The following is a 143,629-nucleotide window of genomic DNA, read 5'->3' as shown; positions in this document are numbered from 1 at the left end:
CAGTACTTTACTGGCTGAGCCACCTCACGTCACAGCCTTAAAGGTGTCTGCTCTCTCGATTCAATCCTTGAGACACACAGTTGAGACTCCCAGGCCTTCTGAAGTCTGTGCTAGACCTTCACAAACTCAAGATCACAAATTCAGTCAGTACTCCTGCCTTGGACGTTGTTCTGCTGTTGGGATGGGATGGCATGGTGTCTGGATGGAGACTGCCCGCGCACGCACAAGACAGTGTGCCCTCTGGAGGCCCTGCAATTCTTGGTGACTTGTAATTTTAAAACTAAAAGCTTTGGGCCTCCGTCTTGGCCTTTAGTTTGCTGCTTTGTGAGGGGTGGGGAATTATTATTAGCCACCAGAAACTGGTGCTGACTAAGCTTTACTGGACACCTGGAAGTTCTTGATCTCATTCCCCAGCCTCATAAGCCTGAACGCACTGTGTAGCCCAGGCTGGGATGGAATTTAGAGCATTCTCCTGAGTTTGGATTGCAACGCGCCATCGAATAGGGGTGTTGTTGTTGTTGTTGTTTGGTTTGTTTGTTTGTTTCTTTTTGAGACAAGGTCTCTCCACGTGGCCCTGTGTTCTGGAACTATTTGGATTACTCTGGCCTTGAATTCACAGAATCAGCCGGGTGGTGGTGGCGCACGCCTTTAATCCCAGCACTTGGGAGGCAGAGGCAGGTGAATCTCTGTGAGTTCGAGACCAGCCTGGTCTACAAGAGCTAGTTCCAGGACAGGCTACAAAACCACAGTGAAACCCTGTCTCGAAAAACCAAAAAAAAAAAAAAAAAAAAAAGAATTCACAGAATCAGCCTGCCTTTATCTCCCCAGTGCTGGGATTAAATGTGTGTCCCACCACACCCCCAAGAGCTAGAATTTTCCAAGAATGCCTAGTAAAAAAGACAAGTTGCAACACCTTTTTGCAACTTTTACAGCCTGAGTTTTATCTTATCAGACTGTAATCCTTCCCAACGCACACCGGAGCCACTCACTATCTCCTTTACCAAAGGGCAAAGTTCCTCAGTCACCATTAGAAATTTAATTTCAGGGGGCTGGAGAAATGGCTCAGTGGTTAAGAGCATTGCCTGCTCTTCCAAAGGTCATGAGTTCAATTCCCGGCAACCACATGGTGGCTCACAACCATCTGTAATGAGGTCTGGTGCCCTCTTCTGGTCTGAAAACACACACAGACAGAATATTGTATACATAATAAATAAATAAATAACTATCTTTAAAAAAAAAAAAAGAAAGAAATTTAATTTCAGGAGCCACCAAAATGAGGCGTGCACAACTCTTGTTCAAACACCTAAATGTCACTCTCTCTCGAGGAGCTCACATCTACCTTTGGGACCTTAGTTGTCCTAGCTGTGATGAAGCACCATGACCAAAAGTAACTTGGAGTGGAAAATGTTATTTGGGTTACATATCCTGAATCACTGTCCACTGAGGGAAGCCATGGCAGAAACCTGGAGGCCGGGGCTGATGTAGAGGTCATGGTGGCTGGGGGTGCTTTTTTGCTGGATTGCTCTTCCTGACTTTCTCAGTCTGTTTTTTGTTTGTTTGTTTGTTTGTTTAGGTTTTTCAAGACAGGGTTTCTCTGTGGCTTTGGAGCCTGTCCTGGAACTAGTTCTTGTAGACCAGGCTGACTTGAGCTCATAGAGATCCACCAGAGGCATTTTCTTAATTGTTCCCTTCACTCAAATGACTAACTTGTGTCAAGTTGACATAAAACTGTGCAAAACAGATAGTATCTCTCTTCATGCTAACCCCATATTTAAATGTATGATAAAATCCCTTCAATATTAAGATTAAAAGAATTCCAGCCAGTTTGGCTCCAGGGAATCAGTAGTTTTCCTTAATAATTAACTTGAACTACAATCTATTCAGTTTCTTAGATAAAACTCATAGGCCCTAACTGTATGACACTTCCTTGTATTTATTTTCAATCATCAAAAACTCTGTTTAAACAGAGTTTAAGCTTTTATTATTATTATTATTATTAATAATTATCAAATAGACAGTACAGCTTGGGAAGATATCATCTTCATAATAATCCACAGGTAAAAATGCCCAGTAGAATGGGATATTTTCATGAGACAAACATACTACATTACAGGCAGTGGGGCTCTCCCCACACCCATTCATAGGATGCCAGATACCAGAGAAAGATGGCACAACAAACATGGAGAGGCACAGCAGAAGCAAAAGACATTCTGGTGTCTGTGGTCCCGGGGCCTTGTCTATCTGAGACTGACCCATCAGGGATTTGTCTGCTGGTGGCCTGACACCTTGAACTTTAATTGCCACCTGCTGCTCTTCTAATATCACCACTGGCACCAAACAGATAGAAACCCAGCAGGGCAAACACCAAGTCCGATAGTTCCACGTCCGCATATGGAGCTCTCATTGGCACTATCCTGACTCCAAAGTCCTCGGGCACCCCTGTTCTATTCTAGTCATGCCACCTAAAGCACACATAGTTTCTCTCTCGGACCAGCTTCACTCCATGCCTGAAGCTTTCTTTAGTGGACATCCAAGTCTTTGCATTTCCAATATACCAGGGTCTCTATCGCAACTAACCTAACCGTCATAGCTTTATGCAGTAGCCTTTACAGTACATTATACAGGTAAGTTACCATATGCTTTAAGCGTGTTAAGTTAGACTTAGAGAACAAGGAGGATCTCTTTTATCTCCTTGCTGTCACCATAAATCTGAGAAGTATGCTTATCTCAAATGTCCCCTGAAACTCCCTGACCTCAATCAAACTGCCCCCCTAATTCTGTGACAGGGAGAATGGAAAAGAACATACCCCTAAGGATATTAAAAACCTTGTGCGGTTGGGCACAGCTAGAGAGTGAACCATGCCCAACAGAGTTTATTTTTGTTTACCTCTTGATATAAAATGCCTGCAATGGGAACCAGAACGTCATCCATGGAGAGAAAACACTGAATTGGACTAATTGCTTCAACAACATATCCCCAGCCTGTTTCTGCTGGGTGCTGTAAGTCCCACTTCAGTGATTCTCTGACCCCAGCCATCTCTGCAGTATGTTGTGAGTGCCCAGTTTGATTCTGGTTTGCGGTCTGTCTGCTGCTTCTCTATAGTCAACACTTGGTATTAATTCTTTTATGTTTTTTGCTGTATACTTAACAAATGTACTTATTTGAAACCAAAATTACAGCTATCCTAGATCATTGTCCAGACTAATCAAAAACATCTTTCAGGACCCTTGCATGGAATCCAGCCATGCTATATGTTGTCTGATATCAAGGACTTCGAGGTAAGTCTCCATGACACCATAACTTTCATTTTACATGCCTGCAAATCCACATAAATAACCCCGTCCAGTTCTCCTGGCTGCTTGAGATATAGTCTGGCCCTTTTGTAGCAGAACCATAGCAACCCCCGTGTGCCTTAGTGGCTGAACTTCTGGTGGTTGCTTTCAAGCAGAGAACACCTTCTGTTGCGTGTTTTTAACAAAATCTCAATCGTTCGATTTTATCAATGAAAACTCAGGAGACAGATACTGGGGTGAAAACCTGCTACCTAGAAAGTCAGGGAGCACCCAGCTGACCCTCCTCCACTGACAGTCCAGAAGCCCTCCCCTTCTCCTACGCCATCTCAAGCCAGTCTCCTCAAACTCAATGTCCCTTCCTCCTACCTCCTGCGCATCTATCTATCCTCCTGACTCCCTTACTCTCTGTGGTTTTTCTTTAACAGCCCTAGGTTCATTTCCTGCCAACTGTTTGCTTGCTCTGCCTCTTAACTTTATTTAGTCCAGTTTACAATACGCAAGCAGAAAGCTCTTGGATTAAAGGTGTGTGCTTGCTAGGACTGAGCCACACCACAACTAGAAACTGGTTTCTCCAATAAATAACACAATCCCAGGGTTCACACTGTGATCAACAGTTGTCTTTTTTTCTTTTCTTTCTTTTTTTTTTTTTTTTGTTGGAACCTGTACTGGAACTAGCTCTTGTAGACCAGCCAGCCTGCAGTGGCCTCGAACTTACAGAGATCCACCTGCCTCTCCCTCCCGAGTGCTGGGATTAAAGGCATGCCACCACCACCCGGCAACAGTTGTGTTCTTGGCTCACTCTCTCCTTTTAAATAAATTTGTGAAGCTTTCCATGGATAAGAGCACGCCCTCAGACTACTGTTCCTATTGCCCTAATATAAAACATAAGCTTTCTCTTTAAGGTGCTAATCTTTTTGATAATTGCAGTTGCTTTCCCAGCTTGCCTCGTCTGCTACTTTAATCACACTCTCCCTTCCTTTTTTCATCTATTTCTACAATAGATCTGACAAAGAGCAGCTACCATGTTACATCCTTGGACATTATGCTCTGCCAAACAACTTATCTATTCTTTAATTCAGCCTCACTCATCTTCCCGGGAAATGGGCTGGATACAGAAATTCTTTCCCAGAATGCAATGTGATTGACCTCTAACCCAATTCCCAATAAAGTTCCTAAGATTCCCTTGAAAATCCCCTGAGCTGGGCGTGGACTCTGCAATTTCTCCCAGCATCCTGGTCTTCTAGTTTCCTACCAGAAGGACCCATGAGCTCGGCTTTCTGCATCCTAGGCCTTCTCTTGCTCACAGCTCCAAACTCTCCCATGCCAATGTTGCAAATAGTTCCAGAAGTCCAGGAGCTACACAGCCAAGTAGCCACAGCAGTAACCACGTCATACTACTGGTTTTCTATAACATCACTGCTATTGTGACAAACGCAGCCTAGGGAAGAAAGGATTTATGTCAGCCCATGGCTGGGAGGATAAGGTCCATCATGGCAGGGAAGCCATGGCAGCAGCTGTTTGGTCCAAAGTGCAGACCAGAAAGCAGAGGGAAGGGAATACCAGAGCTCCGCTGGCTTCCTATTTTTTCCCCTTTTTATTCATTCTGAAATACCATTGCTTGGATAGTGACACCCGCATTCAGGGTGGGTCTTCAGTTAAACTCTTGAATCATCCTCGTGCATACACTGAGTCATCAGACACATCATGTTGACAATGAAAATCAACCATCACAGTAACCAGTCACCAGCTATGGTCCTCTCACTCTACCCATTTAGAAATTATGGGTGGAAAAGAAACTCTGGGAGTCTGATCTTTGCTAACTTTCTGCCCTTTGGCTTTTGTCAGTTGCAAGTGGTGGCGACTTCAGGTGGTGCCCTCTAGTGTTCCGCTCTGGCATCAGGACCCTTGGCTCTCCCTGGCTACTAATCACTGGCACTCTACTTACTGCACCTGCCAGAGTAGCCATCTGCTGTATCTGGTGTTTTCTTCATGCTACCAGCTCAGTCTACACGATTAAGTGTGGCAAGAAGAGATCGCTGGGACCTAATGCTGGAATTACATTCAAACCACTGCATAGTGTAAACAATATTCCTAAACACAGGTTCTCACTATATAGCTTAGCTCTGCCTCAAACTTGTAGCTCTCCTGCCTCCACTTCCTAAGTGTTGTGACTATGGGCATATGCCACCATTCCCAGCCAACAATGGGAAGTTGTTTTATTGCTGTTGTTCTCTTTTTTCCCCCAGTGCTGGGGATCAACTCCAGGACCTTGTCTACCTGGGCCAGCATTCTATCATTGTGTCACATCCCTAGCCTTAGCCTACTTTATAATCATAATGGCCACTAAACCCTCCCCTCCACCAGACCAGGAATTCTTCCTTCTTCCATGGAGTGTAGTGGACCTTGGTTAGTTAAGATCCAAGGAATCCTTGGGAAAGAGTCTTCAGAATAAGAATAAGGAACCCCAGGAAACTGAGTACACCATACTGAACCATTGCTTTTGGTGAGAGCGCGGGGTGCTTGGGTCTGCAGAGGCTATAGGTACTACCTTCCTGAGGGCTCCCAGGAGAACCAGTTTAAGATGCTAAGGAGTGCACTGTTGAGATGAAGGCATGCCTAGGGAGACACACAGCCACCATTGTGAGCCTGTCTGGGCTTCACACACCTTTGTGCTTTCCTGCATTGTCTCCTCTTCTTTCTCCACTTGTTTGTTCAAAGCTTGGAAATTTGGAAGTTGGAAAAGCAAATTCAGAGCAAAACAAAAGCTAAGTGGTAGTGGCATGTGCCTTTGATCCTCCACTTAGGAGGCAGAGGCAGAAGTTCAAGGTCAGCATGGTCTACACAGAAACTTCCAGGACAGCTAGGGCTACACAGAGAAATACTGCATCAGAAAGAAAGAGAGAGAGAGAGAGAGAGAGAGAGAGAGAGAGAGAGAGAGAGAGAGAGAGAGAGAGAGAGGAAAGAAATAAAGAAAGAGGAGAGAAAATTTGAAAGATGATCTCCAGGGAATACTGTACAAGGCTGCAAACCAGTCTTGAGGGTCCTGACAGAGACTGCAGTGATTCTGGCTCAAATAAATCCCTGGAGCTTGAGATTGGTTCAGCAAGCAAAAGCAGCTGCCACTGCCCAGACAACTGAGTGTGACCCCCCAGGTCTCACAGAGGGGGAGCAGAGAACTGACTCTGGAAAGTTGTCCTCTGACCTACACACTCACTACAGCAAACACACACTCACTACAGCAAACACACACACACACAAAGGAATAGAAATTAATTCGAAAGAAGAAACAGCTTAAGCGCCTGTGTCTTCCCTAGTCTCACACCCTCAAAACAGTCCTTGGAGCTTTGACCATGGCTCCGATTGCTTCCTCCTTCTTTCACAGGGGCAGGTTTCCCATCCACTAGCAATGCTTATTACTAATTCTGATGGAGGAAGGTCATTGGTTAAAAAATAAAGAAACTGCTTGGCCCTCATAGGTTAGAACATAGGTGGGTGGAGTAAACAGAACAGAATGCTGGGAGGAAGAGGAAGTGAGCTCAGAAGCCATGCCGCTGCTCTCAGGGCAGACACGATGAAGCAAGCCGCCAGGTCAGACATGCTGAATCTTTCCTGGTAAGACTGGTGCTACACAGATTATTAGAGATGGGTTGATCGGGATATGAGAATTAGCCAGTAAGGGCTAGAGCTAATGGGCCAAGCAGTGTTTATATGAATACAGTTTGTGTGTTGTTATTTTGGGGTTTGAGCTAGCCAGGCTACCAGGAGCTGGGGCGGCAGGAACACAGCCCGCAGCTCCTTCAACATAATTCCGTAGAAATGTAAGGGCTGTACCCAGTGCTCAGTAACCAAATGATTCACTACTATGTCAGCATTACCTCCTTGTTGTGTACTTAACAATGGTATGCGCCATATTGCAATCTATCTTCCTGTTGTGTGACTAAAGTCACATAGTTCTAGGGTGGGTGGGGCAATGTATATAGGACTATTTCTTACCAGATGGGAGTGGACTTGTTTGTTGGTTTTTCCTTTTGAGGATGTTTGGGATTTGGTTTAGTTTGGTTTTATTCTGCCCATCATAGGGTATTTGGCAATATGTAGAGATGCTTTTTATTGCCAAAATTGAATACGTACTACTGGCATCTAGTAGGCAGAGGCTAGAAATGCTGATAAGGGATGCTGGACCACTTTTAGGTCCTTGTGGTACACAGAAATACAGACAGACACAAATCATTTCTCCCCAACTCAAGTGCCAATAGTGATAACTTTGCCTTAAAGCATGCTCAGTAGGGACATGTGGGTAGTCCATCTAACCCATGCAGCTGTTTCTCCTGTTAAATTCACATCCAGAATTTCTGTGTGATCAGTCTTCTCCAGACATATCCTGCCAAGGAACTCCACGCCCCCCAGCCCAATACCTGCACTATTTCCTGTTGCCCATGGCACCCATGGGAGCTCACCTCTGTGTCAGAGTTTCATCCAATTCCACTGATAACCTCCCAATGGAGCTGAAAGAACCATCAAGGAAAGCCAGGTGGTGGTGGTGGCGCACCCCTTTGGTCCCAGCACTCGGGAGGCAGAGACAGGTGGATCTCTGTGAGTTCGAGGCCAGCCTGGTCTACAAGAGCTAGTTCCAGTACAGGAACCAAAAGCTACGGAGAAACCCTGTCTCGAAAATAAAAAAATAAAACCATCAGGGAGTAGGAGGAGGAGGATAAAGGCAACTAAACTTTGCTACAATAGTAAAAATGGGTACAGACATCTACAGAACTGTTGGAGTGCTCTGAACTTACGCTTGCAGTCCATCATGTTTGGAGAGCTTGGCACAAACTGGAGGACTCCTTTTCCAGCAGCACGCCCTCCCGACCTGGATAGTGTCTCTAGGCTCAGAGGTCTGACCTCAACCAGGTGTCCCTGAGCCTGGATGCCTGGCCTATCCCAAGCATGACCTTTGACACAGATCCCTGCAGATGCTCTCCCCTTGATAATTAGGTTTTGTGCTCCCAACTGTACAGTAGGACCAGGCTGCCAAATGCAAATTAGATGATGTCCTGGTTGCTGTTCCCATCCTGTGTATTTCTGCTCCCTCTGGAATAAAGCTGAGCGGTAACACTGAAAACTGTCTCCCTGGAAGCTTCTTCCTTCAAGAACAAGCTCTCTGAACCCTGTTCCCTCCTTCTGCTCCCTCCTCCCTCAGGTCAAAAATCCTAGAGGAAGAAGGAGACCCACACAAAAAGCCTTTCCAAGCTGTCAAGGGGATTAAGCATGACCCTATTGCCTTCACTGCTGCCTAAATTCTCTCTTTCTCTGTTCAAACATAAGCAGTGTCAGCCTGATTTATCAGGGTCTGAACCCCAAAGAGGAATGGAGTTGTGTTCCCACCCCAAAAAAGAGATGAAGAGGATCTCCTGCTCTGCTGTTTTGAGCTGAGTGAGAGGTAAAGGATCTAATTCCATTCTTGGCATTTGAACATGCAGTTTTCCCAGAAGCATTCGTTGAAATCCTTTCCCCTTCCACCAAACTCAGCCGCTGTGGTTGTCCTGGATCCCTTGTCCTATTTTACTGATCTCTGTGTGTTTTCTGCAGTTTCTTGCTGGTTTCATGCTCGGTAGAATAACCTGAAACCAGGTAAGGTGGTCATTTCACCAGTATTCCCTCTGCTCAAGACCGCTTTAGTTACTTGGTGTCTTCTGTGCTTCCATGAATTTTAATATTTTTCTATTTCTGTGAAGAAAGTTGCTGTCACTTTGACTAGGATTGCATTGAATCCTTAGATTGCTTTTGGTCAGATGGCCATTTCCACAATATCTATCCTACCCATTCATGAACATGGGAGGTTTTCTACGTTCTAGCACATTCCTTGATTTTTGTCACAGAAGTCTTTCACTACTGTGGGACGGTGGTCTTGAACCCTGTAAAGATTTGTCACTTGTATTGGTTTAATAAAACACTCATTGGCCAGTAGCCAGGCTGGAAGTATATGTAGGGGGACCAGGACAGCAGAGTTCTATGAAGGCAGAAGTCATAAAATAATCCCACACTAACTCAGAATTATGAATAATAAAGGGTTATTTTTATTGATATTTATTGAGCTCTACATTTTTCTCTGCTCCCCTCCCTGCCTCTCCCCTCCCCCTTCAATCCTTCCCCCAAGATTCTCATGCTCCCAATTTACTCAGGAGATCTTGTCTTTTTATACTTTCTACTTCCCATGTAGATTATATCTATTTAAGTATATCTTAGTGTCCGCATTGTTGTCTAAATTCTCTGGGATTGTGGTTTGTAGGCTGGCTTTCTTTGCTTTGTGTCCAAAAACCACCTATGAGTGAGTACATGTGATAATTGTCTTTCTGTGTCTGGGTTACCTCACTCAAAATAATGTTTTCTAGCTCCATCCATTTTCCTGCAAAATTCAAGCTGTCGTTATTTTTTTCTGTTGTGTAGTATTCCATTGTGTAAATGTACCACATTTTCCTTATCCATTCTTCGATCGAGGGACATTTAGGTTGTTTCCAGGTTCTGGCTATGACAAACAAAGCTGCTATGAACATAGTTGAGCACATGTCCTTGTGACATGATTGAGCATCCTTTGGATATATACCCAAAAGTGGTATTGCTGGGTTTTGAGGAAGGTTGTTTCCTAATTTTCTGAGAAATCGCCACACTGATATCCAAAGGAGTTGTACCAGCTTGCATTCCCACCAGCAATGCAGAAGTATTCTAAAGGGTTATTTGTTTAGGGGAGACTTACAGATCACTGTCCTAGATAACAGTCCTCTGCACGAATTGGGATCAGGAACAGAGTCAGTAGGACATTTTCTTTTTTTTTTTTTAAATATTTATTTATTTATTTATTATGTATACAACATTCCTTCCATGTATGCTTGCAGGCCAGAAGAGGGCACCAGATCTCATTACGGATGGCTGTGAGCCACCATGTGGTTGCTGGGAATTGAACTCAGGACCTCAGGAAGAGCAGTCAGTGCTCTTAACCTCTGAGCCATCTCTCCAGCCCCGACATTTTCTTAATTAGCAATTACTGTGACAGGGCCCAGCCCATTGTGGGTGGTATCATTCCTGGGATGGTGGTCCTGGGTTCTAGAAGAAAACAGGCTGAGTAAGCAATTAGAGAAAACCAGTAAGTAACACCCCTCCATGGACTCTGGATCAGCTCTTGCCCACAGGATCCCGCCTGTTTGTCTTCCTATCTTGACTTCCTTCAATGATGAATAGTGATGTAGAAACACAAACCAAGTAAATCCTTTCCTCCCTGTAGTAAGAAGGAACAGGCTGCGTCTGCTGCTTGGCTAGCTTAACCCCGAAATAACCACACAGAAATTGTATTAATTAAATTACTGCTTGGCCCATAAGCTTTAGCCTCTTATTGACTAACTCTCACATCTTGATTCAACCCATTTCTAACAATCTGTATGTCACTACGAGGTCGTGGCTTACCGGGAAAGATTCAGTGTCTCTGACCTGGTGACTTCATGACGGCTCTCTCTGCCTGCCTCCTTTCTCCCAGGATTTAGTTCTGTCTCCCTGCCTATCTAAGTTTTTCCCTATCAAAAGGCCAAGGCAGTTTCTTTATTCAACCAATAAAAGCAACACAAATACAGAAAGACCTCCTACACCACCTCCCTCAACCCCAGTGAAAAAGCGTTTCTCTTGCTGCTGGTGTCAGTCATATGTAACACAAATTCTAATTGATCTTAATAAATAAAACTAGGAGTCAGATATTAGGGGGTGAAAGCTGAAGGATCAGAGAAGCAGTGTGGCCACTAGAGAGACCTTTAACCTCTACCAGTGCTCAGATCAGACTGCATCCTCAGACTGCAGGGGCAATCTTCCGACTGCAACTATCTCCACCAAACCTTAGACTGCACTGAGCTCCTGTCTCTTTCCGCCTTATACTCCTCTCTCCACCCAGCCATATCACTCCTGTCTCCGCCTCCCTAGTGCTAGGATTAAGGTCATGTGATCCCAAGTGCTGGGATCACCTTGTGTGCGCTCTGTTTCTCTTTCAGACAGATTCAGTCTTGTGTAGCCCAGGGTGGCCTTGAACTAACTAACTAACTGCTTTGTCTCCCGAGTCCTGGGATTAAAGGTGTGTGCCGCCACTCCCTGGCCTCTAGTGGCTTAACTCCACATTCTGATCTTCAGGCAAGCTTTATTTGTTAAAACACAAACAAAATATCACTACAGTCATATCCCGTTGTGATCTGACAGGATACAAGGAATTGTCTCAATTTTCCTGTATTTTTAAAAATTGCTTTGTGCCTTAATATGTGGTCTATTTTAGAGAAAGCTTCATGAGCTGATGAGAAAAAAGTATATTCTGCAGTGTTTGGATAGAATAGTCTATAGATGTCTGTTAAGTTTTAGTCTATTTGATCTATGCTACTTAACTCTGATATTTCTCAGTTTTTGGCATTGAAGAGTCCAAGAATAAGAATATAGAAATGTGGATTCCAGAAATAAGAGTGTAGAAATAAAGAAATACAAAGTTGTAAGTCTAGAAGATGAGAGCAAGCTGTCGGCAGCTTTCTTGGCAGCTTTCTCGGCAGCTTAATGCTTAACAACTATTTGCAGTCAGTTACTTCACTTTACAACTCATAGCTCTGTCTGCAAGGCTTGTAGCGGCTCTCTGCAAACTGAGGGTCAGCTTTTAGATAATCCCCAGCCACTCATGACCAGCAATTAATGTGAGCTGAGTTAACTTTTAAATGATGAGATGTACCTGACTGTTTGATTATGCATTTTCTCATACCCTTCCCTGCTACACAAAACTGGCGGTATCAGGGGAGTAGAGAGCTTTGGTAAACACCATCAAAAAGTGCCAGAAGAAGACAATGGGCTAAATACAAACATTAGTTTAACTGAAAAACCCTGTTAATGGAAGCTGTAAAAAAGCAATTTGTATCTGAGTTTTACCTTGAGATTGTAAAAATTCCTTTGTTCATGACTAAAGCTGTTGTGGGGGAGAGCTGCTTGTTGGTTCCCTGTGTCACTGAAACCAATCATCTGGGAAGAATCTCAGCCAAACTAGTGCATCCATTCACCTAGAACACATGAAGAGTCACATTCTATGCAACACCCCAGAAAAGAATGTTTTTGAAAACAGCACTCTTCTTGACCTACGGTGTTGATATTTTGTATCCTTTTGCCTCCCAATGTGTATTGATACCTATTGCTATTGCTTGAGTATTTGTCCCCTCCAAAACTCATGATGAAATTTAATTTTCCCTTTGCTACCAGTGTCGAGTCTTCCATGCATCTTTTCTCTCTAAAGCTACAGAAGATAGGGGCTGGAGAGATGGCTCAGAGGTTAAGAGCATTGCCTGCTCTTCCAAAGGTCCTGAGTTCAATTCCCAGCAACCACATGGTGGCTCACAACCATCTGTAATGGAATCTGGTGCCCTCTTCTGGCCTGCAGTCATACACACAGACAGAATATTGTACACATAATAAATAAATATTTAAAAAAAAAAAACTACAGAAGCTAGCACTGAATTCACCAACACAGCTGAGCGTTGAACTGAAGCAGTCTTTACTGTAAGGGACTGCAACTCTGCTCTGTTACCACTAGGTGGCAGCAACATCTCAGTTGTGACAACTGAGAACTGGAGTGGCGCTCCCTGAAAGATGCCGCTACCCGGGATCAAGTAGGTGTTAGGAGTCAGTCAAGTTTCTTTACGTCAGTCCTCACTAGTTTTCACCTTCCCAGGGCAAGAACCCCCTTCCAGGGAGGTCTTCAAGTGAGGAAATCTTTCACTTTGAATGTTGTGAAGATTAATATTAAAAGGTGATAGGTTTGATAAATTGATAGGTGGTAGATTATAAAGGCATAATCCTCGTTACACTTAGAAGAGGAGAGGGGGAGGCTTCGCGTGTGAGGGGAGCAAGTGTAAGTATGGACTCCAGGTTTCCTGTACTGTCACTCTCCAGCTCTTTCCCTTGAGACAGGGTCTCTATTGAACCTGGAGCCAGGCTGATAACAGGCAAGGCCTAGCAATTCTCCTGTCTCTGCTCCACACGGCACTGGGTTATAGGGAGCTACACGTGGCTTTTCATGCAGTTGGCGGATTTGAACTCAGATCCTCATGTTTGGCTGAGTGGTAGCACAGGCATTTAATCCCAGCGCTCAGGAGGCAGAGGTAGGCAGATCTCTGAATTTGAGGCCAGCCTAATCTACAGAGTTTCAAAACACACACACACACACACACACACACACACACACACACACCCCAGATCCTCACTTTCCTCAATCGAAAAGATGGGGGTGGGGGGGTAACGACTGAGTATCATGGGAGTGTTGCTGCCACCTAGTGGCTAAACTCCAGGGTTGCGGCAGTCACCTCCAATAAGGGGAGTTTTTATGACGAGGCTTAAATTAGGCAGTGAGGGACTTTTGCTTGATGAAAATTACAAGCTGATCACATAAAAGTGGGAGCAGAGAGAATATAATTTAATTACCAACCAGCAAGACACCAGGCAAGCTCCAAAGCAGGAACTAACAAAGCGGGTCAGCCCTCAGCAGCCAGTCAACCAATATGTTTTACCATTGGTTAATAAAGAAGCTGATTTGGCCAACAGCCAGGCAGAATAGAGCCAAGTGGAAAAGCCAAACTGAGTACAGAGAGAAAGAAGGGCAGAGTCTGGGAGGTGCCAGCAGCCGCTGGAGGAGTACCAGTAAGCCATGGGGCACATGGCAATACACAGATGATAAGAAATGGGTTCATTTATATGTAGAGTTAGCCAGGAAAAAGCCTGAGCCATCAATTATAATTAATATTAAGCCTCCGAATGATTATTTCATAAGCAGCTGCAGGGACCAGCGGGCGGTAGAGAAACTGGTGCAGCGGACAGGACAGAGAAAAGACTTCCGGCTACACCTCTGCTTTCTCCCGCTGGCCTGCAACTCCCAGACTTCAGGTTGCCATGGTTTACAAATATTTTTTTATGTGCGTCATTGCAACAAAACCTTTTCATCTACAGCTCCTGCGGGAGAATCATACAATAGGGCTACGGAAACAAACAAAATCTCATATTTCAACTAAGTTTACAGTTTTGTGTTGGGCCCCATCCATAGCTCTCCTGGCGTATGCAGACCACAGGTCACAGATTAGACACCTCTGTTTCCAATTAGACCTACTTAGGAAATACGCTGGGTCAGAACTGATTGACACGGATGGGTTCTCTTTAGTTTGCGACCCAAATCCTTTAGCAAGAGTTATTCTGTTAGTTACTTTTCTTGTATAGCAAATACCTGACAGCAGAAACTTGAGGAAGGGAATTTTTATTTTGCCTCCCAGTTCTGGTCTATCAGGCAGAAGAGGCAAGGCAGTAGGAGAGGAAGAGCTCTGGATCTGCCTATTCACATCACCAGGGATCAGCTTAGGCTGGAACCAGAGGCAGACAGAACCTCCAAAGGCTAGTGGGTCCCCCGTGAGGCACATCCATCAGCTAGACCCCACACCCCAGAGTTACATGTCCACCCCAAACAATACCACCAGCTGGGGACCAAGCGTCCAAACATATGAGCCTGTGGGTGACACTCACATTCACGTGAGAGCGGTTCTCTTTCCTGAGAGCCTGTGGACTGTGGGAAGGAGGTGTGTGATGAAGTTCTCGTCCTGTTTCTGGAGGAGACAGGTGCTGGGAAGCCAAAAGTAGGATGTGACCACTCTTGCCTGGGAATATTGAGATTATGACTCTTCTGCTGTGTATCCATTATATTTAGCTTTACTGTGTTTGTGCTTGAGTAGCAAGCAATTCCAAATTCGTGTCAAAACAGGCATTAATACAACTATATTAAAAATAAAGTGTCAAAGTGTTGTGTCATCTGCTAGTGTCAGGAACCACGAGCAAACAAGGGAGCAAAGGAAAATATCCACGAGAAGTATTCAAATGTTTGTGTAAGCAAATTTTTAAGTTTTAAAGATTTATGTATTTTGACTTTCTATCAGTGTCTTACCTGTAGGTATGTGTGTGCACTCCTTTATAGCCCCTCAGATTCAATCCTCCTTTTTCTTTTTGGTCCAGCAGCAGCAGCCCCTCAGAGCAGTCACCTATCAATGCTAGACTACTGCAGGAGCTTCATAGCTTCACACCATTGTCCTGGTTTTAATTCTCTTCTATGGACATAGGACCAAGTTTCTAAAGCCTGAGATGACCAGTGGTGGTGGTGGTGTGTAAAATATGCTGAAGAGGTGGAGGCAGGAGGCTCATGAGTTCAAAGCCAGCCAGGGCTACACCTGTTTTTGTTTTGTTTTGTTTTGTTTTGTTTTGTTTTGTTTTGTTTTGTTTAAGTGTCTGGAGAGATAGCGCAGCAGTTAAGAGTACTTGTTTCTCTTCCAGAGGACCCAGGTTCAATTCCCAGCACCCACAACTGTCTGTAACTCCAGTTCCAGGAGATCCAATGGCCATTTCTGAACTCTGCAGGCACCGACTATGCAGGAGGAACATAGAAATACATGCAGGTGAAAGAAAGAAAGAAAGAAAGAAAGAAAGAAAGAAAGAAAGAAAGAAAGAAAGAAAGAAAGAAAGAGAAAATGATACATATTTTTAAAGTCAAATCTGATTGTGTTACTATTGTTTAAATCCTTAAATCTTACAATGTACCTTATTGTTTGGGGATTAAACTAAGAGTTTTTAAAGTGCTTTTGTTTTGTTTCGTTTTTGCTTGTGTTTTGAGACATGGTTTCTCTGTGTAACCACACTGACTGTCCTAGAACTAACTCTCTCTCTCTCTCTCTCTCTCTCTCTCTCTCTCTCTCTCTCTCTCAACCAGGCTAGTCTCAAATTCACAGAGATCTTCTTACCTCTGCCTCCCAAGTGCTGGGGTTAAAGGTGTACACCCACCACCCGTTTAAAATTCTTTTCAAACATTTATTTATTTGTTTATTGTGTATACATGCATGCACTTATGCAATATGACATGAAAATCAGAAAATATCTGGTATCATTTCTTTCCTTCTACTGTTTAGGTTCTGGGGATTGAACTCAGATCCTTGGGCTTGGCAGTGGTGCCTTTACTCACTGAGCAATAGCTGGACTAGGCAGCTATTGAATCTCCTGGCCTGGACCAAACAAGGCAACGCTCAGATAGGCAAATATTTGGGAGGATGTGGGGACATGATTTAATCTATCACAGATAACAATAGGCAGACAAAGCTAAACCGAAATGTCACATTTTATATAAGCATTAACTCAAAACAGGCCAAAGACTTAAATTTAAATTATAAATCTAAAAGAATTAGGAGATTACATAGGAGAAAAAAGTATTTTGGTTTTCTTTTTTTCTTTCATTAATTTCTTTAAAGTTAACATCCAAAACAACAGGCTTTGTTATTACACTTCACATGCACACACACAGACCAACAATATCTCACTGCATTTTACAGAGACAAAGTTTGCCACTGACCTTCCATTTCCCCAAACCCTCTTTGCTTTCATGTCACGCGACTGTCTTCATCCTCTCTAATCCCACTCCTGCACCCTTCAGACCTTTTCTTCCCTTTTCATTACCCCCTTTCTAGTTGAGAAAGGATTCTTTTTTTTAAGACTCAAACTTTTTTTTATTAAATTTATTTTTTTAAATAATCTTTTATCATTTTCCATATCCCTCCCTTCCTCCCACCCCAGCCCCTCCGTCTGGTGAAGGATTCTTAAGTGGGCACTAAACACAATCTATGAAAGAAAGACTGATATATTGGACTTTACCAAAATTAAAACTTTTGCTCTGTAAAAGACTGTGCTTTAAAAACAAAAACAAAGACTGTGCTGTGTGTGTGTGAAAGGGATGAGTAAACAAACTACAGGTAAAGAAAATAATTCTCTAACAATACAGCTGGGGAACAGAACATTTAGATCAAGACCATGTGATCATTCAAAGTTCAATAGTAAAATCAACACAAAACCAATCGTAAAACGTGTCCTAGCTTCATGTCTGTTGCTATGACAGATACCCTGACAGAAAACAGCACAGAGGAAGGAATTTATTTGACTTAGAATTATAGTTTACAGTCCTTCAACTCAGAAAGTCAGGACAGGAGCCAAACAGTCACATCGCATCCACAGTCGAGGAGGGGGGTGGATGAGGGAAGGAGGGAGGGAGGGAAGGAGGGAGAGAGAGAAGGAGGGAAGAGGTTTTTTCCTACCTACTGCCCTAGTTCTCTCCTGAGGCTGTGATAAAACACAGTGACCACAGCAATTTACTAGAAGAATTTTCTTTGGGTTTTCAGTTCCCAAGGGTCAGAGTCCATGAGTGAAGGTATGGTAGCAAGAACAGGAAGTTGAGGCTTATTTCCTGTGCTGTCAGCACCAATCAGAGTGAGTCTGTGTAGAATGGTTTCTGAGGCCGTTAGCCGGCTTTAGTTTATGGTCTCTTTCCTTACCCCGTTACAAGATTGCACACACAAACATTCGTAAATAATATAAAAACATTTCTTGTCAGAGTTTGCTACTTTAGTTGTTATAAATAAATGCTGAGCGATGATTGTTTTCTAGATCTTACATTATATGATTCTGCACCCAGTTAATTCCACCGACAGGGAAATTGAGGTTTTTCGGGGAGCAATGCTCAACACGGCCACCAGGTGGCTGACAAACCCCATTGGTAGATTTGGTCTCCACAGGAAATTGTGACTGGTTATATTTAGATGGTGAGCTTCTATTTCCTGCTGTGAAAAAATTCTGCAGCAATCCAGTTTCTTTAGATTTTCTGGCCCAAAGGTTTTGAAAATGATCCAGCAGTACATTTAGTTAGCTTGGTTTAATGGTCTTGCAAATATTTACCAAGCTCCTGCAGTGAGTACGGTACAAGGACTGGAGGCCAGAGTTGCATAAAATGTCACACTGCCTTCTAAGATGTGTGTGTCCTGCAGGGTGTGTTCTTTCTGAGCCTCCCCTGAGGACAGTACCACAGAAGCTCATGATCTGGTCCTTAACATCTCTGACTTGATGCAGGCTTAGGAGGAGGCTGCGAACACCTGAAATTCAGGAACTCCCTTCAGAAACCTTTGGTAACAGAGCAACCAGCTTGTTGTAGTTCCATGGAACTTTCTCAGATTTAAATCTAAAAGTCTCACATCTCACAAAACTAGAAAATAAGAAGAGCTGGTTGGCCGCTCTGTCGAGAGGTGTCCTCTCCGGGGCGTGTCAGTGTGCACCATGGGCATGGGTTTCAGGATAAGTTTCTCCTCCCTTATCACTAAGCCCGTTCTGTCATGAGGACCAACGAAGCCCGGCACTGTGTAAGGCTGTCAGGTGAGCCTAAAGATGCCCTTTGAATCCTGGGATGACATCCATAGGAAAATCTGAGTCATCAGAGCCTGGAAAACCCCAGTGAGCGATTGTCAGAGAAGGAAGGGCTGCAGTTGATCCTTGAGAGAAAAGGAGAGAAGGCACCGCAGCGAAGGAAACAGCACCGAGGAAATGTGAGCTTTAAAGATTGTCAGCAGCTGCGATGCTGTGTGTGACAAGCAAAGAATGAAAGGAAGGGGGTGGTGGGACGTGGGCTTGGAACGTAGATGAGGCTGGCAGGTAACAGGTGGCAGGTAAGTTTGGCAAGTGGCAGATGGTTCTGACAGTAGGAGGCGAGACAAGACACGTGAGCAGTCACATTCCTTTAATCCCAGCACTCGGGAGGCAGAGGCAGGTGGATCTCTGTGAGTTCGGGCCAGCCTGGTCTATGGAATGAGTTCCAAGACAGCCAAGGCTACACAGAGAAACCCTGTCTTGAAAAACAAAAACAAAAAACCAACAACAACAACAAAAATGAATTTCTGTAGTTCAAGACCTGACGACCTGCTCTACATATCAAGCTCCAGACATCCAGGGCCACACAGTGAGACCCTGTCTCAGAAAAACAAACACAAACAGAAACCAACATCAGTCTTCAGCACTCCATCCTTCAAGAACATGCCACAGCTCTTCTTTCTACTCTGAGAAACACGTTAAGAGTAGCCACCAAATAAATGATTGAAATAAAGCCAGGGAGATCCAGCAGAGGTGGAACACCTGGGCCTAGATGACGGTCCCCTGAAAAATTCCTCCCCCAAAACTGGGACATGGGAACATAGGAAGATGGAGAAGAGAGAAGGAAGCTGGGCCCCAGCAAGGTGTCCGCAGACAACCTGTAGATCGATAATGGGCACACTCCAAAGACTGTACTGAGTTTCAAGGTAAACAAGGCTCCAGGACCCAGGGCCAGCTGCCTACATCTCAGCATGTTTGATCTGGCGAGAACCGGAGTGGGAACAGACACAGACAACTCGTGATAATGACTCATGGTTCTGCTGCTGACATCACCTGAGAAGGGTACCAGCTGGGAAAGGAGGGAGTTGCCCTCCCATCATCCATTGGAGAACCTAGACCCAACCTGAGCGCTAATCACAGGCACTGTTGAGCGGCCTCTTTCTCACTTCCTCCCTCGATTGGGTACAGCCGTGTCTCACATGATACTCGGGTCCCGGCAGCACAGATTTAGATGTCTATGAAAGTAAACCTGACTTTGTTGATCCTGCTGTCCTGAGTTAAAGTTTATAAAGGAAACCACTCAGCTGGGAGAGTTCTTGCTGTGTGAGCATGAAGACCTGGGCTTGGCTGTCCAGCACTCAGGTTAAAAAACAAAACAAACAATAAGCCTGGATGTAATGGCACTTCTGTGATCCTAGCACTGGGGACACAGAGACAAGTGGGTACGCAGAGCTCAGCAACCCACCAGGTTAGTCAAGTAGTGAGCACCAGGATCAGTGAGAGAATGACTCAAGATTTTGGTGGAGAGCAGTAGAGGAGGATACACAGTGTCAACCTCTGGCCTCTACGTGCAGGCATGCATACACAAACACACTGGCTCAAACACATGGACATGAACACACACACACACAACAGTAGAGGAGGATACACAGTGTCAACCTCTGGCCTCTACGTGCAGGCATGCATACACAAACACACTGGCTCAAACACATGGACATGAACACACACACGGGGTGGGAGAGAGAGAGAAATAGTTGATAAAGGTTTGAATATTTCTCCTTATGTTCAGACCACTGTCCCCTTCATTATATTCCTAATTCCTCATCATGACACGTTTGCCATTGTATTTTGTCACTGTCCAGGTTTGATTTCTGTTGCTGTTGCTGTTCTGTGACAAACACCGTGACCAAAAGCAACTTGGGGAAGAAAGGGCTCATTTTAGCTTACAGGTTAGAGTCAGAATTGAGGGACGCCAAGGCAAGAACTCAAGGAAGGAGCTGGAAGCAGAAACCAGCAGAGAAATGCTGCCTAGGGTCACACTCAGCCCAGGACCCTGTTCAGGGACAGTACTCCCATAGTGGCCTGGGCCCTCTTCCATCCATTAGCAATCGGGAAAATGCCCTCACAGAAATGCCAACAGGCCAATCTGATAGAGGCAATTCTTCAATTAATGTTCCCTCTACATGGGTTTGCCAACCAAGGTCAATCATCACAGTCACCAATATATTTCGATGTCCCCCTCACTAAGCGATGAACTCCTAAAGGGAAGGTTGATGTCAAATATCTCTAGCCCCATACTTTACTGATAATTGATATCACTGATTGTTACCAAGTCAATGATTAGATCCAGGGTGAGGGTTATCTGAGACTTAACATTATGTTGCTATTACAGGCTACTTCTAGGTCCAGAAGATTTTCCTCCTTTCGTTTCTGAGTCAGAGTCCTAATACAAACAAAACCTCATTCTTTGCTTGCTCAGCTGTGAAAAATCTCTTTCTACTTACTTTTTTTTTAATCACAGTGAGAACAAGGCTGGACCATGCAAGGCCAAAGTTAAGAGGGATTGGACCATAGTACCCATTTCTATATACATGAGAACACTTTCAATGATAAAAAGGAAAAGCATTGAAATCTCTCAACCGTTAGTAGCAATTTTCTAATGTCTGGTTTGAGTTCTCAGGCTAGCTTCCAACTCACTGAGGATGACCTTGAATTCCAGCCCCTCCTGCCCCTGTCTCCTGAGCACTGGGATGGCACACATGCCACCATGCCCAGTAACCCTCTAGTGTTCTAGTTCTCCTCAGAAGGAAAACTCAGAAGGAAAAATCTATAATCTTGCCAATGATTTAAAATATATTGTATTAATCGTGTTCAGGAAGAGTTAGATTTAGGCAGGAAATCAAATACAGGTCCCTTGAAGAGGACTGCTTCCTTTTCCTGGGGACTTTGTGGCTGCGAGTAGGGAGAAGCCTGACATGGGAAGGAGAGTGCCCAAGAGGATGCAGAGAAGGACCAGTAAAGGAGAAGATGGAGGGAGAGTCAAGAAAGGAGAGAGCCCACGGGCCTATAAACCAGGCTAGAACCCTCTCTGTGTGGGGCCCCTCCCATCCAGATGCTTCATTAAAACATCTGTTTGCTTAATAAATTTTGTCCCTTCCACTTTCCTCTTCTGCCTGTCCTGGAGGTGCAATCTGACCACACTATACCCCAAGACCTGCACACCATCACCTCTACGTTAATTAGATTTTTATCACATGTGTGTTATGTTTGTTACATGTGGTATCTTTATCCTACAGCCAAAGCTTGGTGAGTACAGAAGCTATCTGTGGTACCTCGGCTGGGGAAGTAGAAGCTTGTTCAAGTGTGAAGTATTTCTTCACGCCCTACTCAGGAGATACCTGCTTATGAAAGATCCTGGGGAAACAATGACCAGGGAGCTTCCCCTCTTCTCCCAAATCTTTCTTCTTCAATATCTGTCCTCCATTTTCCATCCAGAAAACCATTCCCACAGAATCCTCTCCCTAGATGTTTTAAAACTTTAGTGGTTCTTGGGAGTTGGATGCTAGCTCACAATTCTTTGACTGGCTGGTAAAAAGCAAAACAGAAGATAAAGACTTTCACCTGGAGTAGAGTCTCCACCGTTGAAATAGCCCAGGATGCCCTCAGGCCTGCAGGAGAGCTTTCCCTCCGTCTTGTACAAGCTACTCATACTTTCTAAGTGTATTCCTGCTGTTATTTTTGGTTCATCGCTGTATAACAATTTCCTCCAAATTGAAACTTTCCATCCCGGAGGAAAGCTCATTAAGACTGAAGAGGCAAACAACTCAAAAAACTCAGGAAGTCCCTAGAACTAACCTGATTTGTAATGTCCCCCGCTCCTCAAGATTTATAAGCAATAAGGACTCTTGAGGAGACAGACTCTTCAGCCTGTGAAGCTGCCTGCCAGTTGTGCGGACAACTCCAGGGTTCCAGCTTTCTTGAGTCACTCATACCAGGGTGGAATGTTGCTGATGCAGCTGCCTTTGAGTGATCCCTATGCCTGTGAGTAACCCTTACCCACCCTGTGAGCAACCCCAATACGTTCACTGGTTCACCAAGTTGAACTTCGGTGTTAGCGTTGCTTTAGCCTGCTTCGGTTCCCTGTGTGGGTGATCACACATTTGTTCTCTTCTCCCCAGCAACAGAGTCTCACTTAAAACCTAGTAATGTGGCATGTGACAGAAGGGAGGTCAAGAGAAACATATAAAAAGTCAGTTGATAAAGGTAACTGAAAACCCTTCTCTGCCTGGCCTACCAGTAACACAGAGCACATGCTCCAGAAAATCCCACAATATCCAAATGTCAGAAAGGTCAAGTACTTTGTAAATGACCTATAAAGGTCATTGATCTGGTGGCTTTATAAATTCTTTATAAATTCTTAATAAATTGACTCTATGATTATCATTAATGATGTGTCCCTGATGCAATTCTTTGTCCTGGGACATAAGAACCTGGAAGAAGTTTTCAGCTGGTGCCCCAGGCCTGTGACTTGTGCCTAAGGCAGTTTGCTATTTGGTGGTGTAGTGAAGACTTAACCTAAGAGAGAATTCACCTTCATTAGATCACAAAGAAAGTAACTCAAAGTAATTTAAAAATTTATTAAAATGATTCAAAGCAATTTAAAGCATACAGCAACGCTGGCAAACCATAAAGATATAGAGTCTGGCTGGGCAGTGGTGGCACATGCCTTTAATCCCAGCACTTGGAAGGCAGAGGAAGGTGGATCTCTGTGAGTTCAAGGCCAGGCTAGTCTACAGAGTAAGTTCCAGGACTGGCTCCACAGCTACTGAGGAAACCCTGTTTCGAAAAACAAACAAACAAACAAACAAAAAAAAAAACTGAGTTTAGACTGAACATCCAGGAGCGACACCTGATCTATACATGAGTGAAGTAGGCTCCCAAGAACATCACTGTGTGCAGATGCTGCTACTCCCTGCCCTCAACTACAGCATCTTTACTAAAATCCACAGAGAAAAATGGGTGCCTCTTATCTTGTCATCTCCCTCATCTAAGTCAGTCACAAACTCAAACGTCACCTGGATGCTTATGCTTGGCAGAAAGTCAGAGTCAGAGCCCAAGATGCAAGGTTGGGTTTCTTGCCTCCACAATGCAGAGAAAGCATACTAATCAAGGCTGGAAGATGAAAATGGAACCAATCCACAGAGTCCAGGGAACCGGGTCACATCTTGATTTTATGATCCCCTGGAGGTCTTTCTGCCCCAACCTGATAATCTGGGGCTGTGTAGATCCACTGTTAGCTGTGGACCAACAGCTTTAGCACCTCCCGGGAGCTCTCAGAAATGCAGATTCTGGGACCCCACTCCTACCTAGGCAGAATCTACATTGCACAAGCTCTCTGAGGAATTGGTGTAACTACCATTGAAAAAAAGCAATGGCTAGACTGATTTTATGGCCTGGAGCATCCGTTTTTAACAACCTAATATTTAGCAAAGTTGGAGAACGGCTATTCCAGGAAACAAGAAACTTGCTTTGGGCTTTGTACTCTGGCATCAGGACTCACAATCATCATGCCTTCCTTCACTCTTTATCTCACTGAGGTAGGTTTCTAACTCCACCTTTAGCCTGATTAGGGCCTCAGGCAGTCACAGTTATAGTACTAGTCCTAGGATTTGCTTTTTTTTTTTTTAGACAGATCATGAATATTAGAACTGTACAATTTCCAAATCACTGTAAGAAGGAAATAACAAAGCAAAGGGATTACAAAATGGACTGTACCCTTTCTCCAAGTTTCACGCATGGACATTTGGCACAATATCTAGTACGTTAGCATACCACAGAAGTGAATTGGATATTGATAATGTATAATATTTCTTAATTGATACAAATGCTTTTAGGCTGGTCACATCATAAGAGCAAACTACACAATTATGACTTGATGCTTCTGGGCTCAAATGGTGGGGCCCAGAGAAGATGAAATGAGTTGTATCCTAAAGCAGGTAAACCCTTGGTTCTAGGAGAGACACATAACATTTTTTAGACATAATGGCATCCAAGAAATATTCATTGAATCAAATATGTTCTGTTATGCATAAAATAGATTTATTTTATTGGGTCGTTTTTCTGGGATAGGCTTCTAGAAATACTTGCTGGCTTTGGGCACAGCTGGTTTTCCATTCAAAGTTGATCAGATCCCATCCAGAAAGGTTGAGAAATGTAACCACATAGGTGAGTGATATTGTCTATTTCCTTAAATGCATGTGTGTGTCCTTTCATCTCTCTGGTATTTATATCACATGGCCTTTTGTAGTCCATAATAAGGGCGGTAGGAGATTTAAGTGTCTGTGTTCTCTTCTATAAACACAATCTGAAACCAGAATTAGAGAAGCTAACACTTCACAATGCACAGAGATACCTAGTTATTGTGTAAAATGAGTAACAGCAAAACCAGACAGAGTGATGTGTCACAAGGCATTCTTCAGCTAATCTCTAGATGATATTCAGGGCCAGATGCCCTAAAAGAGTCTAAAATTGGTATATTTGAAGTGAAAACCCTGAAAATAAAGAATGGAACTCTGAGTGGGGAAATAGGAAAGAAGTGAAATTTAGAAAATTAGTAAATGAAATGGGGAGAAAAATGATCTTCATGAGTCTGTGATTGCAAGCTTCTGTAGGGTTAAGCAAGTTGTTATGGCCAAGAAAAATCTTTGTAGGGCTGGAAAGATTGCCCAGTGGTTAAAGATCCTGGCTCCTCTTCCAGCACCCACATGGTGGCTCACAATTATCTATAGTGGGATCTGATACCCTCTTTTGGTATGCAGACAAACAAGCAGGCAAAGCAATCACATACATTAAATAAATAAACAAATCTATGAAAAAGAAAGAAAAGGTAATAATCTTTGTCTCTGTATATATAATGGGTTGTTATTTAGTCCTAAAAAAGAATTGTGATGTTCTAAAGTTCTAGAAAATGAAGCCTGTGATCTGCAGCAGCATGGATGAGCCTAGAAGACCTTGCTGTGAATATCACTGGTTTATAAAGAAGCTGTTTTAGGCCTGTAGCAGGGCAGAACAGAGGAAGGCAGGGGAAAACTAAGCTGAATGCTGGGAGAAATAAGGCGGACTAGAGAGACACCGTGTAGCCCTGCCAAGACAGATGCTCGGGACAGAACTTTACCGGGTAAGCCACAGCCACATGGCGATATACAGATTAATGGAGATAGGCTAGTTTAGGATATAAGAGTTAGCCAGAAATATGCTTAAGCTGTTGGCCAAACAGTATTGAAAATCATTTGGTTTCTGTGTTATTATTTTGGGGTTGAGCAGCTGGGAACAAACAAACAGTTCCATACAACACCTTGTAAGTGAAATAAACCAGGCTCAGAAAGACAGACACTGTAAATTCTGTCTAGACACTGTAAATTCTATCTAGACATTGTAAATTCTCACTTAAACTGAAAATGTCAACCCATAGAGAGATAGAATAAAACAGTGGGTACCAATCAGAGTTCAATTCCCTGGCAATAGGACACACATGGAAGTTGACACTCATCTGTAATTTCATTCAGTGCCCTCTTCTGGTCTCTGTGTGCACCAGGTACTCATATGATACACACTTGTGAACGCAGGCAAAACACTCATACATATATACATACATACACATAAAATGAATTTTTTAAAAAGCAAAGGAGAGAAAAATGTAGTGTAGGGGGCCATTCAGTACTTGTATTGCTTTCATTGGTTATTAAAGAAACTGACTTGGCCTAATTGATAGGGTGGAACTCAGGTAGGCGGGGAAGACAGAACAGAATTTTGGGAGGAAGAAAGCAGAGACAGGCAGACACCATGGTTCTCCTGCCCGAGATGGATGCTGGTTAGACTCATGCCGATAAGCAACAGCCAAGTGGCGATACACATTAATGGAGATGGGTTAAACTAATATGTGGGAGTTAGCCAATAAGAGGCTAGAGATAATGGGCCAGGCAGTAATTAAATTAATATAATTTCTTTGTGGTTATTCCAGGGATTAAGCTAGCCGGGCAGCGGGAAGCAGCCTGCTCCCTCTTACTACAAAAATGGCTTTCCCTCCCATGGCAGTCATCAACTGCCAATAGCTCTTCAGCTAGGGGAGGGGCCTTGTGAGCCCTTTCCCCATCACTGCTGGAATGCTGGCTCACCTGATCTTGTATAGGTCACTGGAAGCTACTGTGAGCTCCTGAGTCCAGAAGCCGGGTCATGTCCAAAGGACAGCATGGCAGAGCACTCGTCCCCATCCTCTAGCTCTTACACTCTTTCCAGCCTCTCTGCCACAATGTGCCCTGTGCCTTGGAGAGCCTGATATCGATGCCTCCTTTTAGGGTTGAGCCCATATCAGCCCTAATTCTCCCAGTTAGCAAAGGAGTCTCTGTGTTGATTGTTTCACTGAAAAAGAAGCATCTCTAACCAAGGCTTGGCAGGGGGTGAGGGGAGAGGCACTAACCTATGGCTATAAATATAAGTGCTGGAAGCAGGTTGACAGGTGACCAATTAGCAAAACAACAATAGTTGGTTCCCCCAAGGCCTATGATCTCCCCAGCCATGGGCTTTTGCAGGCTACAGCAGGAGGCATGAATTCTCTCCTGTGAAGCAGCCCTCAAGTGTTCGGTGTCTGAGACAGAGTTCACTATATAGAAGGAGATGTCTTGTGCCTCAGTCTTCTACATGCTAGAATGATAGGAGTTCACCACCACACCCAGCTGGGAGGAATAACTTCCACGGTTACAAAGCACAGAAGGGTAGCTATGATTGACAACAACTATTTGTGTATTTCAAAACATGCTATGATTTTGCAATTCAATAAGCAGGAATTGAACCTTCCTAACACAAAGAAATGTTAAGTGTTTTTAAGTGGAAGGCATACCAGCTACCTGGATCAGGTCATACCCTGTTTGTATGTATGGAAACATCACACTGTATCCTCTGTATGTACAGTTATTATGACCTTGATGAGCAAAACTTGATGCACAAAAATAAGACAAATACATAGTTCCTTATAAGTCAAGGTCTTATGAATGCCAAGCTGACTTTGATCTTGCTACATAGCTGAGGATAGCCTTGAACTTCTGACCCTCCTAGTGCTACAGTTATAGGCATGGGCCACTAGGTCCAATCTATATTATTCTAGGAATCTAACTGAGGGCTTGAGCACGCTAAATAAGGTCTTACCCACTGAGCTATGTCCCAAGTCCTATGAAGACATTTTACATGTTAAAGATATATTCCTGTCCTATCTATACCCAAAGAGGTCCAGTCACCTGCCCTACCCTCCTTGTCCAGTACACAATGATACCCTAACTGTTTCCAGTCAAACACTGAACCCTGGCTATTTGGCTACTTTCCTGCTACTGACTGGTAGCCAGCTCCTAATCTTTAATTTCTCTGTTGGCCTTCTATGAGCTTTTAATAATTAAACTTAAAACTTCTGATGTTTGATTATGAAGAATCTCTTCAGGTATGGAACTTTTGAGAGGAAAAAATTAAGTTTCTTGCAAACCGAGGCTGTTTGATGTGTTTAGGACCATGACTGTTCACTTTACACGTCATCTTGGCTGGACCAGAAGTAAGTTTAGTTAGGGTTTGACCTTCATGAAAGTCAGGCTTTCAAGAGGGACAGTGACCCAAGAAGAAAGTCACTTCACAAGACCCAGGAGTCTGGTGGGATGGGCCCAACTCCACAGATACCTAAGGAGACAGCGAAGTTGGCTAAGGCCATTATAGCCATTTGGTGTCAGACACTAACCTGAGTGTCACTGTGAAAATATATTTTCAATGAGATTAGTGTTTATAGCAGAAAATGTTAGGCAAACCAGATTAACTATGATATGTTTAAGCTCCATGTAGTGGACGGTCCTGAAGGACTGAGGCTCCTAAAGGAAAGCCTCAATTTGACGCCAACATCAGCTCCTCAAGTTTCATCTCATTCTGCACCTTGCAGACTTGCTAGCCTTAAACATGCAAGTGGGTGGGAGTGGGGGGGGGAGTGTGAATCACCAGATAAGAGGATAGCCACAAAAGTCCGACAACCTGAATTCAATCCCCAGAAATGATATAAAAAGCCAAATGAGGTGGGGGGCATGTCTAGAATTCTAGCTCTCCTAAGGAGATATGGGAGGCAGGAAAAAGAGAATCACCCACAAGCTTGTAGACCAGTTCATGGGCCAGTTACTCTGTAACATGATGTATATGAGAAGAAACAAAGAGAGGCCCTGCCTTAATAGAGTGGATGGCTAACATCTACTCCTGAATGTTGCCTTCTGACCACAGATCATGGTACTCATGTGTTCACACTCATGCACATACTTGCACGTATAAAATGGAACCAGCCTAGATGTCCATAAACAGAAGAATGGATAATAAAAATGTAGCATACATCACAATGGGATTTTATTCAACTGTAAAGAAAAATGAAAATTTCAGGAAGATGGATAGATCTAGACAGTATAATATAAGCAAGGTGACCCTAACTCAAAAACAAACAAACAAACTCATTCTCTTTCTATGTAAAACCTAACCTATAGTGTATACACATAAACAGAGGTAAATGTAAATAAAGTTTAACATTCTAGACAGTAGACCAAGAGAAGGTAGTAACAGGTGATGAGAAAGGATGGGGTAGACACAAGGATACAGAGGACAAGGAAAAGGAAAAGAGGCCAGGAACAAACAGGAGGCTAAAAGGGCCCATCGGGAGATGGGGGAAGGAGAACCACTATAATTTTGTTCAAAAATGTCATAATGATATCAAACTCATTATATGCTAATCAAAAATAAATGCTAAAAAATAATAATCTCCGGAAACAATTATGTAAAACCACGCTCGCGTGTGCGCGCGCGCGCGCGCACACACACACACACACTCACACTGACACCGTCATCACCCACGAATCCAGCACGCTCCAGCACCCATACTCAGTGTGCCCATGAGGAATGTAGTAAGAAGGGGAGCCATGCTGCATAAGCTGTGCCCTTACCCTCCTGGGGGCAATACTCTGAACTGAGTCCCCTTCCAGCCAGAGAGGAGACAACCTGGTACAGTCACCTGGAAGGAGCGCATGTACCATGCGGTGAGGTACAGCAGAAGCCTGCAGGGCAGACTGTGTGAACTGTAGCATCAGGGACAACTGCTCTCTCGGTGCCTCTGTGCCCTAAACCAAAGAAATATATACATAAACAAATATGTATAAAATCACAAACAGTATTGACTCTATTTTCAGGGTCACAGGAAGTGCTTAGAAGCACAACACGGTCAAATGCACTGTATATTAATATTCAATTACTATCCATAATATCCTGTTAGTGGGGCTTTCTTTTTTTTCACTTGTGTAAAGATTCTTACATGTGTATAATGTATCTTGGTCATATTCATTGACTCATTCCCCACTCCAGCTCCTCCCACCTCCTCGAACATCTCCTATCTCCCTCCCAACTTCATCTCTTTCTCTTTCTTTTTATAATCCACAAGTCCTCAGTATTGCCCATATGCTCATACATGTGTGCTCATTACTGGGGCACGGAAACCTTCTGATGGCCACAGCCACCAAAGAAATGGTACTGCCCTCCTCAACCTCCTTCAGCTACCATTTGCTCCCCGGCTAAGGGTGGGACCTTGGGAGTTCTTCTCCCTCCACGTCTGAAATTTTGACTGGGTTGATCTTGTGCAGTCTTGTGCAGATAGCCATGGCAGCTGTAAGCTCATATGTGTAATGGCCATGTCATGGAACGCTTGTGGTACTTTCTAGCACTACTTAGGTATGCTGGTTAAATTTGTCTGCCCTTAAACTGAGACCGGCACTTGCTGCAGAAAACCAAGCTAGCTACAAGCATATCTCAAAGCTGCCTTATTGTTGAAGAAGGGCTTGTGAAGTTGACTAGAAGTCTAGAATTAAATTCTCTATCTATCTATCTATCTATCTATCTATCTATCTATCTATCTATCTATCCATCCATCTATCTACCTATCTCTATCTCTCTCCCTCTTTTTCTCTCTTTCTCCCCCCCTCGTGTGTGTGTGTGTATGTGTGTGTATCAAACTAAAGGTTTTTTTTTTCCCTCTTGGTTTCTCAGAGATTTGAAGACATCTGTGTTTTGTGGATCACCAAGAGACTCCAAGACTAAAACAGACAGGGTTTCTCAAGCCAATTCGTCCATGGGAGTTGTAGAGGGAAATGGTTTCGTGAAGTCACATTTCATGTAAAACATGAATTAATGGCAAAGTAATCTTTCAAATACAGTTTTCCTGGGCTGGAAAAATGGCTTAGCTGGTGAAGGTGCTTGCCGCTGAGCTTTATGGTTTGGGTGTATGGCTGGGTTATGGTCCTTGAGATTCACCAGGAAGGAGGAGTGACTTCTGAAAGTTGTCCTCTGACTTCCACATGCATGCTGTGGCATGCACAGCAACAAGAAGTGTGCACGCAAATACACACACACACACACACACAATAAATGTTTTTAAAAAGAGATTCTTTTCTTGTTATCCTCTGGTTCTGCTTCTTTCTGCTTCTTTTGCTTAGAGAACCAGTCCCTTAGTCTGAGAGTCCCTTTTGTGACCTGTCCCTCTCTCTGCGGCTGGATCTCCCACAAGCTCTGTTCAGTTGCTCTGCTTCTGCAGCAAGTTTGCCGTGTCTGGAGACCAGGGCTGCCTTTCGCAAACAGGAAGCTTTAGTGGCTTGGCTGTGGCTCTGAACACCTGTTCAGATATCCGCTTTGGTGTGTATGACAAAGGGCTGTTGGTTCTGTGAGAGCCTTACAGCGCTAGAAGCTTCTTCTACACTAAGATGCAGACATAGGGCTGGGGGTTTTACATTTCAAGGGCTTTTCCTCAAGTTTTCCTCTTCTGGTTCAGTCCATTATATACTTTGGTTATACATAAGATCAATTACAGATTCCTCCTTTAGCAACCAAAGAGAAATATAAAACAAATGGCAACAACCAACATCTGGGGCTAAGGATGGAGCCAAGTTGACAGAGTGATCGCCTAGTGATTGACCGGCCTGAACTTTGGGTTCAAGGCCCAGCCCGGCATTAACCAGGCACGGTGGCACACACCTGTAATTCTAGAACTATAGATGTGGAGGTCAGAAAGAACCAAAGAGAAAAACAGAAGCCCCCGTTCAGTCCCCAACACACACTGAGAAACACCCAGATGCCGGTGCAGACTGGTGTGCCGTGGCCAGGGCTGATGAGGAGTTTCGATTGGCTGTGAATACCAGCAGACATTCCTCCACTTGCCATGAGTTACTGTGCTTCACACTTTCCTCCCAGAGAGGTTTTCTCCCTAAAGAGCCCCCAGCAGCCTTTGACATCTGCCCTCCTGGTCGGGCAGGGAGGCTTTCACAGCTCTTAGGGATGTGGGAGGCCAGCGCTGTGGGTGAAGAAAATACCCTTCTTTTCAGTTCTAAAAGTAGAGTTTTCCTATTAAACAGCAGTTTTTAGCCTCCAAACTAGCCAAGAGCGGTGACTATCCAGGAAGGGGCCAAGAGGAGACCACCCTCAGCCTCTCTCTGGTCTCACTTCCCCAGCTCTGCCTGTCCTCCTAGGACAAACTTGAAAATAATGCAGCGTCCTCTAGCTCCACCCAGGAGCAGTGGTCACAGCCCCACCCTCAGGCATTCCAGAAAAAAAAAAAAAATGCGTCCCAGGCTCTGCTAGAGGAAAGGAGCCAAAGTGGTGCTGAGGGTCAGGTGACTGTCACCAGACTGAAAACACAGCTCCTAAGCCAATCAGGAGAGTGGATGAGCCGCACACATTCCCTGCTTCTGAGCGGCAAGAAAGCTGCCTTCCAGGCAACAAGGGGAGTCGAAGAGCTGTAGACTGCTAAGGAAAGCAAGGGGCGGGACTGTGTGTACAAGATCAGCGCTAAGTATAGTCTGTGTTTCTCTCTACAGACCAGAGGCTGTCCGTGTCAGCTCAGCCTTCCGTTGGCCACTTCCCTCTGAATGTGGCTGGTACTGAGGTGCTGAGCCTGGGGACACAACTGACCTTTACTGAACTCTTTCTCTTCCCGGACACTCTCAATACTCAGTGTTACAGAAGGGTGGAGGCCCCAGATTCTCATTCCAGAGCAAGTCCAGCCAATACCCTTCGTGCTAGTCATGCATTTATATTATCAAATATTTAATGAGCGTCTACTAAGTGACAGGTGGTGGATGAAAACCTGGAACCTCCATGTCATCTACTCCTTTATCTTCTGGAACAGGATGTGGGCCATACCACAGGACAACTCTGACGCAAAGGGAGGTTTGATCCCCAGTGTCACATAAACCGGGTGGTGCAGGGTACAATCCTAGCTCTCTGGAAGGAGAAGCAGAAAGATCTGAAGTTCAAGGTAATTAGCAGCTATATAGTGAATTCAAGGTCAGCCTGAGGATATGAATGAGACTCTAATAATATGTGTGTGTGTGTGTGTGTGTGTGTGAGAGAGAGAGAGAGAGAGAGAGAGAGAGAGAGAGAGAGAGAGAGAGGCACACCACACACACACACACACACACACACACACACACACAAACTATCCAGGGACTTTGAAATCACCTTTGGGCAGGAAAGTGAGGACAATCATATGTCATGAATTTCTCTAGCATAGCCCTTGTTTCCCAAGCTACACCAACCAGGAGAAAAGTCTGTGGTACAGGTTATCCTGACCAGTGTTTCTGGAAGTTCTCCATGATGAACATCTACCATTTGCCTTTAAAAAATGTTATTTTATTTTGTATACATGAGTGTTTTGCCTGCATGTATGTCTATGCACCACTTGCCTGCCTGGTACCCACAGAGGTCAGAAGAGGTCATCTGTTCTTCTAGGACTGGAGTTACAGATGGTTGTGAGCTTCCATGTGGGTGCTGAAAATTGAGTCCCAGACCTCTGGAAGAGCAGCCAGTGCTCTTAACCACTGAGCCATCTCTTCAGCTCTGTCACAGTCTGTCATAGTCATCATCTCACGATTTCTCTATAGGACCATGCCTCTCCTTCACCCTCTGTATGTGGTCATGAGAGGGCTGGGATCAATGGGCCCTCCCCTTCCCTCATTCAGAATACACACATAACCCAAGCTAGGTCTATTTCCCTCTCTGTGGAATCTCTGAAGAGATTGCCCACTAGTTCCTGCTTCCTAGAGTTCCGCAAATCTGATCTGTTTCCTGTACTTCCTGTTGAGCATTGGTATCTTTTTTTTCCCTGTTACTATAGTAATTGTTTGCAATGAAATAATTTATAAAGGAAAATGGTATGCTAAGCTCACAGTTCTGAAAGTTCAAGAGCATGGCACCAGTGTCTGCTCAGTTCCTTTGAGGTCATTGTGCTGATAGGAGAGCATGCAAGAGGGTGATGTCATGATGCCAGACAGAAACCAGACACTATCTCAAGGGTCAGGCTGAGACTTCTATAGCAAATCACTCTTATGGGAAATAACTCCCTTACTCTTGTCTGAGAGCAATGCCAATGACAACTTAAAATCCTCTTACTACTTGGGGCTGAAGAGATGGCTCATCAGTTAAGAGCCCTGGCTGTTCTTCAAGAGAAGAGAATCTTGGGTTCAATTCCAAGCACCTACATGGAGGCCCACAACCACCTATAACTCCATTTCTAGGGGATCTGATGTCTTCTTGCCTCCTCGGGCACTGCGTGCAGACAGTACATAGACCTACTGATGTGGGATTCTCCTCTGTATGTTGTGAATATCATTGGTTAATAAAGGAACTGCTTTAGGCCTATAGCAGAGCTACAGGGGAACAGAACTAGGTGGAGAAAACTAAATGGAATGCTGGGAGTAAGGAGGCAGAGTCGAAGAGAAGCTATGGAGCCGCTGCCAGAGATAGACATGCTGAAGCTTTGCTGGTAGGCCACGACCTTGTGGTGATGCACAGATTAATGGATATGGGTTAAATTAAGAGGTAAGAGTTAGAAATTAATAATCTAGAGCTAATGGGCCAAGCAGTGATTTAAATAATATAGTTTCTGTGTGATTATTTTTGGGGCTGAGCAGCCAGGAATCAACAAGAGGCCTCCTACAACAACCTACACCCAGGCACACACATACATAAAATAAAAGTAAATAAATGAAATGTTTGAGGACATTTAAAAGTCCCACCTATTATAATCTGCTGGCCTGATCTGTCACCTGGGTACCCTGTCCCTTTAAGAGACAAGCCCCTCCCACTCCCCCCCCCCAGGCAAGCAGATTTCCTGCCTCCTCTCTTCCCTTGCTCTCTTTCTGTCTCTCCTCAGGAAAGAAGCGGTACCTACTGCCTCTCTTCCCCCCTGCCCTCACCATCTCTCTTTCTCTCTCTCTGTTCTCCCCTCTTTTCTTTTTCCCCCTCCTCCTTTCCTTTCCCCTCCATAACCCACTAAATAAACTCTATACCCAAACTCTCTGCGTATTTATGAATGATAACACCATCATTTCGTTAACACCACACTGGGAGCTGGACTTCCAACCCAGGAGTCCTGGAGAAATAATGTTACAGTCAAGCCATGGTGCTTTCCCTTTAATTCTGTAAGGGCTCCAGATCCTTGCAACAGCCTTTGAAAATTCTTGGTCTAAAAATGGTATGAGTTGGTTTATGTGGCTCACCACAGGAGAGTCTTGACTAACATGAAGCCTTACAGAAAATTACACAGAATACCATAACTATCACTAGCCACAGAACTAGGACTCCCCTGAAAGAAAGTCCTATAGTTCCCCATTTGCAATCACCTCCTCCAGCTTGCTAGAAGACAAGGGGACCCTGACAAGATAGTGCTGTGTCAGATTGAAAGGATTAAGAAGCATATAGATTAGTGAATGCACTCCCTGGTAATTCCAAGGGAGAGAAACAGGAGAACCACTGAGGCTTCTTGGTTGCTATCCTAGCTCCAGGTTCAGTGAGAGACTCAAAGGAAAATAAGATGGAGTGGGATAGAGCAAGACACCAGATATCCTCTGACCTCTGTACGCCCACACACATATACACGAAGGCTAAAAAAAATAAATAGGTGTGACTTAGTTGCTGTTCTGTGATTTAAACAAAAACAAAAACAAAAAAAAACCAAGGCAACTTATAGAAGAAAGTTTATTTGGGGCTTATAGCTTCTGAGAGCTAGAGTACCTTACCATCATGGCAGGAAGCAAGGCGCCAGGCAAGCAGGCATGGCACTGCAGCAGGAGCTGAGAGCTTCCATCTTGACCCACAAGCAAGGAGCAGAAACACTAGAAATGACATGGACTTTTGAGAGAAGCTATGCTATGAGCTAGGAGACTGTGGGAAAACATTAGTGTTTGTAGCAAAGAAAGAAAGGGAACTTCAAAAAGTAGAGAGAAACCATCCAGAGTCCTTTGGAGAGGGCTCAGTTCCTTGTGCAAAGTGAGTACAAGCTTAAGATAGAAACCCTGAACATTTGTATTCTACTTTCAGTACCAGGTTTACAGAGCAGAACAAAGGTGGGGGTGGGGGTAGGGCAGGGAACAAAGGGAGGGAGAGAGGAAGAAAAAGAGGGAGGGAGGAAGGAAGGGAAGAAGGGAGGGAGACACAAAGAGACAGACCCAAAGAGCCTGTGGCGGCTGCATATGCTGGCAGAGCCCAAAAGCAAAACCAAAACAAAACAGATTCAAAATTTACCTCCTACACTAGACATATCACTGAGTAGATTTGCAGTCCTTCCAGACAGTAATCTTTGGGTCAACACACGATACACATATCAGGAAATCATCTCCTCCCAGCCTCCGACCAGGGCAACCTCTAGAAGCTGTTTTTAAAAGACCGTTAATGAGTAATTGGCTAGGTGGCTCTAGAGGCAAAGGCGCCTCCTTTGACTACGCTGTGACAGGGCCTGTATCAAGGGACAGTTCACTGCGTGCTGGCACACAGACTGTCTGGCTGAACTATAGATTTAGACTTACTAGTTTCCCAGAAGAGGAAAGGCAGTTCCGAGTGTTTAAAGCTGCTGGTGTCCAGCATAGGTCAGTGGAGAGCTTTCTGGAAGCCCTTCCTACTACCCGGGGACTGAAAGACATCTCTGGTTACAGTTCCTAAGGCCCAGCACACAAACAATACCCTATGGTTGAACAAAGGTCAGCACAGGAAATGAAATACCACAAAGGTTTTGTTCTGGTCAGAAGCCACCAACACAAACAGAAAGAGAAGAAAAGGCAAGATGACACAGAGACAGGATCTTTACCTGTGCTCAGGCGGCTGCCAGCATAGAGACAGACACTATTCAGTATCTAATTTAATGTGTGAACTATTTCGTCCTGCTCTGCTCCTTCTCTGTTTCTCCTTATGATGTCTCTCCCAGAGGCTGGACTTGGGGCTGGGAATTTCTCTGATGGCCTCTTGAGTGTTGGGCTTGTCTTAGTTTGTATGATTACATTTCTTTACTCCTTTCTCTTCGTCCGGAACTACCTTTTCTCCTCTTGCTTTTATTGTTCCTTTTTTTCTATTTACATTTCCTATTTATTTATTTATTGTCTGCTGATCTAATACTAATGGCTGGTCTTACTCAGATATTTTTTTTCTGATTTCTACTCTTAGCAACAATCTATTCATTTATTTATTTATTTTGGAGACAGAGGTCTCTCTACATAGTCCTGGAGTTTATTATGTAGATCAGGTTTACCCTGAACTCACAGAACTTCCTCTGCCTCCTGAGTGCTGGGATTAAAGGTGTGTGCCACCATGCCAGGCACTATTACTGTATTTTCACAGTAGGCCTAGCAACTAGTTATGGTTGCTTTTGAAGTTAGTTTTTCTGTTCTCGGAGTGGTGCAGGAGAGTGTGCCTGATCCCTGAGCTCATGGTCTCCGGGCTTAGCTACATTTTTAGTTAAGTAAGGAAAGTTTATAGCTCAGTCCTACCTCAACCTAATCCCATTTGAACAGTGAAACTACTTCAACTGAGAGGATGCAGATGACCAAAAATTTCAACCAAAACCACGCAGTCAGATGTGCATGCCTCATTGCAGAAACGCAAGAAAACTGAAACTTAAAGCAACATGATTCCTTAAAAATGAGCAGCTCCGTGGTTATTAGACTGAATTAGAATCCCTAAGATTGAAAAAGAATGGTTATAGGAAATTTCAACACAATGAGGGAACAAATTGACAGGCCATGGTAATAAATGTCTTTAATTCCAGCACTTGGGAGACAGAGGCAGGAGGATCTCTGTGAGTTCAAAGCCAACCTAGTCAACAAAGTGAGTTCCAGGACAGCCAGGGCTACACAGAGAGACCTTGTCTCAAAAAAAAAAAAAAAAAAATCCCTGCAAAAAGAAAAGAACAAAAGGGAAATGAATTAATTCCTGAATGAATTCAAAGGGATTATAAATAAAAATATAAGTGAAATAAGGAAATCAGAACAGGATATGAAAGAGAATTTCAATAAAGAGATGAGAAATAATGAAAAAATTCAAACAGACTTTCAAACAAAAACCTCAATATGTCACAAAAAATTGAAATAAAAATAATCTAAACTCAGTGGAAAACCTTACAATAGAACAGTTCAAAAGAAGTACAGGTAGACTATGCAGTAATAAGAAAACATGAACAGTGACTGGAAACGTGGGTGACTGGCTAAGGGAGCTTGCTCTTCTTCCAGAGGACACTGGCATGGCACCCAACACCCATGTCAGGCAGCTCACAACCCCTGTAACTCCTGTTCCAAGATGGTTTTCTTTTGTTTTTTAATTTTTGTTTTTTGGGGGGTTTGTTTTGGTTGGTTGGTTTGGTTTTTCGAGACAGGGTTTCTCTGTATAACAGCCCTGCCTGTCCTGGAGCTTGCTTTGTAGACCAGGTTGGCCTTGAACTCAAAGAGATCGATCTCTCTCTGCCTCCCAAGTGCTGGGATTAAAGGCATGCACCACCACAACCTGGCTCTATGGGGCTCATTTTATGAATCATTGGCATAAAAGAATGAGAAATATTACCTAAAAAGCAAAGAAAACAATTTCAATAAAATTTTGAGTCGAGGGAAAGTGATGGCTATCCAAACATAGGAGGAATGTTGAACACTGAAACAGATAAAACCAGAAAAGACTGTCCCCATGTCATACTACAGTTAAAATAGTAAACACATAAAGAATATTGAGAACTTCAAGAGAGAGCATCAAGTCACATATACAGACAGATCCAGAAAAAAATAGTAGATTGCTAAAAAAACGAAACAAAACAATGTAAAATCCAGGAGAGCAAGGAATGGTAGGAAAAGTATATTTCAGTCTCTAAAAGACAGTAACTGCTGACCCAGATTACCTTATCCAGAAGAACTATCCTTTATAATTGAAGGAGAAATAAATTAAAAACTTTCCATGATTAAATACAAACTAAAGGACTTTGTGACCCTTAAGCCAGTGCTACAAATGGTACTTGAAGGAATACTACACACTAAAGAAAAAGATAAACACAGCCACAAAGCCAAAAGAAATAATGAACTCTCCAGAATGGTAAATAAGGAAATGAGGAATAGGAGAGTGATGAACATCACAGACACAGCAAAATGCTAGAGCTAAGACAGCTTCCGATGACACTTCTGAGCATTAGAGGTCTGAGTTCTCCAAAAAAAATTCATAACAGATTGGATTTAAAACGGAGCTTTTTGTTTTGATTTTTGGTTATATTTTTGTTAGAAAAGTTTTTAGATAGGGTTTCTTTGTCTGACCTTGTCTGTCCTAGAACTAGCTCTATAGACCAGGCTGGCTTCGAACTCACAGAGATCTGCCTGCCTCTTCCTCCTTGAGTGCTCAGATTAAAGGCATGTACCATCACTGTCTAGCTAAAAAGGACTTTTTTTTTTTTAATTGCCTGTAAGAAACACACATCCACAGCAGAGATGAACTAGTCTTCAGGGTGAAAGGACAGAAGCAGCCAAGCAAGTGAAAATGAGGGGTAAACAGGCACAGCTCCTCGCATGTCTGACAAGATGGGCATCAAGCCAAAATTAGCTGGGAGAAGGAAAGTTGCCAAACATTGATTAAGGGGCCATCCCATCAAGAATATATTATAATAACAAACACGTGAGCCAAGCATCAACACTACCAGAGTAAATACATGGGAAATAAATGTGCACACTGAACACAGTAATAGTAAGTAACTTCACTATCCCAGTTGCATCAATAGACAGACCATTCGGACAAAAATTAACAAAGAAATATCAAGGTTACATGATATTATAGACAAAAATCGGCTCAACAGAACATAGGTTCTTCTCAGCAGTCCATAGGTTTCTCTAAGATAGATGACATTTTAGTACACAAAACAAGTTATGATGAATATAAGGAAATTAAATAACAATGTCTTCTGTTGATTATGGAATGAAAACTCTAAATCAACAGCAAGAGAAACCACAGAAACTCAAAATAATATTGTTATGGATATTTGTGTAGATAAATATTTATACTTCTGGGGTATTTACATAGCAAAAGGATGATTGGATTACATGATAATCCTATATTTAACATTTTTGAGAAGTAATCAAAGTGTTTCCCAAAGTGCACAATTTCACGTCCTCAGCTGTGTATAAGGAGCTGAGTTTAGTTTGTCATTTTGATTTTCTGTTAACTTGTTCTGATATCTATATGATCAATATGACAATTTTGGTTCACATTTTAGCAACAGTCTATGTAAATTGTGAACATTCTGTATGATGTTTCTTTTTCTAGGAGATGTTTGTTAGTTTGATCCAGCTAGGGAATTTGGTTCTCTGAGACTGTTAGAGATTCTGAGGCCAATTTAGCTCCCCCTTGACCTTACTGCTATCTGAAGTCCACAGGGGTCTCAGCAAAAGCCGAGGTGCTCATCAGAGCTGCAATACTGGACCTGACCCGCACTTCCAACTCCTCAGAGCAATGAGATCTAGTGCTCTTTTCGTGTTTTCCTTGCCTCTGCTTGGAGTTTTGATCTTGGACTTGCTGGTTTAGGAATCAATACACACTTGGGTTGACTGGTAGAGCTCACCATCAGCCTCGATTCTCGGGGTTTGTCATTTTGCTGCCCTCTTAGCCTTCCAGTTCTGGCTCCCAGACTAGCCCTCAGCTTTACATTCTGTTTCTGTTGCCTCTTGAGACTCTAAAAATCTCTCTGAACTACAGTTTCCTGTGGCCTCTAGATTCTCCCTCCTAATTCATCAAGTGTCCTGAGGAGGAACATAATGGAGACGGTTACCTTGATGTAACGACTTTTTCTTCATTTTTATCCCATCAGGTCCTGGATGCCTTGATTCTTGCCTGTTGACTTCAAAGAATTGTTGCTGCAGCCGTTTGAGTATAATTGGATGGTCACAGTCAGTAGAGGTTTGCTCTAGAGCCAGCTACTCTGTCAGAGCTGCAAGCAGATGCCCGTCGGGTGCTGATTTAACGAAGCTCCAGTGCTATGCTGAGAGCATACACAATGCCGTCAGCAGAGAGGTGGCCATTTCTGCCTGGATCGCTTACAGAGCCACATGCTGTGTGAGGATTTGATTTTCTCAGCATTTTTGTCTTGTTTTGAACCACTGTGGAGTGCTTGCTCTTGGAGGTTGCCAGCATTTGGTATTTATTTAGATGGAATAAATCTTTTTAATGTAAGAACATAGCTCTTTCTCCTAAGTTGCCTCTGACGGTTCAAATAGTATTACTTCATTGTCAGTGCTTTAGACACAAAACTTGAGGATGGATTCTCAGATGCCAAAAAGAGAGTTAATCAGATGATCCTATGTTGGTGGAGCGGGGTTGCGTCCCACCACCCAGTTAGCTTTACCTGGAATAATTACACGGAAACTGTATTCTTTTAAACACTGCCTGGCCCATTAGTTCTAGCCTCTTATTGGCTAATTCTTACATATTGATCTAACCCATTTCTAATATTCTGTGTAGCACCACGAGCTGGCTTACCAGGAAAGATCTTAACCTGCATCTGTCTGAAGTGGGAGAATCATGGCGACTGCCTGACTTGGCTTCTTTCTCCCAGCATTCTGTTCTGTTTACTCCACCCACCTAAGGATTGGCCTATCAAATGGGCCTAGGCAGTTTCTTTATTAATTAACCAATGAAAGCAACAGATTAGAAAGAAATCACTCCCACATCAATCCTATGATACTTTAAAAGGTTATCATGTAAACGAAAACAGCAAAGCCCTGATCATCTCATTCCATTCTTATAGAGCACTAACACTGGCTGTATTGATGACCCTTGTTTGAGAAATACTCTCTCTACACAGTATTTGGCATATAAAGTGATGCTTGGCATTTATGTTACTTAACTTTTTTAAGAATTAAAAAAAAAATCATGTGTTTGTCTGTGTCTGTGAGCCACATATGTCCAGGTGTCCATAAGACAAAAGAGGGCACCAGATTTCCTAGAGCTGGGGTTATAAGGTACCTGTATGTTGCCCAATGTAGGTGTCAAGAACTGAACCTAGGTCCTCTGCAAGAGCAGCAAGCACTCTTAATGACTCAGTGTTGCTTATTACTACCTAGTTGTTTTGATTTTTCTGATAATAAAATTGTGTAAATCTCCCCTATATAGAAAAGAGAAGTAACACCGTAGAAATATGGAAGAGGAGAACATCCCTGATACAAGAGACCACTGAAACAGCTGCTGCGAAGAAGTGGCCTCAACGTACATCTGATGGAAGTGAACTCTCAGAATCCTAGTGTAAGGTATCAGAAAGGATGTCTAGTAAGACACCAGTAATACACTGTGAGGGTCAAAGAGGAGAGGCAGGTGGTCTCTGAGCGCACAGCAAGTCACTTGGCAGTTCCAGGGCTGGTACTCTCCATATTACCTCCATTTCTTCCTGAAGGAATGAGCTACCCCTTCATCTCTTCAGATGAAAAATGAAAGCGATGAAGAGCTGGGCAGTTTTCTAGGACACACTCAGAGCTGTGCACATTTCAGTATTTGTGATATTTCAAGGAGACCCAGCACCTGGCTGCAATTTTGTTGTTGCTGCTGTGTGGTATATATACAAACCTACAAATCTCCCATCTAAAGAGCATTTTAAGAGGAGAAGAGTGGATAGCACATTTTGACCCAGGACTTAACTGGACTGTGTAAATTCAGGAGTTGACAGTTGAGTTATTCTTCTGTTGTCAGTGACAAGAGACAGAGTTCTACACTCTCAGTGAGTAGCTCCCTTAATCTTTTCCAGACCTCAACTCAGGCAAACACAGGATTCATGACTTTAACACAGGAAAGAACTTTGGAACCAGCCATGGAAAGCAGAGTTGGGGTTCTCAATGAAGAGTTGTGTTTTAGGTGTCCTCGTGGTGACTGCTTAGAGAATTCGTGGAACTTTCTGGGATATCATAGCTCAATTGGTCTCTGAGGGACATGTCTCTTCTCTACCTTTGTTCCCCTTTTCCATAACTGAGATTATAGGGCAGTGCCAGAGGTGCCTTGGATGAGATTACAGTCTGATAACATGAAACCAGGAAGCACTAGCATTGCACACAGGGTTTATGACACGGCGTTTTCCAGTTAATGGGTTTTCTGGTGGGATGCCTAGAACATTGAAGTTTATAGCTGGGGAGGGAGAGAGGTCACAAACGATTGTTAACTGTGCTAGAATTCTTGTTTCCAGAGTGACTAGAGGTCACAACCAACACTCTGAAGTGTGGGGCATAACTGCTCACGATGGATGTGGTAGATTGCATGAGAGTCACAGTCCTCTCCCTGGCTGTAATAACACTCGCTGTAAAAGTGTGCATCACGCAGCAGTGAGGCATCATGGCGCGTGGAAGGTGCTCTCCTTCCTTACTGCTAGGACTTGTGTGAGATGCTTAATTTGCTGCTAAAATTTGAACTATGCCTGGTGTGGCTTTGCATGTGTGGCAGGAGTGTCCCACTGCACGTCAGTTTTTGTGAGAACATGCTGGAGGAAGCCCGCTGTTTTGAGGATGAGAGATGAGCAGGTAGACCTAGACCCATATTGTTGTGGAGCACAGACCCAGCTGACATGCGGAACACAGGGAAGGGTACACTTTACTGGTAAGCCACAGAGTGCCAGGGTAGAGTCAGATCAAATCGATGAAATTATTGTGACATTTGTGACAATAGCAAAGACAGTGAGTCCTGGGGTAACACTAATCCGTGTTAGTAGGAAGGGAAGAAGAAGCAGCCATGCTCAAATAGAGGAGTATGCATCACATGGGCAGGCAAGAGTCGGGGGTGGGCATCTGAGTCACTCTCTGATGGTGAGTTTAACTTGGTGGGGGGGTCTTGTCTCCTTAATTACACCAACCTTCTGAGAGCACTTGATCTGCACGTAGAGCCTTGCCTACACTGAAAGTTGTGGGTGGCGAGCTACCGCCTTCCTGTGGCTGGTGTCCAGGGGTTCTGGCTAGTGCCCACAGTGAAGGCTTGCAGCCCACAATCAAGCCACAAGCAGCTGAGATGAACTTCTGACATCAGGAATAATTCTCTAGTACATCATAAAATGAAAACTTAGACATTGGGGAGGGTGTCAGTGGGGATACTAGTAACACTTTAATTGGAAGGATCTCTGGTTAAAGCCACACACATAAATAAAATTTAAATACATCAAAAAAGAATTATACAGAACCCACACTATTAATTCCAAACTACACATCTCTGCAACTTTAATATGCATTAATGTATCCCAAGGAATGTGCAAAAGCACACATTCCAGCTGGGTGTGGTGGTGCGCACCTATATTCCAAGCTTTATGGATGTAGAGGCAAGAGGACCAGGAGTTCAAGTTCATCTTCTTTCAAGTTTGAAGCCACTCTGGGCTGCAGGAGACATCCTTAGAATGCCACTCTGCACTTTTGAGTAAGTCAGGCTAGGACAACACATTGATAAAGTGCTTTGTTATTAGAAAGGCCAGCTCTTCTTCCACAGGCTCTAAATGTACGTACACACACACACACACACACTCATACACTCCCACAAACACTCACACCTGCACTCACACACCATGGTGCCCATTTTTAAAGACCAGTCTTGAGCTTAAAATCGTTTTACCTCAGCTTCTCAGGTGCTAGGATACGAGCAGACTACCACACCCAGCTACCAAGTATCCATTTGAGGATTGAGACAACTCACCCCAAAATAGACTCTACTAAATTTGAACCTCCTGAATTACGGTTTTTTGCAACTTCATCATCCAAATAACTTCTCATGCTTTTTTGTTTTTGTTTTTAGAGACAGGGTTTCTCTGTAGCTTTGGGGCCTGTCCAGGCACTCACTTTGTAGACCAGGCTGGCCTTGAACTCACAGAGATCCACCTTCTGGGATTAAAGGCGTATGCCACCACTGCCCAGCTTAATAAGAAAGGCACACTGGGCTGAAGACATCATATACTTGGGACCCAGGATGGGGAGGATTCAAGCCAAATCTGATCCAAAAGCCTCCTCTCTGAATGCTAGCTTGTACAGTACTGGAAAGAGCTATCGAAGTTGCCAAGGGAGGGCTAGGCTACTCCTGCCTCTTTCTTAAGTCCACTCCAGGGGATCCAATACCCTCTTCTGGTCCCTTCAGACTCTTGCATGCATGTGGTGCACATAAACTTACGTAGGCAGTCACACATTGTATAAATAAGTCAATACTCTTAAAAGACTTAGGAGTGAGGATGTATTGTGGGAGGCTACTTGTCTGTTCCCAGACTCCCAAAATAATCACTCAAAAACCATATTATTTGCAATACTGTTTGGTCAATAGCTTAAGCATATTTCTGGCTAACTCATATCTTAAATTAACCCATCTCCATTAATCTGTGTATTGCCATGTGGCTGTGGCTTACCAGATAAAGTCCCCGCTTCTGTCTCCGATGGGGCTACATGGCTTCTCTCTACCCAGCCTCCCTTTTCCCAGCACAGTTTCTTTATTAACCGATGGTATTCACAGCATACAGAGGGGAATCCCACACCAAGGTTGGATGACTTTGTGTCTGTTACACTGTAAACTGTTGTACACTTTGCACCTCACACTAGCACTGTAGAAGGCCTCTGATTGTTTCATACCTCACCAGCTCTTACTATTGCATTTTCTTCTTTCTTATTCAGGGCAGTTTTCATGCAAGTATATGCTGTACTTTGAGCATGTCCTCATACCCACTTCCCTCCCCTTTTCACTTGATACTTCTTTTTTTTTTTAATTTTTTAAAGTAACTATTCACACAAATGTGGAGTGTAATCTCATTGTGTGTTTTTTCTTCTCCTTCTTCTCCTCTTCCTCCTCCTCCTCCCTTTCTTTGAGTCAGGGTCTCACAGCCACAGCTCTGACTGTCCAGGGACTCACTGTGTAGACCAGGTTCCATGCCCAGGTGCGTCTATTGCTCCTAAGGAATTCATGCTACTCCACCATCTACAATATTTCTTAAAAAAAAAAAAAAGACATAGTGGCACATGCATTTTTTTTAAATTGATTCTTTGGGAATTTCACATCATGCACCCCAATCCCACTCATTTTCCAGTCCCTCTGTATCTGCCCTTCACCCTTACAGTGTGCCCCCCAAAGGAAAACTAAAAAAGAAATAGTAAAAAAAAAGATAAAAATAAAATAAAAATAAGAATACTAATTTTAAAACAAACAAAACACAACAAAAAGCAAACAAGAAAAAAGAAGCACTTTATTCCCCCATCTTTCCCCATCTCTCTATTACCTCTTCATTCATCTTGGTGACACTGAGAGCTTTTGTGTATCATGCAGTATACCTTTTTGGCCACAAAGCTTTACTTGCAAATGTTCATTGTTTAATATGTGGTTGGTGAGGATCAAGGTCTTTGGTTTCTGGTACCCCATCTATACTGGGTCCTCGCCAAAACTCCTCTCAGACATCCTGTAGTTGTCCTGAATAATGGAGATTCTGTAGCTATGTTCTATAGGACCAGTTTCTTCATATGCACCAGCAGGGGTAGATGTTGGGGAGTGATCTGGATGTATGTCTGTGGCTGCTGGGTTATTCTGACTGGGTTGCTGGGACCACACAGCACTCAAGAAGCAGAGGCAAAAGGATCTCTGTGAGTTTGAGGCCAGCTTGGTCTGTATAGTCAGTTCTAATACAGTCAGGGCTATGTAGTAGGAACCTGTCTTAAAAAATTAAAAATAAAAAAGATTTGTATCCTTGATGAACTCTTTGAAGAATCATTTTACAAAACATATGCAATGTCCAACAAATATACTAAAAGGTGCTCAAAATCATTATCACTGAAGAAATGCAAGTCAAACCCACAGTGATGGGGACTGAAGAGATGACTCTTTGGTTAAGAGCACTTGCTGCTCTTCCAGAGAACCAGGTTTAATTCTCAACACCTATATGATAGTTCACAACTGTCTGTAACTCTAACCTCAGCGTTCCTTTGTCCTCTTTGTCCTCCAAGGGTACCAGGTACACACATGATGCACAGAAATACAGGTAGTCAAAACACCCATTCACATAAACATAATTGAAAATAAGCCTTTTTTTTTTTTTTGCAGTGTATTCTGATCTTGGTTTCCCTTCTTCTCCTCCCAGATCCTCCCCCACCTCCTCACCCTTTCTATATCTTCTCTCTCTCTCTTTAGAAAACAAACAGGCAAATAAAACAAACAAGAACAGAACTATTTTAATCCACGGTGATCAGATAGGGTGCAGCATTTTACCTCAGTTTTCTTATATCTTTTGAGACTTTCTTTGTGTCCAAGTATGTGACCAGTTTTGGAGAAAGTCCCAGGAGCTGCTGAGAAGAAGGTATATTCTTTTGTGTTTGGGCAAACTGTTTTATATATATATATATATATATACACATACACACACACACGCTAGGTCCATTGGGTTTTATGATGTTATTGGTTCCTTTTATTTTGTGGTTATGGTGTGAGTTTTCCCCCATATTTTGATTTGATGGTCTAGTATTATTTATTCCTTGTGTTTTCTTGGGTGTGGTGTCTTCTAGAGCCTTCTGTAGAGCTAGGTTGGTACATAGATATTGCTTAAATTTGGTTTTATTCATCGATTGAGATGAAAAGTTTTTCTGAATAAACTAGTCTGGTCTGGCATCTGAGGTCTCGTAGAGTTTTAGAACATCTGTCCAGGCACTTCTTGCTTTTAGAGTCTCCATTGAGAAGCCAAGTGTTATTCTAATGAGTCTGCCTTTATGTGTTACTTGATCTTTACCCTTTGCAGCTTTTAACAGTCTTTCTTTGTTCTGTACCTTACTGTTTTGATTATTATCTTTGTTGGATTTTTTTTTCTGGTCCAGACTATTTGGTATTCTGTACACTTCTTGTATCTTGACAGGCTCCTTCTTCTTTAGGGTAGGAAATTCTCTTCTTTGATTTTGTTAAACATATTGTCTGTGCCTTTGGCCTGAGATGCTTCTCCTTTCTCTATAATAATAATTTGTAAATTTGGTATTTTTATAATGTCTCAGACTTCCTGGCTGTTTTGTGATCCAGATTTTTTTTTTTTTTTTAAGATTTGTTTTCTTTGACTGAGGTATTCAATTCTTCTACCTTGTTTTAATGCCTGAGATTCTCTCTCCTGTGTCTTGTATTTTGTTGGTGAGGTTTCTCTCTGAGGTTTTTGTTTGGCTTCCTAACTTTTTCATTTTCAGTTTTATCTCAGTTTGGGTTTTCTTTTATGATTCTACTTATACTTTTATGTCTTGAGTTGTTTTCATTATTTCATTTCATTATTTGTATTTTCACAGACTTCATTAAGGGATTTATCCATCCATATCCTGTTTAAGGTCCTGAAACATACTAATGTTCTTGAACATATCTTGAAGCCATCGTCTTGTGTTTCGGCTATACTACTGGGTTCTGGTGTAGACATATTGTCTTGGCTGTTAATTATTGCATTTTTGTGCTGGGGTCTAGGCATTCAGGGTAAGAATAATTGAAGTGATTCGAAGTGTTGGTATCTGGCCTTGTCTTTGTAGGGTACATGTTCCACTCCTTGGTGTCTGTTGCTCTCTCTGGATCTTAGGAAGGTGCAGTGGGTGTGGCTTGCCTTGTAAGGAGTGCTTCTGAGTCCCTGCCCAGTGTGGTCCCTAAGTTGCCATGTATATAGTATTTGTCAAAGTTAACTTGCCTTCAAAGAAAAAACATAGTGAGAACTATGTCATATACACTACAATGACTCAAATTAAAAAGATGAACAATGACCAAACACTGGTAAGAATAAGAACTACTGGAACAGTCACACACCACTAGGGACATGGTACATGGTACAGCCACTTTAGAAAAATGATTGCCAGATTATCACAAACATAAACATAATTTACATATGAACGAGTATTCTATCTGGGTACTTAACAAAGAGAAATGCAAATGTATTTCTCTACAAATCCTAGTATGTGAATATTTATAATAACTATATCACAAATCTGCATCGATAAGTTAATGGAAAAATAAACATGACTCATCTGTAATGGAATGCCACCTAAGAGTAGAAAGAAATAAAGTATTACTACATACAGCACACATGGGTTCAAAAAATTGAGCAAAAGAAGCTACATAGTAAAGTATATGCTCTGTGATTAATTTATTAAAAATTCTAGGAATTTTACACTAGTCAGTTGTGACAGGAAACAGTCATTGATTACCTGGGCGGAGGGTAGAAGGAAAATCTGACGAAAAGGACTTTACCCAGCCCTGCATGCTTTTAATCCCAGCACTCAGGAGGCAGAGGTAAGCAGAGGTAAGTGAAACTCTCCAAGTTTAAGGCCAGCCTGCTGGTCTACAAGGTAAAGACTTCATCTCAAAGAAAAGAAAAAAAGAAAAGAAAGTGGCCACACTTGGGATTGCTATGTACCATTTAAAACATTTTATTACATTTTTTAAAACTTATTTAATGCATGTGTGTGTGTGCATGTGTGTATGTATTATATGTATGCACAAGTGCCGAGCCATGCATACGGAGATCAGAGGAAAACTTGCAGAAATCTGTTGTTGTTGTTTTTTTTTTTTCCCTGCCACGTGGTCCCATGGACCAAATTCAGGCTTGGCCCTTACCTGCTGAGCCATTTTATCAACCCCAAATTCTCTGTATCTTTTTTTGGGGGTGTGTGGGGGGGTTCAAGACAAGGTTTCTCTGTAGCTTTGGCACCTGTCCTGGAACTCGCTCAGTAGATTAGGCTGGCCTCAAACTCACAGAGATCCGCCTGCCTCTGCCTCCCGGCTGCTGGGATTAACGGCGTGCGCCACCATCTTGACTGCAGTGTGTGCTACTGAAATTCACCCAAGTGTTTACTTTCAACAGTTACAGTGTAATGTACTGTGTTGACTTTAGCAGCACTGGTTACAGTTTCCCCTCCACTCTAAGGAGAAGAACCCTGTGTTTATTTGGAGTGGCAGTGTGCTTCCCTTGCAGCTTAGAGTGGCTGTTGGAAATGGTCTGATCTGTGACATGCAAAAACGAATTCCCTCACTGGGCTTCTATTCTTGGAAAAGAGCAAATTTAGTTAGCCATGTGCTCTTGGCCTTTCCACTTTCCTTACCAAAAGTAAAGAATTGGTGCTGGAGTTGCCATCCAGAGATGGTGAAGTGGAAGGATGGGAAAGAAAGATTACAGGTCCATCTCGTTGTGGGACTGTTGTGCTGTGGAGAACAATAACCCCCTACTTAGTCTCTGCTTGAAAGGCTCTTCTTATTTATACTCAGACATGATGTCAAAGACTCAGACTCCTCTCCCTCCTTTAAAGGACTGAGTCCGCAGTTTCTAAATCTCAGATCTATCTCACAGACTCTCTAGACCAAGCTTGTTTCCGATCTTAATTGTTCAGAGCAGCCCTGGCTCAGGCCACTTCAGTGCCAGGCGCCTTTTCCTGGCCTGGACTCCCTGACCAGCTGTCATGCCTAGTCCCCACTTCCTTTCACTTCCCCAAGACACTCAGACTCAGGTTCAATGCCTCTATCTATCACTATGATGTGCTGTCCTGTCCGAAAGCTGGCAGGCTTCCTCTTCTGCCCTTCAAGTTATTAGTCCAGTCAGCTGCTTCTGAGTCATGACTGCTTTCTTTTTCCAAAGTGGAAAGATTTGCTTGTCATTTTCCCGAGTAAAGGAAATGATCCTTATTAGCCTTTTCCATCACTGTTCTTTCATGGCTTTTTTTTTTATCCGTCCGAGCACTTATCCTTGTTTTTATAAATACATAAAGCATAGTCATTAGTGTCTGTCTCCCTACCTGGATAGTTGTTAAGCTTCAGAAGAACAAGGACTACAACTATTTAGTCACATTCTTATTAATTACTGCATGCAGGAGCCAAGGGATACTCCATAACTTCTCAAGAAACAAATTTATGAACAAAACATTTACATAATTTACAGATAGCAAGCAGACTCCCAATTAATTAGCTTACAGTAATAGCATTCTCTATGCCATGATCACTTTGTGAAAAATTTACAAAATCGTTAAGACTCTTTTCAATAATATATGCAGCAGCTAATTTAAAATAGGCTGTTACAAGTTGCTAAGAATCATTTTTTTTTATGATGCAAATTTTCTGGCAATTTCCTCATATCATGTACTCTAATCTATCACTTGTGGTTTCTGAGTGAATAACTACTCAACTTGTTTGAGCTTTTTTTTTCCCCTTTCTGTATGTTTCAGAATAATTTATTCTCCAGGGATGCCTCCTAATCTCTGAATTCAAAATGGAAAGCAGGGCTGTTCCTGTATCCTCAGACATCTAGAATATTGTTTCTAGCTTCCTCCATCCGTAGCAACAGCACTCTCTTTCTAGCCACTTGTTTCTTTCCTTTCCAACCTGGAGTATTTATTTATCCATCCAATAAATATTTATTAAATGCTTACTAGCCAGCTGAGCTTTGTTAGGCATGTCAAAATGCATCCATGAGCAAATGATCAAAGGCCTTGCATACAAGTAGAGTTACACAGGCAACACAGATGAAAAAAAAATAGTATTGTAGCATTTAAAGATTGAGAGAAATAAAGCAGAAAAAACAGGAAGTAAGGTCGTAAGGACTTCTGTTTTAAATAAGGTAGATAGGTGATGCCTAATTGGGAAAGTAATAAAACTTTGAAGAAAGTGAAAGAACACATCTGCTGGTATCCAGATGTTATGTACTGAACTGTGCCCCACCCCCAATCTGTATGTTGTAATCCTAGCCCATAGAATCCCAGAATATAATTTGGAGATAAAATCTTCCAGGAGGTGATTAGTAAAATGAAGCCCTAGTGTGGAACTCTAATCCAGCATGACTAAAATCCTTCCAAGAATAAAAAGAAGGCCTGGAGAAATTTCTAAGTGTTTAAAACCATGTTTTGCTCTTGCATTGGGCAGTAATTTGGTTCTCAGCATTCACATCAATCAGCTCAGAACCCCCTGTAACTCCAGCTCCAAGGGAGCTCCCATGCCTTCTTCTGGCCTCTACAGGCACTGCACTCACATGTACAAACCTATACTCAGAGACCCACATATACACATAATTAAAAATAATTAAAGTAAAGAATTACATTAAAATTATTTTTTCAGACAATATATAGTTTTATGGTATTTTTCCACTTCACTCACCTCCCTACTCACCCAACTTCATGATCTTTCTTCATAACACAAAAACAAAAACGAGTGGGCAGAGGCAACCAGAAATCAAAGCAGACAAGCAAGCTGAAAAAGAAAAAGACAAAAATCACCAAAACAAAACAAAACAACATGTGTTTTGCCAACCCAACTAACTACTCCTAGGCATGGGGACCGCCCTGGAGTGTGGTTGATATACCCAGTGAGACGCCACTGAGAAAACACCTTTCCTTTCCCAAGCAGGTGTGACTACAAAGAGCTTCTAGTTAGGGGTGGGACTTTGTGTCCACTTCCCCTTGTTAGTCCTGGGATGTCATCTGGTTTGAGCCTGTGCTGGTCTTTTACATACTGTCAGTCTCTGTGAGTCCATATATGCAGAGAGCCACAAATGTTATGGGAGTAGCCAACCATTTTTGGGGTGGATTTTAGGCCCAACAAAGTGGTAAAGTATTTCAGAGAGGAAAGAGTGAGTTCCAGAGTCAAAGACAGCTGGGATGAAAACAAGACTCTCCTTCAGATCCATCAAAAACAGGCCCAGCCTGAGCGATTTGGGTGGAGCTGTGGAGTATTAGCCGGACAGTGTGTGTGAGATGGGAGAAGAAAGACAGAACATTTAGAGATTGGTTGCACAGACAAGCAAAGGAATGTGGTAAGAACTAAAAGGAGAAGTGAGCCTATATGAATCGGGGCTGAGAGGAATCTGAGTATGTTTGTGTGCAGATGGACACCAGCGTACACAAGCTGACAGCATCTTTAAAAATCTTCTTCCCGGCGCCTTGGTTGCTGTTCTGAATACACCGCTGAAGGATGCAACTTACTATCCCACACACCTGCTCAGAAATCCGCAGGGTGTTCTCGACTGCCTTAAGAGAATTTTAGCTGCTTTAATTAAACGTTCAGACCTTTTCCACTTTGGCCGTTTGTAGTTCTATTTCTCCCGAGGGCAGTGTAAAGTATGCCAGACCAATCAGAAATAAAGTCACGTTTCTGTGACTATGTGACCTTGGGCAGATCACCTAAGTGTGCCAGGCCTGGGTCCCTCAGTTATAACGAGGTAGGAGGCCTTTACGGTGCACTGGGTTATCTGTTCTACAGGTCACTGTCATCTCTCTCAAAACTGTAATTGTAATTCTTAGTACCGTGCCGGCCACTAATAGGACAACTCCTGAACTCTCTTTTCTTCCATCCACTCCTAAGGGCACCCGACCTGTGCGGTCACTTTCCCCACCCCTCTTCTTTCAAAACAGATTCGTCTTTGAAGAGCAAAAGCATCTGTCCCTTTAAGGTCGGCCGCCTCCCGGCCACCTGGGACTCACTGCCACTCTCCCTTTCACTGGGGACCGTCCTCTTCACAGTCAGAATCGGCCACGTACTAAGTGCCGCTTCCAACCAATCAAGACGCAGTTATCTCGGGCCTTTGAGGGGCATGCACTTGCACCAATGATCTCCAAGCCTTCTCCAGCGCCTCACTCTGGGAGGCGGGTCCAATCACAGGACGGGCCAATCTGTTCCAGAGAAGGCATTCGGGAGCCGGAAAGGCTCACCAATCAGTTAAGAGGACTCAGGGGAGGGACATTTCTTATTGGTCATCGCTTCCGGAAAAGGGCAGGGCTTCTACACGCAAAACTACAATTTGATTGGTAGGCATGATGTTGACAACTGGGAATGCGCCCGCCTGGATCGGAGTGGCAGGGCGCGCAGCCAATCGCAGAGCCGAAGCGCGGACCGCTCGCTCAATGGGCGATGTCCGCACTAGGCTGTCACTCAGGTGGCGGTGGCTGAGACGTGGCTGGGCAGCCCTGCCGCTGCGGCGCGAAATCGGGAGGCGGCGGGGTCCGTGGCGCGCGCTCGTGGTGCTCCGAGGCTCCGAGCGGCGGGACGGGCGGGCGCCGACGGCCGGGTCTCCATGCCCGCGCGTGGGGCGGGCCGCTGATGGAGCGCGCCACCCGGGCCGGGCCGCGCGCGCTGCTGCTGCTGCTGCTGCTGCTGCTGGGCTGCGCGGCGGGGATCTCGGCGGCCACGCGCGCCCGCAGCCTGCCCGCGCCCACGGCGGACGCGGCGTTCGGCTTGGGGGCAGCGGCTGCCCCGACTTCGGCCGCGCGGGTGCCTGTGGTGACTACGGCCGAAGTGACCGTGGAGGACGCCGAGGCGCTGCCGGCCGCCGCTGGCGAACATGAGTCACGCGCGACCGAGCCGGACGACGACGTGGACCTGCGGCCGCGCGGCAGGTGAGAGGTTGCGGACCGGGATCCGGGTGCCCCTCGCAGGGATGCGAGTGACTACCGACAAGCAGAAAACCGCGACACCTTCCTGCGTCTTTCAGAGTGCCTGTCTGGTCCTGGCTGTGGGAGGGCAACAGCATCCTCAAAGGAGGATGAGGGATGCTTGGATAACCCAGCACCCGGCTTAGAGATGAAAGCCCACTTCCTCGTTTTCATTTTTTCCTGGATTGGCCATCCTCCTGGTCCTTTCTACACTCTCACTCCCAAATATGTGACCCGTTCTATTCCAGCACCATCGCGACAGCTGTTTAAAGGAAGGACTTTGAAAAGAGATGTCTACTTGTATCCTTCAAATACAAATACGTTGTGGCTCCTAGTGAAGAGTTTTGATTTTCCGTTCCTCTAAATGAGATCTGCGGGAACACCTGCATCAGAATTGCCTGGGGGATACTGGTTTAAAGGACAGTTTTCTAGGCTCCGCCCCAGTTTCACTGAACCAGAGCTTTTCTGGGTAAAAACCTGAAAACTGCGTGTTGAACATGCTCCCCCGACTGCTCATGAACACACTAAAGTTTAAGCGCTCTGGTTAGGTTCTTGTATACCGGCAGTTCTTTGATGGTTAAAAGGGGTTACCATAGTTTATTTCAGTTGGTTTTCTTAGCCTTATAAGTATACAAATTCAAGAGACGAATTTTGAAGCAATTTTCAAAGTCTGCATGGAATATAAAACACTTTAATGGTAAAGTATTTTCAGACAGCACATGTGGAGAAAGTGGCACTATTTAACAAAAGTAATGATAAAAGCATTAGGTAAAGCAAGACAGGGAGAACCAGATCTAAATTAGCAAGTATTTTAAGTTTATAACGTAGTAGTTACCAAGTTCTAACAAGTATCAGAACCTTGATCTATATACCCAGCAACTACTAGAAATAACCTGAGTCCTAAGATTATCCATAAACATTTGGATAAACATCTTGGAGCTGCTGTAAATTACAAGTAGTAATTTACCAGAATAAATTGCAAGAAGTAGAGTGAAATATTTTGTTTTCCTGAGAACACACACCCACACTAACAGGTCCTTACTAAACTCATCAGAGCCCAAGATTCACTGGCGGTCCCGACGTTGAGCAGGTAGCCCTTGGTAGGAGTGTGCAGTCCAGTGGTCAGGGAGAAGCGGTGCAAATGAAGTGTCATGGTGATCCAAGGCTTTTGTGGTTTTCACTGTGTTCGGAGAAGGGGTGAGGTAGGTTCCCAGGCAAGAAATTGCTGGGACAGGGTTGGAAATGGGTAGAATGCAGCCAGTAGTGCACTTCAGACAGCAAGAGGCATGGGGGCTGGAAATTATGCTGAGATTCTTTGTCATACGTGCGTGCGTGCGTGCGTGTGTGTGTCTGTGCCTACTCTAACATCATTGCTTGGAAACATGTTGTTAGACCTCCAGAGTCAGGCACCACCCAACCTACTGACTAAGCTCTATATTGTAATAGATCACCTTATGATTAAATGCACACTAGTGTGAGAAATATTATCTTGAATGACAGGCCTGAGCAAAAGTTATGCTGAACTCTCTCTAACAACAGGGTTTACTGAAACCTGAGGTAAGGATACTAAATGAACATCCTTGCTAGTCCCATAATGGCTCCCACAATCAAGCTATGTCTTTCCTTGTTCTCCCTCTCTGTCCTTTCCCCATCTGGACCATCCCATTCCCTCATGTTCTCCTCCTCCCTCCCCTTCTCTCCTCCCCCCTCCTTCTACTTTCCTTTCCCCCTCCCAGTTTTATAGTGGGTGGGTAGATGGGGGCGAGGGAACACCTGCATAGGACCAACTAGGCCCTCTGAATGTGGGTGACAGTTGTTTGGCTGGAGCAGACTGTGGAACCACTGACAGTGGGACCAGGATTTATCCCTAGTACTTGAACTGGCTTTTTGGAGCCCATTCTCTTTGGAGGGTACCTTACTCAGCCTAAATATAGGGTGGAGGGCCTTGGTCCTGCCTCAAAGTGATTTGTCTGACTATGTTGACTCCCCATGGGAAGCCTTACCTTCTCTGGGGAGTGGATGGGGGCTGAAGGGAGGGGAAGAGAGGAGGGAATGGGAACTGGGATAGGCATGTAAAATGAGAAAAGATTGGGTTTTTTTTATAAAAATAAGAATTAATTAATTAAAAAATACAATTAAAGGAATAAAGAAAGGTGGCTCTTTATTTGAGGTGGCTCTTGCTTATAATTGCAGCACCTGGGAGGCAGAGGCAGCGGTGGGAGGATTGCTGTGAGTTCTGGATTACAGAATGCAGGACCACTTTCTTCCTTACTCAGAAACAAGAGTGAGACTAGAAGAAATCCTCCTGGAGGAGAGCTTGTGATCTCTGGCCCATAGCACTGCACAGTAGTGTGAAGTCAGCCTAGTGTAAATGAGTGAGAAACCACGGGTGAATTGGGTCAGCTGGAGATACATATTCAAAGTTAAAGAAAAGGTTTTTTTCTAAGTGCTATTTACAAGTTAAAAAAAGGTCTGAAGACATCAGTTCCATAATAATAGAATGATATCCTGTTTGTTTCAAGGGGAGGGCTGGAGGGACAGAGCTAAGTTAACCAAGCGTTGATTGCAGACAGCTGTGAAGAACTCTGGCACTTGCAGAACTGGGGGAGGTGGAGAATCAAGGGCTGTGTTTTTGTGCCTTGTCTTTTGATGCATAGCAAGACAGGACCTATTGAGATTCATTTTCGTCTTTGATAAGTGTTCGTCTTTACCCATGGCACTGGACATGTTCACTCTGCATCTCAGGCAAGTCACTGACTGGATAAATATTCTTGTTTCCCAAAAATGTAACCCAAAGTTTTTTTCTAAGCTTTAGACTGGTAAATGATATACCCCCGAGAGAAAGAGAGAGAGAGAGAGAGAGAGAGAGAGAGAGAGAGAGAGAGAGAGAGAGAGAGAGAATTGGGAAGATCATCTCAGTCACACACTTAACTGTTGGGCTTTAAGGATACTGGCAGAGTTTATATTACCAACTCTAATTCTAACCTGTAAGGAATTGCCAAGTGTTAGTTGGTCCCTGCAGTGGGTTGGGCCTACACTGTTGCTTGGTTCCTGCAGTGGGTTGGGCCTGCAGAGAGTTACTTGGTTCCTGCAGAGGGTGAAGTTATAAGGAACTAATTTAATCTTGAATGTCACACTCACTGCAAAGTGTATTTCCTTTTGTGTTGCTTGTTCTCCCTACTTCCTAACACAAACAAGTATTACTGAACTTAACATTTCTTCCTGGTGTCTCTGTACACTGTTCACCTGCTAAGGGAAGTTTTTGGATTAAATGAGGTAACATCAAATATTTTGCAAATGTAAGATTATTTAATTCCTCTTTATTTCTATTTGACTCTGTCTTTTCCCAGACTGGATAGGAGGCAAAGGTGCAGAAATCTGGCCTTCCTTAGATTTTCAAATTCATAATCATAGTATTTTGTTTGTTGTTTTAAATCCCCTTTAGGTCATTAATAAATAGTATCTCTGACTACTGTGTTGAAAGAGAACATTGTCAATCATGTAGGCCTGTCAGTGTTCACTTTCCCCACTCCAGACTTTGGAGGGTAACCAAAATCACATTTAAAGAAGAATTTACATGTAACCTGCCAAACAAGTTATAAGCCAAACTAAACATGCTTTGGGTTGATACATGGACTGTCTTTTCTCTCTACAATTGCCTTTAACTTCATTGATGCCTAGGACTCTGTGACAGGTACTAGGCTAGTCTTCATTTGAACCCAGCTCTGTGTGTTCAATTTACAAAAGGGACCTGTCTGTCAGTTGCTGTGAACAGTAGTTAGAACTTGGCTCTTCAGCACCAGTTACCTGAGGTCCCCACCTGCCTCTTTCCTTTTCTTTTTAGTGAAAGCTGCTGTTGATATAAATTGTTCTAAAACGCCTTGAGGGACCCTGGGTGTAGCTCTGTGATAGACAAGTACTTAACATCAGTGAGGTCCAGGGCTTTAATCGGGAACATCAAAAGCAAGAGGGCAAACAAACAAACAAGTTTACGGGGTGAATGTAAGGGGAGAAAATATCTATGTAGTGTTTTTACATCCCTGTTCTATTTGTGAGTGGCCATTTTGAGTAAAATTGCTTAATTGTATAAATTAGAGATACTTTTTTATTTTCCTCATATAGCCCAGGCTGATTTTGAACTCACGATCCTCGGGCTTCCACCACCTAAATGCAGGGTTGTTTCGTTGTTGATGTTTAGACAGAGTGTTATAATATAGCCCAGGCTGGCCTCAAGTTCATGATCCTCCAGATTCCCTTGTGCTAGGATTATAGGCATGAGGTATCATATCTTGCCTAGAAAAGGTTTCTGTCTTAAAAAGGACCCTCTGTTACTCTTGTGTTACTTGTAGATTTGCTGAAGCTTCCTCAAGGTCTAGCTGATATATAAAAACATGTAAGCATAGTTGTTTTAGGTATTATATTTGTTTTCATTAGAAGCCTAGCTGTTCTTAAGATATGATTAAATATAGGAAGCTTGATTGGAAGATTACTTAGTAGAGGAGGACTAAGGAGTCAAGTCTAGTCAGTGTTAATTTGTTTTTTTTTGTATGAAAACACATGTTTCTTTTACTGAATGTATGTGTTGGTGGAAGATTCCTGGCCCTATCAAATATTTGATAGGGCCAGGATATATATATTTCCAGTCAAATCATATTATCAGTTTTGTAAAGTATATTCACTAGAAGAAGAGAAATAGAAAATATTAAAGTAAGCAGGGTGTTTGTTTTCTAGACAGGGTTTCTCTGTGTATCAGTCCTGACTGTCCTGGAACTCACTCTGTAGACCAGGCTGGCCTCGAACTCACAGAGATCTGCTTGCCTCTGCCTCCCAAACGCTGAGGTTAAAGGCATGTACCACACCACTGGGCAGAAAGTAAACAGTTGCTAATATGTAAATTACTTAATCCAGATAATGCTTTCTGTCACCTGCTTGGGAAGTCCATAGGAGTTAAGACTCCTTTGAAATGACTTTATGAAGGAGTTTAGCATCTACCAGAATCCAGCAAACTTAACTGTCAGTAGACAGTTGTTCTAAGCAGCTTAAGTCATAGTCAAGGGTTCTTTAAAATTAACTCAGACCCAACACAGTCTGTGCATTCATTTGGCCTGAAGTCATTTCTTCTAAATTGAGGACGTAATCAGAATGGTTACAAGATAAATGACACTTTGATGACATTTCCTGAAGAAGGAAGGAAGGAAGGAAAAAAAGTGCATATTATAGTAACATATTTGGGCAGATTTGGAGTTGATAGACTAACAGCTAGGAAGACTGTATTCCCCAGCCCTGTCCTAAACTTAATTGTGAGTGGTCCTAGACAAGTTCCATTTCTCTGCATCTTTCTCAGCCTCTCTGCCTTTTTGATGTGGATAATGTCTTTACATCATGTAATTCATTTGTGTAATAAACATGTCCTTATTTTACTAGGCTAGGCACTGCCAGGCCCTGAGAGTGGAGAGAGCTCAGAGTCTGGCAGAAATAACTTTGTTTACAGAATTAACTAAATTGTAGTAGATAGGCATCCTTATAATGGCATGAAGCTGAGGAGAATGGAAATGTCACTATCATATTATCAAATCCTTGAATATAAGAAATGTCAGGGTAGGAGCTGGAGAGGTGTCTCTGATTAAGAACACTTGCTGCTCTTGCAGAGGACCCAGGTTTGGTTCCAGCACCTATATAGTGGCTCACAACCATCCATTACTCCAGTTACAGGTGATCTTGTATCCTCTTTTGAGCTCCACGGGCACCAGGCATAAACATGGTACACATACATACTTGCAAGTAAAACACTCATACACATAAAATAACATAATGTCTTTCAAAGAAATGTCAAAGGCCAGAGAAATAGTTCAGTGGACAAAATGGTTTCCATGAAGCCCAATGACTTCATTTGATCGCCAGAATCTAGGTGACTGGCATATCTATAATCCCAACACTCCTATATCAAGATGGGAGGCAGAGACAGGAGAGTCATTAGATACTTGCAGGTCAGCTAGTCTGGGATACACAGTGTCTTGGCAGAAACAAAGGAGATCCTGCTCCAAAAGTAAGAGGGAAGGAAAGACCTGACTCCCCAAAACTGTGATATCCATATACATGCATGCATATATACACACACACACACGTGCATACACATGCAAATAATAATAAATAAAATGTTAATTTAAAAAAGAAATTCTCTTGGTCAGAATAGGCAGCGGAATCACAAAAGCAAGGACACAGTGGGGGTTTTAAAGTGAATTTAGCAGGACTTCTAAGCCTGAGTTCCCAGATCACTGTTAATCTATATAGGGGATCTTTGTGATCTGGTGTAAATCGATGGACTATAGATTTTTTAAATAATGGAATGGAATGAAATATTTCATAAGGAATACACTAATTAAAAAGTCAAGCCAGGTGTGGTGACACATACCTGTAATCCCAGCAGCACTCAGAGGCAGAAGGGCCAGGTCTTCAGGGTCATCCTCTGCTATAAACAGTGTATCTGAGGTCTTCAGGGCCATCCTCTGCTATACACAGTGTATCTGAGGTCTTTAGGGCCATCCTCTGCTACACACACTGTGTCTGAGGTCTTCAGGGACATCCTCTGCTATTCACAGTATATCTGAGGTCTTCAGGGCCATTCTTTGCTACATACACAATGTATCTGAGATCTTCAGAACCATCCTCTGCTACATACACAATGTGTCTGAGGTCTTCAGGGCCATCCTCTGCTACATACACAGTGTATCTGAGATCTTCAGGGCCATCCTCTGCTATATACAGTGTATCTGAGGCTATAAAATATCCCATCTCAACAAACAAACACAAAAGAGTGAACTTTGTGCTTTGAGCTCAAATTATGTCAACCCTTCTATAATACTTCTTTCTTTCCAGAAACCATGTCTGTTTAGGCTAGTTTTAAATATTTTCTTTAAAGCTGGAGCAATGCAGGCTACTAAGATGGGTCGGCAGGTGAAGAAGCTTGCCACCAACCCCAGTAACATGATCTCCATCCCTAGGACCCACTTAGGAAATGAGAGAACCAACTCCTCTGTTGTCCTCAGACACCCACAATTCAGGTTGTGGCACGTGTATGCTCCCCCCATACAAACGAAATAAATGTAAAAACAGTATTGGAGAATTAAGCACTTGGCAAATGAAATGTTTGGAGACAGGGTGATAATTGAATGAACTCAGGAACCTTGTTGAGAAGGCTGGAAACCCCTGGGGGGGTTGTCACGGGTGAGAAGTGTGAGGAGAAGGGATTAGCTCGGCAGCAGAGACAGAAAATGAGGTTGGCAAAGTGCAAGGAGCTAATTTGTGAAAGTGTAAAGCAGTGGGCATAGCAGAAGTTAGTCCGAGCTCTACTGTGGACTCAGACTCATCAGAAAAGGGAAGAAATGGTCCTGAAGGCAGAAAATATGTCAGGCTTTTACGATGTTTTGATAAAAATGATCTTAATGTCAAGATCAATGGGGGTGAGGTATATATTGCATGTTAGGGTACAGTGTAAAGAGAGGAAGAAGACGGAGGGAAAACTGGTGAGAGGTTTAACTTTCTGTATGTGACATCCTGATAAGGGGTAGAACCTACCTGCGGAGTTGTCGTAAAAGGGATGGTGAACCGCAAATACCACATAGGTTTGTTCAAGGAAGAGCATGCAGTACAAACAGAGAAAGTGTCTGCTGGGAAGAGATGTGGGAATGGCAGGGGAGAGTCTGTGGGAAGCAGAGGCCCCTGTGGGACACTTGTAAAGAGGGTAGATCACCAAAATCCTTCCTGCAGTAACTGGAAAGGGTTGGAGTGCCGTTTGCTGGGAACCCAATCAGATGCTCTGCTACACTAAGGGCTTGAGAAGTGGTTGCAGATCATGTTCTAATGAGTCGTGAATTCTTTGCTATAAATGGAGACTGCTTTTTTGTTCTCAGCTGTCCAAACCCAAATAATCACATAGAAACTGTATTAATTACAATACCATTTGGCCAATGGCTTAGGCATATTCCTAGCTAGCTCTTACATCTTAAATTAACCCATTTATGGGCTGGAGAGATGGCTCAGAGGTTAAGAGCATTGCCTGCTCTTCCAAAGATCCTGAGTTCAATTCCCAGCAACCACATGGTGGCTCACAACCATCTGTAATAGGGTCTGCTTCCCTCTTCTGGCCTTCAGGCATACACACAGACAGAATATTGTATACATAATAAATAAATAAATATTAAAAAAATAACCCTTTTGTATTATTTTATATTTTACCATAGTATTTGTGGTTTGCCGGTAAGGTTCTGGCATCTTTCTCCTTCAGCAGCTACATGGTGTCTCCCTAACTCCGCCTTCTTTCTCCCTGCATTCAGTTTAGTTTTTCTTCCTACCTATATTCTGCCCTGCCATAGACCAAAGCAGCTTCTTTATTAACCAATGGTAATAAAATATATTCATAGCATTCAGAGGGGAGTCCATCTCTATGCCTCCTCTGTTGCAAATCAGTTGGCACAGTCGAGCTTAGCATGAAATTCACCCGGGATGTCATGATTCATTGTCTTGCGAGCCTTTAATAGTTTGTAATAATTTTATGATCAGACAATTTGGGTTATATTGAGCTAAGTGAAATAGCTCTATTTCATCTATTAAAAACAAGGAAATGGCCCAGTGGATAAGGTACTTGCTGCTCGAAACTCCTCCCCTTCTCCCCCCTCAGCAAACTAACTAGACTAGAGGGAATTGGCAAGCTCTGGGTTCCAAAAGAGATTCTGTCTCAATGAATAAAATAGAGCTGCAGGAAAAATGGCTCAGCATTCAAGAGTACTTGCTGCTCTTCCAGAGGACCCAAATTTGGTTCCCAGCACCTATGTCAGGCAGCTCACAATTGCCAGTAACTCCAGCTCCAGGGGATCCAACACCTTCTTTTGACTCCACAAGCACCTGCAAACATGACCTGCACATGCAAAATATACAGATGCACATACAACATATAAATGAAAATAAAAGGTTTGTGGGAGCCAGAAAGAGGGGGAGGAAATCTTGGTCTCTATATAGCCTTGGCTGGCCTGGAATTCACAATGTAGATCAGGCTGACATGGAACTCAACAGAAGTCTGTCTGCCTCCCAAGTGCTGGGATTAAAGGCGTCCACCACCAAGTCCAGCTAAAAATAAATCTTGTTTAAAAAACAAAAACAAAAAAATCTTTAAATAAAATTGAGTGAAACTGAAGAAGACACCAGCTTTCCCCTTTAGGCATGAAATACATATACATTGCAAAATAAATACATAAATAAAAAATTATAAAAGCCCCAACTGAGTGAACTTTGAGGAGATTCAGGGAAGAGCCATGGAGATGTGTACCAGGTCTGACTTCCAGGCCCTACCTGTGAATTCTTTGATCCTTGAATAAGTTCAGGGTTTTCATCTTGTTTGAAATAGTGCATTCACGGGGAGATAAATGCCTTTCTGCTGGCCCTCTTTTCATCTCTCTGTTCTGGTGCCTATGGCACCTCTGTCCTTCTGTTATTCCTGTAGTCAGCTGGACCACTGGTTTTCTGCAGAATCTGGCTTCATGCTGCTTTCCCAGTCAGTGGCAGTGAGCATCCTTCTCTGTCAGTAATTAGGTGAGCTGCAGAACCTCGGGTCTGCATTGTCCTGCTTGTGCTGCTGATTCCAGCTATGGCACGAGGGACCCCTCCCTTGAGATGCTATAGGAAGGAGCCAAAGTGAACGCTCTTAGTCTGTTAACTGCCAACTTGTTATACACCCTGGCCTGTAACACGAAAGCTAGAGGATTTTATAGCATTTGTTTTCTTTTATTTTTTTAACACTCGGCATAGCTAGGGGTGAGAATCTCTTGACCTCAGACCAGCTCCAGCAACAGGTAGAAAGTTTAAAAGGAATTGGGTTGGTCTTTTTCTTTGGTTTGTTAACTAAAGTTATGTGACAAAATTTTTATTTTTACAAATAAGATAAAGGGTTACTACTTTAAAGCCCAAAACAAGAAAAGTAATGCATAATTTGGCAATTTATATTATGTGTGTGTTTTTTTAAGACAGGGTTTTACTATGTAGTCCAGGCTGGCCTTAAGTTTGCTATGTTGCCCAGGCTGGCTTGCTGGAGATCCTTCTGTCTCCTGAGTGCTGGGATCATGGGGTTTACCACAACACCTCACAAAATTGTGCTTTGAGAGACTTCAAATGAGTTTATATGAACTTATTTCCTTGATTAACTTATAGCTTTACTTTGTGCATATTGTACATCAAATGCAATGCAAGGAGTACAATTGTGCTTTCTAATCCTAACCAGGAACATAACAATGCATAGTTGGAATCTGTGTGGTCTTTTATTTTTTCCTTTGAGACAGGGTTTCTCTGTAGCTTTAAAGCCTGTCCTGGAACTAGCTCTTATAGACCAGGCTGTCCTCGAACTCACAGAGATTCTCCTGCCTCTACCTGAGTGCTGGGATTAAAGGCGTACACCACCACCGCTTGGTCTGTGTGGTCTTTTAAAAAGATGTGAATTTTTATTTATTGTTTGTTTTGTATGTATGTTTGTGCTCCTGCTATGTGTGCTTCAGCACACACATTTGAAGGTCTGGACAACCTTTAGGAGTTAACTCTCCACATCTACCAAGGACTCAAACTCAGGCTGTTGTGCTCAGCATAAAACACCTTTACCAGCTGGGTCCTCACCCCTGACTCCTGTGTGGTCTTTAAAGCAGGAAAATAAGCCCAGCAAATCCCTGGTGTTTAACTAGGAGTTGAAACCAGTTCAGTTGAAACCAGTGTTCAACTCTTTCTTTCATCCAGTGTGAAATTTACAGTCTGCTCTGTTTCTGGGGCGTATGTCCCATGCAAAAAAAGATAATAACAGTAAGAAGAATTATACTGTTTGAGGAATTCTCAGGGTAGTCTTGACTTTGGACATGTCAACTTTGATATGCCAAGAAGCCTGCTAGGGAACTTTATGATAGTATTCAGACATGTGTGTCCAGACCTCAGGGGAGAGGCCTGGAGCCAGAGACAGAAGTTTTGGAATTTTCAGCACAGAGGTGTGTTTAAAGCTATGAGACTGGATGAGATCACCAAGATAGTTAAACATAGGAGAGACTATTTTAAGAGGCAAGAAAGATGAAGAGGAACCAGAAAATGGAACTGAGAAAGAAGATCGTAGAATTGAGTGAAAAAATAATTGTTATAATATTTATTTTCAAAATTAAAATATAATTACATAATCTCCCTATTCCTTTTCCTCCCTCCAATCATTCTCACTTACCCCTTCTCTCAAATTCATGGCCTTTTTTTCTTTAATTGTTCTCTCTCTCTCCTTCTTAAATATATAAATACAGCCTGTCCAGTCCATATAAAGTTACTTCTGTGTTTCAGGACTGACCACTTGGTATTCGATAATCAATTGTGAGGGATGGGGGAGCCCCTTTCCCTGAGGAAGACTTTCTCCCGCTCTCAGCATTCCCTAGTGCCGCTAGTTTTTTATTTAGGGTTGAGGCCCTACGAGCTTTCGCCCTTCCAAAGTTACCATGTCCATTGGTGTTGTTATTGTTCAGGTCTTGTTTCGACAGCCATCTTAATGAAAATTCAGGGATGTAGCTTCTCTGACATTTCTAGGAGACAGCCTCACAGCAAACTTCCTGTTCCTCTGATTCTTACAAACTTTCCACTCCCTCTTCTGAAAGGATCCCTGAGCCTTAGAAGTTATGCTGTATATGTAGTAGTTGGGACTGGCTACCACATGATCTCATAATCTCTGTCTCTTGCATTTAATTGGTTTGGTTGTGGCCTTTTGCAGTAGTCTCTGTCTGTTTCAGGGAAAAGAATATTAGAAAAATATCTAGGAATGGTGTTTGAGCCTAGTCTACATAATGACATCCTGGACAGCCAGCCAGGGTGCTCTCTCTCTCTCTCTCTCTCTCTCTCTCTCTCTCTCTCTCTCTCTCTCTCTCTCTCTCTGTGTGTGTGTGTGTGTGTGTGTGTGTACATACATAGATGGATGGATGGATGGATGGGCCTGGCTCTGGAAAAATAAATAAATAAATACATAAATCAGGAAAATATGGTATCTTAGAAGCTACATAAAAAGTGGTGGCACACACTTTTAATCCCAGCATTGTACTCGGGAGGCAGAGGCAGGCAGATCTCTGTGAGTTCTGGTCTACAAGAGCTAGTTCCAGGACAGGTTCCAAAGCTATGGAGAAACTCTGTTTCCATGTTTCCTAAAGTGCAAGAGTCTACTTGGCCCTGAGTATTTGTCATTGTGAAGGTCAGTAGTGACTCCAGAGAGAACTGCTTTGGTACATGGGAGTTTTGTTATTAGAAAGACACAAGAAAGGGGTTAGAGACTAGAAGTGAGAGTGTTTAGTATTTAGACTTTCAGAGTTTTTCAAGATGGGCCTATGAGACAGGGTCTTTCTGTGTAGCCCACGTTGGCCTGAAAGTCTTAATTTTTTTGCCTCAACCTCCCAGATGCTGAGAACATCTACCAGGACTAGCTGGTTCTGATTTTACATTGGGAATTATAGAGACTGGAATCCTATTCTTGTGTATTCAGGCTGCCGTAGATGGGGAGGCTAGAAACAACCGTTGTGAATAAGAGAGAGAGATGAGGGCAAGATGGTAGTAAGGGCTGTAGGGTCAGTGACTTACACCTTCTGGCGGGGTCAGAGGTTTGTTGGAATCAATGAAGAGGAAATGAATGGTAAAGAGAAGACCTGGGCCTGGGGTAAGATGCCTGAAATGTGGTCCTGACAGACTCAGGGGTCTGACAGGAGAGACCCATGCAAGGTAGACCCAGTAAAAACCCAGAGAACTGAGCAGAAAAAATGTGGGATAGTGAGTCCCCAGCAGCTAAACTCTTGAAGGAATAAGGGTCAGCGCAGGACCATAGGAGGGGTGATGGATGGAACAGTCCGATCCCAAGAATTTTGAGGGAGAAGAAGGAGGAAATGAGCCAGAAGTAGCAGGGAGAAAAAAACCTGGTAGTCAAGAGTCATGTTAGGAGGATGTCTTCTCTTCAATAGGGAAGCAGTGTTCTTAGGGAAAGTTCTAGAAAAACAAGCAGCAGAGTGAAAATTTGGGTAAGTGCTTGCTGCATAAGCATGAGGGCCCAGGCAAAAACTGGGTGTCTTGGTACACTACTGTAATCCCAGCCCTGGGGAAGCAGAGACAGGAAGACCCCTGGAATTCACACACACACACACACACACACACACACACGCATACATACATACACCATACACGAAAGTTTGGGGAGGAATGTGGTGCAAATGGATCTCCGGAGGTGGGGAAAGAGGAGGAGAGAACAGCCAGGGATGTTGAGATCTTCATGATGGAGGGGAGTCGTAGGAATTGAGGGCTTTTCTTGGGAGACTTGAGCAGATAGAGGGCGTGGTGAAGTTGGTGTCTTACTACAGAGACAGATAAGTGACAAGACCTTAGAGACTGAGGGGCAGTGGTCTCCCCTCTTCCTACTGATGGGACTACTTTCCTTTCACATGAGAGGGTAAGTGCACATTGTCTTAGATTGCTTTCCAAAGTTTGTTCTCTTTATTTTTTATTTACAGATCCTTAGTAATTATCAGCACTTTAGATGGAAGAATTGCTGCCCTGGATGCTGAGAATCATGGTAAAAAGCAGTGGGATTTGGACGTGGGCTCTGGTTCCTTGGTTTCATCTAGCCTCAGCAAGCCAGAGGTAAGAAACTCAAGTTGTGCTGAGAATCACTGGTGTGTCTCCTTGTGACGCTTGACCTCGGAGCCTTTGCCTGGGTTAGAGACGTCAAGCAGTCACTGCACCTTTCTGTAAAGTGATGTGGATGATAGTGCCCACTTCTTAGGATCGCTGCAGGCATTCAATATGTTAGTCTTATAAGCAGCCAAGGAACTGTGTCTGCTATATCCATATAGTGTGTTACCTGGTTGGTCACATGATCATCTTTTCTTGTTGTCATCATAGGATCCCCAAGGAGGAACAATAATTGAGATTTTCTAGTTAGAAGTCCATGCTGCAGAACCCTGTGCTTTGTTACTTTCTACATTTTTTTCTTAAGTGTTGTGCATCCTAATTCTTTTTTGTTTTTCATATGCTCCAAAGGCGCGCACATGCCATATTGCACACATGGAGATTGTGTGATTAGTTCTCTCCTTCCACTGTGGGTTCCAGGGATTGAACTCCAATTATTAGTCCTGTATGGCAAACACTTCTACCCACTGAGCCAGCCCAAAATGCACTACATTTCATCTAATTTTATCAGTAGCAGAAAATGTGTACTTCTTAGTTCTGAGCTCTGTAATATAGAGAGCAACAGATTTAGATTATGCTTCCAAAACTACTCCAGCTCCACCCCTTAGCAGGTTAGTTCCCCATCAGTGAGGAACTGCCCATTTCGGGGTGGTGCCATGGGGAGGATTAGAGGAGAGAAGCTTATTTTCCAGTATTTAATCTTGACTCCGGGTTGTCTCCTTCTGTTGTTTAAGTCATTTTAAGTAATTCCGTCTTTAGAGTCGTGGCAGCTGACATGCAGTCAGTTGCCTGTTGAATGCTCTCAGTCTCCTCCCACATTGAGTCATTACTGACTGTGGATACCCCCACGGTAATCTTTCCTTTCAAAAGCTTCCTAGATGATATCAAGTTGAGAAGAGACAGAAGCTGACATGAGGGCCTTAAGAATGACCCTACTAACATTGGTGGAGCTTTGTGATGGGAACTTGCTACCAACCTCCTTTCTGTAATCACACTTCCCTGTGTCTTCCAGTAAACGCAGCCTGAATCATTTTTGCTGCGCTGAGAAGGGGATTTAGGGAAACAGTCTTGCAGAACCTCTGCATTTCTTATATGCTAAGCCCAGGCTAGTCTTTGAGCAAGTAGTGTTTATTATGCCATTCCTGTTCAAATCACGACCCTATCTATATATCTATCTGTCTGTCTGTCTATCTGAAACAGAGTCTTACTATGTAGTCCAGGATAACCTTGTATGCATTATCCTTCTGCCTCAGGCTTCTGAGTGCTGGAATTGTAGGCATGTACCATCACACCCAGCTATATATCTATATTTATGACATTAAAAATTAAAATAAAGGGCTGGAGAGATGGCTCAGAGGTTAAGAGCATTGCCTGCTCTTCCAGAGGTCCTGAGTTCAATTCCCAGCAACCACATGGTGGCTCACAACCATCTGTAATGGGGTCTGGTGCCCTCTTCTGTCCTGCAGGCATACACACAGACAGAATATTGTATGCATAATAAATAAATAAATATAAAAAAAAATTAAAATAAAAATAGCTCAGCAGATAAGAGCACTGGCTACTCTTCAGAGGTCCTGAGTTCAATTCCCAGCAACCATATGGTGGTTTACAATGATCTGTAATGAGATCTGGTGCTCTCCTCTGGCACGCAAGCATACATGCAGGCAGAACACTATATACATAATAAATAAATCTTTTTTAAAAATTAAAATAAGTTGTTCCAAAAGTCTTACTAGTTAATAATAAACCCAGTACATGATAGCATGATGTGTTATCAAGATAAAAGAAGCACCCATTTTACGTATCTGCAAATCTCTTTAATTTCCAGTTTAGTAGAAGACAACTAGATTTTTATATTTACTTCTTTCTTAAATATATTGCATTGTTGTCAGACATGGTAGCCAATGACAATAGTTCCAGCATGGGGAGCTAGAGATCAGCCTTGGGTACATCATGACTTGAGGGCCAGCCTGAAATATATGAGACCTGTCTCAGAAAAACAAACAAAAATTATATTGCAGTTTTTGGTTTAACTATATGAAGACAATTCAATTCCATACATAGGTCATTGGAAAAGGGAGGAATATTTTAGTGACCTTTGGCTTTGTTTTGACACTGCCACCAAAAGTTTCTGAAAGGATCTGAAACCAAAGCAATTAACATTTTTAAAATGTTTTTATTTATTACTGGGGTTTTTGTTTTGTTTTGTTTTGTTTATGTCAGAGTCTCACCATGTGGCCCTGGGTGTCCTACAACTTGCTGTGTAGATCAACTGGCCTCAAACTCACAGAGATCTGCCTGCCTTTGCCTCGCAAGTGCTCGGATTAAAGGTGTGCCCCACTCTGAGCTTATTTTAATTTATGTGTATATGTGTGTGCCTGCTTGTGATTCTCATTTGCACAGTTCTCATAGAGACCAGAAGAGAGTGTTGGATCCCTTGGAACTGGAGTGGTTGGGGGCCGTTCAATCGGGATGCTGGGAACCCAACCCAGTCCTCTGCTAGAACAGCAAGTGCTCTTTATGGCTGAGCCATCTCTCCAGCTCCTTCGATGAACATATTATACTCTATTGCATTAACATCCACTAGCCATCTTGCTTTTTCTATAGCACCATAGTTTTCTGACTTCACTAGGAAATACAGGCTTACTGAGTTATTAATACATAATACATTGGAAAAAATTCAGTTTGTTACTAACATTACTGATTTAATCAGAAGCTTGGTCTGGTTGGGTTTGGGTTTTTGGTGTTGGGAATTGAGGCCTCCTGCACACTAAGCTTACCTGCCACTGTGCTACCCACCCAGCCCTTAACTGTCTTCCTAAGAACTAGAAAACTGTAGGTTGTCTTCTGTAGACACAGCCTACCTAGCTTTCTGATTTTTACTTGAAAACTCAAATTTTATCACAAATACTGTCAGTTATTGTCTTTGAAGTGAAAAGCCTACTTGGTTCTTTTTGAGAAAATGTCTGGAATGTACTGAGTGTCATCGCTATTGTTGGTTTCAGTTGATTGTTGAACAAAACGAAGCCATTTGAACAGAGCAAATAATTCAGTACACACAAGTGCTGCTCCTGAGATACACTTCAGGTACACTTAAGATGCTCACAAGTGTTGACACACTTCCTGTTAATGACAAGAAGATAGTTCCTGAGGGTCAAGAGTCAATAAAATTTGTCATGTTTGTTGCTTCAAATGTTTTATTTCTCTGTGTGTGGCTCTCTGTCTTTCTCTTTCTTTATCTCTCTCTCTCTCTGACTTCTCTGTCTGCCTCTGTGTTGTGTCCTTCCCCATTCTCTTTCCTTCCTGTTCTCCCTTGCCCCCCCCCCCCAGCCTTCTTTTAGCCGAGTCTTGGAGAGCCCAGGCTCTCCTAGAAATCACAGTCCTCCCACTTCAGCCTCCTGAGGGTTGGGTTTACGGGTATTCAACACAATGCCCTGCTAGCATTTTAGTGCTAAGAATTAAATGTGAGGTCTTGCACGTGCTTGGCATGTGTTCTGCCAACTGGGCTTCATCCCCAGGCCCATCAAGAACAGTTTGTTTATTTGTTTGGTTTTGGTTTTTTTCTTTTAAAACAGGGTCTCACTTTGTAAACCAGGCTGGCCCTGAACGTACAGAGATTCATTTGCCTCTGCCAAGAACACTCTTAATCTGGACATTGTGTCACCCTCCTGTGATTGTGCAATTTAAGAAGCAGAGGCAGGAGGATCACTACAGGTTCAAGGCTAACGTAATCTTGAGGCCAACCAGGGCTATATAGGAAGACCCTGCCTCAAAAATTTAGAGAAAAACAAAAATAAAATTTCTTTTGTGGAGAGTGTGCAGCAGGGAGGAACACAGATCTGTTAGGCACTAGCGTGTCAGCACGTGTTGCCCTTACACATTCAGAGCACGTAGCAAGAGTGACAGGAGCAGTCAAACCATGTTCTGAAAGCTGCTTGACCTTCTGCAAAAAAATTACAGACCATACTTTAAGGAATGCTATCTAATCGATGATAGAAATATTATAAGGACATTTGAGATGATAAACATATTTTCCGGGAGACAGGAAGCACTGTGAGTTGGATCCATCTGTCGCTCATACTACCCAGAATCTACAAGTTATGTTTAGAAGGTGGACTAGGGCTGGGTGTGGTAGTGTGCACCTTTAATCCTGGAACTGGGGAGGCAGAGGCAATTGGATCTCTTTGAGTTTAAGATCAACCTAGTTCCAGGCCAGCCAAGGCTTCATGTATAGTAAAATTCTGTCTCCAAAAAGAAAAGGAAAAAATGAGGTTAGGCAAAATACTACTACAAAAATGCCCTGAACTGCAGGCAATATCTTCCAAGACCATGTGGAACAATGTTTTCTGGAGACTCTAGTTATCCTAGTGGCTATTATATCCTCCTGTAAATACAGTGCTTAGTGGGCAGCGATCGCGTAAGAGGAGGGCTAGTTAAAGTGGTCAGGAAGAATCAGCATGGACATACGGGACATGTCTCCCCAGTGACAATAAATAGATGTGTGACTCCACCGGGGTCCTCCTGTGTTGGACGCTTGGTTTCTCTCAGCTCTGTGTGTTTGCCATAAATGACCATACATTGGTGCACAACTGTAATCTCTGAATTCCAAAGACTGAAGCAGGAGAATAATGATTTCTATACCAGCGTGGGTCATACAGTGAGAACCAGTCTCAGTAGACACAGATAAAGCTGGGCACATGGTGCATGCCATCAACCCAAGCACTTGGGGCAGGACTGGGGAGAAATGAGGGTTCAGGGTCATTCTTGGCTAGATAGTAACTTCAAAGTCAGCTTGGATTCCAGGAACGCTTGTGAAAAAAAAAAAAGACAAAAAGAAGTTTGTATAAGCTGGCAAGGTAAAGTGCTTGCTGCGTAAGTGTGAGGACTTGGGATCCCCTAGCACCCAGGTGATAGCTGGATGTAATGATAAAATCTTATAACCCCAGTGCTGGGGAAGTGAAGACTGGAGGACCCCAGACTTTCTGGTCAGCTACTCTGGCTGAATCAGTGACTGAAGAAGATACTCAAGGTACCTCTGGCCTCCACTTGCACATGCACACATGTGTATACCCCCCCAAACACCCCAGGCACATACATGCACATAACCCATATGCACACACACTATTTTTTCATTAAAAGTACAAATTCATTACTTACTATTCTGCTAGGTTCAGGCTCATTGCATCTTGGCTTGTTCTGATGACATGAACTCTTTTTATTCCAAAGGGGTCTATAAACTAGTGTGTTGTTTTATTGTTTAGTGTGTTTTCTTGTGTAGTGTGTTGCTTTGTTGGTGTTTTGACCATGTCAGTGGAATTCCTGGTGCACAAAGGAGAGTGATGGCTCCACCAGGAACAAATATCTTGCCTTACATCTAGAAATTGCATGTGGCAGGAAGGCTGAGGTGTCATGGGTTGCACATCTCATTTGCACTCCTTCCTGTTTACAAGGCACCTACAAAACTTCCTCAAAAGAATGTCAATACGAAACCAACCTACAACTGTGCCTCTGAGTGTGTATTAGGGTGACTGGGGAGCCTGGATTCACTCTGGGGGCTTTAACAGATTACACCCACTATTTTGGACAGCCAGTAGCTAAGACACGTGTTTTAACTTTTCAGAAGGACCTACTGATATGAAATCTGATTTGCTTTTCCTCTGGTAATTTAAATTTAAATATAGGCTCAACCTTTAAAAAGTGTGGAGATTTAATTATGATTCCTCACTGATTGTCCTAAAATTTTATTTTAATAAATAATAATTTGTTCTGTAGGAGTTTTTGTTTTTTTGTTTTTTTGTTTTTTTGTTTTTTTTGAGGTCTGTGGGCACTTTTGGGCCACACAAATCTAGATAGCCTAGAACTGTCAAGGTGGCTTAGTTGGTAAAGGGACTTGCTGCTAAGCCTGAGGACCTGGCTTTGATCCAAACACATATGGTGAAAAGAGAGAACCTCAAGTTGCCCTCTGTCCTCCACCACCCTCATGTCATGGCATGTGCACGCACACACAGACACACACACTTTAAGTGAATGTAAGTAAAAAACAAAATTTCTGTTGATGGGTTGGGCATGGTGGCACACACTTTTCTTCAAGCCCAGCACAGAAACAGAAGCAAGTAAGAAATCTGTGAGTTTAGAGCTAGCCTGGTCTACATAATGAGTTCCAGGCCAGCCAGGGCTACATAGTGAGACCCTGTCTCAGTCAATCAATTAACCAACCAAATAAATTTCAATAGACTAGATGTTTTTGAGCTTATTTTTCTGTGTCTTGGGGCACTTCTGTAACTACCCAGTTAGTCCTTATGTTTATTGAGGATGCCTTCATGAAGAACGTTCCAAATGTGTATATGTATACGTGTGCAATTGACTTAAACTTACTTAGATGGCTATCTTTATCCTTTTTTACTTAGATTTTTACCTTTTTACTTAGACTTTAGACATATCATATTGTTTTCTGTTTTTGCACTGTGCCCTCCTTTCCTCTTAAAAAGAGCAAGCAACTCTATTGTTAGTCCACACTTAGTTAGAATTCAGAGTTTTACTTTATTTTAGACATGATTTTCCCCAGGTGACAAGCCTTTCTGCTTCAAACAGGTGCATAAACAGACAGAGACATAACACAGACAGCAGTGACATGGTGCTCTTGGGGAAGAGAGGGTGTTTTACCAACTCTCCTTCACCCTGTCTGGCACAGGGGCTTCCTGCTGCTGCCATCACAGTACCGGATTGCAGGCATGCACCACCACACTGGTTAGGTGGAATACCTTTGAAAAGATCACACACCTAGAGCTGAGCATGGTGGCACACACCTATACTCCAAGTACTTGATAACCCCAGCTCTTAAGACGCTGAGGCAGGTGGTTAATGAGTTTGAAACCAGCATGATTGAGATCCTGTCACAAACATCATGAAAGCAACTGTGTATACACACCCAGATAAACAGTGCATCTTTCATAGTTACTAATTATGATTTGTTCACAAATCATCCATAGAAATTGAGTATTATTTTATTAGAACTCAGTTAGGATGGGTGGGGCATGTCTGTTATCTCAGATTTGGGTTCAAGGCCAACCCAGACTCCAAAGTGAAACACTGTCTTAACCCCCACCCCATTTCCCCTCAAAAAAAAAAAAAAAGACAACCTGCTCGCTCGCGCTCTGTCTCTCTTTCTCTCTCTCTCTCTCTCTCTCTCTCTCTCTCTCTCTCTCTCTCTCCCTTGCTTTCTTCTCCCCTCCCCCACCATGTAATGCTGGAGATTGAACTTAGGTCTTGTGCTAGCTAGCTTTTTGTCAGCTTGATACAGCCTAGATATATCTGAGAAGCGGGAACCACAGTTTTGAAAATGCATCCATAAGATGGTCTGTAAGCAAACCTGTAGGCATTTTCTTAGTGATTGATATGGGAGGACCCAGCCCATTGTGGGTGGTGCCACGTCTAAGCAAGTGGTCCTGAGCAAGCCAGTAAACAGTGTTCTTCGTGTCCTGTGCTTCAGTCCTGCCTACATGTTCCACCAGTGATGGAGTATGATCTGAGAGTTGCAATAAACTTTTCCAAGTTGCTTTTGATAATGGTGATTCATCACAGCAATGAAAAAGTAGCTAAGACAAGCCTTATGAACTCTAGGCAAGAACTCTACTACTGAGTCCTTTGCAGTCTCTGAAAGATTGCCTAATTCAGGACTAGAGAGGGAGAGAGCTCAACAGTTAAGAACACTTGCTGCTCTTGCAGAGGGACCCGGGTTTGGTTCCTAACACCAACATAGCAGCTCACAGCCATTTGTAATGCTAGTTCCAGGATATCTGTCACCCTTTCCTGGTTTCCATGGGCAACAGGCACACATACATACATACAAATACTCATACACTTAAAATAAAAATAAACAAATATTTGAATTGAAGGTTGTCTAATTTGTTCTAAAAGTTGACAAGTTCTTTCAAAAGATTGATTGATTTTGTGTGTGTGTATATTGAGAGAGAGAAGACAGGCAGACGAAAAGATAGACAGAAGATAGGTGGGGGGGCGGAGAGAGCGAGAGAAACAGACACATAGACACAGGATCACTCTGCTGGCCTGGAACATAGTAGTCCAGGCTGCCCGCCACTTCTTTACTCTTCTCAGTCTTCCCAGTCTTGGGGTTACAGGCATGCACCCGTGTGCCTGACCCACATTTCTTTTGATTTGAACATTAAAAGGTGCTTTTCAAATGACTTAAGTCATCAGCTATGAAATCCATTTTGAAGAGTTAACTGTCAATTGTGCAGCAAGCCAATATCTCAGTGCTTAATTGCTTTTAATTATAGAAATGAAACTGTTTTCATTTAATTTTTATTAAGCCCTTAGTGTGGCTGAAAGCAATTCTGTGAACTAAACTAATTTATTCTAGCACACATGCTGCCAAATGAGAAATTGAGATTACCCCCCAGCTATTGTATAGGAAACGGGCTCTTCCTGTGTATTGCTTTTCTAAGTGTCGATTAGTCAGGGTGAAGACAGAGTCGGTTATTAGAATCACTGTTCTTTCAGCAAGAGTGAGACAGGCATGCTTAAATAGATATTGTAGTCATTTTCCCTGTGACATTTTATAGGTCTATTCTTGAGACTGATTCACAATTTTGAAGATAATAAACACCAAATCATTTCTAGAGTGTTTTATCTCTACATTTTAGTTTTTGATTTTTGGTGGTTTTGTGTGTGTGTGTGAGAGAGAGAGAGAGAGACAGAGAGAGAGAGAGAGAGAGAGAGAGAGAGAGAGAGAGAGAGACGTGGGGAGGTCACATGGCCACAGCACTAGTGTGGAAGTAGTGTCAGTTCTCTCCGTTCGCTTTTCTGTGGGTCCAGACTTGCCAGGCAGTTGTTTCCCTGCCGAGCCCTCCCCTGGGCTCCTGTTCTACATTTTCTTTTGAACATGTAACTGGGTGTGTCCTAATAACTGGATGTGCCCCGGAAGTTCTCATAAACCCTCCTGCTGGAACTCCAGCTCTCGTTAGCCGTGAAGCCTCTCCATCATCTGGGAGGCACAATCTCCAGGGATTCCTTAGCAATCTTATTTTGATTTCCCCATCATAGTGATTTGGGCATAAGGGGAAGTAAAAACGGTATTTCTATAATATAATAATAATTTCTATAATGCATAATAATAATACAATACATCTATCTGTCTACCTACCTACCTATCTATTGATTTTTTTAAGACAGGGTTTCTCTGTGTAACAGCCCTGGCTGTCCTGGATCTCACCCTGTAGACCAGGCTAGCCTTGGACTGAGAGATCTGCTTACCTCTGACTCCCAAGTGCTGGAATTAAAGGTATATGCCCCCACTGTGTTCTTGGGGCTTCTTCCTATTAAGTCACAAATGCTAAAGTGTCTGTGTCGTCAATGGTTCGTTTTAGTTAAGTAAGAGTTGCCACTTTTGGTTGAGGATATAGCTCAGTTGGTAAAGTGCAAAAATCCCCGGTTTCAGTCACCACCTCCGCCAAGTGTGGTGGCACAGGCCTGTGATCCCAGCAGTCTAAAGATGGAAGCAGGAGGATCAAAGTTCAGTATCATCTTTGATCACATAGGGGGTTCAAGGCCAGCCTAGGCTGCATGAGACCCTGTCTCAAAATTTTTAAAAGCTACCATTTTATGTCCTATGCATAGCACATCATCTTTAAAGAATTGAAATATTAGAAATATAACTTCTTGGTTCCTGAGAGATGGCTCAGTGGGCTGCTCTTCTGGAGGACCTAGGTTTGAGTTCCAGAACCAACATCACAGCCATCTGTAACTCAAGGAAGTTTAGAGCTTTGTCTGTTGCTGTGGCACCAGCACAGCCCAAAGGCTTCCTGCAGTTCCTTCCTTCTTTTCAATATTCCATACAGTTTTCACATACATTGCACCTGTAATCCCAGCATGGGGCATGGGGGCGCTCAGGCAGGAAGACTGCTGTGAGTTCAAGCAGGCTACATAAGAAACACTTGTCTCTAGATAAATAAGTACTTCAGTCTTCTTGTTTATTCTTTTCCCTCTTTCCAAAGTCGTGTAGCCTTTTAAAAAGATATCCCAAGGGTTATGAATGAATATATTTGTGTGTATGAATATAGTGTATTGAGTGCAGTAACTGCCGAAGACAAGATGGAGCAGTAAGAGGACATAGAGCAAGGATGGCTGCTCACCAGGTCTGGTGGTCAGAGAAGGCTTCTCAGAATTAAATGCTGAAGAGAAACTGCTCAGCAGAAGGGTAGAGAGGGGAGGGAAAGGATTGCCCTGGAAGAGGAATGAGGGTTATGGTGGTGAGGGCTGTAGCATGCTTAGGAGACCAAAAGAATTGAAGTAACAGTAAGGGAGAGCAGCAGAAATGAGTTGATGAGTGGGGTGGATATGCTAGGTCTAGCAAATTACGTGAGGCATCTGTTACCCAAGTACTAACCGGCCTGGACCTGCTTAGAGGAAGGACCAGACCAAGCTCAGAAGCAAGCTGGACCGGTTGAGGTGGCCCTAGATGAGGATGGTAATTTGGACTCTTGTGACAATGGTGGAAATTGAGTGATGAGTTCCTGAGAAGTTTAAAGAGGGGCCTTTTATGAACGCACAGGCCAAAAGGGGATTTAGTAGTGAGTTAAGAAGAGAAGTGGAGCTGGGTGTGTGGTGTATTTCTGTGGTCCTAGCCTTTCAGAGGCAATAGTAAGAAAATCTAGGAATCGAGGCTAGGCTGGGTACCCTAGTGAAACCATGTCTCTAAAAGGAAGAACAGGAGAAGGGAATGGAAGGGAAGAAAGGACTGAGATATGTAGTTCACTTGCAGGGTGCTTGCTGAGTTCCCATAGCAGAAATACCCCTCTCTTTACAAGATGCTAAGGAAGCGTTTGACTGTACAGGTCTTGTACTCCCAGGGGTGAGCTCTGTTGGTGTCCTGGGAACCAAGAGCATTGGTTGCATTGAGGAGAACAAGAACACCAGCAACTGAAGACCAGACTTTTAGAATCCAGTTTCTTAAAATTGAGATGGAGATAAGCAGAGAGAAGAATATTTCAGAGATAGGTTGGTTTTATGGTTTTACAGATTTTTCTGCATTCCTTCCAATTTCTCTACTGCTACTTGGCGCTAATACATAGTTTTTTAAACTTTATTTTTATATATCTTTTGAACTGGTCTCATGTATCCCAGGCTAGCCTTGAACTCAGTGTTCTGATGAGGAGAGCCTTGAACACCTGATCCTGCTGCCTCTACTTCCTGAATGGTGGGATTACCTAGTTTTCTGCAGTCCTGAGGACGGAACCCATGCTAGGCAAGCATTCTACCGATTGAACTACATTCTCATCCCCTACTTTAAATATTTTAAATATAAATATTTCACAACTAGAAATAGCTGGCAAATCATTGCCAAATGCCTCTCTTGTAGACAGCCCCTGATTCATGAGTCTCCAGAATTCTCACAGCAAAAACAGTGTCAAAAATCCTTTCCATTTTGATTGTAGAGGATTTGGGAAAGCTTGAAGAGGAGACGTGAGCGAGCCTTTTTATTAGATAGCCAAAGTGAAACATTCATCAGTAATTTACAGACCAGAAGAGGTCTATCTTTCTAAAATAGTTGTGGAAGGGCTGGCAGGATGGCTCAGCTGGTAAAGAGATCTGACACCAAGCCTGACGCCCTGAGCTTGATTCCTGGAGCCCACATAGTAGAAGAAGAGACCTGGTTCCTGCAGGTTGTCTTCTAACCTCATTCATGGTGGCACATGTGCCCTCCCCCCACTAAACATTGATTTTTAGATAAATGAAGTAGTTGTGGAGTAATTAAAGAAATCACCTGAAGTAAGTCAGTGTAAGGAATGTAAAGCATCGAAGTGTCAGTTTTTATCCGTGGTCTCTCAGTGAATGTGTAGTGATGTGAGGGACTTGAGAAGTGAGACTGGGTGAGGTGCAGAACATTCTGTCGTGAGCCCTGGCTTCCGATGAAGCAAGCGGTGTGACCAGTAAAGCAGTTGCTCTGGGTAAGCAGAGTGTCCAGCTTGGTGCTTTGGATGAGTGCCATCCACCAGTCTGCCCCTTCCAGTATAATGAGTTCCCAGTCTTTGTAGTTACTGTAGAGTACTATAGAGGCCCCTGTCGTGATGGGGGTGGGCAGGAATGTGTTCCCTTTGGTAGGTGCTCCAAGATAATGGTCTTTTCCAGCTGTTTCCATTGCTCTCTCTGTTGGTCCCTCCTTGTTGAAACAGCATGTGATAGTTTTCATCCTTACCCCACTTCCTCTTTACCTTTTCCTTCTTCATTCTTTCTCTCCCAGCCTGCATCTGGAACCTGACTTCTGTAACTGCTACAGTCAGTGTGTTTCCTTTTGGGTTACAGAGCAGACTGGCAGCAGTAAGTCCCAGGAGCCATTTTCAGTTTTCAGTCACGCTGTGCATGAATTACACTACTGGATACTACTTTGGAGATTTGGTGGTGGTTAATGTCTAAGTCACTTACTGACAATTAGCTGTGTATACACATCTGGCTTCCAAAGCAGGATGAGTGGAAATTCATTATAGAAAAAAAAATAGCTGATAAGTACAGAATAAGTGATAGAATTAGAAATCACTATTTTATTTTGTTTAGATGAATAATAGAATCATCAACCAGTAATAGAGTGAAAAACTGATGGGTGTTTTTAAGTGGGGAAAGTTAGCTGACTCCCTAGAACTCACTGGTTGGTAACAACTTTACTAAAAGTGGAGCAGGCAAATGCTGTTCCCCCTATAGCGTGGCATAACCCAGGAGTCACCGCGCTTTTTGTGTGAAAATCCAGATGGTAAATATGGTAAACACGGGGGAACACATGGCCTCTGTTGCTGTTAGGATGATTACTGTAAGTGTAGTGAATGCAGGTGGAGCTCAGGAGCGACCACGGATGATATGCAAATGAAAGAATGTATAACTGGGTTATGATAAGACTTCTTAATGAAACTGATTGGGCAAGACTCCTAACATTATGTTTCAGGAAGTGCGTAGGTTAAAAGAAGAAGCTAAAGAATGTGGGACGTTCTGACTGTGGGACCTTCTAAAGTACATGGAATGCTTTCTCGGAAAAAGGGAGCGATGGGGCTAGAAAGAGGTTCAGTCCCCAGCACTCACCTAGTGCCACACAACTGTCTGTCACTCCAGGGCCAGGGTTCCAATGCCCTCTTCTACGTCATCAGCCACCAAGCACACATGGGGTACACAGACACATGCTCAGGTAAAATGCCCATGTATGTAGAATAAAATGGAAAATAATTTTTAAAAAAATTTCAGAAAAAGAGGAGTGTGGGGAATCAGGTAGGATGTAGAAATGTGGGATTCCTCATGGTAAAGTTTATCTTTGGGACAGTCTGGGAAATGTGAACCTCCTGGCAAAGTACCAGTAGTTACTGGAAACCAATGCATGCGGGTTGCGGTATCGGCCTTGATGCATTTCATGTTTGAAATATTTCACAGTAAGTTCGCATTGAATACTTGGCCACATAGCCAAGGAAGCAAGGAAGAACTAAAGAAACAGTCCCAGGCAGCTGGATTTTTTTTCTGATGTTCATTTTAATGTTTTTTTTTTCTCTTATTCAATTGAAGTTCCTTTTCCCAGGGACAGTCAGAGTTCTTATTTCCACTGTAGTCTTTTAGACAGCACTTCTGGTTACACGGGTACCTGTGTGCACTTAGCTTTATGTTCAGTAACAGAAGTCAGATTACTTTGCTCAGCTGTTAATTCTTGGTAATTGCATAGAAAAAGGCTCTAGATCTTTTCTGAGCTTGCTAGCCAATGTGACAGATCTTTTGTTTTAAAATTATGAACAGGGAAAAACAAATAGAGGAAATAAGTACAAAACAGCAAGAAGTTATACATTTTTAAATGACCAAAGGGAAACACAGGTCCCATAATTAGCCTCATCTGCAGAGCGGCGGATCGGAACAGATAGCTGCTCACGGTGACAGATGGGTGGAATGTGCTGGTGCATCAGCCGGCACCGCAACCTACATTTTTTTCTATCAAGAGGTTCAGAGCTGACTATCGGAGTGACTCATTCCTTTGCTTAGAGGATGAGGTAATGCTATTGTGAGGGGTGATGTCATCTCTACCTGAACTGCATGCATATAGGTCTGCTCAGGCTCTCCAGGAAAAGCACCATCTGCTTTCATATCCACAGCCTGAAAGGCTTTGAAGAGATTGGTGCAAAGGTCACCAGCCTCAAGTATGACTCATAGGCAGCCAATCAGCGAAGAGCAGCTACTGAAAAATAAACTTCTAAAATCATAATCCAGAAGTGTGGCAGAATGACTCAATACGGCATCCCAATTCCTCTGTCTTAGGTTTGTGTTTGCTGAGTTACCACTGTTGGGGGTTTAACTCCTAAAATAAAGCCATTTTCTCACTGTGGTCGGTCATCTCAAACCATCTTGGTTGTTTAAAACATTTGTTTTAACTGGACATTAATTTTCTCTTGCTTTGGAGATGCATAGGTTGTTCTTGAATTTCAGTTCGCCTTAGTTTGACAGCTGCCTTCTGCGGTTAGGAGCCCGTGCATTCATTCCCTAAGAACCAGCTGCTACTGTAGGGAAAGAATTGCTAGTGGGAGAAACGTGCCAAAGGAGATGCTCACTGTTGGTGCAGACCCAGCGATTCTTCCTTTGGTGCCAGTCATCCCCCAACCCCTTTGAATTTACTGTAATTTGAATCTGCCATTCTGTTGTGTAGAATGTCAAATTCCTAACATACGATGGAAGGTAAACAGCAGTAAATACTTAATTTGTATCTTAAAATGGCATAACATCTACATATTATATTGCATTGCATCTTTATCACAGCAAAAATTTGTTTTAATGACAACTTTAAGTCAGACATTCTACAAATATAAAGTTAATTGTTTTAAATGCAATATGATGTTATCAAGAAATATAAGGAGGCCGGGCAGTGGTGGCACACGCCTTTAATCCCAGCACTTGGGAGACAGAGGCAGGCGGATCTCTGTGAGTTTGAGACCAGCCTGGTCTACAAGAGCTAGTTCCAGGACAGGCTCCAAAACCACAGAGAAACCTTGTCTCGAAAAACCAAAAAAGAAAGAAAAAAAAAAAAGAGAGAGAAATATAAGGAAAAAGGCTGGAGAAATGGCTCAGTGGTTAAGAGCACTGAGTGCTCTTCTAGAGGACCTGGGCTCAATTTTTGGCAGCTCACAACTGCCTGTAATTCACACATGTAATGCACAGATACAAACACAGGCAAGAAACCAATACACATAAAATAAATTTAAGAGAAAGAGATATAAGGAAGCAGAGAATAAATAGTAATTTTAAACTAAGTATTATCAGGTGGCATATTCCAATATCTTTGGAGATATTATTTAAAAAATAAGGTATTAGCTAGCTATGATGGCACATGCCTGGTAATCACAGCACTTGGAAAACATGCAGAAGGGTTGCTCTGAGTTTGAGGCCAGCCTGGGCTACATAGTGAGTTCTAGGGCAGCCTGGACTACAATATGAAAACTGTTTTAAAACTACAACAGAAAAACCATGTAAATATCCTTGCCAAAATTTCTGCCTAGAATTAACATTGATAATTCTTATCTGATCTAAACTTTACTTTCATGATTACAAAATGATACTGTTTCCAAATTCCAACCTTTCTATTTTTATTTTTCATTGGTACTTATTTTTTTTATTGGTCTGAATTCAGGAATTCCTCTTTTTATTTTTTTTAGTAGCATTTACTTTTATAATAGTCACTGAATACAAAGAAATTGTAAACATTTCTATGCCTGGTAAACCGTTTTGAGAACATAATAGAGTCTCGACTTTAGTTCCCACAGGAAGTGAAGCACAGGGCTGAGACTGATATGGTCCAGTGGCAGAGCACTCACCTAATGTGCCGGAGGCCCCAGGTTCCACTCCTATCCCAGCAAAAGTGGATACAGAGGGAGCTAGAGAGAACTCAGTAGTTAAGAGCACTCGGGAGGCAGGCGGATCTCTGTGAGTTCAAGGCCAGCCTGGACAGCCAGGGCTATACTGTAAAACTCTGTCTCAAAAATAAATAAATAAATAAACAAACAAACAAATAAATAAATGAAGCACTGACTGCTCTTGCAAAAGGCCTGAGTTCAGGTTCTGGTTCCCTATGGAAACTCACAACCATTTGTAACTCCAGCTCCAAGGGGTCCAACACCCTCTTCTGACCACCATGGCACTGAATATACATGGTATACACACACACACACACACACAGGCAAAACACATAAAATGAATACATCCTAAGAAAACAGGTATGAAAGCAGAGGAACTTGAGAGTAGGGCACTAACCCATTGCCTGGGTGCCTGAGACCTTTGCTTCAGTCCCTAGCAACTAAAAAAAAAAAAGTACAATCTGTAGGATAGAAAATTGTCTGTCTGCAAGTGTCCACTGCTGGTATTTTCTTAGATTTTGAAACAGATCAGTGATACCGGGTAGAAGGCCAGGTAAGGTTTTAGTAGGCAGGTGTATAAGGTATTCCGGGGAGAAGAAACACATTGCCAGTGAATTGAAGAGTGGTAAGAGGATTGGTAATTGTTTGGTTAAGTAACCGTGCCAGAATTCTGCCCACCACAGGGAAAAGGGAAAGAGACAAGTGATAGAAATGTTGCTAGAGGTCACACAGGACTTTGAATGTCCTCTACAGTGCTTCAAGTCCTTGGGATTTGGGGTCTTTAGTAAGAAGATAATAAAGAACCATTGAAGATTTTTCAATATTGTCATAACAAGCTTAACGGGGCCAGAGTGATTAATCTAAAAGATATATCAGCTTAGTCTGAAGGAAAGGGTATTATAATAGCTCAGGTCAGACGCAGTAGGGGTCTGAACTACAGTATGAAAGCGGTAAATTAGGACAGTGTCTCCACCGATCTTCCAGACCCCCAAAGTTTTAAGGCAGAGATTTGGGAAGCATAGAGAGTGAGTTAATGCCAACTACTGAAAGCGAGCCTGCTGCTTCAGAAACAAGGGCATCCAGGAGAATTCTGTGTTAAGCCTGATTGATCGAGATAGGAATTGTGTCATTAATTGGAGTTGGTGACATTTTATTTTTAATGCCAGCAGGTGAATGCCATGAAAATCTGTACTAAAATTCCTAAGACATTCATGGCCAGAGACCTTGGATCATGCCCCGATTTCCTTTCTTCTGCCCACGCAGTCCAGCGAATCCACCACTGAAACCTCCCTGTTTCCACTGTTCTGACAACTTCCTCACTTCCCTCAGTGCTGAGTAGTCTTTGTCTTGTGCCTGCTAGCTGTGCTCCACTGTTGCCCCAGCCTGTCCACCTTCTTCCTGGTGCCTCACTAGTGACCAGGTCATTTCTACCCAGAGACTTTTGCAAGCTTGCTCGCCAGATGTCAACATGGTCCACTATCTCATGTTGACGGTTTGCCCTGCTGTCAGTAACGTTCCCAGCAGGATCTGCCGAGAGTTCTTTATTGACATTTCCTTCTCACTCAGCCCACATTCTCCTCTGCCCTTTGTCTTTAATTCTACGTTCCCCGTAATGACCTCTGTTACCAACGTACTATATACCATTTACTTATGACGTTTTTGTCCCTAGACACCAGAATTCAAGCTCCATATGGCAGTGATTTTTGTTTGTCTGCTTGCCTTTCTGGGTCGTTCATCAAGATTTTGTTTTAGCTGGGTGTGGTGGCCAACACCTTTAATCCCAACACTTTCAGGAGACAGAGGCAGGTGAATCTCAAGAGTACTAGGCCAGCCCCGTCTGCAAAGAGAGTTCCAGGACAGCCAGGGCTACAAGGATAAACCCTGTCTCGAAAAACAAACAAACAAAATAATAAATTTTGTTTAAAGAAGGAAGGATGGCTGCACATATAAAACACTTAGGAGGCCTAGTTATGTGCCGTCCAACTCAGCAGATTTGAGAAGGTAAATGAGGAGAATGGACCCTGGTTGATTAGCATCCCTCACCCTATATTCCCTTGATCGGACTGTAAGAACATAGGTTTAAAAATAATGCATGTTCTACTAGAAAATCATACCATTCCATATTAATGCCTATAAAAAAATAAGCATCTTTTTTTTTTTTTTTAACTTCACTGGATCTCTTTTGGCAACTTACTCATCAGTATGAAACTTTCTTGACCTGTAGCCGAGTTTGAGAAAAAACCTTACTGGACTGTCAGGCCAGGGGACTGTAGGCCCGTGAAGTGATGGGCGGTTCTTTCCCGTTACTTCTGGTTGATAGATTGTGTTTTATGTGTTCCTTAGAGCCCTGGACCTTAGTTGCTACTCTTCAGATTCGAGGCTTTTAAGAGTCAGCTTTTGTTTTAGGTGTTTGGGAATAAGATGATAATTCCTTCCCTGGACGGAGACCTCTTCCAGTGGGACCGTGACCGAGAGAGCATGGAGACCGTTCCTTTCACTGTGGAGTCCCTTCTCGAGTCGTCATATAAGTTTGGAGACGATGTCGTTTTGGTTGGAGGAAAATCTCTTACTACATATGGACTCAGTGCATATAGTGGAAAGGTGAGTGACAATGTGTGGGGTGTTGGAAGAAACAGGGCTTTTAGTCACAGTTTCACTGTGTAGCTAACTGGCCTAGAGCTTGCTGTGCACACCAGGCTGGCCTCGAACTCGCCAAGATTTCCAGTTGGAAGTTGAGCTTTATTGTAATTTCCCCTGAGGATTGTTGTGGAATATTCCTTTACACTGTGTGAAGATATGTCACTGTGATTGGTTTAATAAAATGCTAAGCTCCAAAGTCAGAGTTGCCTTAGATCAGACTGATGGCAGAGTCTTTAATGACCTAGATTCTCTCCAGCAAGAGTTCTAGCATAAATTCAGAATCAGCCTGCCTCTGAGGTCGGGTATGTAAGGTAAATCCATCGTTAGAAGTAATTAATTTAAACCGTCATTTTTACAACCCACCTTAAGTCCTGGGTATATAAACATTTTCTGTGTAGATTTACACTCTGAAAAGGAAGGATGAGGATGTGACTTTTTAGGTCCCCACAGCTCAGCAGTTCCTCATGCAGGTGCTGGGCCCGGCACTCACCTCTTGCGCATGCTTCTGCATGGGGCTGAGAGTCCATGCTATCCAGGCCGGCCACTGTAGCTTTAGTCTTCACTCTTCTTTTATGCGAGTTTCTCCTGTGAAACAGCAGGATTGGGCCCAATCACCTGTTCCTCTGGCTGGATGTACTGCTACAAAAGTCTGGGATTCCAGCATGTCTTCAACCTTTTGTGTGGATTTTAGTTTGGGTCAAACTAAGGATCCTCTTTTTTTCTTAAGCCTAAAGGTATTAGAAAAGGTTCAGATTTTTCAAATCTGTATACATAATGCTAGATGGAAATATTGAGACTTATTGATTTTTTTCAGCTCATCTGGAATTTTCGTAATGACATTTTTGCAAACATACCATTTGTTATTCATGGAATTCCCCCAAAATAGGGCTCCAATTATATAAATCCTAAAATCACTCCCTGAAATAAATACTGTTGGAACTTTCATGTTTCTAAAATACTTGTTTCAGAATTTAGTAATCTAACTGATGCTCATTACTTAAGTACTTCTTATGCACTTTTAAATTACCTTTTAAAAATTATAAACATGGCGGTGCTTGCCTTTAGTCCCAGTGTTAGGGAGGCAGAGGCAGGCAATCTCTGAGTTTAAGGCCAGCCTACAAAGCAAGTTCTAGAATAGTCAGGGCTAGTACACGGAGAAACCCTGTCTCAAAACAAACAAACAAACAAAAACCAGAAAGAGATCTTGTTCTGGGTATAGTGACACACACCTTAATCCCAGTATCTATGAGGCAGGGGCAGGTGGATCTCTGTGAGATCAAAACCAGCTTTATCTACATGAGCAAGTTCTAGGCCAGCCAGGGCTATATAGAGGTGTGCATGTATGTTGCTTCCTTGATTCTTTTTATATCTGTGTTTTCAGCTGAGGTATATCTGTTCTGCCTTGGGGTGTCGCCGATGGGATAGCGATGATATGGAAGAAGAGGAAGACATCTTACTTCTGCAACGCACACAGAAGACCGTGAGAGCTGTTGGGCCGCGCAGTGGCAGTGAGAAGTGGGTATCAGAATATCAGTAATGGCATTATTTAGAAGTTTGGTAGCTGGGCATGGTAGCACACACCTTTAATTCCAGCAGAGGCAGGTAGATCTCTGAGTTCCAGCTATGCAGGGAAACCCTGAGGGATGTCTGGAAGGAAGACTTCTTTAAAGTCAAGATTTCTCACAGACTTTGCTTCGTAGAGTTTCTGTGAAGTATTTGTTAACCTAAAAGGACAAAGAGAAATAAATGCCTTCCTGTGTTAATCCCAAAGATGGGAGGAGAAAGACCACCAACCCAAATCATCGTGGCACAGTTAATTAAAGCAAGCTTTTTTATTTGTATATACAGACTGTCTCCCCCTAAAGTTGGGTTCAAGAAGTCTGCATTGGACTTAAGAAAGACAAGATTTTTATAGCTCAGGGGTAAGGGGGTTTCCACATGGGGGATTTGGTGTACAAAATAGGTGGAGTTACAGGAGCAGAACATAAACATAACAAGTTAGTCATAATGACCTCCTGAAACAAAGACATGATTGCAAAATGGTAATAACAAGGTAGCCATAACAACAGGTCATCATAACAAGGTAGTCATAACAACTTTGAAACAAAGGTAGGGTAGCAAGATGGTTATAAAAACGTTAGAAACAAAGACATGGTTGCCATTTCCTGGAAGAGGCACTACAGAACCATTTATAGTTGAGGTTACAGGTAGGGGATAGCCCAATCCTTGAGAAACAGATTTAATCATAAACAGGAATAAACCTAGTTTGTTTTTACTATAAGATGGCTTTTGAGCCTAAGATGGAGGCAGGCTAGTTTTATTGCTTATGTTGACATATGATATCAAGCGGCTTCACATTGTGTGCTTCAAGGTGTGGTACCCCAGAGTGCCATGGAGTGAATGTATTTTGGCTTGGTCTTAGGTCAGTGACACTTGTGGTAAAATGACTGAGATAAATTTCATGGCAGGAAGCTCTTAAGACAAAGTCAACGTGTGCTGTTTGAGTGTCTAGTGGGTAGTTTCATAGTTTATCTCGTTAGCCCTATTTTATTTTACTTACCTTCATTTTTGTAATGCTGAGAATCAAACCCAGCTCTTTGCACATGCTAGGCAATGCTCCATCCCTGAGCTACAGTCCCAGTCCTAGTTTTAGAAGAATCATTTACTCTGCTTTCTTTAAAACTACTAGCCATTCATTTGATGTAATACTTTTTGTTTCTCCAAATAATGAACCCCTTATGTAGTTTCTCCACTTAAATATATAATTCAAATGTTAGCTATGCTGATCCTCTGTCATGCCCAGACTTTTTCAGCCTGATACACTAAGCTCTGAGTGTATGTATAGTAAAAAAAAAAACAATCATTTTAGATCCCATATTGATCTGTGAAGCTGAACCAGACTTGCAGATTTTGTCATCTGATGAAATAGAATTCAGGAGTCTCTCCTGAAATGTGTTTTTTCAAGCCTGATTTAAGAATGCATTTCTTCTTTCTGTTTTTATGGCCTATGACTAGAGGTTTGCATTTACGTGCTGCTCTTTATCCTGCTGAGACTGTTAAGTCTGAGAGCTCAGTGGGAGCTCGGCCACCTGGGAGCAGAAGTGCAGCTTAGCAGATTTGTGAGTTACCAGAACTGGAAGATGTGGGGTTCTAAACTCTGGATTCCTTAAGAGTGTGTGTCTTCTCAGCTCCACGTTCCTTAAACATGAACATATATGTATATGTACTTATACATATATGTATACATATGTGTGTGTGCATTACTAAATTTCAGAATTCTTTTTTTTTTTTTTTTTTTGGTTTTTCGAGACAGGGTTTCTCTGTGGCTTTGGAGCCTGTCCTGGAACTAGCTCTTGTAGACCAGGCTGGTCTCAAACTCACAGAGATTTAGACCATTTTCTTTCTAAGTGACATGATAGTTAAGTCAATAGTTAAGTAGCTTTCCTGTTTCATAACTGTAGAGGAAACATTGCTGCTTTATGGATAAGAATATGGTCACCTAGGACAGACTGAATGATCCAACATATCTTGATTAATAGAGATCTTACAGTAGAGTTTAGGTGACTGAAAAAGTTGAAGTTGTTCAGCAAGGTTATCTTTCCATTAGAATCTAAAATTGATGCATGTACCTTGCCTTTTATATTGGTTTGTTGGTTTTATTGCACTTGAATGAAATGTGCTCAGGTGATTAAGAAATTAAGTCAGGCTGCATGTTACTTCATTTTAAGTTGATTTTGTTGTGCTTTATGAGATGTGTTAATTTTTGAGAGAATATCTGGCCTTAGGTGGTTCCAGTCCACAACCTCAGAATGGTTGTTTACAAAGGATCAGCCGTGGTTCTTTCATGCCCTCTTGTGGTGGAAATCAGCATTGCTTGCCTTTCCAGAAAGTTATGGTGACTTTTTCTCTCATCACAAAATTGTTGTTTTCTTCTTCAGTCTAAAAACAGTGCGTATTATTTGGTCCCTTTGTTTAAATATAAGATTCTAAAACACACCTTTGTAAATTTAAGGTGGAATTTCAGTGTTGGCCACTTTGAACTTCGGTATATTCCAGACATGGAAACTAGAGCCGGATTTATTGAGAGCACCTTTAAACCCGGTGGAAACAAAGAAGACTCTAAAATTATTTCAGATGTGGAAGAACAGGAAGGTTCCATGCTGGACACGGTGATAAAGGTCTCCGTTGCTGATTGGAAGGTCATTGCGTTTAATAAGAAGGGAGGCCACCTGGAATGGGAGTATCAGGTATTGAGACCCCGGACTCAGTGACTGTGACCCCCAGTCCCTGTTTAATCAAACACTTTGCTAAGGGAGGTAACTTTGGATCCACAGCTCTTCTCTGCTTTAAAACTGTGACTTTAAGAGACATTTTGTGGAGCTGGCAAGGTGGTTCAATGAGTAATTACTTGCTGTACAAGTGTGAGAACTCGTGTTCACATCCCTAGCACCAACATGAAAAGCCAGGCCAGCGGATCCAGGTCAACAACCAGCTCTGGGAAGGCAGAAAGGGGCAGATGGATGGAGCTCGCTGGAGCTTGATGGAGCTCGCTGGCCATCCTAGCCTAAACAGTTAGTTCCTGGAGTTGGTGAGAGACCCTGTATCAAAGTAAGATGGGGGAGCTGAGAAGTAGAGGGCTCAGTGGGTAAGAGCGGTTGCTGCTCTTGCAGAGGACACACGTGAGATTTCTAGCACCCATGTGGCTACTCACAACTGCCTATAACTCCATTTGGCCCAAATCCAACCACAGATCCCAGACGTGCATGTGGTGCACAAACATTCATGCACACACAACACCCATATTCATAAAATAAGAATAAATAAATAAAAGCGGCTGAAGAAGACAGCCAGCATCAACATCTAGCTTCCACATGCATGTGCATACTCACTCCACACATACAGAAAGAAATAATAAATAAGTAACTAACATTTAAAGTTGGAACCTCTTAAATACCACTTAAGTTACTGAATGTTTTCCCCTCTTGTCTAGTTCTGCACTCCGATCGCGTCTGCCTGGTTGGTCAGGGATGGCAAAGTCGTCCCCGTCAGTCTGTTTGATGACACAAGTTACACGACTAATGAAGAAGGTTTGGGAGATGACGAAGACATTGTAGAGGCTGCTCGAGGAGCCACAGAAAACAGCGTGTACTTAGGTGGGTAGATGTGGCTGGTGAACGGTCCACTGATGCCCAGAGCACTTTGTTGCTGAGTCTTCCCTAACATCTCTGCCTTGATTTATACTCCTGCAGTCTTTCCAGCTGTCCAGTTCTGCAGTCTAATTAGTACAGTGTATTCTGAGACTTATGTTAGAAATGCGTGGAAATGCTCTACTATGTAGATGTAAAACCCTCCCCTCGCATCTGTATAGGTTTGCTCTCCCTTCCGGGCTGTAGTTAGTTTATTTCATGGCATCTTTATAGCTTTCCTGAGAAACAGAAGCAACGTTCTTTGCTTCTGGACTACTGAGCTTGTCATATAAATACATTTTGAAGTTTTTTGCATATGTTTGGACTAGTTTGGGTTTAAGTTGTCACAAAATTATATAAACTATATGCCACCCATACTTCAACCCAGTCTCCTGAAAAACTGTAATCTGAATGTTTTTGGCAACTTGAATAAGTCAAAATATATATTTAAATAATATATTCATGTAAGTAAAGAATGCCCTCCTTTTTGTAAAATAAAACAACATACATGTGTTGCAATAGCAATTGGCCAATCTGCTAGTCATGGCCCAGGAATTACAACTGTTTGCATAAACTTCCCTTACAGAGACAGTCATTTTATCTTTGTCTCTGTAACACAGGGAGTTTTGTTTGTTTTGGTTTTTTTAAAAATATTTTGGTTGGAATGGTTTTCTGTTATTGAAAAGGTCTGTTTACAGCCGGGCGGTTGGTGGCGCACACCTTTAATCCCAGCATTCGGGAGACAGAGGCAGGTGGATCTCTGGGAGTTTGAGGCCAGCATGATCTACAAGAGCTAGTTCTGGGACAGGCACCAAAGCTACAGAGAAACCCTGTCTCGAAAAACCAAAAAAAAAGAAAAAAAAAGAAAAGGTCTGTTTACTTAGTGAGGAACATTATAGAGGCCTTATAGTAGCCATATATTTGTAAAACAGTGTAGTCGGACTTCAAATGGCCAGCTCCCAAATAATGGCACAGGTTTCTTATTAACTATGAAAGCTTGGTCTTAGCTTAGGCTTGTTCCCAACTAGCTTTTGAAACTTAAATTAACTCATTTATATTATTATATGTTCTGGCATGTGGTTTATTACCTCTCCTCTATATTGTGCATCCCATTTCCTCTGTGTCTGGCTGGAGAATCTCTTACACCTCATATTTCTCCCAGAGTTCCCCTCTCTCCTGGAAGTTCCATCTATCCTCTCCCTCCTGACTGTTGGCCATTCAGCTCTTTATTAAACCAATCAGAAGATGCCCTGGCAAAGACTTCTTCCCAGCGTACAGAAAGATCATCCACAACCTAACAGTGTAGAGGCCTTATGTGTCTTGGTTTTTGTTGAGTCATATATAAACGCTTTGAACATCTTTCTTCTCTGGAAAGAACTGTGTAGTAAGCAAAGGAGTAAGTAGAATTCATCTAAGTGCCATAAGTCAAAGTGAACTTTTAAGAACACCGTCTCATGGCTGATGTGTTTTTGTGGTTGACCCAGGGATGTACAGAGGCCAGCTTTACCTGCAGTCATCCGTCAGAGTCTCAGAAAAGTTCCCTACAAGCCCAAAGGCCTTGGAGTCTGTCAATAGCGAAAATGCAATTATTCCTCTACCGACGATCAAATGGAAGCCCTTAATCCGTAAGTCACCTAGAAACTTTACAAATACCACTAGAGTGTCTAGGTAAGCCATGTGTGGTAGCACACACCTGCAACCTCCCAGCGTTTGGAAGGTGGAAGCAGGAGGTTCAGAGGAGTTCAGGGTCCTATTTAGCTGCCAAGTGAGTCTGAGGTCAGTCTGGGTTACAAGAGACCCTATCTCAAGAAAAGAACAAGCACACCTTTAATCCAAGCACTTGGGGGGTGCAGAAGCAGTTCAAGCTCCGAGTTTGAGGCCAGCCTGGTCTGCACAGTGAGTTCCAGCCTATCGGGGCTACACAGTAAGACCCTGTCTCCAAAACAAACAATAATAGCTTTTAAAAAGAGAAAGAAAGAAAAGTATATACCAGATGGTGGTGGTGCAGAGGTAGGCAGATCTCTGAGTTTGAGACCAGCCTAGTTTACAGAGCCAATCTGAGGACAGCCAGGGCTACACCGTAAGACCCTGTCTCAATAAAAAAAGAGTAAGTGAAAAAGCTACATGATCATCACATTTTTCGGTGAAGAATAAGTTAGTTGAAGTGCCGGTATAACCCTTTAGGTATTATTTTGGTGAAGAATAAGTTAGTTGAAGTACCGCTATAACCCTTTAGGTATTTCGGTGAAGAATAAGTTAGTTGAAGTACCGGTATAACCCTTTAGGTATTTTTCCACACCTTTTGTTTGTTTTTTATTGTAAATGATGTATTTGAACTACTTTTTGAAAAACTTTTAGTTTAATTTTATTATGGGAAGTGCATGCCCTGAGCATGTGAGTCAGTCTAAGGACAGCTGTGGAGTAATTCGCTCCTTCCACTTTCTTTCTTTCTTTCTTTCTTTCTTTCTTTCTTTCTTTCTTTCTTTCTTTCTTTCTTTCTTTCTTTCTTTCTTTATTCTGTATACAGCATTCTGTCTGTGTGTATGCCTGAAGGCCAGAAGAGGGCACCAGACCCCATTACAGATGGTTGTGAGCCACCATGTGGTTGCTGGGAATTGAACTCAGGACCTTTGGAAGAGCAGGCAGTGCTCTTAACCTCTGAGCCATCTCTCCAGCCCCCTCCTTCCACTTTCATATTGGTTCCAAGATCAGACTCAAGTTTGAGGCTTCTATGGCAAATGCCTTTACCCAGTTAACTGCCCTGCTGATTAAGTAATTTTTTTTTTGTATGACTTTCTGCATCTGTTGTTTTGAGATATGATCTGCGTTGCCAAGGTTCATCTCCAACTCCTGAGCTCAAATATCTCCTTCTCTCCAAGAGCTTGCACTGCAGGTGTGGGCCATCTTCCGAGTCTTGTGCTCTATGTAGGACTGTTTGATTCTCACATTAAAGTCACGTGGTTAATTGTTTGCATTCCTTTTAGATTCTCCTTCCAGGACTCCCGTCTTGGTCGGGTCTGACGAATTTGACAAATGCCTAAGTAATGATAAGTTTTCCCATGAGGAATACAGTAATGGTGCGCTCTCAATCCTCCAGTATCCATATGGTAAGTGTCATTACTCATAAGTGGAAATTACTCAATCGACTCATTCAGTTACTTGAAATTAATTAATAGAATTCAGATGAAGGTAAGCTGATTGACACACAGAAGAATAAAAAAATAAATTTGGGAGGCAGTAAGCAGTACAAGCTTCACAGCTAGATTATAAGGGTTTCAGGACAGTTAGGGCTACACAGAGAAACCCTGCCTTGAAAAAAAGAGGTGGGTAGGATTGTTATACTTGTCTTAACAGGAAAACCCTTTTGATTGTTCTCTCAGACAATGGTTACTATCTTCCATATTACAAGAGAGAGAGGAATAAACGGAGCACACAGATCACAGTCAGATTCCTGGAGAGCCCACACTACGTCAAGAGCATCCGCAAGAAGGACCCCGTCCTCCTCCTGCACTGGTGGAAGGAAATATTTGGAACCATATTGCTTTGCATCGTAGTTACAACCTTTGTCGTGCGCAGGCTTTTCCATCCTCAGCCCCACAGGGTAAGATGCTCTTTCAACCCGATGTGCTTCAAAGTATCTGCTGTATAGAAAGCTCACGGTAGGAGAAGTTAATGTATTCTGATTTTACCACAGGTCACTTATGCTTATATAGTCGTCCATCACTTAGCCAAGAAGGTACATTCTGGGAAATGTGTCACCAGGCAATTTTATCACTGTGCAAAGGTCCTCAAGTGTACTTCCACTCTAAGTGGCCAAGACTGTTGCATGCTAGACATTATAACACAGCCTGCTGCTGCAAGGCTGCAGTCTTACACAGTGTGTGCTTACAACACAGTGTTAAGTGTCTCTGTATCTGAAATAGATAAAGCCCAATAATAAAGAATACTAGCCACAGTTGGTTTTTAACTCTATTCTATGTTACGGGAGGGCTGGAGTGGTAGTTCCGTGGTTAGGCGCACTTGCTGCTCTTGTGTGCCCACATCAGACAGCTCTTAACTGCCTGTAACTCCAACGACAGGGGATCTGACAGCCTCTTCTGTTCTCCATATTCTGACATAGAGTCATGCACACACATACACACATATAAAAATAAGATATCTTTCAGTTATTATAATAATATGTGTAGAACACACTGTTGTTCGTGTGCTGTGGAGGCCTGAATGGTTGTGGTGCGAGGCATGGCTGCACCCCATGTCTGCTTCCTTGTCTGCACTTGGTCCTCTGGCCTTTGCACTCTGGCTTTCATTCCTGCTGCTCACAAAGCTGACCTTGACCAGAGCTCTGGATGATCCTTTGTTGACATAGTGGACAGTTTTCCTGTCCCCCAGCTGAGCCTCTGTGATGACACTGTTGGATGCTTCTCTTTGACTATTTTTGTCTGACTTCCTGACCCAGGCCCTCCCAGTCTTCTTGGAAGTTAGTGCATCCTTCAGGACTTCACCCTTCTCTGCTCCTCCCAGCCCCACCCTACACCTCAGGGCTCCACAGGGTCTCCTCACATGTTCTCTATTTTCGTTTTTTGTTTTTATAGAAAGGGGCTTACCCTGTAGCCCATGTTGACCAGGACTGACTGCAGTTGGCCTGCATCAACTTCCTGGTTTGCTCCCAGATCCAAATCGTTTCTCTGGAGCAACTGTCTAGTTAGAGCTATACAGTTAGCTCACACTGTGCTCATCCATCCATCCCATCCCCAGCCTGTCTCGCGCTTTTTCTGTCTCAGACCACAGTGTTCTTACCTGCTGTCTGTTCTCTCCTGCACCAGTCACCAGTTCTGTCAAGGTCTTCTTCCTAAATATTTTCAGCTTTCATTTCCTCCATACAGATAACCATCACTTGCTCATCTTCTGATCACTGAAATATCCTCTAATTGGGCTCATGCCTCTTGTCCACTTCCTGTCTACAAGCCAGTCTCCATCCCCACTCCATTTTAACTCATTTCCTAACATTAAAACTCTAATAACTGACTTCACGTTTTTGATAGAATAAGTTCGTCCTTCAAAAACGCAAGGGTTCCCTGTGAGTCGTGCCCTACCTGTTCTGTACTCAACTTTCCCCACACCTGGGTCCTTAGATTCCTGAGTTAGGTTCTCTGCTTATGTCAGAAAAACCCTCAGGCTGGAGAGATGGCTCAGAAGTTAAGGGCACTCACTGGCTGCTCTTCCAGAGATCCTGAGTTCACTTCCCGGCAACCAGCCACATGGTGGCTCACAACCATCTATAACGTGATCTGATTACCTCCTTCTGGCATGCAGGCGTACATGCAGACATAATACATTTACATAATTAATAATAAATACACCCTCTTCCCCTTGCTAATACATTTAATAGGGACTGTCTTGTTTCTCTCTGCTTGCAGAAGATGTTCTGGAACAAGTTAGTCACTTGTCCAGCTCTCCAGTCCCTTACATAACACCTAGCAAGACAAGAATTAGTTATAGAATAGATGAGCCATGATTATCTCTGCTAATATTTAATATTCTCTAGAAAGTTATTCTGAGGTTGGTAAAGAGACATTGCCAAGTTCAATTTCCTGTAGTCAGAATATTTTTAAAAGCATCTACAAGGGGTGGAGAGATGACTCAGAGGTTAAGATCACTTCTCTTAAAGAGGAACCAGGTTCAGTTCCCAGTACCCACAGCGCATCTCACAGCCATCTGTAATTGTATTCTAGGGGATCTGACATGTTCTTCTGGCCATGGTAGTCACTTAAACACATATATACGTAGGGTGCATACACATACATGAAGGCAAACATTCATACACATAAAATATTTTTAAAAGAGTAAAGAACAAAAATCCATTTCCTAACAATAGGGCTGGCAATGGGAATTAAGCCTATTGAGATACAGTAAAGGGAATCGCTCTTCTTGTGTGTATGCTTTTCATTTTCCCAGTGCTGTTTGTTTTTCAATGTTATCTCTTGAACTAAGATGATCAGCTGACTTCCGTTCAGCTTTGTACTAACAGTAAGTAACTGCTTTCTACTTTCTCAGCAAAGGAAAGAGTCTGAAACTCAGTGTCAGACTGAAAATAAATACGATTCTGCGAGTGCTGATGTCAGTGACAGTAGCTGGAACGACGTTAAACACTCAGGCTACGTGTCCCGGTAGGTGTCTTGGGAAATGATGCATACAAGCAGCCTCTGGTGTGTTCAGCTGTGAGTTCAAATCCCAGTTTTGTCATCCTCCAGCTCAGATGTTAGCAAAATGAGACTTAGTTATGTCTTACATCACGTATGAGATGTCACTCTTTTTAGAAGCTAGGAAGGTGGTGCCATTGGTCTTGGAACTGTTGAAGGCTTTTGCGTTTGAGGAGGCAGATTTGTACTGAGGTCTTTGACTCGCTATTTTTGGGAATTCAGATGATCGCTCTTCCTTCTCTGTGAAGGTAATTGGCCCAGGGAGGGTTGGCATTGATTATGTCTCCTCCTTAGCTGTTCTCTGAACAGCTGAGGCAACTACTAAATTAACATGTGTGTGCAAGTCATAGCTTACTTCATAAGAACAACTCCTCAGAACAGCTGAGTCTCCATCTGTGGGATGCATTAATCCTCACAGTAACTCAACAGACATTTGAGAGACCTTTGATTTGCGAGCTAGTGTCCAGATTCTAGAAAGACAAAAAGAAACAAAAATGTTTTGCCCACATTTATGGTCCTCATGATGCAGTCGTACTGAGACACATGAGCTTCCTTGTAACTGCAAAAGAAAGTATTCTGTACACTGTGTGGACAGTGCAATGGAACAGTTAAATAGCCAAGATCAGAACGAATGAGGGTGAGGTCTCATTAAATGCAAAGAAGCAGCTATCCAGGAGAGCGCATGGTAATAACAAGAAGGCTGAGCCTGAGAGGGCACGATGCACAGCATAGGCCGGACCCCGTCTTCTGTGTTCTCATTACAGTACCCAGAATGCACAGCTTAGAATTTATGACATTAATTCCAGCGTGGGGAACACAACTCAAATGTGAACTGGTTTTAGAGTGAGAAATACAATCATGAGACACACTTTCCCCCCTGAACCTGACAAGAAACTGAAGAGAGCCAGTCATGGTGGCTCATGGCAGTAATTCAGACAGGGAGGTCAGAGCAGGAGGACGGTCATGAGGCACCACAGGGAGGCTGCAGGTGACAGTGACACGCACAGGTGACTGACAGTGGGGAACTGAGCTGCCCTGGGCACTGTGGTGGGTATACTGACTGGTGAGGCCATCCTACTAGAGTCAGCTTTGGTACCTACTCAGAGCTCCAGCTACAGCGTACTTAAATGTAATAACATTAACTTTCCTAAGAGAAAATTTAAAAGCAATGAAATAGCGTGAAAGAGCATCTTTAACAGAGTCAGAAATGCCGAAGAAAACAAAAGCTTAGAGAATGGAGAAGGTGGTAGTGTGATTGCTGATGGAAAGTTCTGTATCGAACAGATCACTGGTACAGATACTGTAAGGACAAGTGATGGTCAACTAAGCAAGGCATTTATTACTTATGCGTGTGGAATTTATAAGTATGTATGCGTGTTTGCTTATTTATGCACACACGTGAACCTAGAATACTGCTAATAAAATTCAAGCTGTGCTTTTTGTGAAATACATTCTGAGAGTTTACAGAGTTCTTGCATTTATGTATGATGATACAATACTGAACTGTTTCTGTTTCATATTGAAATATTATAACATTTAAAACTACTTCAAACTTTTAAAATTTTGTATGTATTTCTTTAAAGATATCTAACAGATTTTGAGCCAATTCAGTGCTTGGGTCGTGGTGGCTTTGGAGTTGTCTTTGAAGCTAAAAACAAAGTAGATGATTGCAATTATGCTATCAAGAGGATCCGTCTCCCCAATAGGTAATGGACGATGCAGTTAGTAAATTGGATCTCATCTCATAGGCAAAATGTCTTCCTTGTGCTCCATAGTCACAATGTATCTTCTTCTTCCAACTTTGTGGTTCTGAATGCTGCCAAGTCACAGTGCTCTTAAAGCTGTGAGCTGTAGATTCTATAGATTGTTTTAAAGTCTGGTCTTTAGACTGAGAAAGATGACTTGGAGGTTAACACACTTGCTGCACAAGCATGAAGACAGAGTTCAGACCCCACCAACCAAATAAAGAGCTGGGCATCCTGCACACACCTGCAACCCCAGTACCAAATGGGATGGACACAGGAGGGTTGTGAGGCTTCCTGGTTTCTAACGTAGGTTTAAGAAAGAAGAAAAGAAAAGAAAAAAAAAGAAAAGCAAGCTCGAGGTTCAGAAAGACCCTGCCTTAACAGGAGTATGATGGCGAGTGAGAGTGATAAGGGAGGGTGCCCAGCGCCTTCCTCTGGCCTTTGTGTGTCCACACACACACATGAGCATTTACCGCCATCACACAACATATGTACACAGAAATATATGTGAATTCTTAAGATTTCCCCACAGGCAAATGTAAGAACTGTAGTCACGACATTTCAGAATATTTTTGCTATAATGTATTAGTTGGCTTTTCACTAATGTAACAAAAAACCAGGTAATTCACTTCAGAGCTGCTTGTTTGGGATCGTTCTTCCCGGGGTGTCAGTTGATGATGAGTTGGCCTGTGGCAAGGGAGAGAACATGTGGTGGAGAAAACAGCTTACAGTTCATCTTATGACTAGTGAGAAAGGAGGAGACTCGAACTCAGCAGATCCCCTTCAAGGGCTCCAGGGATGTGCCATATCCAAACTACAGCTTGTGGCTTACCACTATTAAAACAAGAGCTGTCCTGGACCAGGCAGTGCATGCCTATAACCCCAGTACTCAGGAGGCTGAGGTGGGAGGGTCCTGTTTCTCACTGCTGTAACAAAAGCCTGGCAAGGCAACTTAAGAAGGGAGGGTTTGTTTTGCCTCAGTCAAGGAGCACAGGGAGATGGACGCTGCTGCTGCTGCTGCTGCTGCAGTCAGGGATCACAGGGAGATGGACGCTGCTGCTCTGCAGACGGGGAGCACAGGGAGATGGACGCTGCTGCTGCTGCTGCTGCTGCAGTCAGGGAGCACAGGGAGATGGACGCTGCTGCTGCAGACGGGGAGCACAGGGAGATGGACGCTGCTGCTCTGCAGTCGGGGAGCACGGGGAGATGGACACTGCTGCTCAACTTCCATCTTTTTTTTTTTGTCTGACAGTTGACAGGTCTGTCTGTCTACATAGTCCAGTGACTTGCATCTCCTTGGTGACTCTCTGCTCTCATGAACCAACAGACATTTAAGAGTCACTAATGATTTTCATTTGGCTAAGAAAATTTATTTACATGAGGAAGTAGGTTTGTCTGTAGCCATTATTTCCAGAAAGGCCAAAAAACAAAACAAAACACTAAAATCCACTTTTGTTTTGTTTGTAATTTAGTACTTAATATGTACCTAAGACTAAGTCATGTTCTTGATTTTATATTCACTGACTTCTATTGTATATTCCGATTTTCACCATTGGACATCAGATAACCATCCCATTGTCTGTGTTTCAGGGAATTGGCAAGGGAGAAGGTGATGCGTGAAGTCAAGGCCCTGGCTAAGCTGGAACACCCAGGCATTGTGAGATACTTCAATGCCTGGCTGGAAACACCGCCAGAGAAGTGGCAAGAGAAGATGGATGAAATCTGGCTAAAAGACGAAAGGTAGCAGCTCCGTTAGACTTATAATCTGTCTCCTTCAAGGCTGGTGCTTTATGTGGCTTTACTTTAACCTGTATTTCTTTTATTTTTACTTTTACTTTTTGGCTTTTTGAGACAGGTTCTCTGTATCTTTGTCCTGGAACTCCCTCTGTAAACCAGGCTATGCTTGAACTCACAAAGATCCATCTGTCTCTGCCTCTCAGGCAAATCCTATCGGCGTGTGTGCCACCACAACCGGCTGCTCTCTTTTTTTCTTTTTCTTTCTTTCTTTTTTTTTACTTTAAGAACTTTAACCTTTAGCCTGTATGTTTTAACACACTGTAAACCATTTAGAGGTTTTCTTCCTCTTTGAATCTCTCTTTACTGTATATCTCTCTTTTTCTGACCACATGGGTCTTTAATTTGTTAAGGAATATAGAGAAGATTTAAGCCATGGCTTTGATGACTAGATCCAGCTCATTCCTTAGCTTTATGAAATTCTACCCTCATGGTGGAGGTACCAGTTGTAGCCACATTGTTTGCCACAACTCTATGACATTTTAAGGTCCTTGCCAGCAAGCAAGCTGCAACAATGTGTCCATAAACAACACTCAAGATCTCCTATGGTGTTTCAAGGTCCTTGCCAGGAAGCAAGCTGCAACAGTGTGTTTATAGCTCCATAGTCCAGACCGCCTGCTTGAAAGAGTCAGAGTTTTCCCTGGCAGGACGACCCAGAAAGCTGGCATTTTAAAACAGCGCAGTTTTTTTCCTGCTACAGCTGAAAACCAAAATGCTTTACTCTAGTCTTTCCCAAGTTTTCTCAGGCTTTCTGTGGATGCAATTATCCACGTGGGTGCCATTCTGTAACATGAGGGCCGGCTTGTTGGGGTTTCTGTCCCGCCTGGTACCCCACAGCCGGCAAGCCCCAAAGAAAATCACACAGAGGTCTCCATAAGTTATAAGCTGATTGGCCCTTTAGCTCAGGCTACTTATTAGCTCTTGTAACTTATATTAACCCATTGTCTTATCTATGCTAGCCACATGGCTCAGTACCTTTCTCAGAGGGACAGCTCACATGTTGCTTCTTTGGTGGTCTGTACAGTACTGGGAGGAATCAGCTTCCTCCTTCCCAGAATTCTCCTGTTCTCATTGCATCATTTCTACTTCTTGTCTGGTTTTCCCGCCTATACTTCCTGTCTGGCCAGTCAGCGTTTATTTAAAACATGATTGACAGAATACAGACAATACTCCTGCACCACATGGTGTCATTTGGTAGCCTGGAAAAGAAAGTGTGGTAGCATCTGTCCTATGTCATCAGGTTATTTCTTGCCTCTTGTTAAGTGCCTGAAATTTAGTTTCGGCTTTCTCAATATGCTTTTTCTTAGTATGAATAATATTCAGGGGACCCACAATGACTTTTATCAATATGAAATGCTTCTGTGTTTATCCATTTTCTTTAAAATGAGGTTTTTCTTTTGGCAGTTGACAGTTTATAACTCCATCTTAAGTAGGCTTAGGCAATTTCAGGGTTTTTTTATTATTGATTTTTATTGAGCTTAACATTTTTCTCTGCTCCCCTTCCTGCCTCTCCACTCCCCTTCAACCCTCTCCCAAGGTCCCCATGCTCCCAATTTACTTAGGAGATCTTGTCTTTTTATACTTCCCATGTAGATTAGATCCAAGTACATCTCTTTTAGGGTCCTCATTGTTGTCTAGGTTCTCTGGGATTTTGATTTGTAGGCTGGTTTTCTTTGGTTTATGTTTAAAAACCACTAATGAGTGGGTACATGTGATAATTGTCTTTCTGTTACCTCATTCAAAATGATGTTTTCTGGCTCTGTCCATTTGCCTGTAAAATTCAAGATATCATTATTTTTTTCTGCTGTGTAGTACTCCATTGTGTAAATGTACCACATTTTCCTTATCCATTCTTCAGTCGAGGGACATTTAGGTTGTTTCCAGGTTCTGGCTATGACAAACAAAGTTGCTATGAACATAGTTGAGCACATGTCCTTGTGGCACGATTGAGCATCCTTTGGATATATACCCAAGAATAGTATTACTGGGTCTTGAGGAAAGTCGTTTCCTAATTTTCTGAGAAATTGCTGCACAGACATCAAAATGGGCTGTACCAGCTTGCATTCCCACCAGCAATGCAGAAGTGTTCCCTTTACCCCACAACCTCTCCAGCATGACTTTTTATCAGTGTTTTTTATCTTGGCCATTCTTACAGATGTAAGATGGAATCTCAAGAGTTGTTTTGATTTGCATTTCTCTGATGACTAAGGATATTGAACATTTCCTTAAGTGTCTTTCAGCCATTTTAGATTCCTCTGTTGAGAGTTCTCTGTTTAGGTCTGTACTTCATTTTTTTTTATTGAATTATTTCTTTTGATGACCAGTTTCTTGAGTTCTTTGTATATTTTGGAGATCAGATCTCTGTCTGACGTGGGGTTGGTGAAGATCTTTTCCCATTCTGTAGGCTGTCGTTTTGTCTTGTTGACCATGTCCTTTGCTTTACAGAAGCTTTTCAGTTTCAGGAGATCCCATTTATTAATTGTTTCTCTCAGTGTCTGTGCTGCTGGGGTTGTATTTAGGAAGTGGTCTCCTGTGACAATGCATTCAAGTATACATCTCCCTTTCTTTTCTATAAGGTTCAGTGTGGCTGGCTTTATGTTGAGGTCTTTGATCCATTTGGACTTAAGTTTTGTGCATGGTGATAGATATAGATCTATTTTCATTCTTCTACGTGTTGATATCCAGTTATGCCAGCACCATTTGTTAAATATACTTTCTTTTTTCCATTTGATATTTTTTGTTTCTTTGTCAAAAATCAGTTGTTCGAAAGTGTGTGTATTAATATCCAGGTCTTCAGTTCAGTTTCATTGGTCCTCCTGTCTGTTTTTATGCCAATACCAGACTGTTTTCAGTTCTGTAGCTCTGTAGTAGAGTTTGAAGTCAGGTATTGTGATGCCTCTAGAAATTCTTTTACTGTACAGGATTGTTTTGGCTATCCTAGGTTTTTTGCTTTTTCATTGAAGTTGAGTACCATTCTTTCAAGTTCGGTGAAGAATTTTGCTGGGATTTTGATGGGCATTGTATTGAATTTGTAGATTTGTTGTTTGTTTGTTTGTTTTTTGTAAGATTGCCATTTTTACTGTGTTAATTCTGCCTACCCGAGAGCATTGGAGATCTTTCCACTTTCTGGTGTCTTCTTCAATTTCTTTCTTCAAAGATTTAAAATTCTCTTCATACAAGTCTTCCACTTGTTTGGTTAGAGTTATTCTGAGATATTTTATGCTATTTATGGCAACTGTGAAGGGTGATATTTCTCTCATTTCTTTCTCAGCCCATTTATCATCTGAGGACTACTGATTTTTTTGAGTTGATTTTGTATCCTGCTACATTACTGAAAGTGTTTGTGAGTTGTAGAAGTTCCTTGGTAGAATTTTGGGGATCGCTTATGTAAACTATCATATCATCAGCAAATAGTGAGAGTTTGACTTCTTTTCCGCTTTGTATCCCCTTGATCTCCTTTTGGTGTCTTATTGCTCTAGCTAGAACCTCAAGAACTATATTGAATAGATATGGAGAGAGTGGACAACCTTGTCTTGTTCCTGATTTCAGTGGAATCGCTGGGAGTTTCCCATTTAGTTTGATGTTGGCTGTTGGTTTGCTGTATATTGCCTTTATTATGATTAAGTATGTTCCTTGTATCCCTGCTCTCTCCAAGACCATTATCATGAAGGGATGTTGTATCTTGTCAAAAGCTTTTTCGGCATCTAATGAGATGATCATGTAGTTTTTATTTTTCAGTTTGTTTATATGGTGGATTACATTGACAGATTTTTATATGTTGAACTATCCCTGCATCTCTGGAATGAAGCCTACTTGATCATGGTGAATGATGGTTCTGATGTGTTCTTATATTCGATTTGCCAGTATTTTATTTAGTATTTTTACATCAATGTTCATGAGTGAGATTGGTCTGTTATTTTCTTTCTTAGTAATGTCTTTCTGTGGTTTGGGTATCAGGGTAATTGTAGCCTCATAAAAAGAGTTTGGCAATTTTCTTTCTGTTTTTATTGTATGGAACAATTTGAGGAGTATTGGTGTTAGTTCTTCTTTGAAAATCGTGTAGAATTCTGAGCTGAATCCATCTGGACCTGGGCTTTTTATGGTTGGAGAATTTTGATGACTGTTTCTATTTCTTCAGCAGTTATAAGTCTGTTTAATTTGCTTATCTGGTCTTGATTTAATTTTAGTAAGTGATATTTATCCAGAAAGTTATCCATTTCCTTTAAGTTTTCCAATTTTGTGGAGTACAGGTTTTTGAAATATGACCTGATGATTCTCTGTATTTCTTCTGTGTCTGTTGTTATGTCCCCCTTTTCATTTCTGATTTTGTTAATTTAGATGTTCTCTCTTTGCCTTTTGATTAGTTTCGATAAAGGTTTGTCTATTTTGTTGATTTTTCTCAAAGAACCAACTTTTTGTCTCATTGATTCTTTGTATTTTTTTCTTTGCTTCTATTTTGTTGATTTCAGCTCTCAGTTTGATTATTTCCTGCTGTCTAGTTCTCTTGGATGAGTTTGCTTCTTTTTGTTCTAAAGTTTTTAAATGTTCTGTTTATTTACTAGGGTGGGATTTTTCCAGCTTCTTTATGTAGGCATTTAGTGCTTGAACTTTCCTCTTAACACTGCTTTCATTGTGTTCCATAAATTTGAGTGTGTTGTGTAGTCATTTTCATTGAATTTTAGAAAGTCTTTAATTTCTCCTTTTATTTCTTCCTTGACCCATTGATGATTCAGGTGAGCACTATTTAATTTCCATGTGTTTGTGGGCTTTCTGGAATTAGTATTGCTGTTGAATTCTAGTTTTAAGCCATGGTGATCTGATAAGGTACATTGGGTTATTCCAATTTTTTTATATCTGTTGAGGTTTGTTTTGTTACTGAGTATGTGGTCAATTTTTGAGAAGGTTCCATGAGGTGCTGAGAAGAAGGTATATTCTTTTATGTTTGGATGGGATAGTTTACAGATGTCTCTTAAGTCCATTTGAGTCATAACATTTGTTAGTTTCCTTATTTCTCTGTTTTTTGTCTGACCCATCCAGTGATGGGAGAAGAGTGTTGAAGTCTCCCACTATTAGTGTGTGGGGTTTAATGTATGATTTAAACTTTAGAAGTGTTTCTTTTACATGGGAGTGCCCTTGTATTTGGGGCATAGATGTTCAGTATTGAGATTTTCTCTTGATGGATTTTTCCTGTGACTAATATGAAATGACCTTGTCTCTTTTCACTGATTTTAGCTTGATGTCTGTTTTGTTAGATATTAGGATGGCTACACCTGCTTGTTTCTTAGGTCCATTTGATTAGTATATTTTTTCTTAACCCTTTACTCCGAGATGATGTCATGTTTGAGGTTGAGATGTGTTTCTTTCTTTTTTTTTTTAAGATTTATTTATTTATTATGTATACAACATTCCTTCCTTGTATGCTTGCATGCCAGAAGAGGGCACCAGATCTCATTATAGATGGCTGTGAGCCACCATGTGGTTGCTGGGAATTGAACTCAGGACCTCTGGAAGAGCAGTCAGTGCTCTTAACCTCTGAACCATCTCTCCAACCCCCGAGATGTGTTTCTTATATGCGGAAGAAGGATGGATTCTGTTTTCATATCCAATCTGTTAGCCTGTGCCTTTTTTATAGGTGAGTTGAGTCCATTTATATTAAGGGATATTAATGACCAGTGATTGCTAACTCCTGTTAATTTAGTTTTCATTGTTGGTAATGTTAATTTGTGTGTTTTTCCCTTCTTTGGGATTTGCTGCTATGAGAGCATCAGTTGTCTGTGTTTTTGTATAGCCAGCTTCCTTGGGTTGGAGTTTTTCTTCTAATATTTTGTGTAGGGCTGGGTTTGTGGCTAGGTATTGGTTAGATCTGGTTTTGTTGCAGAATATCTTTATTTATTTATTTATTATGTATATAGTGTTTTGGCTACCAGATCTCATTATAGGTGGGTGAGCCATCATGTGACTGCAGGGAATTGAACTCAGGACCTCCAGAACAGCAGTCAATTCTTTTAACCTCTGAGCCATCTCTCTAGCCCCATGGAATATCTTTTTTGTCCTTCTATGGTAATTGAAAGTTTTTCTGGTTATAATAATCTGTGTTGTCGGGGTTTCTGTCCTGCCCGGTTCCTGCAGTTGTTAAGTCCCAAAGAAATCACACAGAGTTCTACATTAGTTCTAAACTGATTGGCCTATTAGCTTCTTATTAACTCTTATGACTTATATTAACCCATTATTCTTGTCTGCTGTATGGAGAGCGGGCTGCATCCTGCTGCCCAGCTAGCTTAGCCCCCAAAATAATCACACAGAGAATGTATTAATTAAATCACTGCCTGGCCATTAGCTCTAGCCTTCTATTGGCTAACTCTCACATTTTGATTAACCCATCTCCATTAATGTGTATCGCCAGTTGACTTGTGGCTTACCGGCATGAGTCTAACCAGTGTCCTTCTTGGGCAGGAGAGCCATGGCATTTGCCTGTCTCTGCTTTCTTCCTCACAGAATTCTGTTTTGTCTTCCCCGCCTACCTGAGTTCTGCCCTATCAACTAGGTCAAGGCAGTTTCTTTAGTAACCAATGAAAGCAACACAAATACAGAACGGCCTCCTACACCACTTGTCTGTGTTAGCCACATGGCTCAGTACCTCATTCGGCAAGGCAGTCACATCTTGCTTCTTCTGTGGCTGTGTCAGGACTGCAGAAAGAGCTTTCCTCTTCCCAGAATTCTCCTGTTCTTGTTGCCCCACCTGTACTTCCTGCCTAGCTACTGGCCAATCAGCATTTTATTAAAATATAATTGACAGAGTACAAACCATTGTCCCATAGCAGTTGTCTGGACTGGCATCCATGCTCTCTTAATGTCTGCATAACGCTTGACTATGACCTTCTGGCTTTCATTGTCTCCAATGAGAAGTCAGGTGTAATTCTGATAGGTCTGCCTTTATATGTTAGTTGACCTTTTTCCTTTGCAGTTCTTGATATTCTTTCTTTACTCTGTATGTTTAGTGTTTTGATTATTATGTGGCAAGGGGACTTTTTTGGGGGATCCAGTCTATTTAGTGTTCCGTAAGCTTCTTGTATCTTCATAGGCATATCTTTCATTAGATTGGGAAAGTTTTCTTCTCTGATTTTGTTAAATATATTTTCTGTGCTTTTGAGTTGAACTTATTCTCCTTCTATATCTATTATTCTTAGGTTTGGTCTTTTCATGGTGTCCCATATTTCCTGGATATTTTGTTAGAGTTAATGTTTTCTTTGATTGATGAGTCTATTTTCTCTATTGGATCTTCAACGCTCGAGATTCTCTCTTCATCTCTTGTATTCTGCTGTTTATGTTTGCATTTGTGGTTCCTGATCGTTTTCTCATGACTTCCATTTCTATAATTCCCTCGGCTTGTGTTTTCTTTATTGTCTTTATTTCAGTTTTCAAGTCTTAAATAGTTTCTTTCATATGTTTGATTGCTTTTTCTTGGATTTCTTTTTTTTTTAATATTTATTTATTTATTGTGTATACAATATTCTTTCTGCGTGTATGCCTGAAGGCCAGAAGAGGGCACCAGATCTCATTACAGATGGTTGTGAGCCACCATGTGGTTGCTGGGAATTGAACTCAGGACCTTTGGAAGAGCAGGCAATGCTCTTAACTGCTGAACCATCTCTCCAGCCCTTTCTTGTATTTCTTTAAGGGATTTGGTGATGTCTTCCAATTTTTTGTTTATCTTTCCTCCATTTCTTTGAGGGCATTTCTCATTTCTTCTTTAAGAGTCTCAGACATTCTCCTGAAGTTATTTTTTAGGTCATTTTCTTCTGATTCATCCATATTTGGTTGTTCAAGTCTTGCTATTGTAGGGTCTCTAGATTTTACTGATGTCATGTTGTTCTTTGTGGTGTTATGTGTGTTCTTACCTTGTCTACTCATCTTTTCCTCTAATTGGTGTGGTTGGGGCTGTCTGTGACTCTGGTGATTAATCTTCTAGGTGCCAGTGGATCCAAGGCTCAGATGGTTGTTCCTTGTGGTACAGTCAGTGCCATGGTTCTAGTTACCCTATTATTCACTCCATGTTCCTGGAGATGGCTCAGTGCTCCCGGGGTTTGCTCTGCTCCTGAGGAGTTTGCTGTCTCAGGCCTGCTCTGGTCTAGATTGCCACCTCAGACTTGTTTCTATAAATAAATGTCCCTGGTCTGGATCTGCTCTTGCGGAGGTCCCAGACTTGGGGCCTGTCCTGCAAAGGTCTCTGGCTCTATCTTCTCCCTCAGAGGTCCCAGACTCATACCTGGACCCACAGAGGTTTCTGGTTTCTGCCTACTCCCTTGGAGGACCCAGACAGAAGCCCAGACCTACAGAGGTCCTGGCTCAGACCTACTCCCTTAGAGGTCCCAGACTCATGCCCAGGCCTGCAGAGGTCCTGGCCTAGGTCTAGTTCCTTAGAGGTCCCAGACTTACATCCAGACCCGCAGGGGTCCTGGCTCAGGTCTATTCACTGGAAGGTCCAGATTCACTCCTGGACATGTTGCGATCTCTAGCTCAGACCCACTTGCTCAGCAGTTGCTCCCCTGTACCTGCTCCTGTAAAGTTCGTTGTTTCAGGCCTGCTCCGGCCCAGGCCACTGGCCGCTGCAAATGTCCCTGGTCCCACTCTGTGGATCTTGCTGTTGTCTCAGGCCTGCTCCGGCCTAGGTCACTGGCTCAGTCCTGCTCCTCTCGATTTCAGAGTTTTTGATTTTAGTTTGTTGTTTTTCAACATATGGTTTGTCTATGTTACTCTGCCTCCTAAGGGCTGGAATTAAAGCCCTGCACAACCACTGCCTGGGTGGCTGTTTCAGTTTTTGAAAGTTTATATGCTTAGGTAGCCTGCAAATACCCCCATGTATGATGTGTTGTAGGAAGGAAACCCCTCAAAAGCCACGGTGAAGTATACCAAAGCAACATGCCTACAGAGCTTTCAGTCCCTGGAGGTGTCTTGTTCCATAACACCTGTTATATCCAGGATGAAGGGAAGTGGCCTCTTATCAAAGCATGTGAGCCTCTGTAGGTTGCACGGGGACTTCAGAATTGTGGCCATCAGGAAACCCTGGTGGCGTTGCTCTGCTATTTTACATTTTTGTACAAAAGACTGACACACAGACAACTATTTTAAGTATATAATTAAGCTCTGAGAGCTGGAGAGATGGCTTGGTGGTTAAGAACACTTGCTGCTCTTGCAAGGGGCTTTGGTTCAGTTCCCAGAACCCACATCAGAAGGCTCACAACTGCCTATAACTCCAGTTCAAGGGAATCCAGTGCTCTCTTCTGACCTTTGCAGGCACTGCACACATGAGTTGAACACGCAGACATGAAGGTACACACACAAATACTCAAATTTAAAATAAAATTAAGCTTTCAAATAAAAAAATTTATAAAGAAATAGATGGGGTAAGATGTTCTTTGTCCTACATGGCAGGTTTTATTTCCCCTATGTGTTTTGGTAAGTATATTATTAATACGTAAAACATTTAACACCAATGTACAGATCACATAACTTAATGTATATTTATTCAGTTCTTTGTATTTCTCTCACTTTTAGCACAGACTGGCCGCTCAGCTCTCCTAGCCCAATGGATGCACCATCTGTTAAGATTCGCAGAATGGATCCTTTCTCTACAAAAGAACATATTGAAGTCATAGCTCCTTCACCTCAAAGAAGTCGGTCTTTCTCAGTGGGCATTTCCTGTGGCCAGACAAGTTCCTCTGAGAGCCAGTTCTCCCCACTGGAGTTCTCAGGAACAGACTGTGGAGACAGCAGCGAGTCAGTGGATGCTGCCCACCACCTCCAGGACAGTTGCCTGACAGAGTGTGACATGGAAGATGGTACTGTGGATGGCAATGATGAGGGGCACTCCTTTGAACTTTGTCCTTCTGAAGCTTCTCCCTACATAAGGTCAAGGGAGGGAACGTCCTCTTCCATAGTGTTTGAAGACTCTGGCTGTGACAATGCGTCCAGTAAGGAAGACCCCAGAACCCGGCCGCACAATGGCAGCCACTATGTTAATAAGCTAACTGAGTTCAAGTGCTCTGGCAGCAGATCCTCTTCCGAAGCCACCTTATCTACCTCTCCTACCAGACCAACCACTCTGAGTTTAGACTTCACCAAGAACACTGTGGACCAGCTCCAGCCCAGCTCCCCGAAGGTGTACCTGTACATTCAGATGCAGCTGTGCAGAAAGGAGAACCTTAAAGACTGGATGAACCGACGCTGCAGCATGGAGGAGAGGGGCCACAGCGTGTGTCTGCACATCTTTCTGCAGATTGCAGAGGCCGTGGAGTTTCTGCACAGCAAGGGACTCATGCACAGGGACCTCAAGGTGTGTAGTCAGAGACCGTTACGCCAGGTCTGGGGTGTGACATCTGTGGTTCAGAGCAGGATTACAATTGTCAGTCTTTAACCAAAGTGCTGGCAGAGTGGAGTAATGTAAAGGCTTCAGAGAACAGCAGTCCAGGAAGGAAACAGGAGAGGAAGAGGTCTCGTGTTTAGAAGGTTCAGACAGACCATGCATTTTCCCCTATTTCTGTGTTTCATTTCTGTGTTTCTGTGTTTCCAGTAGTCTTCATGGGGAAAAGAGTCTCTAAAGTCCACTATGAGCAGTTATGCTACATAATTCTTATGCTTTAAAAATATTTTTTATGGGGCTGGAGAGATGGCTCAGAGGTTAAAAGCACTGGCTGCTCTTCCAGAAGTCCTAAGTTCAGTTACCAGCAACCACATGGTAACTCACAACCATCTGTATGAGATTTGGTGCCCTCTTCTGGCGTCCAAGCATACATGCAGGCATAACACTGTATACATAATAAATAAAGATTTATTTAAAAAAAAAAAAAGGAAATAATACTTCTACATTGCCTGACAGTGGTGGCACACACCTTTAATACAAGTACTTGGGAGGCGGAGGCAAGTGGATTTCTTGAGTTGGAGGCCAGCCTGGTCTACAGAGTGAGTTCCAGGACAGCTAAGGCTACACAGAGAAATCCTGTCAAGAAAAAAAACATATATATATATATATTTCATTATTATGTTTTTATTTAATTACAGTTACTTAGAGTGCATACTTTTATATATGCTTGGTATATGTGTGAAGGCTAAAGGAGAATTTATGAGAGTCAATTCTCTTCTTTCACTGTGTGGATACCAGGGATTGAACTCAAGTTGTCAATCTTGGCAGCAAGCACCTTTATCCACTATGCCATCTTGCTAGCCTTAAACTTGTTATGGCTTTGAATAGCCTTGACACAGATACCCCTGGGTCTCTACAGCACATGGTGAGAGAGCCTGAGTGGAAAGGGAGATGAGTCTGCTCACTACCCAGCTCTGATTTGGAGCAGCAGAGTCCATGTTTTTACCCCATTGCTAATTGTGTGGGCTTCGAGGGAGAAGTCTGCTGGAGAAAGGAGGCAAATGCTTAACGCAGAGGCTGTAGCTGTGGAGCTTCAACCCTGTTCTCAGAGTATGTAGTGCTGAACAGTGCGGCAGTACCATGCGCTAAATTGCATAAAATTTCAAAACCAAGTGGTAGTGCACTCTTGGAATCCCAGCACTTAGGAGGCTGAGACAGGATTGATGTGAGTTCAAGGCTAGCCTGGGCCACAAAAAAGTGAGAGAGAGCCTATCTAAGTAATGAGTACATATGCACAGAGTTCCCATAGTGTACATTTCTAAAACCGAGTGTACAGGACTGTAAATAGTTGCTGATTCTGTTGAACTTTCAACCGTTTCTTGCCATGATCCACATGTTCCTGATAGTCCCCAGTAGGTGTGTATGGAACCTATAAACATTTTCTGAGGGCTGGAGAGATGGCTCAGCGGTTAAGAGCACTGCCTGCTCTTCCAGAGGTCCTGAGTTCAATTCTCAGCAACCACATGGTGGCCCACAACCATCTGTAAAGAGGTCTGGTGCCCTCTTCTGGCCTGCAGACATACACACAGACAGAATATTGTATACATAATAAATAAATAAATAAATATTTAAAAAAAAAAAAAACATTTTCTGAGAGAAGTGACTTAAATGTTCGGCAGATTTGGCTTTGTTTTAAATATTTTAAGTCTTATTTTATATAACCACAAACTTTTGCTCCAGTTACTGAAATAGCTATAGCAGGAGCTGGGGTCTGGGTCTAGGAGTGTCTCCTTTGGTAGAGTGCTTGCCTAGTATGCAGTGAGGCCCTGGGTTCAATTCCTACAGTTGGTCACTGGTCTTTCAGGCTAGCCTGGACTACATAAGACCATTATCTTTAAAATAAAAAGTTACTTTCAAAACTATAGGGATAGCTCAGAGGTTAAGAGCACTGGCTGCTCTTCCAGAGGTCCTGAGTTCAATTCCAGCAACCACATGGTGGTTCACTATCATCTATAATGAGTTCTTGTGCCCTCTTCTGGCCTGCAGGTAAAACACTGCATATGTAATAAATAAATAAATCTTTTTAAAAAAAAATGACCAAAATAAGCCGGGCGGTGGTGGCGCATGCCTTTAATCCCAGCATCCGGGAGGCAGAGGCAGGCGGATCTCTGTGAGTTCGAGGCCAGCCTGGTCTACAAGAGCTAGTTCCAGGACAGGCTCCAAAACCACAGAGAAACCCTGTCTCGAAAAATCAAAAAAATAAATAAATAAAAAATAAAAAAGAATGACCAAAAAAAAAAGTTACTTTCTTCTAAAATCATCAAAATAGTTTTAAATTTTTTAATGTGTTTTAGAGTTTGGGGAGAAAATAGGAATAAGAACTGGAAAGACCCCCTATGCTCTGATGTAACTACCACTTGTTATAAATGCTCTCTGTGCTTCAGAAGTCTGGAGTGGGTCCAAACCGGGTGCCGGGGATTGTTTCACACAAAAATAAAAAGTTTAGAGGTGATGTCTTTGGTTGGAATGGAGAGGATGTCCTACAACAGAGAGACCCAAAGCTTGAGATGGGTGATACCAGCTGTTGAGGTGTGGGTGCGGCCAGCCTTCCTCATGCGTGTGCACGTTCCCCATGGCTTCCGCCTGTCACACAGAAGCCACAAGATGGTGAAAGGCAAAGCCAGTGCCTTCGCTACAGTAGCTGCTGCTTTTCCGATGCACAGAGAGCATTTATAACAAATGGTAGTTACATCAGAGACGCTCAACACTACACTGTCGTGTAAAGATTCTTCTCTGTTTATATATGGGCCAGAAAAATTCCCGAACGAAAGTTAATTTTCCCTTTCATTTTTCTAAGAATATGAAACGATTTATTCCTTTGGAAAGGCAGTCATTTCAAAGATGCCTAGGGTGCTGACAGAAATACCACCATGAATTTTCCCCTAGCTGAAAAGCCTAGACCTTTAGCCGTGTTCTGACCCAAGGCTTCGAGATCAATGTTAAATCTCCTAGGCTTTCCTTTCTCACAGGTTTGATCACGTGTCTGTCATAAGCACCGCTGACACTGTCTCTCCAGCTCTTCTGTTTGCCTTTGAGCTTTTCTCAGTGTTTCCTCAGAGAACCTGTTTCTCCTTTGTCAGCCTCATCACACCTAAGTCATTTGTCCTCTGTTTTCCATCGTGGCCCAAGCCATGCCCTCCTTGTCCTCTCATCCCAGCCTCAGAGGAATGCCTGGCATGTTCCGAACTCTTGCTTCATTTTATTTTGGATTTCCTTGTGCTTGCCATGAAAAGCTTTAGTACTGACTGATTCCTCAGGAGCTGTCAGCCATTCAACAAAACTCTTGGGGATTCAGCCAGGGTCAGACATTTGGTGAGCAAATCTTCTCCGTATCTCTTCTTTCTACTTTGGCCAGGCTTTCCTGTCACAGAATCAAGATGGCAACCAGTGGCCCTTGGACATGTTTGCCTTTTAAGTTTTCTGGAGGGCTTTTGGTAGGAGGTGGTAGGAAAAGTTTTACTTTCCCCAAAGTGGGCTAGAAATCCTAGGGCTTGTTCTCAGTAAACCAAGGACCACAGCCTGTCCTCCACCGGACTCCTTGGCAGAAAAGGGATTAGGCCAGCATGGGGTTGCCACAAACCCAGGAAGTCAGGATGCTTCAGGGAGAAGCACTGGAGATAGATGCTAGAGAGACAAACACTGTCTTTTAGGGGTTCAATCAGTAGTTGCTGTCGGAAAATGGGAGTGGGACACTGGGGATGAAGCTCAGTTGTTTAGCACCGGTGAGGAGAATACCGGAACATTAAAGTCATCTTCGGCTGTATAGTGAGGTTGAGTTCCAGCACTGGACTGCTTTATAGTAGCTTATATGTAGTCATGGGCCTGGGGTTGGATCTGTAGCCCAACGGGAAAGGAGGAGAAAGAGAGGAAGAAAGACCATGTCATTTATTGCTTCTGATATGGGACCGTTGGTGGGAACGTTCTGCCTTATTAGTATAGATGTCAGTTACAGTAACCTCCTTGCTTCAAGGTCAGAATTTTATAATGGCGTCTGAGTCAAAGGAAGTGTATTTCCAGGCCTGGTGGGCGTGTTGTACTGAAAGGCTTGATTTCCTGGGTTACGTGGCTCTTCGTTTGCTGCCTCACCAGCTCTCAGCGGTCTCACTGCTGTCTTGGGGAAAGTGGTAGATTTCATGTAGGGGACCAGGAGTTGGAGGAGCTCATGTGACATTTGGTTTGCTGCATTTAATATGCGAATTCAAGTGGGAATTTAGAACTCAGGGCAGAGGCCTAAGTGTGGCTCTGGCATTAGGAGCGTGTGGGATTTAGAAAACGCTATAACTCCAGTCGCGAGTTCTGATTCCCTGGATAGGCTGTTTTCCCCCGCGGACACAGACAGATGATAGGCGTGTTACATTTGTTAGATGATCGGATGAAGATCATCTGCCGTAGAGTAAGGCATGCAGGATACGGCAGCAGAGCCACAGCCAGGCTGCCTGAGTTCAGTTCCTGGCCCTATCACATGCTGACTGGGGCTTTGGTTTCCATATCTAGAAAGCGGGGGACAGTGACTTTCAAAGGGTTGTATTATGAGTTAGTAGTAAACTGACCGGATCAGCACTTCATTTTCTTCCTGTTTTTAACATATAGTTTGATCATATTCTTCCCCCTCCCCCAGCTCCTCCAGGAGCCTCTCCACCTTCCTACCCACTCAACTTGGTTTGGTTTGTTTTTAGAGATAAGGTTCTCTGCCTTGAACTCATAGATCTGCCTGTGTCTGCATTGGAACTAAACATCTGCATTGGAATTGAAGGCATGAGCCACCACCAACCGGTCTTTCTCTTAATAGCAAAACAAATCTCAAAAAACATGGAATCTAATTTGTATTGGCCAGGTGCTCCTCTTCACGGGGACAGTGACTCATTTTAAAGGGTCGTATACTTTAGAATATTTATCTCTTTGATTTCTTTTCTGAAATCATAAAATTCTTTTGACTTCTTTTTCTTCTCTGTATATACTCCGTGATTTTTTTTTCCTTATTTTCCCCAGCCTTCCAACATATTCTTCACCATGGATGATGTGGTCAAAGTTGGGGACTTTGGACTAGTGACTGCCATGGACCAGGATGAAGAAGAGCAGACTGTTCTGACTCCAATGCCAGCCTATGCCACACACACAGGACAAGTGGGGACCAAGCTCTACATGAGCCCCGAGCAGGTGAGTCTTGTGGTTAGCCAGGCAGTGGGATAGCTGTGCCTAATGGGTCTTCTCCATGTCCTCCGGACAGTGCCCAGTAATACACAGCCTAAAAGGGCCACAAGAGTGAGAAACGACAGAAACATTTTCACCTCTGAACAAGAAGTTGGAGAGAGACTTAGAGAGCCGGGCGTGGTGGCCCATGGCAGTAATCCAAGCAGTCGGGAGGCTGGAGTGGGATGATTGCCATGTGTTCAAATCCAGCCTAGGTTACAGAATGAGACCTGTCTCAAAAACCCAAAGAGAAAGAGCAGGAGTGTGAAGAAGACGACAGACAAACAGGTAAGATGGAGTGTGGGGAAGAGGACAGACAGGTGTGGTAATGTATGCCTGTAGTCCCAAAACTCAGGACACTGAAGCAGGGTTGCAAATTCAAGTCTAGCCTAGGAAACCTAGCAAGTTCAGGCCAGCCTGGGTGACATAACAGGAATATGTCACAAAGACAGGAGAGGGAGGGGACTAAGAAGACGAAACTACAAATTAGGTTAGCTGTAGAGACTATATTATGCAGTGCACAGCAATTAAAATGCAACCAGGATTCCCAGTCTCCCAGTCCTCAGCTCAACCTGAGAATCTGGGTTCTCGCTTATGTTTGCTTTTTTTAAAAGTTCAGCTCTGCAAGCCTTCAAAAGAAAATTTGCTAACTGGGAATTGTCTTGATTCTCTTCTTCAAATATACTATCAGGCAATACTTAGCTGTTGCCCAACCTGCTGCCCTCTTGTGGTATATACTCAATTAACTGTTCTTCAAAGAGCTTTTCAAACAATAGTTCAAGCTCCACAAATTCATATAATTCAAATAAATATATACAAAAAATTTAAGTCTTAAAAACTTCATAATCCAGTAATGGGTTAATAATGCTTTTTTTTCTTTATATATTCATCTGTCTTCTATGTAGGGAATGTGGAAAATAGAGAAAGAAAGATATAATAAAGAAAAGGGCATTTACTAAAAGTATGTGTATAATATAATATTGTCATTTCCAGCTATGTGCACATACACTTACCTTATATAAAACAAAAAAAAATGTTTTATTGGAAACCAAAATTGGAATTCTATTCCTAAAATATGGCATTCATGTATTTCTGGCCACCTTAAACAACACTCTTGTCTGTGAAGCATTCACTCAGTTCAGATTGCTCAATATTTAGTGTCAGTTTTGCTGTTAGGCTTGTCTCTGGATAATGCCCCAGCATCTCTGTCACATGTCATGAACTGAATTGGATGGGATCAAGCACCAGCTGTCCAGGTTTACACCATCCAAAGACTGTCTGCAGGTATCTTTCTTCCGTGTACCGCTGTGGGCAATGTCCTTGAACACATTTTCTTTGAACCTTTTGGAGGTGGTGGTGAGGGGCAGGTAAGGGACAGTGCAGATAGATTGCTATAGTCACTTTAGAAGGAAGGAGGGTGACACAGCTGATACAGCCACTGGAACTTTCCTCCTGCTGTTTTGTGAGCAGAAGCAAGCCATCTGCCACCTGCCTAGAAGGAACCAGGGAGGCAGGTACCTAGAGTGGTGTGGAGGAGGTGATGGCCTCACCCACCTTTCCCCTCTCCCTCCCCTAGTCCAGCAGTGAGGTGAGCCAGGTCCAGAGCTGTTTACCTGGAGTTTAGTGACTGGCCTAAGGAACTGTTCATAAATAAAAGGGCTCTCCTGAGGCACCAGGAGTTCAGTTTGCATTTGAATGGGGCTTTTCCTTAGTAGAGCAGATCAGTTGTGATGCATTGCTTCACGGTATCAGGAATTTATTGAGGGCCTGCTCTGTACTTAGCCCAGTGCTGAATGATGGGAAAGGAACACAAAAGCAGCAGATCTCTTCCCTGCCAGGACTGGGAAAGAACAAGAAATATGCACATGAAAAATGGAGCTATGCATACAAAGCAGTCTGCAATTAAGTGCATAATGAAGGCTCGGGTTGATTAGTGGCTTGGAGTAATGACCGTCTTCAGGATTCTGCAGGACTATGGTGATTAGAAATGAGATTGGCTTGAGATAGTGTCGCTTTGAAAAGCTTCACCTCAGGGGGGCCAGAGCAACCCTTACAGACTCGGCACACAAGGCTCCAGGTTTCTGCCAATTCTGCTGATGCATATCTCAGCCTTACCTGGGCTTTCCCTCTGTAATGCTGAGTGGTGTAATTACACCTGCCCACAGTGGAAGAGGGTGGAGAGAGTGCCTTAACAGTTAACTCTTTGCTAACACTTTTACACAGACACTTCTACCCAGAGGTACTAGGTCAACTCTGGGGTTCACAGATGCTGTCATAGCAACTGGACCATCTGTGTTGATGACGTGAGGATGTGCTCTCTCTGGGGTGATTTCTTACATAGTTGTATGTTATTTCAGATTCATGGAAACAACTACTCCCATAAAGTGGACATCTTCTCTTTGGGCTTGATTCTGTTTGAATTGCTTTCCCCATTCTGCACTCAGATGGAACGAATCAGGGTAAGTACATCTTGCTCCCAAAAGGATAAGGTTAGAAAGAGAAAATTATTTAAAACTTAATAAGAGTTATGTTTTTATTATGTTTAATGTTTTAAACTGTGCGTGTGGTGTGTGTGTGTGTGTTACCTGAGAGCAGAAGGGATCATGTGAACAACAGGGCTGTTCTTAGATGTTCCTTTTGCATGAATTCATCATAATCGTCACAGTGTTTTGCATTTGATACCTTTGTGATCAGTGAGAGCCAGAGGGGGCGGCAAGGGTAACATGAGTGGGAGAAGGAACTGGTGATGACAGTTGACTGGAGGACACTGGTACAAAGGACAAGTGGCCATGCACTCATAGACTTCAATGATGGCAAATGACAAATGACACATGGCTAGGTTTTTCCTTCTCAGAACAAATCACGACCATGGGTTTTCAAGCACACGGTACTAAATGGGTGTGGTAGCGCACACCTTCAATCCCACCCAGCACTTGGGAGGCAGAGACTGGCAGATCTCTGGGTGTTTGAGGTTGGCAAGATCTACGTAGTAAAATTTCAGGACAGTCAGGGCTACTACACTAGCTACCTAGTGAGCTCTGTCTAAACAAAACAAAGATACCCAACTAAATAAAGAATCAAGAGTTATCAGTTCATCAAAGACACTATTGAGAAAGTGGGGAGTGTGGGCTGGAGAGAAGGCTCAGTGGTTGAAAGCCTTTCACAGACAGACAGACATGTGCACACACGGTGCATATAGACACATACATTAATAAAAATAAAATGTGAAAAGACAGTCTGGAGTGTTATCAGTGGGGAGTATGTTAAAAGATTAAACAGTATTTTTTCTTTCTCTTTAGACCTTAACTGATGTAAGAAATCTGAAGTTTCCACTGCTGTTTACTCAGAAATACCCTCGAGAGGTATGTGTAGTTCTCAACGTCTTTCTCTGAAATTGTGTTCTTAAAGACACCCTTAACCATAAAGGGTCCTTAGTGACTAGTCAGCTTCCCCTTTTCAGATGAGACCGTTGACCTTCTAGAGCAGGGTTCTTTGAAGTCAAAGGCCCCTTTCACAATGGTTGCCTAAGACCACCAGAAAACATAGATATTATATTCTGATCCATAACAACAGCAAAATTACAGTTATAAAGTGGCAACAAAGGTAATTTTATGGTTGGGGTCACCACATGAGGGATTATGTCAAAGGGTCACAGCATTAGGAAGGTTGAGAACCGCTGTGCTTGAGGGCCGGTTTGTAGGACTGCCCTCTACTCAGTGACCTGCAGGGGTCATGCCTGAGGCTGACTTCATAAAGAACCCTCACAGGAGCAGAGTTACATAACTCTTTCTGTTGGTGACTTGACTAGCGATCTCTAAAAATGGCTTATCTTGGGGGCTGGAGAGATGGCTCAGCCATTGAGAGCACTGACTGCTCTTGTAGAGGAACCCAGGTTCAATTCCTAGCACTCACATGGCAGCTCCCAACTGTCCGTAACTACAATTCCAGGGGACTCAACATCCTTCCACAGGTAAAGCAAACACCAGTACACATAATCATAATCATAATCATAATAATAATAATAATAATAGTAATAATAATAATAATAATTCAGGCTGGAGAGATGGCTCAGTGGTCAAGAGCATTACCTGCTCTTCCAAAGGTCCTGAGTTCAATTCCCGGCAACCACATGGTGGCTCACAACCATCTGTAATGAGGTCTGGTGCCCTCTTCTGGCCTGCAGACATACACACAGAATATTGTATGCATAATAAATACATATTTAAAAAAATAAATAATTTTAGAATGGCTTCTCTTAAACAAAAGTCCCCAGTTACTAATGATTCCAGGTATGGGAGCTAGTCAGGCCACACAGGAAGCTGTTTAGAAGATTAGGGGAAGATTAAGCTAATCCTCAAATTAAAAATAAGCTCTAAAGTTGTCTTTTTCTTTTTGTAACGTTTTTTCCATAGTGCGTTTGGGTCCACAAGCTTATTGCTTTAATATTTACACATTGATAAATCCTGACTTTTTTTTTTTTTTTTTTGAGACAGGGTTTCTCTGTGGTTTTGGAGCCTGTCCTGGAACTAGCTCTTGTAGACCAGGCTGGTCTCGAACTCACACAGATCCGCCTGCCTCTGCCTCCCAAGTGCTGGGATTAAAGGCGTGCGCCACCACCTCCCGACCAAATCCTGACTTTTAAAATACTTTATCAAGATTGTTCTAGATTATTGTGTATTCATAAGATGAATTTTTTTAAAATCAGGTGACATCTGTTCCTCAAGGGTGTAATTCTAAAACCTTTCCTTTCGTTGTAAAGCACCATTTACACCCAGATAGCCTCTGTACATCTGCACCGGGGCGATAAGCTAAATCCAGCCTGCTGCCTATTTGTAATGTGTGTGTGTGTATGTACATGCACAACTATGGAAGTCAGAGAACAACTTTTGGGGTTTAGTTCTCTACCATGTTGGTACTAAGTAGCCAACTCAGGTCATCAGGCTTGGCAGCAAGGGCCGTGGAAATGGCTCAGTGGGTAAGAGTGCTTATTGAGGACCCAACTTGGAATCCCCAGCAACCACATAAAAGTTGGATGTGCCTACACACACATTTTTAACCTAACATTGCAGAGGGCAGAGGTCTCTGGGGCTTGCTGGTTGCCATCCAGGCTCCAGGTTCAGTGAGAAACACTGTTTGAAGGGATAAAGGTGGAGAGTAGAGCAGGATCCTGACGTCCTCCCCTGTGTCTGCAGGGGCTCAAGTGCACACACCACCTACACACTCATGTGCACACCCAGCCGTGCTCTTTACATATTCTCTATGACTACTTTGGGGCTTCTGTGACAGATGACTAATCAGATGAGGTTCACACACTTAAAACAGAGTATTTTTCCTGAAGCTGAGGCTATAGCTAAATAAAGACCGTTTACCTACTACCTGCAGAGCCCTGGGCTCCAGCTCTTAAATACTGCAGATCCGGGACAGTGTGTGTCTGTGTCTTTGTGTGCATATCTGTGAGTATATGTGTATTTATTTATATTTGTTATTTTCCATAACTTAAAAGACTGCTTAATAATCTAAATCCAGAACTTTTAACACAAAGCCATTTTTATGTTTCAGCATATGATGGTTCAAGACATGCTATCTCCATCCCCCACGGAGCGGCCTGAAGCCACAAACATCATTGAAAATGCTGTGTTTGAGGACTTAGAGTTTCCCGGGAAAACGGTTCTGAGACAACGGTCCCGCTCCATGAGTTCATCTGGAGCAAAGCATTCCAGACAGCCCAGCTGCTCACATAGCCCGCTGCCTGGCAACTAGCCTTCAGCTGTGCCAGCAACCCTCGCAGGTGGCAAGGAGCAGACACCTTGAGGGATGTGGCTCTCTACAGCGATGGACTCAGAGTTTATGCTTTGATCAGTTTGATTTGGGACCAATTTTTCTAAGTCAGACTGGATTATGGTTCTAATCCAGTTTCCTCTTAACTGAACTTCAAGGAAAGGGCTATGTAAATGACGTGTGGACTTATTTCTTGTCGGTGTCCCAAAACTAGATCAAGGTTTAGAACCCTCACTTTTTGCCAGGAGGTAGAAGCAATCCCGGAAATGATCCGAACTGGAAGTATCCATAGCACAAAAGAATAAAAGACCCTCCCACTTGGTGACTACCCACTCTAGAAATACGCTTTCTAGAGATACAAGGGTGGCTTGGGAAGTGATTGTTACAAAGCTGACTCCGTTTTTGTCCCTGGTGGGCACTTGGCACGCCTGCACTATTTGGAAGGCACATAGCACAAGGGTCAAGGTTCATGTCAGTAGTGTCATAGTCTGTCCGCAGTTTGAGTGACTTCATTCCTTAGGTGGTTACAGGGAGTGTCATGAGCTTTTTGTGCTTTTTACCTCCAATAATGGGGAAATGAAGCTTTCTATGTATTGGTCTAAGGCTCTGATCTGGGGTTTTTAAAAAAGAAGCTATGATAAGAAATGGATCATCTATTACGACTAACTTCTTCAATTATGTATTTTATCCTAATAGAGACTATCTTCTCTGTAATACTACAAGTGGGTACATCCCCAAAACTGATTATAGATAAGTTTAATCATCTCATCTTGCTAACATGTTTTTATTTTTCCTGTAAATATGTTTATTTTTATTTATAAAAATTTTGAAATCAATCCATTTGGGTTGGTGGTGTACAGAACACACGTGAGTGTGTTAACTATTATGACTTCTTTCAAGTCTAAATGATTTAATAAAACTTTTTTAAATTATATTTACAGTTGACTCTTATTTTAGAGAGTTTGCAGATGATTTTCTAACTTACAGAATGGCATCAAAGGGCTCTGGAATGTTATACCCCTTACTCCAAGAAAATGTATTCCTTTTAATTTTTTATTTTTATTAATGTATGAGTATCTGTCCCCAGGTACCCAGATGCCAGCAGAGGCTGGATGAGGATGTCAGATCCCCTGAGCTGGTTGTGAGACATCTGATGTGGAGCTGGGTACTGATTCGGGTCCTCTGGAAGAGTAGCAAATACTCTTAACAGCTGAGCCGTCTCCAACTCCATGAAAACTTGTCTGTCTGTCTGTTTTTCTTCCTTTCTTCCTTCCTCCCTCCCTCCCTCCCTCCTTCCTTCCTTCCTTCCTTCCTTGTTTCCAGGCTGGCCTCAAACTCACAGATTCGCCTGCCTCTGCCTCCCGAATGCTGGGATTAAAAGCATGCACCACCACCTGGCAAAAACTTATTCTTAAACTCTTCAAGACAAGTGTCTTTTTTGTTACTTCCCAAGTTCACAACACTCATAATCAAAGATAGGTTCTGTGCCCCACTCCATGCCAAGGACTGGAATATAGAGGACCACGCCCCCAACATGAAAGCTCGAAGAGGAAAGGAAGGTGGTATTCATAGTTATGCCCATCAGTGTGCATAACTTTTGCTGTTGCTGAGATAAAAGCACTCAAGGAAAAACTGGCCCTCAGTCCCAAGGTACTCATAGGAGGGAAGTCAGTTCATCAGGAGTGTGAGGTAGCTAGTCACAGCACATCTACATCAGAAAGAAGAGAACAATACATGAATGCTGGTGCCCAGCTTGCTATCCCTATTTTATTACAGTCCAGGATCCACTATTTGGGGAATACTTCTGCCTGAATTAAGACGAGTCATAAACCCACATGATGTGTCTACACCCAAGGGCTTGTTGAAGGCTCAGTCTCAGACATTCAGAAGCAGAACTTTGGAGATTTGGAAAAGTGATTGGCTCATGAGGGCATGAGTCTGACCAATGGGCTAACTCATAATTAGATGAGCTGGAGCCTATAGAAACAAGTTAGTGGTTAAGAATGTTTAACCTATGCCAGCCAGTGGTGGGCCACACCTTTAATCCCAGAACTCGGGAGGCAGAGGCAGGCGGGTCTCTGTGAGTTTGAAGCCAGCCTGGTCTATAAGAGCTAGTTCCAGGGCAGGCTCCAAAGCTACAGAGAAACCCTGTCTTTAAAAACCTTAAAAAAAATGCTTAACTTAAACTTGGTTTCTAAAACCACATAGTGGCTGAGGTTAACTGCAATGCCAGGGGATCCGATGCCCTCTTCTGACCTCCTTGGGCTCCTACACACAGGCAGCACACATACACATTCTCACGACACACATATTTTAATTTTTAATGGGCTATTGGGAAGTGAGACCTGATTAGAGGAAGTGGGTTTACAGGTATACATTTGAAGGTATACATGTTGTATCTCTGGCATCTTTGTCTCTGAACTCCCAGCCACCATGAAGTGAGCACACTGCCATGTGCTAGTGGTCTGTCCAGAGCAATGGGGCTAAGTGACTATGAACCAAAATCACTAGGCAAAATAAATCTTGCCTCTTTTGTGTTTCTCAGATACTTTGTCACATTGAAGAAAAGCTAATGTATCTCCGTCTTACAAATAGTTCCATCTACCACAGTTAGCAGCAGCTTGTAACATGAGAAAATGCTTCCAAGGTGTCTGGATTTATATTAGGCTCACACCTAATGGCTACTCATGGTTCTGCTTGGCTCCCAGCCAGCCCTGTTTTCTTGTCTCCTGGGCAGATTGGTCTAATTGCTGCTTCCTACTCCATTTTTATGGCGGTCAGGGAACTAGTTAGTTTCTTCCTGACACATACCTGGCTAACATCCTCGGTCCCCCCAACAGCTGGGAACTAACCATGGAAAACACAGTGACCCACATTCTATTTATGGGCAAACTTCAGTGCAGAAAGGTGACATGGTTTACCCAAGATCACCAAGCAAGCAAGAGCAGGTCTGGATCAGACCCCAGATATTTTGATTCCCAATCAGTGATTTGTCTACTCCCTTGCTCTGACCTCTATGGTTTTATAAATTTATATAAATTCTTACATGTTATAATCTGGCCTTCCGTCATTTTAATCCTGGATACACCTTGCTGACTCCATCAGAAACGTAGACCTAAAAGTGCAGAGGTTGACAAAACAGGCCAACAACACATAACAGGTTCACAATAATGGTCAGAACTAGTCTATCACTGGGGCCCTCTGACTCTAGATCCCCTCTCATTTCAAGCACAGTTGCTTTGTATACACACACACACACTGGACAAGGAAAGGGAGTCTCCCGATGCGTGGGTAAGGGTGAAAGAGTCTCGGCAACCTCAGATACTGGGAATGCCAGCCATAAGGAAGTTTCATAACCCCTTTAAACCTGAATGAAGAAGAATCCTGAAATCTGCAGGAATTCACGTTACCTTACAGCTGTGGCCCAGAGCCTTCTTGGGACTTCGTGTCTCAGTTTGAATTGATCTAGGGTCAGTCCTGCCCATTCCCATCTTTGAGACCCTACCCCCACACCCAACTCCCAGGCCTCTACTTCACTGGTTCAGGAGCCAGAATCACCTAGCTGTAGTGACTGACACAGACCTGCTGAGAAGTACTTTCCATAAGGAACAGAGAAGTTGTGCAGGGTGCCATCCTCAAGAATTAGATCAGGGAGACCAGGGGTGACGGAACACAGAGGCTCACACTGGCCCGTGGTTTCCCACGTCTCCCAGGCACCTGTCTCTAGTAATTTTGTGTATAAAGAGCTGCAGTTCCACTGTCGCCCACTCCCACACAGGCCCCTCATGTGGTACCTGGGGAGACAATTCAGAGACGCTTTGATGTGATGAAGCCAATGTCAACAATGACTGAAAAAATCCCCATCAGTCAATAGGGGCCACTGCTCTCATTATAGGCGTGCCCAGACAAATAAATGTACCTCGATCATTCTGCTCTGTGAGCCACACCAGCTTAGGCAGTCACTCTTGTTTTTTATTTATTTATTTAGGGTTTTCAAGACTGGGTTTCTGTGCAGCCCTGGCTGTCCTGGAACTCGCTCTGTGTCAGATTGGCCTCAACCTCACAAAAATTGGCCTGCCTCTGCCTCCTGAGTGGTGGGATTAAAGGATTAAAGGTGTGTGCTACACCCCGCGCTGAACAATCTTTTTTTTTTCTTGGTTCTCCAAGACAGGGTTTCTCTGTGTAGCTTTGAAGCCTATCCTAGAACTCACTCTGTAGACCAGGCTGGCCTCGAACTCACAGAGATATGCCTACCTCTGCCTCCCGAGTGCTGGGATTCAAGGTGTATGGCACTACCGCCCAACTAAACAACCACTCTTAACATGACTCAGAGATCATGCATCTCTGACTGATATTGTATGTGTTTACTGTGTCCAAACTCAGTGATCATAGCTAAAGAAACTATGGGAAAGTTAGATTATTGTGTCCAACTGGGAATAACTACATAACAAATCAATGCCCCAAGACACCTGTTTAGAAAAAGCTTACTAAAAAGACCATCACAGAAAAGTAGCACAGAAACTGGGCATACAGCTATACCTATAATTACCACACTCAGGAGGCTGAGGGAAGGGGTTATAGGCTTGAGGCTATCCTAAGCTGTATAACAGAACCCTGTCTCAAATATGAAGGGAAGGCTGGGTGTAACAGCACATGCCTGCCCAGCGGTGGGGGGGGTGGGGTGTATATTAAGACCTAATGTACTTTCATTTAAAGGAGAAGAAATGGCCTGGTCCACTTGTTCACCCACATGGCATGACATACCAGAGTCACACACACCGTTGACCCCATACCACAAGAGCAACATCTCTGTGTAGCAGGCTTTTTCTTTTGGGCCACCAACTAGCTCCCAAATCATGACACAGATTTATTAGTTTTGAATGCTCAACCTAGTTTAGGGACATTTCTGGTTAACTCTTTTAAATTAGCCTGTTTCTCTTTATCTACCTTTTGCCTCGGGACTCACTGCCTTTCTCACTTCTCCACTTCTTACTTTCGCTGCTTATCCATGTCTGCCTGGCATCTGCCTGACTTATTGTCCCAGGCATGTCCCTCAGTTTCTCCTCTCATTCTTCTTTTTAGATTTCTCTATTTATTCTCTCTCCCTGCCAGCCTCACCTCCTTTCTCTACCTAGCTCTTGGCCATTCAGTCCTTTAATGCACCAATCAGGTGCCTAGGCAGGCAGGGTGAAGCAGATGCTACGCAACTATACATAACTAACCACACCTCCTTACTTCATTACAGAAATGCAGCAGGAACAGATGCAGCACAGGTAAAGTAATATTCTGCAGCGTAATCAATGCCATGCATTTTTGCCTAGTTAAAATCTCCACATCTTCCACGTTCACTTCCCAGAGTGAAAGGTCCAGAACTGAGTGCCGCTGGGGTCAAGGAGCCTAGCACTAAGTTTTCAATCAACTACATATCTTCCCTCTTTCTGGTGCTAGAATGGAATTGCCCTCACATCCCCCATCTCCCCTCCCTTCTGTCTACTTTTTCTGGGAATATATTTACCACAAAAACTGTTTCAGCCGGGCATTGGTGGCGCACGCCTTTAATCCCAGCACTCGGGAGGCAGAGGCAGGCGAATCTCTGTGAGTTCAAGTCCAGCCTGGTCTACAAGAGCTAGTTCCAGGACAAGCTCCAAAACCACAGAGAAACCCTGTCTCGAAAAACCAAAAAAAAAAAAAAAAAAGAAACTTTCATTGCTTTGCTTTCTTCTCTAAGGGAAAGAGGAAAATCCCCAGTTCCGCTAGCAGCCACAGTCACTCAGTCCTCCTCCTGGAAAAGGTCTCAGAGGGACTCTGCATGTCCTCTGGCCCACCCGAAGAGCACCTGCTGTTCCTATAACCACATCCTCAAGCACAGTCTTGTGGAGCCTTTCCCAGGATATCCATTCGTGCAACACAGTAGCTCATTCCCACCAAGGACGCCTGTACAGCTGAAGGCCCAAACTTCCTCAACAGGTAACCAAACTCAACAGGCCACATTTTGTAAAAATCCACCCACACCAAGTCCAAGAGCATGTTTGCCATGACCTTTTAAATCCTTCACATGGAAACCAAGCACATCCCTGTCACCACTGCACTTGGAGATAGATGCATGAAAATCAGGACTTCAAAGTTACTCTCAGTTACATAGAAAGTTTCAGACCAACCTGGGCCACATGACAGCTAGTTTCAAAAAAGTCAACCAATCAGTCAATTAACTCCTCGAGTGTGGTAACTTAAAATAACAGCGATGGGAACACAGGAAGGGGTCAGCCACTTCCATAGACTCAAGTCCTCAGTCCCTTCCTCAGCACCTCCCTCTCAGGGACAGCAAAATACCCAGCTAGCTTCCCTGGTTCTGTCTGCTCTGGAGAGAACAAGAAAAATTGTGGATAACAGTGTGGTGGTCGACACATTTAACCCCAGCGCTTGGGAAGCAAAAGTGGGAGGGGCTTTGAGTTCAAACCCAGTTCCAGGACAGCCAGAGCTATGCAGAGAAACTCTGCCTCAAATAAAACAAAAGTTAGGAAAAAAGAAAAGAGTTAAGGAAGGACTGGAGAGATGGCTCAGGGTTTAAGAATGCTTGCTGCTCTTCCAGAGGACCCAAGTTCAGCTGCCAACACCCACACTGGTTGATTCACAAACACCGGTAACGCCAGCTCCAAGTGATCAGGTGCCCTTTTCTGGCCTCTGTGGGCACCAGACAAGTGACAGACAGACATACATATGTACATAAAAATAAAGACAGATCTGAAAAGAAAGAAAAATAAAAGCCTGGGAAAGGCAACGGCATGAGAAGGGGTGGGGTATGAAATGCACCTCTCTGTGGAAAGGCTAGAGACGAGAAGAATGACATGAGAACAACCACTGAGGTCTGCACACTAGATATGACCACACGTGAGGAGACCATGGGGCCCGAATTTCCAGCATAAGATTTTCCCGAGGAGGGTGTCGTTTTGAAATAGACATCACTGACTCCTCCTATGGGCCCACACGGTCACTAAAAGCCAGGCTTCTTCCTCTGCCTTCATTCTGCGTCCTTTGGCTGAAGGCACAGAAATAAATCACCATCAAATCACTCTCCTTAGCCTTGCCTTTGGGTCCCTTTGAATTCTATGAAGAACAGCACCGGCAAGGACAGCTCCTCCAGTGTACCCCACACCTGAGGAAAATACTGAGACATTGTCTAAAACTTAAACCTCACAGACTTGGGGGTCACTGGACATTGGTCTCCTCCACCCAATGTTACTACGGTGAATAAGTCTCTTTTCTCTACTTCTCGCGTCGCTGTTTTTGTTGTTGTTGTTGTTGTTTTGATGTTGGGGCAGGGGTGCACACATGCCACTGGGCACATTTGGAGGCCAGAGGACAACTTGCAGTAATCAGTTTTCTCCTTCTACCATGTGGCTCCCAAAAATCAAATTCGATTATTGGACTTGGTGGCAAGCACCTTTACCTGCCCATTACTATCTTTTTAATTGACATATTGATTGGGATTGTGGTCTGAGTTCCAACCTCTTGGAACTGCCCCAGGCTTCTATATTAAAAATACCAGTGACTGCTTGTGGGCAGAAAGAATAGTAAATGTCTTGATGCAGAGTCTTCCCTACAGCCCCAGCTGGCCTCAAACTTTCAGTCTTCCTCTCTTGGCTTCCGAAATACCAGGATTACAGGTACGCATGTCATGCCTGACCAGGCAACCTTGTAGTGAGAGACAGACTCAGATTCTCTGGGGGCAGGTTGGGATGTCATCAGCGCACGAGAAGCTGTCTGAAGTTTCTGGGCTGGAGACGGCAGGAGGAGCAGTTTTAAGGTCACAGTGGTGAATGAAGAAGGGAGAAAGAGCTCTGGACAGGAAGGCAGAGGCCACAACCTTACACTGCTCAGTGAGCCCAAGGCAGGGGAGCCTAAACCAGGGAGCAGGAGCTGAAAGACATCTCTGTCCAAGAGCTAAGAGACTGACACCCAGTAACCCTAAGCTGGGCCCCGTTACCGCTCTCCACTCTTCAGCTGTGAGGGAGCGACTTCATGGGATGCTATGGTGGCTGGGGTGAGTGGCTTGCCATTTTGGAAGTTTGATCCCTGGGCCCAAAGAAGGGGGAATCCACTTCCACCTAGCTTTCTTCTGACCTCCAACACACCCTGTGGCATGTGCCCACCCCTTACCCACCCCAAAATAAATACAATTTTTTTTTTTTTTTTTTTTTGGCTTTTCGAGACAGGGTTTCTCTGTGGTTTTGGAGCCTGTCCTGGAACTAGCTCTGTAGACCAGGCTGGTCTCGAACTCACAGAGATCCGCCTGCCTCTGCCTCCCAAGTGCTGGGATTAAAGGCGTGCGCCACCACTGCCCGGCAATAAATACAATTTTTAAATATATTAAAATATTTTAAATACATGTATTTTGTGCGTGCATAGGTGTACGTGTGGAGACGAGTGGACGGCATGGCGGGCATGCGGCAGCTCTCTCCTCCTGCCATCATCAAGCTGGCAGCAAGCACTCTAGGTGCTGAGCCGTCTCATCACGGGCTCAAAGATCTGCCCAAAGTTAGCTTTAAAACTGTATCATGAGGGCTGGAGAGATGGCTTAGCGGTTAAGAGCACTGCCTGCTTTTCTAAAGGTCCTGAGTTCAATTCCCAGCAACCACATGGTGGCTCACAGCCAACTGTAATGAGATCTGGTGCCCTCTTCTGGCCTGCAGAAAGAATACTGAGGATACTATACATATAATAATTAAATCTTTAAAAAAAAAAACTGTATCATGAGACACTGTCATGAGAGATGACAGCAACTTTGGTCAAAGTGTCCTTCTCAGGAGCACAGATAGGAACTGCAGCTACGCAATGTAGACAGGCACAGCTCTAGGGCCTCCCAGCAGGAACCCTCGACAGTGTTCACTGCTCAGAATTGTGGGCTAAGCAGGAGAGGGGTGACCCTGAGATGTAGTGAAGGAGAAGAGGCAGTCATCGCTTCAAGGATCTTTTAAAGAATTACTCAACTAAAGGGAGATCCATTCTCACTGTGGATATTGTGCTCCGTGAGTCAATAGCAGAACTGGAATTGGTAGATGGTCTTTTGGGAAACAAACAGCAAATTGCAGAGGGATAGAACACTATGGTAGCAACCACTCAAAATAGTTCCCTACAGACGAAACTGTTTTTGTGGCTATAGAGTGTTTATAGAGCCATGCACAAACATCAGCTTGGGGTGACCTTCTTCAAGGATGTGACAGTTTTGTGTTCCACCATGGCCAACCATGTCAAATAAATAAAATGACAAAACCAGAACCATCTGAGCATTTGGGAAGTAGAGGCGGGATTTTTCAGAAGATTTATTTATTTATTCATTTATTTATGGGACTTTTAGTTCTCCTAATCTCCTAAGTCTCCTTGGTTCTCCTGGAAGTCAATATGTAGACCGGGCTGACCTCAAACTCGTAGATCCCCTTCTCTGCCTGAGATATTGGCTCAAAAATGTAAAGCCGGTTTTGGGTCTATAGAAAATTTTGAGGCCAGTCAGAGTTACCTGAGACTGTCTCAAAAAAACACAAACAGAAAAGAAACTTTGGGAATGTTAGAGGCAGGCCTAGGCGGCGGAAGCACCGGCGCGCAGGCAGGCCCGGGCGGCGGAGGCACCAGCACGCAGGCAAGTCCGGGCGGCAGAGGCACCGGCGTGCAGGCAGGCCCGGGTGGCGGAGGCACCGGCAGTCAGGCCCGGCAGGCAGGCCTAGGCGGCGGAAGCACCGGCGCGCAGGCAGGCCCGGGTGGCGGAGGCACCAGCAGGCAGGCCTAGGCGGCGGAAGCACCGGCGCGCAGGCAGGCCCGGGCGGCGGAGGCACCAGCACGCAGGCAAGTCCGGGCGGCAGAGGCACCGGCGTGCAGGCAGGCCCGGGTGGCGGAGGCACCGGCAGTCAGGCCCGGCAGGCAGGCCTAGGCGGCGGAAGCACCGGCGCGCAGGCAGGCCCGGGTGGCGGAGGCACCGGCACGCAGGCCTAGGCGGCGGAGGCACCGGCGTGCAGGCAGGCCCGGGTGGCGGAGGCACCGACAATCAGGCCCGGCAGGCAGGCCTAGGCGGCGGAAGCACCGGCGCGCGGGCAGGCCCGGGTGGCGGAGGCACCAGCAGGCAGGCCTAGGCGGCGGAAGCACCGGCGCGCAGGCAGGCCCGGGCGGCGGAGGCACCAGCACGCAGGCAAGTCCGGGCGGCAGAGGCACCGGCGTGCAGGCAGGCCCGGGTGGCGGAGGCACCGGCAGTCAGGCCCGGCAGGCAGGCCTAGGCGGCGGAAGCACCGGCGCGCAGGCAGGCCCGGGTGGCGGAGGCACCGGCACGCAGGCCTAGGCGGCGGAGGCACCGGCGTGCAGGCAGGCCCGGGTGGCGGAGGCACCGACAATCAGGCCCGGCAGGCAGGCCTAGGCGGCGGAAGCACCGGCGCGCGGGCAGGCCCGGGTGGCGGAGGCACCGGCAGGCAGGCCCGGGCGGCGGAGGCACTGGATACAGGATAGTGCGGGCAAGAAACAGTGAAGCCTGCACTGAGAACAGATTGCCCCGCTACAATTAAATCAAACCCAATAGATAGCATCGGTAAGAGGAGATGGGCAGACGCCAAGGCAAGAATTCACCCAACAATCTGAAAAACAACATGAAAACACCAGAACCCAATGATCTTACAACACAAGGACTTGAACACCCTATCACAGGAGAAGAGGAAAAAACTGACTTTTTGAAAGCAATAGAGTCCCTTAAACAACATGTAAAAAACGCCCTCATAGAAATGGATGAGAAGTATAACAAAAAGTTTGAAGAAATGAGTAAATACGTAAATGATACCCTGGGAAGCCAAGAAAAAACGATCAAACAGGTAATGGAAACAGTCCAAGAATTGAAAACTGAAATGGAAGCAAGGAAGAAAACACAAACTGAGGACCAGCTGGATATGGCAAATATAGGTCAACGAGCAGAGACTACAGAAACAAGCATAATCAATAGAATACAAGAGATAGAAGAAAGAATCTCAGATTCTGAAGACAACATAGAGAAAATAAACGGACTGATCAAAGAAAACACCAAAACCAACAAATTCTCATCACAAAACATTCAGGAAATATGGGACACAATAAAAAGACCAAACCTAAGAATAATAGGGATAGAAGAAGGAGAAGAGGCACAGCTCAAAGGTCCAGAAAACATTTTTAACAAAATTATGGAAGAAAACTTCCCCAACATAAAGAAAGATATTCCTTTGAATATTCAAGAAGCATACAGAACACCAAACAGACTGGATCAAAAAAAAACGTCCCCTCGCCATATAATAATCAAAACACAAAATATACAGATTAAAGAAAGAATATTAAGAGCTGCAAAGGAAAAAGGCCAAGTAACTTATAAAGGTAAACCGATCAGACTTACACCTGACTTCTCTATGGAAACCATGAAAGCCAGAAGGTCCTGGATAGAGGTACTACAGAAACTAAGAGATCATGGATGCAAACCCAAACTACTATACCCAGCCAAGCTATCATTCACTATCAATGGAGAAAACAAGACATTCCAGGATAAGAACAAATTTAAACAATACGTTGCCACAAATCCAGCCCTACAGAAAGTAATAGAAGGAAAATCACAACCCAAGGAATCCAACATTGCCAACACTGCCTACAATAACCCAGGCATCTAGCGACCCTTCAACAGCACAACTCAAAGAAGGGAGACACACAAACTCTTCTACCAAAAGCAGTAAGAATAACCGGAGTTAACAACCACTGGTCATTAATATCACTTAATATTAATGGTCTCAATTCACCAATAAAAAGGCACAGGCTAAGAGATTGGATACGAAAACAGGATCCAACAGTCTGCTGTTTGCAAGAAACTCATCTCAACCACAAAGACAGGCATCTACTCAGAGTAAAGGGTTGGGAAAAGGTTTTTCAAGCAAATGGTCCTAAGAAAAAAGCAGGTGTGGCCATACTAATTTCTAACAAAACTGACTTCAAACTAAAATCAATCAGAAGAGATCGACAGGGACACTTTATACTCATAACAGGAACGATTCAGCAGGATGAAGTCTCAATCCTGAATATCTATGCCCCTAATATAAAAGCACCCACTTATGTAAAAGAAATATTGCTAAAACTCAAGGCAGACATCAAATCACACACACTAGTAGTAGGAGACTTCAACACACCTCTCTCACCAATGGACAGGTCAATCAGACAGAAAACTAATAGAGAATTAAGAGAATTGTTGGAGGTAATGAATCAAATGGACTTAACAGACATCTATAGAACACTCCACCCAAATAGGAAAGAATACACCTTCTTCTCTGCAGCTCATGGAACCTTCTCGAAAATTGACCACATACTTGGAAACAAAGGAAATCTCCACAGATACAAAAAAATATCAGTGTCCACCTGTGTCTTATCAGATCACCACGGATTAAAGTTAGAAGCCACCAACAAAGCTACCCCCAGAAAACTGACAAACTCATGGAAACTGAACAGTCAACTACTGAACCACACCTGGGTCAAGGAAGAAATTAAGAAAGAAATTAAACTCTTCCTTGAATTTAATGAAAACAAAGAGACAACATACTCAAACCTATGGGACACGATGAAAGCAGTGCTAAGAGGAAAGTTCATAGCACTAAGTGCCCACTTAAAGAAAACGGAGAAAGCATACATTGGGGACTTAACAGCACACCTGAAAGCTCTAGAAAAAAAAGAAGCAGACACGCCCAGGAGGAGTAGAAGACTGGAAATAATCAAACTGAGGGCAGAAATCAACAAAATAGAAACACAGAAAACAGTCCAAAGAATCAATGAAACAAAAAGTTGGTTCTTGGAGAAAATCAACAAGATTGACAAACCCCTATCCAAACTAATTAAACGACAGAGAGAGAACACGCAAATAAATAAGATCAGAAATGAAAAGGGGGACATAACCACAGACACAGAGGAAATTCAGAGAATCATTAGATCTTACTACAAAAGCCTGTATGCCACAAAACTGGAAAATGCAAAAGAAATGGACACTTTTTTAGATAAGTACCATATACCAAACCTAAACCAAGACCAGGTGAACGATCTAAATAGACCTGTTAGTCGCGAAGAATTAGAAACAGTTATCAAAAATCTCCCTTCCAAAAAAAGCCCAGGGCCAGATGGTTTCAATGCAGAATTCTACCAGAACTTCCAAGAAGAGCTAATACCTATACTTCTTAATGTATTTCACAATATAGAAACAGAAGAGTCATTGCCAAATTCCTTTTATGAAGCTACAGTTACCCTGATACCAAAACCACACAAAGACCCAACCAAGAAAGAGAATTACAGGCCTATCTCACTCATGAACATCGATGCAAAAATTCTCAATAAAATACTGGCAAACCGAATCCAAGAACACATTAGAAAAGTTATCCATTATGATCAGGTAGGCTTCATTCCAGAGATGCAGGGCTGGTTCAACATACGCAAATCTATCAATGTAATCAACCATATAAATAAACTGAAAGAAAAAAACCATATGATCATTTCATTAGATGCTGAAAAAGCATTCGACAAAATTCAACACTCCTTTATGATAAAGGTCTTGGAGAGATTAGGGATACAAGGGGCATACCTAAATATAATAAAAGCTATTTACAGCAAGCCGACAGCTAACATTAAATTAAATGGAGAAAAACTCAAAGCCATCCCACTAAAATCAGGAACACGACAAGGATGTCCACTCTCTCCATACCTCTTCAATATAGTGCTTGAAGTTCTAGCAATAGCAATAAGACAACATAAGGGGATCAAGGGGATCCATATTGGAAAGGAAGAAGTTAAGCTTTCATTATTTGCAGATGATATGATAGTATACATAAGCGACCCCAAAAACTCTACCAAAGAACTCCTACAGCTGATAAACACCTTTGGTAATGTGGCAGGATACAAAATCAACTCCAAAAAATCAGTTGCCTTCCTATACACTAAGGATAAGGAAGCAGAGAGGGAAATCAGAGAAGCATCACCTTTCACGATAGCCACAAATAGCATAAAATACCTTGGGGTAACTCTGACCAAGGAAGTGAAAGATCTATTTGGCAAGAACTTTAAGTCTTTGAAGAAAGAAATTGAAGAGGATACCAGAAAATGGAAGGACCTCCCTTGCTCTTGGATTGGGAGGATCAACATAGTAAAAATGGCAATTCTACCAAAAGCAATCTATAGATTCAACGCAATCCCCATCAAAATCCCATCAAAATTCTTCACAGATCTGGAGAAGACAATAATCAACTTTATATGGAAAAACAAAAAACCCAGGATAGCCAAAACAATCTTATACAATAAAGGATTGTCTGGAGGCATTACCATCCCTGACTTCAAACTCTATTACAGAGCTACAGTACTGAAAACGGCTTGGTACTGGCATAAAAACAGAGAAGTCGACCAATGGAATAGAATAGAAGACCCTGACTTTAGCCCACAAACCTATGAACACCTGATTTTCGATAAAGGAGCTAAAAGTATACAATGGAAAAAAGAGAGCATCTTCAACAAATGGTGCTGGCAAAACTGGAAGTCAATCTGTAGAAGAATGAAAATAGATCCATATATATCACCATGCACAAAACTCAAGTCCAAATGGATTAAAGACCTCAATATCAGTCCAAACACACTGAATCTGATAGAAGAGAAAGTGGGAAGTACTCTACAACACATGGGCACAGGAGAACACTTCCTACGTACAACCCCAGCAGCACAAACACTAAGAACATCATTGAATAAATGGGACCTCCTGAGACTGAGAAGCTTCTGTAAAGCAAAGGACACTGTCACTAAGACAGAAAGGCAACCCACTGACTGGGAGAAGATCTTCACCAACCCTGCAACTGACAAAGGTCTGATATCCAAAATATACAAAGAACTCAAGAAATTAGACCGTAAAAGGTTAATCAATCCAATTATAAAATGGGGCACTGAGCTGAACAGAGACTTTTCAACAGAAGAAGTTCAAATGGCCAAAAGTCACTTAAGATCATGCTCAACTTCCTTAGCAATCAGGGAAATGCAAATCAAGACAACATTAAGATACCATCTTACACCGGTCAGAATGGCTAAAATAAAAAACACCAATGATAGCCTCTGCTGGAGAGGTTGTGGAGAAAGGGGCACTCTCATCCATTGTTGGTGGGAATGCAAACTTGTGCAACCACTTTGGAAAGCAGTGTGGCGGTTTCTCAGGAAAGTCGGGTTCAACCTACCTCTTGACCCAGCAATACCACTATTGGGAATATACCCAAGAGATGCCCAAACATACAACAAAAGTATATGCTCAACTATGTTCATAGCAGCATTGTTTGTAATTGCCAGAACCTGGAAACAACCTAGATGTCCTTCAATGGAAGAATGGATGAAGAAAGTATGGAATATATACATATTAGAGTACTACTCAGCAGTAAAAAACAATGACTTCTTGAATTTTGCATACAAATGGACGGAAATTGAAAACACTATCCTGAGTGAGGTAAGCCAGACCCAAAAAGAGGAACATGGGATGTACTCACTCATATTTGGTTTCTAGCCATAAATAAAGGACATTGAGACTATAATTCGTGACTCTAGAGAAGCTAAATAAGAAGGTGAACCCAAAGAAAAACATATAAGCATCCCCCTGAATATTAACCTTCATCAGGCGATGAAAGAAGACAGAGACAGAGACCAACATTGGAGCATTGGACTGAAGTCTCACGATCCAAAGGAGGAGCAGAAGGAGAGTGAGCACGAGCAAGGAACTCAGGATGGCGAGGGGTGCACCCACACACTGAGGCAATGGGGATGATCTATCGGGAACTCACCAAGGCCAGCTGGCCGGGGACTGAAAAAGCATGGGACAAAACCGGTCTTGCTGAACATAATGGACAATGAGGACTACTGAGAACTGAAGAACAATGGCAATGGGTTCTTGATCCTATTGCATGTAATGGCTTTGTGGGAGCCCAGGTAGTTTGGATGCTCACCTTAATAGACCTGGATGGAGGTGGGTGGTCCTTGGACCTCCCACAGGGCAGAGAAACCTGCTTACTCTTTGGGCTGAGGAGGAAGGAAGACTTGATTGGGGGAGGGGGAGGGAATGGGAGGTGGTGGCGGGGAAGAGGCAGAAATCTTTAATAATTAAATTAATTAATTAATAAAAAAAAAAGAAAATAAAAAAAAAAAAAAAAAAAAAAGAAAAGAAACTTTGGAGGGAAGGAAGAGGAGGAAAGGAGTGAGGAAACATGTATAATATCTTAAGTAATCTTGGATTTGTGCTGTTTTATAGAATTTGGCATGACCTCTAATTTTACTAGGTCCTTGTTTTACAAGCCAGGGGGAAACCACGTCGCTAACAAAGCTGCAGCAGCAACTGTAGCTTGTAATAACCCTCTTGACATCGCTCCATCCATATTTGCATAACAATTCCCCTTCTTGCTTCTCTGAAACCCCAGGGGCACCAATCCCTAGGAATGACAGCCTCTGGCTTCTTGTTTACCATTGTCCTTCAGGTCTCTAATCTACTTCCACTACCGCCAATAACAGAGGATGAAAAAGAGAACTCTGACCTTTACTGCAGGATCTGATAAAGACCCGGGGTTCAGTGGGCACTCAGAGTGAAGTCAGAGTTCACGTTCCTCAGTCGGAAATGCTGTGTGGAGATTGGATGGCTAAACTGTAGATCCAAACAACAACAAACTGCACACACACATGCAGAACTATGTGAGCTCCTGTCTTGTTGGATAGAAAGGTAGCAAATGAACCCTGTCGCTTCCCTTAGATTATTCTCAGGTGGAAAGGACAAAAATGACAAGTGAAGGGAGGAAAAGGGAAGCACACAGACCTGGACAGACCAGATGACTTTTGTGGGCAAGGCTTTAACCCAGCACTCAGAAAGCAGGGTCCAGCCAATCTCTATAAATTCCAGGCCAGTCTGGTCTATATAGTGAGTTCCCAGCCAGCAAGAGCTACAAGGTGAGACCCTGTCTCAACAAACAAACAAACAAACAAACAAACAAAACCCAGCCAACTTAAACCTGCCACACAGAAAACCAGGTGAGTTAGTAGGAAGGCAGGAAGCATGCACAGACGGGCATTAGGATTAGGTGAAGACAACCTGTTACAGGTGTGATTGTTATTGAAGTAGTGAGAACTACCCTTGAAGAAAGGTGGGGGAGAGGGTGAGGGAGTGGGAGAGAGGAAGAAGGGAAGGGAGAGGAATTGAGTCTCCCCTTCAGTTCCTATTAGATAGATACGGGGTGGGGGTTGGGATAGGGTTGGGAGGGTGGGGGAAAGGACTGGGAGCGCCTCCTTCCTTCCAGGACCTTGAGGAGCACCACCACCCCAGGGACATCCCGTCCATCTGACTATGCCTGGGATGGGGGTGGGGGTGGGGGAACAGCGTGGTCTCCGAGTTTGCAAAAATCTAAAATACAGGGATGCTATATCGATTCTCCCAGTTGTGTTGGGAATCTGACTCCAGCTCAGCCAGGAGTGGCGCCAGGAATTGTTGGTGTTAAGACTCGATGCAGGAAAAGGACGGACTCAGACTGGCACCCTAGGGACGACAGACTCAGGGGAAAGGCTGGAACAATGCGAGTTGGGGCGCCGTCGGGTTGAGAACACTCACTCTGAACAGGAGCGCAATGTGACCATTGGAGAAGCAGATGCCAGAGGGTGGCCAAATGTGGTGTGAGAGCCTGGGAGGGGGACGTGGCAGGTAGTGAATGCAGCAGGCAGCTCCTTCCATTAATTACCACCCTGCCTTGGGTTGAATGACTCTGTCCCAGGCGCACACCTGCGGCGCGGCCAGAGTGACTCCTGGGTGGGTTTCTGTCTGGTATGAGTGCTGCATACCAAATCCCATCCTAAGATACTAAGGTGGCTGGATGGACCAGCGGACGGACCAGACAGGCAGAGACAGATAATAGATAGGTAACATTTGCCAAATCAACGTCTAGTCTCCCTGACAACGTCTATGGCTCCCGTTAAGAAGCAGCACACAGGTTTATAACATCTAAGAAATGTACCCACAATGGGCATACTCAAAGAAGAACCGGACAGGGTTCCAAGGGGGAGGACCAGGAACGGAAAAATAATAATAAAAGGGATAATAAAAAGGAACATTCAAACGCAGGGGTCAAGAGGGCTCCTAGGGCTGATGACCCAAACCAGCAAGTTTGGTTTTTTATTCCCCTCAGATGGGGAAACAGAAAATCAGCAAAGGGTATCATGCAGCAGAATACAGGGAGCTCAGAATATCTCAAGATCCCCCTTAGCAATGTACATTCTGGAATGACAGAGTATTTCACATCCAAGGGTCTGGAACATTTGAACACATATATATGGGGGAATGGCAAGTGTAAATTCCCGGAATACAATGCCCCTGGCCCTGGCTCCAGTCCATAGCCAGCCTGTGAGGCATGATTCTGGCCAGGTGAGGGCAAAATGCCCACATCTCATCATCAGGGCCTCCCAGCAGTCCAGTCTGCAACCCAGCCTATCCTCCAAATGTGTGTGTGTGTGTGTGTGTGTGTGGTGCACTCGCACTCATTCACAAAGAAACAGATGAAAAGAACAATGAGATCCTATTTTCCTACGATTACACAGCAGACGTTTTAAAGATTTACTCACTGCTTTGAAAATCTTTTCCCTCTCGTGACGCTCTTTGTGGTCTCATACATATAAACTACACACATAATTCCAATGTGTGTTCTGCATGTGAGAGAGAACTTGCTGTCTGTCTACCTTATTCCACCCAACAAGGTGATCTCTAGCAGCATCTGTTTGTCTTCAAATGTCATTTTATTTTTCTCTGGAGATGCATACAATTCCACTCTGTACCACCATTTTTATTGTTTTCTCCCCAGCCTCTCCAAATCCCAGGCTGACTTGGAACTCATTTTGTAGCTGAGAAGACCTTGAAATCCCGATCCTCCTGCCTCTACCTCTTGAATGCTTCGATTACAGGCACATGTCACCGTGTCTGCTTTCTGGAACGCTGAGGCTCGAGCCCAGGATCTCCGGCATGCAGGTGAGCAGCCTGCTGACTGAGCGGCATCCTCAGCTGTCCACAGTGTCTTCCTCCACTCGTCTATTTACTAACAGAACCAGCTGGCTCCATTTCTTAACCATTGCTCATAGCACAGCAATAAAAACAGATGGGCAGGTTGACATAGAGTCCATAAGTTACATACCCAGGGAGGGAGTGGGAGAGGGGGTGGAAGGAGAGGAGGGAGACGAAACTGCAGTCCGGATGTAAAATAAATGAGTAAGTTTCACTAATAATAAGTAAATACATAGCTGGATTATGTGGTAACTCTCTTTGTAGTTAAGGGACCTCCACACTGATTTCCATTGCAGAAATCCACATTCCCACCAGCAGTAAATAGAATTCTTCTTTCTCCCACATCCTCACCAGCATTTCCTCTTCTTCTGTTTACACAGGGTCTCGCTATGTAACTCTGGCTGGCCCAAGGCTCACTACGTTGATCAGGCTGGCCTCAAACACAGAGATCTGCCTGCCTCTGCCTCCAACAGCATTATTTTCTCACTGACAGTCAGCTGACTGGCATGAGATGGAATCTCTCTAATGTCCAGGATGCTGAAGGTTCAAGTATTTCCAGCCTCTGCTTCCTATTTTGCAAACTGTGCATTCAGTTCATTAGCACAACCTGGGACTGGATGATTTGTTCTCTTGGTGTTCAGTTTTTCCTTGTCAGTGCATTAGAGGACTGGATCTTCAAGAAACACCAACTCTCCACCTCCACCTCCAGCTTGTACATCCTTTCCACCCTCCCTTCCTCAGTGTTCCCTAAGCCTTGAGGAGGGGTGGAATATGTATGTGCCACGCGTGCATGAGCATTCAATGGTCATTTATTGTCAGTGAGTCTCGGCAGTTCCACTGCCCATTGGAGGGGGAAGGTAGCTTCCAGCAGCACTAATTTATAAATACAAACATTATTTGGGATTATTTGACTGGCATGGCATGATCATTTAACAACAAACAACAGCAGTAGCCCCCTCCCGTGGACCAACTGGGAATTCCCCAGACAGTTTCCAGTAGCAGATCCTGATTCTTTGCCATGGATCAAGCCTCAAACCTAATCACAGTATTTGGTTTTCCCCACTTACCACTTTTACACCAGTATGTGCTTGCCTAGTCTGGTGATAGTACTACACACGGGGTTCAAAGCTGTGCAAGACTAGCTGGAATGTTGTCAAAAGTGTCTTCCAGTCACGATTAGTGATAATTTGACTCTAGCCTTCTGAGTAGCCCTTCCCAAAACTGTGAGGGGTTACTGCTAGTTCTTAGAAGCTGACTGGCTCACATGTTCGAATGTTTGGTCCCCAGCCAGTGGAACTGTTTGGGAAGGATTAGGAGGTATGGCCTTGCTGGAGTGGGTATGATCTTGTTGAAGGAAGTGTGCCACTGGGGTGGACTTTGAGGTTTCAAAATCCCACCCATACAAGGCTCGGTGTTTTTCTCTCGTGGTGTTGTAAGGAGAGAGGAGAGGGCCTGCTTTTGGTTCCGTCCATCCGGCTAGCTTATCCCCAAAATAACCACACAGAAACTGTATTCATTTAAACACTGCCTGGCCCATTATCTCTAGCCCCTTATTAGCTAACTCTCACATATTAGTTTAACCCATCTCCATTAATGTGTATCGCCACTTGACTGTGGCTTACCAGCATGAGTCTAACCAGCATCCGTCTAGGGCAGGAGAACAGTTCCACTAGCTAGGGACCAAACATTCAAACATGCGAGCCTATGGAGGCCACTCCACAGCACCACATTA

At 43.2% G+C, this 143,629-nt stretch overlaps 1 protein-coding gene across 1 annotated transcript; it reads left to right on the top strand.

The window, feature by feature from the left end:
- Positions 1 to 53,765: 53,765 nt before the first annotated feature.
- On the top strand, positions 53,766 to 123,765 carry Eif2ak3 (eukaryotic translation initiation factor 2 alpha kinase 3). The gene is made up of 17 exons (XM_057777974.1): positions 53,766 to 54,242; positions 67,820 to 67,949; positions 86,285 to 86,479; positions 87,900 to 88,033; positions 90,531 to 90,765; positions 91,509 to 91,671; positions 93,189 to 93,329; positions 94,689 to 94,811; positions 95,085 to 95,305; positions 97,759 to 97,871; positions 99,488 to 99,610; positions 101,240 to 101,389; positions 110,999 to 111,776; positions 116,853 to 117,020; positions 119,411 to 119,512; positions 120,353 to 120,415; positions 122,613 to 123,765. Exons 1-17 carry the CDS (start codon positions 53,947 to 53,949, stop codon positions 122,811 to 122,813), a joined length of 3,336 nt encoding a protein of 1,111 aa, XP_057633957.1. The 5' UTR covers positions 53,766 to 53,946; the 3' UTR covers positions 122,814 to 123,765.
- Positions 123,766 to 143,629: the final 19,864 nt, after the last annotated feature.

Source organism: Chionomys nivalis, chromosome 1 (genome assembly GCF_950005125.1).
Source record: "Chionomys nivalis chromosome 1, mChiNiv1.1, whole genome shotgun sequence".
Lineage (NCBI taxonomy): Eukaryota > Metazoa > Chordata > Mammalia > Rodentia > Cricetidae > Chionomys > Chionomys nivalis.
Note: the sequence above shows the minus strand (reverse complement) of the source record. Positions and strands in the feature narration are given on the sequence as shown.

What these genes read in the sequence shown, in the direction of transcription:
- Eif2ak3 (XM_057777974.1), top strand. Translation starts at nt 53,947, where the DNA reads ATGGAGCGCGCCACCCGGGCCGGGCCGCGCGCGCTGCTGCTGCTGCTG. An exon ending in GACCTGCGGCCGCGCGGCAG is followed by an intron (nt 54,243 to 67,819) that starts GTGAGAGGTTGC and finishes TTTTATTTACAG; the next exon opens with ATCCTTAGTAATTATCAGCA. An exon ending in CTAGCCTCAGCAAGCCAGAG is followed by an intron (nt 67,950 to 86,284) that starts GTAAGAAACTCA and finishes CTTTTGTTTTAG; the next exon opens with GTGTTTGGGAATAAGATGAT.